Genomic DNA, 144,179 nt, shown 5'->3' with positions numbered 1-144,179 from the left:
CTAGATTCATCATTTGTGCTTGATTGCTACCCCTCAAGACCAAACAGAACAAACTAAATCCTTTCACCACCTAGCAATCCTCAACTATTTGAAGATGGTTACCTCACTCCTACCATCACCACTATCACCACTTTAAAGACTTCTTAATCCCTTCAAATACTCCTCATGAGTATGGTATCTAATCTTCTCACTATTCTCATGAGGCTTTGTAGTCACAATCCAATTTGCTTATGTACCTCTAAAAATATAGAACTAACTATAGACCTTCAGGTAGACTCTTCCCAGGTCAAAGACAATGTCAATTATCACTGCTCTTGCTCTAGGTACTACTCTTTCCTTAAGTTAGCGAAGCTCTCATGGGCACTTTAGGTCGCTACTATCACTTGGGCAACATTTCTCCAACCTAGAATAACTGATGTCTATTTCGTACTTTATGCTTTATAAATTGCTTTCATCGCTCTCTCTCACTTGACCCTGAGAGCAACTTATAATAAAGGTATTATTTTCATCATATGATGAAACTAAGATTTTCATAGGTTAGGCAAATTTTTCTAACCACATAAATAAGATGTGAAGCTAAAACCCAAACCAAGGTCCCCTGAGTAAATCACATGCCTTTGTGACTATATAACTCTGCTTTCGACTCTTTTTGTTCTGCCAGTGTGGGAACCATGTCTTGCGATAGAATGAGAGCAGCATGGGAGGCCACATCATGTTGCTTCCTTTTCAGAGTAGTCACAAGCCATCCTTTTAGTTATATACTCCAGATTGTTGGCCACATTTGACTCAGTGATCAGTTGGTTATGGTCTAATTCTTTAATTTTGAATTTAAAACTACATTTTCAATATTCCAGCCTTCTGATACTTTCCCTGTACTTAAAAATCCAAGAGATCACCAACTCTTACTCAAGTTCCTATTAAGTTCAGAGCTCATCATGTGATATATTTGCTATTACTTAAAGCTTTAAGACCTCTGCAAATGTAATGATTTGCTATATGCTTCCATCCAAGACATGGATTTTTTAAAAAACTGAGAGGACTGGGTCGAGACCAGTGACCTAGAAAACTTAGAGACCTTTATGACTTCCCTTCAACTCAGGAGCATGACACAACACCTTAGGAGGCATATCAGAGTCCCCATGGTGAGAAGCTAGAGAATGTGTAGATTTGAAAACGCATATTTAATACATAATTTTACGTGAAAAAAATTATTGGCCTCCCACTACAAACTGCAAGAGCTATTTTCAAGTTTACTAATTATGGCCAAGAATGTTTAAGACATATTGCCTGAATTAGTAATATTCCACAAATCAGTATCCTTTAATAGAACTGGGATGTTATCTATAAATCTGGCTTACCTTTTCCATTTAGTGTACAGTTTTTTTCTTTCCTTGTTGATTGGACTTGGCTGCATCCTTTGCCAAAGTCCAGGTACTCCCTGTCTATTGCCTTTCTCTGATCTCCCACTCTTCCTTGAATCACTTTCTTCATTTGGTTTCCAGGAAGCCATACCCACTATGGTTTTCCATTTCAAATTTCTGGCTACTGCTTCTCCAGTTCCTCTTCATTTCCTTGACACCTGAATTTTGAAGCATCCCAGAACTCAGTCCTTGGACCTCTTCTCTCTACTAACCACATTAACTCCTCCTGGTTACATCCAGACTCACAGCTTCTGCCGCATCTGTGTGCTAATGCCTGAAGCCCGGCTCGACTCTGAACACCAGGCCTGAATATCTGCCTGTCTGTGTGGCATCTCCATTTGAATGTCTAAGTTTCCCAAACTTAACCATGTTGAACACTGAGCTTCTGATAACTGGCTTACCATAACCATAAACTAGCTCCTCCTACAGCCTTCTCATCTCAAGAAGTGAAAATTCATTCTTCCACTCCCTCAGGCTAACAACCTTGCTGTTATAGTTGATTCCTGTGTTTATCGCACATTCTACACCCAATCTGTCTGCAAATACTGGAGCTCTAATGTCAAAATATACTCAGAATCTGATTACATTTCAGCATCTCTGCCACCACAATCCAGTTATCAAGCAGTAGCACCTCTCACCTACTCCCACGTTTGGCCCTTTAGTCTATAACTGATCCTCAGTCAGTGACGCTGAAAACAAAAGTCAGGTATCATTGATCCTCATTCTTTCCTCATTACTCAAAAGCAACCTCACTCCGAGTCAAAACCAAAGTTCCACAGTGATCTACAAGACCCAGCGTGATCTGACCCTTGGGTAAATCTTTGACTGCACTGTCTACTATTCTTTTTTTTTTTTTGAATGTAGACGTAGGCAACTTTAATGTTATGTTTTTTGTTTGTTTTGTTTTTTATTATTATATTTTATGTCCAGCCACTCCAGTAGCCTGCTGTGTCTCAGGTATCCCTGCCTCAGGGCCTTTGCACTTGCTATTTCCTCAACCTAAACACTCTTCTGCCAGATAACCACATGGTGAGTATCTTGATTTCTTTTTACTCTTTACTTCACAGTCACCTTCTCGGTGAGACTTTGCTTGGCCACACTATACAAAATTGCAACCTCCTGCACAAACACCTCAAATTCCTCTATCCTACTGACATTTCAGAACTTACCTACATCTAATATATACATATTTTACATATTTATCTTATCTGTTTTCTGAATCTATCACTGGAATGTCAGTTCCAAGAGGGCGGGGATTTTAACCCTTTTGTTCACTACCATATCCCTAGTGCCTATAACAGCTCCTGAAACATAATAGATGCTAAAAAAGCACTTTCTTCATTTGGTTTTGTTGAATGAATGAACAAATGAAAGAAAGAAAGATATTTAAATTATCCCCTGTCAAGGAAAGAAATAGGGTTGGTGGTGGTGACTTAGTGAAGTCATGAAAAGTCCCTGTGACCACTGCTTCATTACTTCCCATATCAGGGCTTTGATGATCTATTCCACACTGTTGACTGGAAATTCAAATTGTGGTTCTCATATCTGGAAAGGGCATTCAACCAGTATCTCATGCACCCTGTATTTCCCTTCCCAAACCACTCGGCATTGTGCCTCCCACTGACTGCACACTCCAAGATGGTAAGGGCAGTGTCCCCCAGTTCCCTGGTACAGCCCCAGTCCCCAGCATAGCTCCTGGGACCCAGTAAATGCTTATATTTGTACATTATAGCATTCATGAAACCACTTTCATGTTCTTTTTTTTAAAATTAGAATGCTACTTGCTGATTTCCAATCCTCAAATAGCCCTAACAGTTGCTCATCAATTTCATTCTCCAGTTTTTATAGGATTCTAAGAGCTATTGGCCAGAATTGCTGAGCTAATTGAGAACACATAGGTCCTGCTTCTTCTACTTGGACTTCAGTTTCCTCTTAGTATTTTTTCTACCCAAACAGAAAAGACAAAAGGGAAATAACAGGTAAGCTGTGCTTTATTTCTCCCTCACCTGTCTACAGTACATCCCTCACTACAAGCAGCAAGTTTGGCCTGCCTGGTTCTTCTGTTTCTCCCAACACTTGGTTGCTAGAATGTTCTGAAAGCCCCAGCTTATTTAGGTGTTACTCTTTCTAAATCTATTATATAAGTGCAAGCTACTTTCATGTTCCTTTTTTTATTACATCCTCTGCTTTTCCTTGTTTAGGCATAGTTTTTGTGTTGTGTTATGTTTGTTTGTTTTGGCTTTTTTAAAACACCAGGTCACTAAACTGCTGTATTTCTAGTACTGTTCTTCCTCTGAGGATAAATGCAGCTGCACAGTAAAAATTACATTTATGAGGGTTACCTGGCTTTAAGCCATGTTCTACACTTCTTCAATTTACACAGCGCTGAGGTTCCTCAAATGTGGCAGGTAATTGAAATATTTTACATCAGAACCAATATTCTCAACAGAAATAAATAAAACAAGATATGCCATAAACAAAAACTTTCAAGAAGTTTGAAAAGGATGTCAGTCAAGATTGGTTTGTTTGGCTTTTTTTGCCATATTAACACAGAGAGGAAATGAAGTTTATTAAGAAGTAAGTGGATATGTAAAAAAAGTTATTCATGAAAATGTTTTAAAGTCACTATAATAATCAATTATCACCTCTGTATTTCTTTTTAGTGTGGAGCTAGATCCATATTGTGATGTTCCAAATTCAGGACATCCAAAATGTTGAAGAGTAGTGATACTGACTCTTTTATTTATTTATTTATTTTTTGAGACAGAATCTCCTCTGTCACCTAGACTGGAGTGCAGTGGCGCAATCTCGGCTCACTGCAACCTTCGCCTCCCAGGTTCTAGCGATTCTCCTGCCTTCCTGCCTCAGCCTCCTGAGTAGCTGAGATTACAGGCACGTGCCACCATGCACAGCTAATTTTTTGTATTTTTAGTAGAGACAGGGTTTCACTATGTTAGCCAGGATGGTCTCGATCTCCTGACCTCATGATCCACCTGCCTCTGCCTCCCATAGTGCTGCAATTACAGGCGTGAGCCACTGCGCCCAGCTGATACTGATCTTTCAAATGTATGTTTAGTCTTTTAAACAGGATGTTCTCCACGACTACCAAATTATCCAAGATACATTTGCTCACACCCAGAGATAAAACTTACACATGATTTGTTTTTGGATTTGGACCTGTCCATATACACATGCATGGCAGGTGGTCGGTGAGTCACCTCCCCACGTACAAGGATGGAAGACCATCAGTGAGTCACCTGTTCATGTACAAGTACATTGCCCATCATGAGTGAGTCACCTGTCCACATACAAGTGTATAGCAGATCTTCAATGAATCACTTCCACCAAGGCTTCAACCATCTTCCTGGAGGTCAGAGAGTGCTGGACATTCTAGCACAGTCTCACATCAGTAATCTGCCAGCTCTCCTGCTCACATATCCCTAAAATAACTTAGAAAAACTATGAACCTCTTCACACATTTTAAGTAGTAAACTGAAATTTTCATCATACATTTGAAAGCATATTTTTAATAGTAAGTAGAAAATCCTTAAAATTCAGAGTAAATAGTTCATTGCACAATGTGATAAAATAGGCTTTTGCTACCTTAGGCAATAATATGCCAAATCCAAAAGAAATCATGTATAACTTTTATCCAATGGTATTGGCAAATGTATCTTGAAAAATTCTGTAGTCTGAGAAAACACTCCATATTAAAATTAAATATACATTTTAAAGAGTCATAATTATTAATCTACACCATTTTGGAGGTTCTGAATTCAGAGCATCTCAATACAGATTCAGCTACACCCTAAATGGAAATATGTACAAAGCAGGGCAGGATAGAAAATCCTCACCAATTTGAGATACTTTAATTAAGCTTCTCTAAAACAATATTTCTAATTATGACTTTGTTTGGTCACAGAGGTGTTTAAACTCTGGGACAATCCACCAGAATAAGATTCTACTTAGGGGTAAATATGAATACAGGTGAGTTCTCACGGAGTGTTAAAAAAATACAAATGGAAGACAAGTAAAGATCAGAAATTGATCAAAATCACCTGCACACACGTACCACTTGGAAAGTCAAAATACAACTTTAGGGGTACACACAGTTGAAAGGCTGGTGTCCTGAGCTAGTTCTCAAACTGAGGAGTATCCAGGGCCCAATGCCCTTTGTCATCCCACCCCATTCCTGGTACCTGAGAGCTGACATTTCCAGTCTAAAAGATGATGAGAGTTCAGGCCTATGTACAACAAGTTCCCCTTTAAAAGGAAGCCAGTGAAGAGCCCAGAACTTAAAGTAAAATTTAAAAAAGAAAAGATTATACGTATTATAAGAAAAGAGAGAGAGAGAGACAAGACCAATTTTAATGGCTAGAGCCGAAAGAGTTGGGCTGTCCCGAATCATATGCGTGAGAGAGAGATCTAGTGACCTCATGACCTGAGCAGTTCAGATTTCAAATACTCTGGCCCATTGTCCTCATGAGAAATTCTACACTTTTCATAAAGGTAACCCATCTTTTGTTTGTCATCACCTGTTCTCATAGATGTCTCAGAGAAGAAAATCTAGAGCTTTTTCACTTTAAGATGAGGAAAAAGACTGACTTCTAGAATTTTTTTTTTTTTTTTTTTTTTTTTTTGAGGTCTGGTATCACAGCTCACCAAACCTCTTCATAGAAGTTTTTTAACGCTAAATGTGGGTGCATGTGTGTACATGTGTTGCTGTGTGTTGTGTCTGAGAAAGAGAGAGAGAATGAGAATCAGTAAGACTCACAGAGACTTCTATGGTGAAGTTGGACTAAGAGACTAAGAGACTTCTATGGTGACAGTGTACTAAGAAATAGTTAATGTGTCTGACTTTATAATAAAACATACTGGAAAAGAAGAGAAAATGATGAGATGCAGCTCTAAAGAGAAACGACAATTATGGAAGTAGAGAAGCAAGGTTTACATTAGGCCACATTTGCAACTTGAGGTGCCTTCTTTTTTTTTTTTTTTAGACGGAGTCTCGCTCTGAGGCCCAGGCTGGAGTGCAGTGGCCAGATCTCAGCTCACTGCAAGCTCCGCCAACCGGGTTCACGCCATTCTCCTGCCTCAGCCCCCCGAGTAGCTGGGACTACAGGCGCCCGCCACCTCGCCCGGCTAGTTTTTTGTATTTTTTTTAGTAGAGACGGGGTTTCACCGTGTCAGCCAGGATGGTCTCGATCTCCTGACCTCGTGATCCACCCATCTCGGCCTCCCAAAGTGCTGGGATTACAGGCTTGAGCCACCGCGCCCGGCCACCTTCTTTTAAAATTATTGTGAAACGCAAACTTCTACAGGCAACGCAAAAATTATCCTTTCAAACCAAAAGCGGTGCTTAGGGAATCTGGAATCAAACCATTAGATTAAGCCTACAAAATTAGAGCACAAAGAGTCAAAACCAAGATGCCACATTTTCAGGAAAACTTGATTAAATGGGTGCAAACACATTTCAAATACCCAGGGATTCTCTGGAATGGGGTTCTAAACCAACTTCCTAGGAAATAATTACAGAACTAGAGGACTAAAACAAAGAAAAATTATCGCAATCCTTTCTTAAATCTTCACCTACAGAAACTACTGTTTCGTAGCCAGGCCAGTGAAGAACCAAGCTTCCTAGAAGTGTCACAACTTACATAGCAAAGATGTGCAACCCAACACATACCCTCTTAAATATGAATCCTAAAAGAGACTGGAATAAAGCAGGAAAAGTTGAGGCAAAGAGCTATGTGGCATTGGTCAGAATACTTACCATCTCTGGGCCTCGGCTTCCTCATCTGTAAAATAACATTATTCATTTCATAGGATGGTTGTGATGACTAGTTTAAATCACTCCACATGAAGCACTTAGTACAGATGAATGGCATGAGTTAAGTATTCAATAATGAAAGCTATCATTATTATTATCATTATTCAAAAGACCTAATTTCAAATTCGGTGTTCTCTACTGAGCAGCTGTGTAACTTTGACCAAGTTATATAACATCCCTTGAACTTCTATTACATACCCTTTAAAAACTCCAGAGGTTTGATATGATGATTAATGATGTAGGAGAGTCTTTAGCATAGAGCCAGACACATAGCAAATACTCAAAAATACCAGTTGCCTTCATATTCTAAGATAATTTTCAGTTATTTTGCTTTAGTGACCATTTCTTGTCTATAAACACATAATATTCAACCAAAAAAATGGTAAGCTAACATCCCTTAGTTGAACGCAAAAAGCACAAGCTTTAAAAGACAAACTGAATCCAATCAAATTTAAAATTTTCATTTTTTGAAAGATATCCATTAAGAAAATAAAAAGGCAAGCTACAGACTGAAAGAAAATATTTACATTACATATACTTGACAAAAGACTTGTATCCACAATACATTTTAAAAAATAAAACTCTTCCCCCCGTCTCTACTAAAAAATACGAAAAACTAGCCGGGCGAGGTGGCCGGCGCCTGTAGTCCCAGCTACTCGGGAGAAGCTGAGGCAGGAGAATGGCGTGAAGCCGGGAGGCGGAGCTTGCAGTGAGCCGAGATCGCGCCACTGCACTCCAGCCTGGGCGACAGAGCGAGACTCCGTCTCAAAAAAATAAATAAATAAATCTCTTCCAACTCAATAATAAAAACAACTCAATTTTTAAATTTTTTAAATAAATGGAACAGACACTAAACAAAATAAACTATAGCAATGGTAAATAAGCACATGAAAAAAAATGTTTAGTATCATTACTCAAGTTAAATCAATTTTAACCTAAAGCTGCTTCCTTACATATTTTACGTTCAGCCTAAAGGTTTCTTTGTACATAGTGAACTATTACCTAAATGGAGGTATAAATAGACTGTAAGCTACTCTTGTGCCAATCACTGAGCTTTGGCCAATCAAAGGGGGCCAACTGTTCAAACTGTGGTCAAATAAGGCAAACACCAAACTATAACCAATCTGCCTGTTTCTATACCTCACCTCCATTTTCTGTATGCCACTTTTCTTTTTCTGTCCATAAATCTTCCACCATGTAGCTGCACTGGAGTCTTTCCGAGCCTACTCTGATTTGAGAATCATTCTTTGCTCAATTAAACTGTTAAGTTGAATGTGGCTAAGGACTTTCTCTTAAGTCATCAGGGAAATGCAAACTAAAACCTCATTAAAGGTGCCATTAAACCACCAGAACAACTACAATTTAAAAAGACTGACAATACCAAATGTTATCAAGGACGTGGAACCACCAAAACTCTCATACACTGCCGCTTGGAATGCAATATGGTAAAGCCACTAAAAAATAGCTTTAGAGTTTCTTCTAAAGTAAAGTATACACTTATGCTCTGATCAAGTAATTCTACTTTTAGTTAGTCAAAGAATTTTTTTAAATTTGTAAACAATTGTTTATCATCCTTATTCCTAATAGCCAAAATGAAGAAAACTGCGAATGTCCCTCAACAGGTAAGTGGATAAACAAATTGCGGTACATCAACAATGGAATACTATTCAGCAACAAAAAGGAACAAACTATTGATACATGTACCAAAATGGATGAGTCTTTGGAACAATAAGCTGACCAAAGGAAGCCAGACATAAAAAGAGTAAATACTCTATGATTTCTTTTACCGAAAATTCTAGGAAAAAACAAATTTAGCTTATGGTAATAGAAAGTAGGTCAGTGGGCTGGGCCTACACTGAGGAGACACAAGGGAAATCTTGGGATGGTAGAAGCATTCTGTGTCTTGATTGTAAGTGAACACATTTGTTAAAACTCATCAAACAGTGCATGTAAAATCAATGTATTTTAATTATATGTAATGAAGGGGGAATTTTTTTAAGTCCACATGCCCTTATTCAAGATGCCAAAATCCAAAAGCTCTGAAAATCAAAAGGTTTTTGTAAGTGCAAAACCTGAACTAGCCTATATTCATAGTCAATCTGTTTGCTATTGAATGATAATATCCATGAATTAAACTGCAAATAATTAAAAAGTGGTTCCTCAGACCTTGCTTGGGGTATATATACTACACCATGATAGATGTAAGACAACATCTGTCACTCAATTACCTTTCTAAAGCTCGGAATATTCTGAATTCCAAAACATACCTCACATGGGGGTTTTGGATAAAGAGTTGTGGATTGCTTTTCTTACCATATAAAAAAGAAAAGAAGAAGAGGATAAAGAAAAAAGGAAGGGAGGAAGGGAGGGGAGGAGCGGGGGAGAGGAGAGAAGAGGAGGGGAGAGGGGAGAGGGGAAAGGGTAGAGGGGAGAGAAAGGTGTTCTCCTGGTGCCAGCACAAAATTTTCACAGCCAATCTGCTGTCCTGAGTGTCTCCATCCTGGCCCTATACCAGCAGGGAGTGGTACCTGCTTTGGTCCCTGGTGAGAGCCATCAGATGGGTTGCCCCAGCCTTCCTCTCACTGCTCGAACCAGGAAAACCTTCTCTAATTGATCAGGTTTCTTTAGAAGATTCTGAGCATTCCCTTTTGAGAACTGGGTTCCAAGAGCAGGCAGGCTGGGCCCCTTTATCATGCCTATCTCAGAATTCAGAACCTGAGGGAAAAGACGGGAAAACATGATGAAAGAAAAACTATTTTGAGAATTTGCCAACTGGTGAATTTTTTCACACCCCTCTCTTCCAGCCTTTCTACAGAGGGTTGGTTCGAATCTAAACACTTCAAAGCTCTTTCTGTATCTATTTTCCCTCTGCCCCTATACCCCTCACCACAGAGCAATGGAGAAAAGATCCAAATTTCATTGCGGGGCCTTGGAATTAATTTAAAGCAAATAGTTCCCCTAAAATGTTTCAATCCACAAAATGAGATTGTTTTTCAAGTTTTTATTTTACTTATTCTCTTTCCAACATGGTCTAGTTGCAGACCCATGTGTAAACTATTGTGAACATATTAAATTAGAAACACATTTTTTGTTGTTATCTTTACCTCTTTAACTTTTAGTCTTCCCTAAAATACCTTGTGACCTCTATGGGACCACAACTGTGTCACATGAACTTTATGTTCCTTCTTTCTTAATCAACTATGGTTATAGAGCAGCAATTCTATGTAGAATAGAGAAAACTCAGTACTTTCCTAAAGAAAGGGTTAAACAGACAAATATCAGATCAGATTCCCCTAACACCTTTGGATTAATTGGATTTGAGGCTAAAAATACGTTACTCAATAGGGTAAAACGAGGTAATATTGAAAGAATCCATTGAAAAGGAACTACAAAAATGCAAGAGTTTCACCTTGAATAGTTAAGAACACCTTGCAAAGGGAGAAGAAAACAGTTACCTTTTTTTTTTTTTTTTTTTGAGACAGAGTCTCGCTCTGTCACCCAGGGTAGAGGGCAGTGGCATGATCTCGGCTCACTGCAACCTCCATCTCCTGGGTTCAAGCAATTCTCCTACCTCAGCCTCCTGAGTAGCTGGGATTACAGGCACCTGCCACCACGCCCAGCTAATTTTTGCTTTTTTAGTAGAGACAGGGTTTCGCCACGTTGGTCAGGCTGGTCTCAAACTCCTGACCTCAGATGATCTCCCCGTCTCGGCTTCCCAAAGTGCTGGGATTACAGGTGTAAGCCACTGCGCCCAGCCACAGCTATGTTTCTTAACCTGATGAGAGCACTTTAGGATGCTGGACGTGTTATCCCTAAGAAAGTGATTAAGGGCAACAATATTATTGGCCCTTTGTGCTTATAGTACTGGGGAGGCAGATTGACGAAATAGAAAAGTTCCTGCTCCTGACAAATTTGCCATCCTCTAGCATTCTGCCATAAGCCCAGAGTGGCCTTTCTTCCTATGTGATGCCCCAAACAAATAAAAGAGTTGTATGTTGGGGGCAGGAGGGGATGGATTTTGTTGTCAGATCCGTTTGGGGGGAAAAATACATGCCCTATCTCCTTCTTGGAGATTTACTGTCACTGTTAGCATGTCAAAGGCTCTGAAAAGTCCTGCAACAAAGAAACCTATTTACATCTATTTAAAATATAATTTCCCAAATTTACTTGACCATGAAACTCTTTGTACATCTACTAATAGCTTACAGAACTAGGGTTCCTTGGAACAATATTTGGGAAACATTGTTCTAGAGTTATTATTTTCCCAGATGAAAATAAATTTTCCAGGTTTGGTCCACAAGGTCCACAAGGAGAAGGTGCAAGATTTTGCTCTTCTAATCCCTGTTGGCTTTTGGGAGGAAGCTGCTTCCTAAAAAGTAGGCCATTCATCTCCCTAGCACTGTTGTTTTTTTTTTTTTAATTAGTAATGATAGTTAACATTTATTGAGGGTTTATAGTGTGCCAGGCACTTTCTTAATCACTTTGCATGTGTCAACACTCATAGTAACCTTATTAGTTAGGTATCATTACTATTATCCTTGTTTCACTGGTAAGGAAACTGAAACACAGAGAGGTTGAGTAATTAATCCACAGTCTGCACAACAGAAAGTGGCGGAACTCTTGAAGCGTGCTTGGTGGTGATTGATCTTGGCTGTGTCTGAGCCCAAGCATCAGTACTGGACTGTGATGAGTCTCTTACTGCACTGAGCTCACCATGCCTGCAGTTGCAAGAGTATAGGACAGGGGTTATATATTTGGGCTCTGGTGCTAAACTGCCTGACTTCAAAACTGCTCCACTGCACATCATCTGTATGCCTTAATTTCCTCATCTGTTATATGGAAGTAACGACAAAAGTGTCTGCCTTATTAGGTTTTATATTTATTAGGCAGATACTTTTGTCATTACCTCCATACTACAGATGAGGAAACTGAGGCACACAGATGATGTGCAGCAGAGCACATCTAATTAAGGTAGAATAATTATAAAGTTATTGGCACATCATTTTTTAATAAGTAAAAATAATAATTAAGAATTAATCATAGATCCATATGTTTGGAGTCCTCAGTGTATACATAAGGACCAATGTCACAGCGAGAAATGGAGCAGTGCGTTAGTAATGGCTGAGTAAGCACAAGATACCCACAGTGCCAGGTTCTCTGCAAAGAATAAGAGGCTGGAGAATAAGCCTAAGCTTGAAAACCACTGAAAAGTCCCCTCTTCCTTTTCTCATAGATCTAAAATAACTTACCCTATACAGCAGATTGGTCTGTCTTAACTGTCGAGGCACAGACACACACACACACACACACACACACACACACACACAGAGTCTTAGCTAGACCTATGTGGGAGGGAGCAAATCCCATCAGGCCTATGTATGGAGGAGACAAGGCAAGAGAACTACCTCATAAGTATTAAAAAGATACCACATGGATCAAAAAAAAGGTAGACCAAGTGTATGCTCTGTCCCCAGGGTCCCCAGGGGTCTAGCCTAGGACTTATACTGTGAAATATTAACTATAAAAAAAAAACAGTGCCTTCTTGCACACTAAATTTGTGAACATTTAACTTACAATCTATCTAAATAATCTATAAAATAATTTACCAAGTAAAAATATAGAACAATAAAAGTAATTCCATAGGGTACTTCTGAAAATTGGAAATGTCCCAGTATTAGTCCATTCTCACACTAGTATAAGGACATACCTGAGACTAGGTAATTTATAAAGGAAAGATGTTTAATTGACTCACAATTCAGCATGGCTGGGGAGGCCTCAGGAAACTTACAATCATGGCAGAAGCGGAAGCAAACGCATCCTTCTTCACATGGTAGCAGAAGAGAGAAGAATGAGAGCCAAGCGAAGGTGGAAGGTCCTTATGAAACCATCAGAGTCCCCAAGTCCACATTATCCACAAAGCTATGCCCATACTCATCATTTTCCTGGCAGTGTACAGAAAGCACAGGTCAGGGAGGAGGAAGGGAAGGTGAGGAGTTCCCAGATGGTGAGTGTTTCTGCGTCTCCTGCTAATGCTGCTCTTGGTTTCCAGCTGTGCTTCCACCAGGAAGGCAGCCAGCACCATCCTTCACCCCACTCCATTCCTCCCTGGACCCATCTTTCCTACTGTCCTGGTTGCTGCCTTCTTACACCCTTTGAGGCACTGTCTTCAGCTTTAATGCCTAGAGTTTACAGAAAGAACATGGTGCAGGGAGAGCAGATCAAGGAGCAGAAGCATAAATATCTATGGCATGGTGGCAGAAGAATAATTTTCCATATTACTGGTAAAATCACCACCATTCCTCTTCTCCACATCCACAGCTGGTTTTCAAATTCTTTCATGCCCACTTATCTGTTCACTAAAAATCCCAATTCATAAATGGAAAATTGCTACATCTTCCCGGAACCAGTTGGTGGATTCTCAGGAATATTCCCCAAAATGACTAAGACTCCTCTTCAATAATGTGACAGGGTGGGGTTCTCCATGTGAGGACGTTGATCATTCTTTTCTTATTCATGCCAACAGATGCCTGAAAGAATCCCAGAATACAGAAAATTTATGCCTTCATTTCCAAGAGTTACCATGGGATCCCTCTACACATTTTCTGTCCCCAGAGTATAAATGCTTAAATCCCTGGTGTGTCGATAAGAGTAACCAATGGTCCAGAATCAAGTCCATGGCCATCAGACCCCTACCACATACAAGGGGTCTGCCAGCCAGGATCCAAGGTAGTTCAGTCCTACCTTGAGGCACTGACCAGGGCCTTGGGTTGCTTGTGACTAAGTAAAAGTGGCTTGGCAGATTGCATCTGAATGTGAGAAACTGGATACAACTGTCAAGTCAAGAAATGGAAATGGCTTTCACTAGGTCGTCCATGGATATTTAGGGTAAGTCTCAGCCAAGCTGGCTCTTGCCCCCTGAGTTGAAGCCCTTTCATTTCTCACATCCTCTGTGAAAGGGATTTTTGTTCAAATAGGCCTGCACATCTCAGGAAAGGCCATTTGATTCTTTCAGTATAACTCATAGGAATTGTGCTGTGTTGTGCATCCCTCATAGGTAAGATGAAACTCAGGACTTCCAGGGCAGCTGACTCTGGGGGCAGGACGTGGGTCTACCCAGGGCTGGGAGGAGCCCTGACCAAAACTTGTGACACTTTTCCTGAAGGCCAGGCATGAGGGCAGTGAGAAGGCTAGACCTCCACTGCAGCCATGATGGATGCTGGAGCAAAGCCCTTCCCCACTAGGACCCTGAGGAGAGACAACTGCCATGGCACACTCAGCCATCAGCTTCTCACACCTTGCCAGTTCTGGGCTACACTCTCCAGCTCTCAGCTCACAAAGACAGATCTAAGCAGGCCCCAGGAGTGCTACACAGGACGAGTGCTGGCATGCACCACCTACTAGACCAGACCCAGTCACCTCCTCTCAAGTGATGCTAAAGTGGTTGACCCTGACCCTCCTAAACAATTTCAAGGTCCTTTTTCTTTTACAACATACTCTTAGAGATTCTCCTGTGATAACCCCGTCGCCTACTATGAAGTAGCTGGAAATGCTCTCACTACAAAAAGGAATAAACACAAAATTAATATCTGAAAGGATTTCCTTCCCCATTCTAATGCAGTGTCTCATTATAAAAAGGTTTGTGTGCTTCTTCTAATTACATGTTCGAATAATTTTGACAGAGTAGACCAGCCATATGCATTTCTGTCCAACTTTCTGACAGACACAATTGCCTTCTTAATGACAAGTACAGTTTCATACTCATAGATATAGCTGAAACCCTTAGCATCATGACTAGCACAGATTAGGAGCTATGCAAATATTCTGCAAATGAATGAATTAGATGCTATTTCTTTAGATTTTACATTTTTTTAAATTCAGACTCTCTTTAGGATTGAGCATAAACTGCTTTGCCTAAACTTTTATATTTCTTTTGCCAAGTTTCATGCAGATCCTCTGAATATCTGATTGTGGACTGATGGTCTTCTGAATTCTATTAATATAGCATGTTAATTGCTGATGCCTGCCTTTTGCATAGCCTTCACCTCCAATTAATCAATCTGCTCTATAGAATTTACCTCTCAGTAAGTCTCAAATCCATTCACTCCTTTCCTTCTGCTCTGTGACTACCACAGTCTAAACCCCTTCATTTCTTTTCCAGACTCTGCAGCAACCTCCTAACTAGTCTCTCTGCCTTCAGCATTACAATCTTGCTCAAATGCATATCCAACCATGTCACACCTATGCTTAACAGACACATACTGGGGTTCTGGAACATGGGAACCTGAGCAAAGTGCCCTTCTCAGCGCTCCCAGAATGATGTACTTGCTTCTCCAGCATCTTGCAGGTTCTGAGACATGTGAGTAAGACCTTGGGCTCTATAAAGTTCTTCACACAGAGCTGGTGTGGAATTCCCTCCCTTTTGGGCTAGACAGTCAACAGCAGAGCAGAGGTCATAGCCAGGACCTGTAGATGTAGATATGCAGGTGGAAGGACTTGTCAGTCAGGGGTTTGTGGATCCCAACTTCGCCTCCATTTCCTCAAGGTTAACATCAACCTTGTTTAAGTATGTCAGATCTTGCAGACCCTTCCAAAGCCAAGAGAGGTAGAACAGGTGAATAAACTTTCCCTTCTCCTAAGCTGAGTGATTAAAGGGAGATCATAGGAGTTTCTTCAGGGATCTCAGCAGATCGCTAACATCCTGCCTTTACACTATAGGCCCACAGACCATAAACCCATTTTGCTTCTTACCTCCTGTAGGATTCCCATCATTAAGGACACGTCAACAACCAGACTTGAGTCTTAAAGAGTGGACAGGGAAAACTAACAGTCCATCTAAGAGGTCCTAGCAAACCAGAGAAAGGAAGATCAGGTAGAACACTCAAAATGAGTTCTCATGAAACAAAACTGCCAGAGGAAATAGGCAGAGGCCTGAATAGAAAATAAGGTTACTAAAGTGTTCTCAAAGCAGTTTTAAAATACTTTACTTGCATAAAAATATAATTTTTCTTTGACAATTCAGTAAATTAAAGATGATTATTATTAAGGTTCTAATTAGTGCTCTGGAAGAGCAAATGCAAGAAATACTTCAAAGTACTGAGCAAAAAAAAAAAGAAATTTAAAGGTACAGAAAAAAAAAAAAGAAGAACTAGAGGGATTGGTAAGAGTTAATATAAAAATAATAGGTGTTGCTAAAAGAGAAAACAGAGCAGGTGAAGGAAAGGTAGTAATTCAATAAAGAACAAAGAAGAGTTCCCTGAACTGAAGAAGGATCTGAGTTCTCAGATAGGAAGGGTTTGTATAGAGATTCAGTTGGATTGACAAGAAGAACCACATACAGGCAAGTTGAAATTCTTGAACTTTAAAGAGAAAGAGAAAATTTCACAAGCATACACATAGTAAAAACCAACCCATCAGAGATTATGGGGGCAAAAAATCTGACTTCTCACCCACACCCAGAAAGCTAGGAGTCAAGGGGAAGTATCTACAGATAACTGAATGGAAGGACTATGAACTAAGATACTCAGCCAAGATACTATTCCCTTGTCAGATGAATGAATAAATACTACAACACAGGCAAGAACAAAAAATTATGTTACTCAAGTGTTCCATCTGAGGAAAATATCTGAGGAAAAACAAAACAAACAAACAAACAAACAAACAAACAAAATACTAAATTAACCGGAACAGAGACTTCAAGATGGAAGAACATAAAAAGAAATAAATTACTGAGCAGTGATCCTTAATAGGCATGTACACTTAAATCTTAATGAAAATACATAGTCTATTTCTGTAGTATATAGGTGATATGGTTTAAATGTGTTCCCCAAATTTCATGTGTTGGAATCATATGAAACATTCCCAAATTCATATGCTGATTGAGGGTAGGGACTTTAAAGGTAATTAGGATTAGATAAGGTCACCAGGGTGGGGCCCCCTTGGTGGGAGACCTGAGCTAGCATGCTTGCTCCATTTTGCCAGGTGATCTCCCTGGTGTGTCATGATGCAACAGGAAGTCTCTCACCAGATGCTGGTGCCATGCTCTTGGGCTTCCCAGCCTTCAGAACTAGGAGCTAAATAAACTACTATTCTTTTGTGGTATTTAGTTATAGCAACACAAAATAGACTAAGGCAATAGAGGATATTTTATATAAGAACTGTTGAAATAAGAGGGAAATATAAGAAAAAACACTATCTCAACAAAAATGTAGGAGTTGGGAGTAGAAGGTAGAGAGAGGAGGAATTCAAACATGCTCTCAAGAGTGTAGAGAAAAGAGGAATGGTAAGGGGAAATTAAAGCTATTCTACAAGGAGGAAAATGGAATGAACAGTACCTCTGGTAGCCATGGAGGTGCCACATCTTCCTTCAAGAGAAAATAGCCATGAAGAAAGCAATGCTACCAGCCTCCAGAGGCTGGGAAAAAAGTGATTTCTCTTAATGCTAAAGATATGACTAAATATTTAAAACAGAAATAAGACAATATGGAAATGAAATGAATGAATACAAGCTGAATATTTTTAAAATTATAGCCCTACTTTATCCTAGAACAATCCCCTAGAAATGAAATGAGGCAAGTATTTTAAGAGGAAAAATAGCTATGAAATACTTAGGAATAAATTTGGCAAGAAATGCACAAGAACTATATAAAGAAAACTATAAATATTATTAAAAACAAACGAGAGCCACTCTCCTGTTGAGAAGACTATGTTAATTCTCCCAAAATAAATATGAAGGCTATGGGGACAGAGTACTCTCATACACTGCTGGTGGAACGTCAAGGTTTCCTAGCATTTGTGGGGAGAAACCTTACAGCATACATTAAAAGTAACAGTATCGGCCGGGCACGGTGGCTCAAGCCTGTAGTCCCAGCACTTTGGGAGGCCGAGACGGGCGGATCACGAGGTCAGGAGATCGAGACCATCCTGGCTAACACGGTAAAACTCCATCTCTACTAAAAAATACAAAAAAAAAAAAACTAGCCGGGCGAGGTGGCGGGCGCCTGTAGTCCCAGCTACTCAGGAGGCTGAGGCAGGAGAATGGCATAAACCCGGGAGGCGGAGCTTGCAGTGAGCTGAGATCCGGCCACTGTACTCCAGCCTGGGCAACCAAGCCAGACTCCGTCTCAAAAAAAAAAAAAAAAAGTAACAGTATCCTTCAACTGAGTAATTTCAGTCCCGGAAATAAAAGCACTAACACTTACAAACATATATACAAGAATACTTATCATAGCACGGTTAGGAGTCACAAAAAGCTTCATAAACAAAATAAATATTCATAAAAGGGAAACAGGCTAAATACACTGGATATATCTGCACCATAAAATAGTATAAGGCTAGTTAAGAGAATAAAAAAGAGCTATGTCAAGTGACTTGGAGAGGGTTCTACACGGTATTGTTGAGTCAGAAAAGCAAAATGCAGGAAAATGTGTACAATATGATGCCATCTTAATTAAAAAGAAAAGAAAAAATCACTACCTACCCCATTCAAAAATGTCTGTGTGTATATATAAACTTTGTATTTCCTTGACTCTGAAATGCCTATTGTTTTCACACTGTAATTTTTCTGATATCAAGATGCCTCTGTGTCACCATCTGCCATGTGTCAGTCTTTGCTGCACCCTCCTTGCCTGCACAAGCACATCAAAGCACGTGCACCCACCTGCAGGGGGACTGGAGGCTTGCAGGAATACCACAGAGGTAACAGCGGGGCAGTGTCACAGGCAATAATGCATCACGGGAGCTCTGGATGCACAGAGGACGATGGGGTGTGGAAAAGCACAGACCCCAAAGCCTAGGAATTGAAAAGGGATTCAGAAGAGTCAGACCCCAAACGCAAAGTTTTTAAAATATCTCACCTAACTAATGTCACTAATAGTTTTCTTTTCATGTGTGCAAAGGAATGATCTCTAAAAAGATCTAAAAGGACTAATAAGTTTAAAAAAAAAATGACAAGTCAGAACTTGAAGCCAAATACCAAAGATGACTGACTGTATGTCAAAAGGAAAATGCACAAAGTTATTTTAGGTCCTGATACTTCAAGGTAAGGAATGGTATCCTTAGCACTCCCAAATTTTACATGATTTTTCATTGATCGTCTTTCCCATTTTCTAGACATGCTTTGGGTCTTAGTGTGAATGGCAGCATTTTTTCTTTCTACATAGAACACAAAATCACTGTCTTTCACTACTGGCATCTTAGGTTAAGTGAAATATGAAGTATAGAGATATATGTGTATTAATATCTGTATAGATTATATGATCAAGAAGAAAATTATGGATGTCCAAGATCTAGGATACTAATATGGGTGTGTTAGTTTGCTCAGGCTGCCATAACAAAATAACACAGGCTGGGTGGCTTACACAGTAGGAACTTATTTTTTCACAGTTCTGGAGGATGGAAGTCCAAGATCAAGGTGTGAGCAGATTTGGTTTCTCCTGAGGCTCTTTCGTTGTTTGGTCTGCAGATGGCTGCCTTCTCATTGAGCGCTCACACCATCTTTACTCTTTCCCATCATCCCTGGTGCCTCTCCCACTTTTTACAAGGACACCAGTCATACTGGATTAGGGCCTCTCCCTTAGGATGTAATTTAACCTTAATTGCCTCTTTAAAGGCCCTAGGTCAAAATACAGTCACATTCTAAGGCACTGGGGGTTAGAGTTTCAACATGTAAATTTAGTTGGGGGTGAGGGTACAATTCAGTCCTTAACAATGGATTCCTTGGGGAGAGTTTGGGGAAAGAAAAGAAGAGAAAACAAGCAATAAGACAAACAGAAAAGAACACACACATCAAAGGCATGCATATATGGGCACTTACATAAAATTATGTATATATGTAGATAAATATATAAGGATGCAAATATAAAATAAATATTTTAAAAACATATATTTAATGGTTTCTCATTGTCTTTAGGATCAAGTCCATACATGGCTTATGTCCTTCTAGGAGTGAGTCTCTGTCTCTCTCCCCAGTCTCCTCTGTCTCTTGCATTCCTTAACTCACTGTCTGTACTAGAAACCCCAGATTTCTTTCACTTTTTCAGAAACTCCTACTTTCATTCATTGTCCGTTCTCCCCTGAATACTTTTCTCCAAACTGCCCATGTATGCTTCAATTAGTTTTCAAGTCTCAGCTTAGATTTTATTTCCTTAAAAATAATTTTTTTTAAATAAAAGGACCTCTTTTATTTCCTTAAAGAGGTCTTCCCTACCCCAGACCAGGTTTTTCAGAGTGGTCCAAACTTCAACAGAATTACCTGGATTCTCTCATTTAAAATGCAGACACCTTGTTTTCACTCTAAAGCTACTGAATCTTACTACTATTGATGGAAGGAGATGGGGGAAGAGAGAAAGTGAGAATTCCTCTGCACCCTAAAGTGTGTGAATCCATGCCATGGACTAGTTAAATCTCCTAGCTATACTCTCCCACATCACTTTGAAATTTCTCTTTTAAGATCCATCACAAGTGTTATCGTTTATTTAATGCAAACATTGGCAAACATTCTCTGTATAGAGCCAAATAGAAAATGTTTTACTCTTTGCAAGCCCAGAGGCAAAATCAAGAATATTATGTAGATGCTCATATAACAAGATCAAAAACAAATTTCTACAAACTTTTTATTAACAAAATTCAAAATGCAATGAAATACAGTATTTTGTAATTCAAGTGTACTAAGGAGAAGAATGGAATTTGGGGGGAAGGACAACATTTCCCTTAATTGGGGTCAAAGTTAGTGTTTCCTAACATTATAGTAGAAACATGACTTCATCCTTCTACAAAGCTTTCCCTTGCTTCCCTGCAACACAGTGCATTGCATTATTTGAATGGTCATAAGTCAACATCACTTTGAAAAAAATGTGATACAGAGCACCTTTGTAGATTGTCATATACATGCACATACACACAAACTCTGCCAATGATGAACACAAACTCCAATGAGCCACTCAAACAAGCCTCTAGAATTCCATTGCTACTTTACTTGTATGCAATCTCTTCTCTGGCAGTCAGTTAACTTTTCTATCTCTTATTGGGTAAAACAAAGGAAACTGCCAGTTATACCTGATATATTTTAAAGCCAGCTTTCCAGATGGAATAGCCACCTTTTAAGAGTCGGAACTTGAAGCCAAATACAAACGATGACTGACTACACGTCAAAAGGAAAATGCACAAAGTTATTTTAGGTCCTGACACTTCGAGGTAAGGAACAGTGTCTTAGCACTCCCAAATTTTACATGATTTTTCTTTGATAGTCTTTCCCATTTTCTAGACAAAGAGATGCATGGCAAAGTCAAAAGTGCATTAAAAGAAAACATGAGTTCATAGAATAGAAAAAAAACTGTCCTAATTGTGATTCAACATTCAGAAGCTTCCTGCATAGCAAAAGAAACTATCATCAGAGTGAAAAGGCAACCTACAGAATAGGAGAAAATGTTTGCAATCTATTCATCTGACAAAGGGCTAATATCCAGGATCTACAAGGAACTTAAAACAAATTTACAAGAAAAAAACAAACAATCCCATCAAAAAGTGGGCAAAGGATATGCACAGACACTTCTCAAAAGAAGATTTTTATGCGGCCAACAAACATATGAAAAAAGCTCATCACCACTGGTCATTAGAGAAATGCAAATCAAAACCACAATGAGATACCATCTCGTGCCAGTTAGAATGGAGATCATTAAAAAGTCAGGAAACAACAGATGTTAGAGAGGATGTGAAGAAATAGGAATGCTTTTGCACTTTTGGTGGGAACGTAAATTAGTTCAGCCATTGTGGAAGACAGTGTGGCAATTCCTCCAGGATCTAGAACTAGAAATACCATTTGACCCAGCAATCCCATTACTGCATATATACCCAAAGGATTATAAATCATTCTACTATAAAGATACATGCACACATATGTTTATTGAGGCACTATTCACAATAGGAAAGACTTGGAACCAACCCAAATGTCCATCAGTGATAGACTGGATAAAGAAAATGTGGCACATATACACCATGGAATACTATGCAGCCACAAAAAAGGATGAGTTCATATCCTTTGCAGGAACATGGATGAAGCTGGAAACCATCATTCTCAGCAAACTAACACAAGAACAGAAGACCAAACACCGCATGTTCTCACTCATCAGTGGGAGTTGAATAATGAGAACACATGGACACAGGGAGGGGAACGGCGAACATCACACATGGGGGCCTGTCAGGGGATGGGGTGGGCTAGGGGAGGGATAGCATTAGGAGAAATACCTAATGTAGATGACTGGTTGATGCATTCAGCAAGCCACCATGGCATGTGTATACCTATGTAATAAACCTGCACATTCTGCACATGTATCCCAGAGCTTAAAGTTTAAAAAAAAATTCAGAAGCTTCACCAAAAAAATGTACATACACATATGATACATAAAAGAATTTTCACAGTAAAGAAAAAAAGACACACCACCATAATATGCAACTAAAAATACAAAGGACAAAAAAAATTGCAATTTATGTAGAGAGAACTTTTTAAAATGGAGAAGAAAAAGATTAAACACCTCATAAAAATTTTACTAGCAATATAAATGGATAATTCACAGGAAAGGAAATACAAATGACTCTTAACCATATTTTTTAAAAAACACTCAACTTCTTTTATAATAAAAGAAATGCAAATTAAAACTACAATGAGATACAATTTCTCACCTGTCATATTGGCAAAAATTCAAAACTTTGACATCATACTTTGTTGGCAAGGCTTTGGGGAACAGACACCCTCATAATTTGACGATGTAATGCAAAATGGTACAACCCCCAAGCAGGGGAATTTGGCAGTTTCTAGCAAAATGTCATACGTATTTACCCTTTGACCCAGCCATCCCACTTCTAGGAATCTCTCCCACAGAAATACTGGCAAAGATACAAAAAGGCACATGCATAGGCTATTTATTTCAGCACTATTTGAAATAGTTAAAAGCTGGAAGCAACCCAAAGGTCCATTAACAGAGAGCCAGTAGAATTAACCACAGGACGTATATCCACCCAAAGGGGTACTATGTAGCTAGCCTTCCAAACAAAATGAGGACTCTTTCTGTATACTACACGGATTCCCAAACTTCCTCACTTCGTAATGCCCTTAGTGTCTCAGTAAATTTTTCATGGTTCCCTAGGCCGAAAGAAATGCCTAACCGTTTTACTTATTAATGGAATTAAACAATTCCATGTATTAATGTTTGAATTTGTTTGGTCGTGGAGTAGGTTGGAGGAGACAGGATAGAAGTTAGAATTTTTGGAGCGGAGGCGGGGATAGTTAATGGGTACAAAACAGACAGGGAGGTCATCAAGACAAGAAGGGCATGTTGGGACATGCTGATTCTGAGGATCCGGTGGAGCTGACAGTATCCTGTAGAAACTTTTATGTCCGACTCTAAAGTTCAGGGGGAGATTGGTCTGAAGGTGAAGCCATAGGTATGTGAGATTGCTCCTGAAGGACTACAAAGTGAGAAAGGAGGATGACTGTATTAGGCTGTCCTTGCATTGCTATACAGAAATACCTGAGATTGGGTAATTTATAAACAAAAGAGGTTTGATTGGCTCACAGTTCTACAGGCCATACAGGAAGCATGGCACCAGGTACCTGCCTGGCTTCTAGTGAGGTCTCAGAAAGCTTGCAATCATGGCAAAAGGCAAAGTGGGGGCCAACATATCACATGGCAAGAGCCAGAGCAAGAGAGAGAGAAGGGGACATCCCACACTTTTAAATAACCAGATCTCACATAAAATAACTGTGCAGGAACCTAGCTGGGCACGGTGGCTCACGCCTATAATCCCAGCACTTTGGGAGGCTGAGGCAGGTGGATCACCTGAGGTCAGGAGTTCAAGATCAGCCTGGCCAACATGGTGAAACCCCATCTCCACTAAAAATACAAAAATTATTGAGGCGTGGTGGTGGGCACCTGTAATCCCAGCTACTCAGGAGGCTGAGGCAAGAGAATCACTTGAACCCGGGAGATGGAGGTCACAGTGAGCCAAGATCACGCCACAGCACTCCAGCCTGGGTGACAAGAGCGAGATTCCATCTCAAAAAATAAATAATAAATAAATAACTGCAAGAACTCACTTATCACCAAAGGGATAGTGCTAAATCATTCATGAGAAACCCACCTCCATGATCCATCTCCTCCCACCAGGCCCCACCTCCAACACTGAAGGTTCTAATTCAACATGAAATTTAGAGGGGACAATATCCAAACTATATCAATGACCAAGGACAAAACCTGGAGAAATCATTCATCCACTCAATAATTCCTTTTCTTGATAAAGGCAGGGCTCACAGGAAGGGAGGACCTACTGAAATACCCTGGGCTAACCCAGCCCTCCTGCTTACTTGACTTCTGAGAGCAGAAAAGGGCAAAAGGCGAGGGGCTGGGAAAGTTCATTAACAAGTTACAGGGTCAGAGAGGGAGAGGAGAACCAAAGAAGAGTGATGCCAAAGAAAGTAAAGGAAAAGATGGCATCACAAAGAGAGAGGTGAACAGTTTCTAGTGACTGAGAGAGAGCAAGTAAGATTAAAACCGAAAGGGTCTTCAGGGTTGGCAAACAGTGAATGTAGTCAGGGTGGATTTGGTACAGAGATGAGTGCAATAGGAAAAGATGGAGAGGAGCAGCCTCTATTGTGGAGGGAAATGTCCAGAAGAAGAGCAGATGATATCAACATGGCATGGGGAATAGGCAGAAAGCATATCCTGAACGGAGGAAAGGACTTTACCTAAAAGCAGTGCTTTAGAAAAACAGGCCTGCAGTCCCTTATCCAAAACCTTGGAGCCAGATGTGTTTCTGGATTCAGAATTTTTCAGATTTTAGAAAAGTTAATAATGGAACACATACAGTCAATACATAACACCTGGAAAGCACTCCATAATGAAACACACATATTTCTACAAAGAAATGTATGGATATTAACAGCAAGTATAATAAATAGCTGCACATAAGCTTAAGTTTTTGTTACCAAATGGGACAGGAAAAACTTTCAGCTCTCAATGCATTTCTTTTTTTCAAAATTGCAGGTAAGAAACTGTGGGCTTGTAGCAGCAAAATGCTAAGCACAGATCTCTAACAGGTTTCTACTGTGCAGATGGTGAAAAGAACATTCACTGAGATTAAGATCATGGACCAAGCATCCAACAGGACAGAACAGAACTTTTGGGAGAAGGAATAGCAGAATAAAGGAGGACGGGAGAGGAAGCCCTGGACAGTATGAGGAGAAAAGGACTCTCAGTAGAGGCTTTGCTTCTGGGCCAAGGGCTGAGAGTCCTATAATGTGGGGTCACAGTTGAATCGACTATGGCTTGAGCAGGTTGAGCCCCAAGAAGTATCAGAAGGATAATGAGATTAAGACTGTATCCTGGCCGGGACCTGTGGCTCACACCTGTAATCCCAGCATTTTGGGAGGCCAAGATGGGTGGATCACGAGGTTAGGAGTTCAAGACCAGCCTGGCCAAGATGGTGAAACTCCGTCTCTACTAAAAATACAAAAAAATTAGCTGGGCGTAGTGGCGGGTGTATATAATCCCAGCTACTCGGGAGGCTTAGGGAGGGAACTGCTTGAACCCGGGAGGCAGAAATTGAGTGAGCCGTGATCGCGCCACTGCACTCCAGCCTGGGCAACAGAGCAAAACTGTGTCTCAAAAAAAAAAAAAAAAAAAAAAAAAAAAAAAAAAAAAAAACACGAAAGACTGCATCCTTTCCTACTTTCTAAATGGGAAGTTTTTCTGGAGTCTTCTGAAGAGAAGTCCTACCAAAGCAGTGAAGGGTTGAGGAAAGCTTTCCAAATGCACCCTCTCTGGGGAATCACAGCTTCTGTGGATGGTCAAGGGGCATGAGGCTTCACGTGGACAGTACAGAACCTCTACCACCATGCTAACAAAAGGGAAAAATCATGTCTCACACATATAACACCCAAGGCTTGGAACCCTGAAATTTAGGTGACTGCAGTCTCAGAGCCCTGCTATCCCTTTCCGGGGGACCTGTATGTAGAAAAAGGATTCCTAAGTCTCCTGCCTTCCTCCCTAAAGAAGGTTATTTCTGAGAAGCAGAAGGTAATGCTTTTTGTTTGCTTGTTTGTTTTTGAGACGGAGTCTCACTCTGTCACCCAGGCTGGAGTACAGTGGTGTAATCTCAGCTCACTGCAACCTCTGCCTCCCAGGTTCAAGTGATTCTTCTGCCTCAGCCTCCTGAGTAGGTGGGACTACAGGCACACACCACCACACCCAGCTAATTTTTTTACTTTTAGTAGAGACGGGGTTTCACCATGTTGGCCAGGATGGTCTCGATCTCTTGACCTTGTGATCCTCCTGCCTCAGTCTCTCAAAGTGCTGGGATTACAGGTGTGAGCCACCACACCTGGCTGGTAATGCTCTTAAAGTACTTGGAACATCACAGACAAAAGGAATGCCTTAAAGTACACACGTAATTTGACAGGCCTCTGGAAAGTCTTTTTTGTTCCACACATCCTAGGCTTAACAGTAGTTACAGAGATTACATTTGACTTGGTCTAATAACACTGAATACACCCCTATCAGGCTTGCAGACTCAGCCAAAGTTTTTTCTTCAAGACTCACATACAATGAACTCCAGTGACAGTAAGTTCCTGGCCAAGGAGGCATGACAGGAGGAGAGGCGAGAGATCATGGATACCAGAAGATTTTTTTCTAGTGTTTGAAGGCAGAACCAGACCCCCAAGTACTGTCATTCCTGCCCCATGCACTTTAGCAGAGTGGCAGAGATTACCAAAACATCACATTAAACCATTCAGCTCCCTTTCAAAAAAGTCACGGATGGAGCAAGGGGAACACCAGGCTGCAGTGTAGGGCTGTCAGGACGCCGCAGGCCTGTGGTCCCCAGGGGAAGCAGCGGGTTTAGGAACACCTGAGAGCAGGCATGTGAGCTGGTGTTTAAGCAGTTCCAACATATCATCAAAAGCTTCAGCCAAGTTAATGAGAACCAGAGCTCCAAACCAAAACGCTTATTTTGAAAATACCTATTTTTCAAAGATTTTGCATTTTAAATTAAACCAGATGAGTAACTGTATCCTAGCTTCAGAGTACATTCTGGAAAACAACATTCTTGTCCCCTAACTTGGGAAAGAACATCATCATTTTGCAAAAGGAAAGCAGTTATTGAGAAGAGGTTAGAGCCTGGGGCTGCCCAAGCCCCAGCTACAGCAGCTGCCAGGTGACCGTGGCCATGCAGAGAGGCAAAGGTTCTTGTGAAGTTGCCAGACTGCTACTTCTCCCTCCCCCAGAAAGCCAAGTTCACCTTGCAGGCTGACCTACCTCCACCTTGCTTCTGTAGAAGGTGAGAACTTGTCTTAAGCTAGTGTATTTAAGGCATTCGAAGTTCATGGAGTGAAAAGAATGGTGGTAAACTGCAGGCATTGTTTGATAGCTCATAAATGGGACAGATCTGTTTTATCGGAGTACGAAGGTATTTGTTATTTATCTCTTTTTATTTTTCCTTTATTTAATTTTTGTTTTGTTTTGTCCTGGGGGTTATCTAATCTGATTTTTTTTTATTTCCAGGATTCATATATTGCTCTACACAGCTATTTCCAGAAAACCTATCTGAGGTTTAACTAACAATAGGCCCACAGACTACAAATTTTCACAGACCTATTGCTATTGCTCCTCCTTCTTTAACTCGGTGACATTGTTCCCAGAACTATTTAGTTCTATAATCAACACTTTCTTGTCTTTGAAATCAATTACAAAGCCTTTAATAAAACTTGCTTATTCTGAAAAGGGCATTTACATACCCCCTTACCTAATTAAACCGTTAAATAAGGTGAAGATGGGAGGATGCAGAGAAAGAACACAAGGAAACAGATGAGAAGTAGAGGGGATCAACAAGGTCAAGCAGGGAGTTGTGAGCTCAAATCCTCCTTCTGCCACTGGACCATGTGGCCATTTGCTAACCCTGTGGATAGAAGTTAGTATGTAGAGAGCTTGACCATGCACCAGGTCCTCCCCTCTGGCATCCTCTCATCTAATTTTCACACATAAAACCCATTTTCCTTTTTTTTTTTTCCTTCAACTTTTAAGTTCAGGGGTACATGTGCAGGATGTGCAGGTTTGTTACCTAGGTAAACGTGTGCCATGGTGGTTTGCTGCATAGATCATCCTATCACCTGCGTGCTGGGTATTAAGCCCAGCACGCATTAGCTCTTCTTCCTGATGCTCTCCCTCCTCCTCCCACCACCCCCGACAGGCCCCAGTGTGTGATGTTTCCCCCATGTGTCCATGTGTTCTCATAGTTCAGCTCCCTCTTATAAATGAGAACATGCAGCGTTTGAAAACCCATTTTCATGACAAGGAAATTGAGACACCAAGAAGTTAGTTTGACTTGACCAACGTCTCAGAACTAGAAAGTGGAAGAATAAGGACTCAAACCAAGGTCTGTTAAACTCCAAAGCCTCTTAAGACTCAAATTGGCAAAGTGAAAATTCTGACAAAAGAGGCCCCGGAATTAAAGAAATGGTTGGAGTTAACTGATTTGTAGCCAGCAGTGATAGGAGAGAAGGAGCAGGGCATCTGTTTCTAAATTCAATCTTCTCCCCTTACTAGTGATACGACCTTGGATGAGCTCTTTAACCTGTGCTTCGGTTTCCTCAATTGAAAAATGAAACTAATAAAAATTACACCTCTTAGTCTTACTGTCAAGATTATCCGAGAAAATGTATTCCACAGAATCTCAGTAAATGCTACTTGGTTAAGGAAGTTACTCAAAAGGAAGCATAACACAGCATCTAAGTGCATGCCCTCTGACTCACTGTACCAGGTCCAAACCCCAGCTTTCCCAGTTAGCATCACCTTGAGCTAGTCTCTTTGGCTCTTGGTAAAAGGAAGGCAGTAACAGGATTGTTGTAAAAACTCATGGAAGGTCTTAAAACAGTACCTGACATATAGTAAGCATAATAGGAATGTTTGTTACTAAAATTATGGTCAATATGAGTGAAAGTAATAGATTCCTTCAGCATGCTAAGCAGTTGTACTATCACATGCTTGGAGAAGCAGAAGAACACAGGATTGCTGCAGAAATAAAGAAGTTTAGTTTATAATTTTTGCTAAATAGCTCAAGCTAAAAACCTAATACTTGGAGATAAAACTATATAGTTATGATTCAGTGGTTGACAATAGTGAATTATTTATGAAATAGATCAAAGACACTGATTTGATTTTTCTATACATATTGTGTTCCAGGTACTATGCTTGGACTGAAAATGCAAAAATGAATGAGGCAGATTCCTGACCTTGAGAAGCATATTGTGTATGGGAGAGACAGGCATGAAAAGAAATCACCCTAGTACAGGTACTAAATGCTTCATCGAGGTTAAGAGTAAAGTGCTAAGGAAACATGACATCAGATGGTTTTATATTACTTGGTGATATTACTATGAACACGGATTATCACCATCTCACTATAAACCACAAAGCAAGACTATCTGAGATCCTTACTTGTGAGTGAGACACCAACTTCTTTATAACTTGTTCCCCAAACATCAAATAGCCAAACAAATTCTAAGTCAATTTGAGGGGGTGGTTCCCAGCTAATTTAAAGCCTGAACTAAACAAATACATGTCTCCTAAGTACCCATACAAGGCACTAATCAGCCAGGGTTCCAGAAGTTTCAAGTTGTGATGACAAAGATGTATACTTGGGGTGGGCAAGGAAAGAGCAGGCAAGAACCCCAACAGGTGGGCCTAGGTACACTTTCAGAGCTAGCAGGAAGAAAGTGATGATCAAAGCGACCAAACTATAGGTATTCTGGCAAAATTATGGTGATGATGGTAACTAAATGACACCTCTAACTGCAAATATTTTACACTATCAACCCCAGAAGTATAGCAACACTAAACTGGGCTCATAGTTGGGAGAAAGTAGCCATGATGTGCCAGGTTCAGTTCAAGATTAGAAATGGCAGCCCCCAACAGAGGCAGCAACACATGATCCTTCCAAGTTGGTGTGAACCAGCCAGGAGCCCAAAGGGTCCCCATCTTCAGGAAGTAGAGCATTTGGTACAGGACACTTTGTGATACTTCTTTCGAGCAATTTGCTTGCTCGTGACCTCTACGTTTATTAGTCAAGCTGCATATGGGAGAAACTTCCTAGAGAAATGACCCCAAACCCCTAAATATGAGGTCAAAATGACCAACCCAGGACAACTGTGAAGGCTACTCTGTTTCAGGGAGAAATTAGGACTGGCCAGGCCAGTATGAAAAGGATCAGCAGGGAAAGGGCTACGGAGGCTTTGAGGTCTAAGTCTCCTGGGCCATTCCTCAGGGTTCCCTAGAGTTCCCCTTAACCTCAGCTTAGCACTTAGGGTTTTCACCCTGAAGAGTCACCTGCTGCACACCTTTTGCCCCAACAGACTATAAGCAAGAACAATGTCATTTTCCTTTACATATTCCAGATCTATGGCATAGAAAGGTAGCATGGTAGAGAGGAAAGAACAGTATGGAACCGAGCCCTGGCATTGAGCCCTACTTTGTTGGATAGCACAGTGGTTGAAACTAGTCTATGGAGCCAGGTTGTCTAAGTTCACATCCTTCCTCTTCTTATTGAGTATATGATCTTGGGCAAGTTGTTACTCACTTTACACCTCAGGTTTTGCACATGCCAAATGAGAACAATAATGCTCTGGGAATTAAGTGAATGTAAGCATTTACAGTAGTGTTAATACTATGGTAGATCATATTATTAGTGTCCACAGCTTAACAAACTAGTACATGTTCATTTGCCCTCTAAGCTTTAATTTTCTCATCTGAAAAAATGAGGGCATAAGATCCAATCTCACAGGATGGGATATAGGATAAAACTGGATAATGGAAGTCAAAAATATGTTGAATGAAAAATGTAATCCAAATGCTTGTGTTTCCCATTATCATTGCACATAGTAGGCACTGGAATCAGTGATTGCTAAAATATGAAAGCAAAACAGCCATGGAGAGGTTGGATCAGATCCCAAGATTCACCATCCTGAGATCTTGCACAGGAAAGTTATTTATAAATGTGAATGCCAGACAAGTGTTTCTCGTTAGCTATGCGTGGCCCTGGAGACCAAGACTGCCATGTGGTAAGATCAAGTGAAGAGACAGATCCTGCCAAGTGTGGTTCTGAGTCCATCCCTCTCATGTGCCTGAGAAATTCTCCTAGAGGCCTCCTGCACCGTACTGTGCCCTGGTTCCCAACTTGGCCACCTCCATGAAGACCCCTGCCCTCCCTCCAGCAATCCTCCAGTCTTCCCATTCCTAGTTGGCAAGGAAGACAGAGTTCTGCACATTCCACACTCCATCCCCCTAGATCCACCCCAATAGTGTGATTCTGCCTGACTTCCCCACACAGCAGCTCTAGGAGGGCCAAAAAGGAATGTGCTCAACTTGCCAATGCTGGGGCAAAACCAAAGCCAGCATGTCCTGTCATCCAATGGAGCTTAGTGCTCCCATCATCATCACCACTACACAGACACAGAGCAGGCCCCGGGAAGAGCCTGCACCTTCCCCAGAGCCAAGGTGGCCAGAAAATCACACGATGTTGTAGGTTCTTCTGCAAAAGCTGGGCCACCAACACTGAAGCCCTGGAAAGTCCTTTCCGAGTGGATGCTTGGCAAATGAGAGGGAAGAAAGGGAACTGGCAGAAAAATAGCATATGCCACTGATGTTCCCTGGCTCCATCTAAAATGTAAAAATGACATTAAAGATTTGTGATGAGCTAAAATAATGACAATGAATTGGAAGGCATTCCTTCTCTAGATTTGGAGTGCCCAGAAAATTTTTGTAAAGAGATTTTGAGCAAGAACTTGTCTTCTCTGAGCTGTGATATCTGCTAATGGGAATTAAAATACTGATCGTGCATGGGTTCTATAAAGAGAATGTACAAAAGGAAGCTGGTACATAGGAAGCTTGACTATTAATAAGCCAAGTAGTTTCACCCAGTTCACAGTAGATCTTGACTACTTTTCCCTAGATGTGAGGATCTTTCATTCAATTACTCCAAATGGTCGAAGGCTATTTGCCTGCCGCTACGCTCATGGCACACCACAGAGCTGACATTCCCAAGACTCTTTCTGCTGGTGCTTCCACTGGTCTAACCAATTGCTACAGGTGCATTTGGAAATTGATAAATCCGTGGTGATGAACACGCTGTTCACAGCACTATGGTCTCATAGTTATTCAAAAACAATGATTCACTCTGTTCCTAACATGGAGTCCTTTAGCCCTTTTTATTTTTCATAAGTAGGATTATGACCCTTAATTCAAATTCATAGTCATTCAATCATTCATTCACTCATTTACTCAACAAATACTTATTAGGTGCCTACTATGTGTCAGGCACTATGCTAGGAACAAGAGATGGAGTAGTGATCAAAGCCAGAGAAAATTCTTGTTTTGCAGTCCAGTACATGCATTCTCCATGGGGGTAATATTACCCCTAATGGGAAAAATAAATTCTTGGGGTGGTGGAAAAAACTTTATTCTATTCATATCTAAAACACAGATATGCATAGAGCACGCACACGCACACAGAATTGTAGTCGTTTTCTATTGCTGCTATAACAAGTTACCATAAACTCAGTGGCTTAAAATAACAGAAATAATTATCTCACAGTTCTAGGAGCTGTGTGACTGGGCTGAAATCAGGATGTTGGCAGGGCTGCATTCCTTTTGCAGAATCTAAGGGAGAATCTGTTTCCATGCCTTTTCCAGCTCCTAGAGGCTGCTGGCATTCCTTGGCTGATAGTATCTTCCTTAATCCTCAAAGCCAACAATGGTTAGTCAAGTCTTTCTAACACTGCATCGCTCTGACACTGGCTCTCTGGCCTCCTTTTTCCACTTATAAGGGCCCTTGTGGTTACACTGGGCCCACCGAGATAATCGTCTCTCACAGAAGGAAGGTACTATCAGCCAAGGAATGCCAGCAGCCTCTACGAACTGGAAAAGGCATGGAAACAGATTCTCCCCTAGGTTCTGCAGAAGGAATGCTGCCCTGTCAACATCCTGATTTCAGCCCAGTCACACAGCTCCTAGAACTGTAAGATAATTATTTCTGTTATTTTAAGCCACTGAGTTTATCGTAACTTGTTACAGCAGCAATAGAAAACTAACACAACTCTGTGTGTGTGTGTGCACGCGCGTGCTCTATGCATATCTGTGTTTTATATATGAATAGAATAAAGTTTTTCCACCACCCCAAGAATTTACTTTTCCCATTAGGGGCAATATTACCCCCATGGAAAATTCATGTACTGTACTACAAAACAAGAATTGTCTCTGGCTTTGATCACTACTCCATCTCTTGTTCCTAGCATAGTGCCTGCCACATCGTCTCTCATCTCAAGGTCATCTGATTAGCAACCTGAATGCCATCTGAAGCCTCAGTTCCCTCCTCATCATGTAATATAAGAATTTCACAGGCTCCAGGGTGTAGGATGCGAATATTTTGGGGAGGGGAGCATTATTCTGCATACTACAGTGTAGTTGTGGTAGTAAAATTTCATGGGAGAGGATCAGTAAAACATATCTAAACAAAGGTTCTTTGGCCTCAAGAGCTGAGTGGTAGGGAGGGCAAACATGAAGCAAAAATTGAGAAACACTGATGTAGTAGGAAGGCAACACAGAATCATGATGAAATATGTGCACCGTGGGGTCAGCCGGCCTGGTTCAAATCCCAAATCTGTGATTACTAGCTGTGTGGCTGTGAGCTAGTTACTTAAGACCTCAGGGAGGGTAGTAATAGGAAATATTTTCTCTGTTTTTGTAAAAACCAAGTATGCTAATATATTGACACACTTAGAAACTTCCAGGTTTGCAATTAGTCCTCCAGACATGTTTCCAGTATTGTTAGTGGAAACAAGATTCTTCAAATAATCACAGAAATAAATGTATCGGCTCAAGTGACAATAAATGCTAAAAAGAAGAAAAATGCTCATGCAGTATTGTGAGAGTAGAGAACAAGGGGATCTCATGGGGGTGGGAGGGTACAGAAGTTTTCTAAGGAAGTGATCTCAAAACCAAGATTTGAAGCATACGTGGGCATTAAGCCAGTGAAGAGCAAGGGGTAAGGCATCGTGGAGCACTTCCAAGGTAGAAGGAACAGCACGAGGGTGTCTCTGCACAGGAGGGATGTGGTACAAGGTCACATGGCTGGCAGGCCAGCATGGTTGCCCTACAGAGAGCAGATCAGGCTGGAGAGCTGGATGGGGCCAGATCATATGGGCTTGGACCATGTTAAGAATTTTTGCCTTTATTCTAAGTGTAACAGGAAGCCATTGATGGATTTGAAGTAGATGAGGGTGGTGTGAGTGAAATGGTACAGACTGATTGGAAAGAGACAATAGTGGAAGCAGAGAGACCAATTATGAGGTGATAGCGATGGGGCCAGGGTGGGGAGAAGATGAAGACAAAGGAGACATATGAGAGATATGTAAGAGGTAGAATCAATAGGACTTGTTGAGCGCAGCAGAAAGGAGAGAGTTGTAGATGCACACACCTTGTTTTTAATGCCCCTTGTGCCTGTCCACATGTGTTCATCAATGCCTGAAGCCACCCTCACAAGCTTGGGGGTATCCCGTTCAGGGAGATGTCCTGCCAAAACATCTGATTGGTCCTGCTCAGATGTGTGGTGATTTCTGCAGCACTCTGTGCGCCATTCCGTATCCTGGGTATAAAATAAACTTTAAATTGGATACAGCTTTAACAAAAAGTGATGCTGGCAAGAGATATTCTTTTAAGGCCTCTGTTTACTGTAGAGTGTTTTAAGCATGACGTTTTAATTTCAAATTTTTTAAATATGTATTTTGTGAGAAATAAACAGAGATGACTTAACTGGAAATTGAACTGGGGGTCTCCTGGCCCTTGGCCCACGTTTCTACCCAGGGACCAACTGTCTGCTGAAGTATAAATCCATCTACCCAAGCTGCTATATGACCAATGTGAGCTGTGTTTATGTTCATCTTAAAAACGCATGCACTTCTTGGCCAGAGGGCTCATAGGCTAGAGCATTGATCTATTAGACCTTCTGCTCCAAGAAAACCTAATTCAATTCCTGGCATAATTACTGAAGACAAAATTGTAGCTGCACATATTTTCTCAAAAGTTCTCTGCATCTGCTTACTCCAAGTCCAAAATCTCCATGCCTCCCCTTGACCTGGCAGGACCAGAGCTTACAAATCAACAGCTCTGGGTTCCTTGAACCATTTGCCAAGGCAATGGTTAGGAGAGAAATTTACTGGGAAGGATGAAGACTAGCAGAAGCTAAACTATGAAAAGAAATAAATAATGATTAGGGTAGAAGAGGGGGAAAGGAGAGGAAAGGAGGGATGTCACAGCTTCCATCACTTTAGAAACACTAAAGTGAAGAGACTTGAATTTTACTGCACCTATGTCACTGATTACAAGTGTAATCTTTGGCAATTCAGCTCAACAAACAGTGAGTGAGTGAGTGAGTGAGTGAGTGAGTGAGTGAGTGAATTCATTGGACATGTCGTATAAGCCAAACACTGTGCTAGGCACTAGAAGACGTCTAGGGCAAAGTGCATACCCCTGGGGGACTTACAAATAATACACAGACACAAATACTTAAACAGGAACACAATAAAATGTCATAAGCAATAAGGCATAAATATGCCCAAAAGCTAAGGAAAAGATTAATCCCAACCTGGGGTGCAAGGAAGACTTCTTTATAGCAAACCTATTTGTGTTTATGTTAGAACATGGGCAAGATTTAACTAGGTGAATAAAGAAGTGACAAAGCACTACAAGTTAGCCATGAAAGGACACTGAGCAGCTCACAGAATTGTCACAAAGGCTGAGGAATTATAATGGCCAGTTATCCTTCTTTGGGATGCTCAGTTCTGAACTTCATTCCTTTGTTCGGAGAATTTTTCTCCTTTTGAAGCTTGGTAGAATTCCTACTATAGAAGGTGTACAATCCTGAGACTTCCCTTTCTTCTATATAGTTAAGAAGTAGGCATGTGACTCAGGTTTGGATAATCAGATAGATATGCATGCCGAAAGCATTAAACCAGGAGCTAATGGTACAATGAAACACAGACCACAAAAAGTCATTTCTGGCACTGTCGGCAGTCATCCCAAGGTCTTGTTCCCAAAGACTGTGATGCCAGCGGAGCCAGGGGCAGCCCCCAGGTCCCAGCATCAGGGTGTGGGCAGTGCTGGCCACAACGTTGGGGGCTGCAGCAGTGTGAACTCAACAGATCTGTTCCAGAGCATGATTTGAGCTATGATTTCAGCTGGCTAGCCTCTGACCTAGTTCTTCAGCTTTAGTGGCACTTCTGTAAGCTGCCCAATGACCCTTTAATAAATTTCTTTCCAGCCTAAGTTAACCAGGGTTCGTTTCATTTGCTTGCAACCAAAATATCTGACTGATACAGGAATAATATGAGCAAAACTTCAAATGTAAGTGAAGTTTGGTGGTGTGGATGTATGTTGGGGGTACCACATGCAGCTCAATGTTAAAAGAGCATAAAGAATGAGATGAAAAAGATTTTTTAAAATCAGTTTAGAGAGATAGATAGAGGTCACATCACAATGCAGCTGGCATACTGGGCTAAAAAACTTGAAACTCATCTGAAAGGTGATGGGTACTCACTGAAAGTATAAAGCATAGAAGTGGCATTGACCACATTCATATTTTAGATTGACCGGTCTAACTCCAGTGGGAGAGGCTAGCTAAGGAAAGACTACACCAGAGGCGATTTTAATAGGGTCCAGAGGAAGGCGATGAATACTGACCTAGGGCAGAGGATGTTGGGGGAAAGAGGTGGTGACAGCTCTGAGAAATATTTAGGCAACAAAGTAGGTGACCTTTATATTCACACTGAGATAGGAGAAACCCCTTTATCATTCCTGGCTCAATTTCTTCAACTTCAAACTAGGAGTGACATTTAGATGTCCTACAAGGCATGCAACAATCCACAATTGTGGTTAAGGGAGATGCAGGCACACCAACCCGAAGACAGTGGAAACTATCACTGGGAAAGGAAAGAAACTTCATTATAGGGAAGGGTCAAAACAGGTGAGCCAGCCACTTCAAGTAAGAAAGATGACCCAGGAGGGTTAACATTGAAGGTTATAGACTTGTGAAAAGCACAGCATATGGTAAAGACGGACTTGTTTACTGAAATGCATGTTTCTATGACTGAAAGCTGGAAAGGGATGTTCTTTTATAAAGGCAGGCATTGCTGTCTACAACAGGTGCACTGCCAGGATGGACAAACATTTGAAGATCTGATATACTATAAAACACCATCTACTTTATAAACTGACTTTTTTTTTTCACCATTTACCCAGATGTTTTCCCAACACAGAGATAAGAATTCACAAGCAGACAATTTCTTGAACATTCTCACTAAAACATTTCTTTAAATGAGACTACAACATTTCTTAGCAGCACTACACTCTTCTAATCGAATATCTGAAGGGTTGGGTATCAAAACATACAGGACAGGATCATACCTTTTACATATGTTTACAGCTAAAATTGAACAAGAAGGATATCCAAGACTAGAAGCATGAAAGATGGCTCACCAGTGATAAATACAGGCTTCTGGTCCAAGTGGGATTTGTCTTTATAGTACAGGAGTTCTTTCTAACCAAAAAAAAAAAAAAAAGCAGTGTTTGTTTTTGAGTTACTGTAATTACAGTTTTGTTTGAAACTTTGTTTTGTTTTGTTTTATTTTGTTTTGTTTTTGACACAGGGTCTTGCTCTGTTGCCCAGGCTAGAGTACAGTGGTGCAATCCTGGCTTACTTCAACCTCTACCTCCCGGGGTCAAGCGATTATCCCATCTCAGCCTCCTGAGTAGCTAGAACTACAGGCATGCACCACCATGCCCAGCTAATTGTGTGTTTTTAGTAGAGACAGGGTTGCACCATGCTGCCCAGGCTGGTCTTGAACTCCTGGCCTCAAATGATCTGCCTGCCTTGGCTTCCAAAGTGTTGGGATTACAGGCATGAGGCATCACACCTGGCCTTGTTTCAAAATTTTAAGTGACCAGGAAGCCTTCTCAAAATCATTTTTGGATAGTGAATAGGAACAGCTCCAGCCTCCAGCTCCCAGCGTGAGCGACACAGAAGACAGGTGATTTCTGCATTTCCAACTGAGGTACTGGGTTCCTCTCACTGGGATGTGTGGGACAGTGGGTGCAGGACAGTAGGTGCAGCCCAACGAGCCAGAGCTGAAGCAGGGCGAGGCATCGCCTCACCCAGGAAGCACAAGGGGGAAGGGAATTCCCTTTCCTAGCCAAGGGAAACCATGACAAACAACACCTGGAAAATCAGGTCACTCCCACCCTAATACTGCGCTTTACCAAGGGTCTTAGCAAACAGCATACCAAGAGATTATATCCCGTGCCTGGCTTGCAGGGTCCCATGCCTATGGAGCCTCCCTCATTGCTAGCACAGCAGTCTGAGATCTAATTACAAGGCAGCAGCGAGGGCTGGGAGAGGGGCGCCCACCATTGCTGAGGCTTAAGTAGGTAAACAAAGCAGCCAGGAAGCTAGAACTGGGTGGAGCCCACTGCAGCTCAGGGAGGCTGGCCTGCCTCTGTAGACTCCACCTCTGGGGACAGGGCACAGCCAAACAAAAGGCAGCAGAACCTGCTGCAGATTTAAATGTCCCTATCAGACATCTTTGAAGAGAGCAGTGGTTCTCCCAGCACGGAGTTTGAGACCTGAGAACGGACAGACTTCCTGCTCAAGTGGGACCCTAACACCCGAGTGGCCTAACTGGGAGACATCCCCCACTAGGGGCAAACTGACACCTCACACCTCACACAGCTGCGTACCCCTCTGAGACAAAGCTTCCAGAGGAACCATCAGGCAGCAACAATTGCTGTTCAGCAATATTCACTCTTCTGCAGCCTCTGCTGCTGATACCCAGGCAAACAGGGTCTGGAGTGGACCTCAAGCAAACTCCAACAGACCTGCAGCTGAGGGTCTTGACTGTTAGAAGGAAAACTAACAAACAGAAAGGACATCCACACCAAAACCCCTTCTGTACATCACCATGATGAAAGACCAAAGGTAGACAAAACCACAAAGATGGGGAAAAAACAATGCAGAAAAACTGAAAATTCTAAAAATCAGAGCACCTCTCCCCCTCCAAAGGAATGCAGCTCCTCACCAGCAATGGAACAAAACTGGACCAAGAATGACTTTGACAAGTTGAGAGAAGGCTTCAGACAATCAAACTTCTCTGAGCTAAAGGAGGAAGTTCGAACCCATTGCAAAGAAGCTAAAAACCTTCAAAAACAATTTGGTGAATGGCTAACTAGAATAACCAATGTAGAGAAGTCCTTAAATGACCTGACAGAGCTGAAAACCATGACATGAGAACTACGTGACAAATGCACAAGCTTCAGTAACCAACTTAATCAACTGGAAGAAAGGGTATCAATGATTGAAGATCAAATGAATGAAATGAAGCAAGAAGAGAAGTTCAGAGAAAAAAGAGTAAAAAGAAATGAACAAAGCCTCCAAGAAATATGGAACGATGTGAAAAGACCAAATCAATGTCTGATTGGTGTACCTGAAAGTGACGGGGAGAATGGAACCAAGTTGGAAAACACTCTGCAGGATATTATCCAGAAGAACTTCCCCAACGTAGCAAGGCAGGCCAACATTCAAATTCAGGAAATAGAGAGAATGCCACAAAGATACTCCTCGAGAAGAGCAACTCCATGACACATATTGTCAGATTCTCCAAAGTTGAAATGAAGGAAAAAATGTTAAGGGCAGCCAGAGACAAAGGTCGGGTTACCCACAAAGGGAAGCCCATCAGATTAACAGTGGATCTCTTGGCAGAAACGCTACAAGCCAGAAGAGAGTGGGGGCCAATATTCAACATTCTTAAAGAAAGAATTTTCAACCCAGAAGTTCATATCCAGCCAAACTAAGCTTCATAAGGGAAGGAGAAATAAAATCCTTTATACACAAGCAAATGCTGAGAGATTTTGGTACCACCAGGCCTGCCCTACAAGAGCTCCTGAAGGAAGCACTAAACATGGAAAGGAACAACCACTATCAGCCACTGCAAAAACATGCCAAAATGTAAAGACCATCAATGCTAGGAAGAAACTGCATCAACTAACGCATAAAATAACCAGCTAACATCATAATGACAGCATCAAGTTCACACATAACAATATTAACCTTAAATGCAAATGGGCTAAATACTCCAATTAAAAGACACAGACTGGCAAATTGGATACAGAGCCAAGACCCATCAGTGTGCTGTATTCAGGAAACCCATCTGACATGCAGAGACACACATAGGCTCAAAATAAAGGGATGAAGGAAGATCTACCAAGCAAATGGAAAACAAAAAAGGCAGGGGTTGCAATCCTAGTCTGTGATAAAACAGACTTTAAACCAACAAAGATCAAAAGAGACAAAGAAGGCCATTACATAATAGTAAAGGGATAAATTCAACAAGAAGAGCTAACTATCCTAAATATACATGCACCCAATACAGGAGCACCCAGATTCATAAAGCAAGTCCTTAAAGACTTAAAAAGAGACTTACACTCCCACACAAGAATAATGGGAGACTTTAATACCTCACTGTCAACATTAGACAGATCAATGAGACAGAAAGTAAACAAGGATATCCAGGAATTGAACTCAACTCCGCACCAAGTGTACCTAATAGACATCTACAGAACTCTCCACCCCAAATCAACAGAATATACATTCTTCTCAGCACCACATGGCACTTATTCCAAAATTGACCACATAGCTGGAAGTAAAGCACTCCTCAGCAAATGTAAAATAATAGAAATTATAACAAACTCTCTCTCAGACCACAATGCAATCAAACTACAACTCAGGATTAAGAAACTCACTCAAAACCGCTCAACTACATGGAAACGGAACAACCGGCTCCTGAATGACTACTGGGTACATAACGAAATGAAGACAGAAATAATGATGTTCTTTGAAACCAGTGAGAACAAAGATACAACATACCAGAATCTCTGAGACACATTTAAAGCAGTGTGTAGAGGGAAATCTGTAGCACTAAATGCCCACAAGAGAAAGCAGGAAAGATCTAAAATTGACACCCTAACATCACAATTAAAAGAACCAGAGAAGCAAGAGCAAACACATTCAAAAGCTAGCAGAAAGCAAGAAATAACTAAGATCACAGTAGAACTGAAGGAGATAGAAACACAAAAAAAACCCTTCAAAAAATCAATGAATCCAGGAGTTGGTTTTTTGAAAAGATCAACAAAATTGATAGACTGCTAGCAAGATTAATAAAGAAGAAAGAAGAATCAAATAGACACAATGAAAAATGATAAAGGGGATATTACCACCGACCCCACAGAAATACAAACTACCATCAGAGAATACTATAAACACCTCTATGCAAATAAACGAGAAAACCTAGAAGAATGGATAAATTCCTGGACACTCTCCCAAGACTAAACCAGGAAGAAGTTGAATCGCTGAATAGACCAATAGCAGGCTCTGAAATTGAGGCAATAATTAATAGCCTACCAACCAAAAAAAGTCCAGGACCAGATGGATTCACAGCTGAATTCTAACAGAGGTACAAGGAGGAGCTGGTACCATTCCTTCTGAAACTATTCCAATCAATAGAAAAAGAGGGAATAGAAAGAGGGAATCCTCCCTAACTCATTTTATGAGGCCAACATCATCCCGATAACAAAGCCTGGCAGAGACACAACAAAACAGAGAATTTTAGAGCAATATCCCTGATGAACATCGATGCAAAAATCCTCAATAAAATACTGGCGAACCGAATCCAGCAGCACATCAAAAAGCTTATCCACCATGATCAAGTGGGCTTCATCCCTGGCATGCAAGGCTGGTTCAACATAAGCAAATCAATAAACATAATCCAGCATATAAACAGAACCAAAGACAAAAACCACATGATTATCTCAGTAGATGCAGAAAAGGCCTTTGACAATATTCAACAGCCCTTCATGCTAAAAACGCTCAATAAATTTGGTACTGATGGAACATATCTCAAAATAATAAGAGCTATTTATGACAAACCCACAGCCAATATCATACTGAATGGGCAAAAAACTGGAAGCATTCCCCTTGAAAACTGGCACAAGACAGGGATGCCCTCTCTCACCACTCCTATTCAACACAGTGTTGGAAGTTCTGGCCAGGGCAATCAAGCAAGAGAAAGAAATAAAGGGTATTCAATTAGGAAAAGAGGAAGTCAAATGGTCCCTGTTTGCAGATGACATGATTGTATATTTAAAAAACCCCATCGTCTCAGTCCAAAATCTCCTTAAGCTGATAAGAAACTTCAGCAAAGTCTCAGGATACAAAATCAATGTGCAAAAATCACAAGCATTCTTATACACCAATAACAGACAGAGAGCCAAATCATGAGTGAACTCCCATTCATAATTGCTTCAAAGAGAATAAAATACCTAGGAATCCAACTTACAAGGGATCTGAAGGACCTCTTCAAGGAGAACTACAAACCACTGCTCAACAAAATAAAAGAGGACACAAACAAATGGAAGAACATTCCATGCTCATGGATAGGAAGAATCAATATCGTGAAAATGGCCATACTGTCCAAGGTAATTTATAGATTCAATGCCATCCCCATCAAGCTACCAATGACTTTCTTCACAGAATTGGAAAAAACTACTTTAAAGTTCATATGGAACCAAAAAAAGAGCCCACATTGCCAAGACAATCCTAAGCCAAAAGAACAAAGCTGGAGGCATCATGCTACCCGACTTCAAACTATACTACAAGGCTACAGTAACCAAAACAGTATGGTACTGGTACCAAAACAGAGATATTGACCAATGGAACAGAAAAGAGCCCTCAGAAATAACACCACACATCTACAGCCATCTGATCTTTGACAAACCTGACAAAAACAAGAAATGGGGAAAGAATTCCCTATTTAATAAATGGTGCTGGGAAAACTGGCTAGCCATAAGTAGAAAGCTGAAACTGGATCCTTTCCTTATACCTTATACAAAAATTAATTCAAGATGGATTAGAGACTTAAATGTTAGACCTAATACCATAAAAACCCTAGAAGAAAACCTAGGCAATACCATTCAGGACATAGGCATGGACAAGGACTTCATGACTAAAACACCAAAAGCAATGGCAACAAAAGCCAAAATTGACAAATGGGATCTAATTAAACTAAAAAGCTGCTGCACAGCAAAAGAAACTACCATCAGAGTGAACAGGCAACCTACAGAATGGGAGAAAATTTTTGCAATCTACTCATCTGACAAAGGGCTAATATCTAGAACCTACAAAGAACACAAACAAATTAACAAGAAAAAAAACTCCATCAAAAAGTGGGCAAAGGATATGAACAGACATTTCTCAAAAGAAGACATTTATGCAGCCAACAGACACATGAAAAAATGCTCATCATCACTAGCCATCAGAGAAATTCAGATCAAAACCACAATGAGATGCCATCTCACACCAGTTAGAATGGCAATCATTAAAAAGTCAGGAAACAACAGGTGCTGGAGAGGATGTGGAGAAATAGAAACACTTTTACCCTGTTGGTGGGAGTGTAAACTAGTTCAACCATTGTGGAAGACAGTGTGGCAATTCCTCAAGAATCTAGAACTAGAAATTACTGGGTATATACCCAAAGGATTATAAATCATGCTGCTATAAAGACACATGCACACGTACGTTTATTGCGGCACTATTCACAATAGCAAAGACTTGGAATCAACCCAAATGTCCATCAATGACAGACTGGATTAAGAAAATGTGGCACATAAACACCATGGAATACTATGCAGCCATAAAAAAGGATGAGTTCATGTCCTTTGTAGGGACACGGATGCAGCTGGAAACCATCATTCTCAGCAAACTATCGAAAGAACAGAAAACCAAACACCGCATGTTCTCACTCATAGGTGGGAATTGAACAATGAGAACACTTGGATACAGCAAGGAAAACATCACACACCAGGGCCTGTCATGGTGGGGGGCGGGGGGAGGGACAGCATTAGGAGGTATACCTAATGTAAATGACAAGTTAGTGGGTGCAGCACACCAATATGGCACATGTATACATATGTAACAAACCTGCATGTTGTGCACATGTACCCTAGAACATAAAGTATAATTTTAAAAAAAAACTAAAATTAAAAAAAAAAATCATTTCTTGGAAGACTCCAGAATAAAAACATATGTTGTATTATTTTTCACAGTTAATGAGTTTGCTACCTTCCCCTACAATGTAATCAAGGGAAATAAGATGACACACCTTCGTCTCTTGGGCTAGCAAACTCTTGATCACCTCACCAGGTAGGTTTACTGACTTCCTGAGGAAAGACTCACAGACCCTTTCCAACCATAGGCAGACAATGACTTTCAGAGGACATGCTTCTAAAAGTCCTGTTGCCATGATTATTTGGCCCACTGAAAAATATGAATTAAAATAAAATTTATAATCACTGTTTCTTCCAGTTGACTTTTTCTGTCTTTCAAACTGGTATTCAGTAAGTTTCTGATGGGTAATGTGTGTAATTAAACCTTCTCCATATCCTGGACACACACACACACACACACATACACACACACACACACCCTCCAAATGAGAGCACATGAGAAAAACCAAGTTACAACTTGAGATGGCGGAAAAGAGTATTTTCCTCTTTTGTTCAGCTTGAGGTACCCCTTAGAGAATTTTCCGATTTTACCTTCTGAGCCCTTTTTAAGTCTCCTTGATTTCATGAAGAACAGATTCATTTATGAAAAACCATTTTTCAAGCAACGATGCACTCATTCCCAAGCAGAGCTGAATTTTTAATAGCTAAAAATGTCACCATTCCCTTCCCTCCCCCAAAAGCGTGCTTATTTTTAGTCTGCTTTCCTGAAACTTCAGGTTTGTTCCTCTGAGCCACAGCACCTTCTAAGGGTCATTGTACAGCAGAAGTGGTGCGACCCACCCTGGCCGGTGCGGTTCTTTCTTTTCTCATATTTCTAATAGTTCCCCTAAACCCAGTAAAGTGTGCTGGGCAGAAAAATGCTAATACTTCAGTCTCGTTCAAGGAGAGACAACTGGGCTGTGGGTGCAGGTGGACACGATGAGCAGCCCTCTAAGCTGTGCAGCAAACCCTGAAGAGTGGGAATCTCTAGGTCAAAATACTGGCAGACAATTTCTTGTTGTTAACCGGCTCACCTTTGCCATGAAAAATCAATTATTTGGAGGAAGAGAAAGCTACTTTAAAACAGACTTTTTAAAAACATCTGTTTGTTTAGTATAATTTTCTTGCTGCATCTTTCATTCAAGAAATAAGTCTTCCCTGTCTGACAAGGACAAATTCCCCCAGCTCCTCCACTGTAAACCACCTCGCCATCCACTTCCCCAGAGCCCTTGCAGCCCCTGAATTGGATTCCATGATAAATAAATAGTGCTGCTGTTGCCATTAACTTTATCTGAAACCAGAAAATGAACCCGATTTCAAAAACCTGTTTTCTAAACTCCCAGCGGCTGAGACAGGAAGGGCTTGGGGGAGAAGACGGGGCAGCCTGTTTGTACATCCCCTGGCACTGCCTCTTCCTCACCAGCGAAGCTTTCCATGGAAATTCTGGCTGCACTGGCCTTGGCTAAGCTTGGCACTATTTTTGGAAGCCTAAAAACCTCAGGGGAGTGACTTTTACTTTTATTCATGTACAGAGTCCTTACTTTTATTTATTAAAGAAACAAAAACATGTCTCCTGCTTAACTTCAACCAGCTTTCATGTCAAGTAAAACAAAACTTGTTGGCTGGTCCAATCGGCCATCGGCCAGGATGGAGAGGGGGCCCCCTCCATCGTGGGTCTGAAGTGTATGTGACCTGAGTATTAACCACCTCTCCCAGAATGGGAGGAGCCATGGGCTTTTGAGACTCTAGTCCCAAGGGAACAACTTTGGGGGAGCATTTGAGTCTGGCTGGGAGAGAAAAAGTATCTAGGCAAAATTCCAGCAAATTTGAAGTTTTACTTTTTAAAAGCATTTCAGGCAAGAAAGAGATGGAAGGCTCAGCACTAAACCCCTTCCCGCCCTCAGAACTGTGACACTGACATCCCCGCACCTAAAACAATCAGTGGGGAGGATCACGGAGCGAGAATCAACCCTCTGGCCTCCCTAGAGTCTAAGTGTTCACTTCAACAAGTTGTGAAGGGCAGGCAGCCAACTCCTTGGCCTCCATGAGACAAATTGATTCAAGGTTTTCTCCTTGAGCTTGCAGCCAGGATGCCTGCAACAATAGCAGCTGGGGAGGTGCTATTGTTTTATCTCAGTGGAGAGTTGAAACTTCTTTACTCAGGGCAAGTGGCCCAGCAGGCGTTTACAAATGGGAAAAAGAAACAGCAAGAAATGCAAGCAAAGTGGCGTGGAGCACTGAACAAAGCAGCTGTGAGCACCCTCCAAGGAATTTGCTTGGATGGGCATCCCCACACCACATGTCAGGCTAGCTCTCTGTGACCCCAGCTCTGTCTTATTTTCCTTCTACATCCTCTTCACTGCCCCACTGCCCCTAATTACGATTCTAGCTAGGATTCACATCATATCCCAACACATTGGACGATGACTACAAAGATCTATGCCACACTGGGCAAGTTGCATTAGCTTCCAGGAACTCAGTTTCACCCTGTTAAATGCATGTGTGGCAGGAACTGCTAGCTCTTCACCATAAATCTGTCATATGTTTCATCTTCTTTCCAGGCACACAGCTAGACTCTATCTTTGGTGTCTCTTCTAGTTAGACGTGGCCATGTAACTGTCATTCCTACCCAGCAGAATATGCACAGAAGTGATGTGAGCCATTTTTCAAGCCAAAAATGTATTGTGCCACTTTTTCCTCTTCCCACCAGCTGCACGTGGGTAATGATGAGGACCTGTTTGTCTACATATTAAAGGATGGCAAAGCCAGAAAATATATCCCAGAATGACCCTGTGAAAGAAAACTGCCCTCTAACCCAAAATACCTTCCTTGGACTGTTTCATGAGCAATGGGTAAACATTGATTGGGTTAAGCCACCAAAGTTTTGGGGGCCTATTTGTTACTGAAGCCCACTGTCTTAGTCTGTTTTGTGTTTCTATAAAGGAATAACTGAGGCTGGATAATTTATTTTTAAAAAGAGATTTGTTTGGCTCACGGTTCTGCAGGTTGTACAAGAAGCATGGTGCCAGCATCTGCTTCTGGTGAAGTAGTCAGGAAGCTTCCAATCATAGCAGAAGAAGGGGAGCTGGCATATCACATGACCAGAGAGGGAGGATGAGAGAGAACAAGAGTAGGGGTGCCAGCTATTTTCAACAACCAGCTCTCACATAAACTAATAGAGAACTCACCCGTTTCCATGGGGAAGGCACCAAGCCATTCATGAGTGATCCACCCCCATGACCCAAACACCTCCCACCAAGCCCCACCTCCAACCCTGGGGATCAAATCTCAACGTGAGATTTGGAGGGGACAAATATCCAAACTATATTACGTACCCTACCCTGATTATTACAGGGTGATAATAACATCTGCCCTGCCTACCTCAAAAGATGGTGGGAAGAATCAAATAAGATGCATGTGAAGGCTGAGTGCAGTAGCTCTCACCTGTAATCCCAGCACTTTGGGAGGTCGAGGTGGGTGGATCATGAGATGAAGAGATCAAGACCATCATGGCCAACATGGTGAAACCCTGTCTCTACTAAAAATACAAAAATAATAATAATAATAATAATAATTAGCCGGGCATGGTGGCGGGCACCTGTAGTCCCAGCTACTCCAGAGGCTGATGCAGGAGAATCACTTGAACCGGGAGGCAGAGGTTGCAGTGAGCTGAGATTGCACCACTGCACTCCAGCCTGGTGACAGAGTAACTCTGTCTCAAAAAAAAAAACATGTGAAGACATAAAGTATATATTAAAAATATATTACATCCTTCAAGTCTAGAGCAGAAATATAGAAATAACACCTTCTGTGGAACAAGAAGCACTCATAAATTAACAGTATTTATTGAGTCCAGGCATCATGCTATTTAAATGTTTTATACGGATTATTTCCTTTAAGCCACATAACAATGTTATAAGATACTACTGTCATCCCCATTTACCAGATGAGAAAACTAGGGCTTACAGAAGTGAACAACTCACCCCATATGACAAAGCTAGCCCACAGCTGAAGATAGAAAGTCTAGCACCAGAATCAATATTCTTAACCATGAATCTAGAAAGAAACCACAGCTTCAGATAAATGAATAATTGTGACTTTTAATTAAATAAGTGAAACTTTAAAAGCACTTTACTTCAATTCCTATTTTTTAAAGCCATTTTGGCCTCCTATTAATCTTCATGCTGACCTGCTTTTCCCACTTTGTTTCAATATATACACACAGTTCCCACCTTTGGTAGCTGGTGTTCTTTCAAGAACATTTCTAACCTAACAAAGTAGACCACCATCTAGCTTCCTATCATAAGCTTGTATGCAGGGTTTGACTAGGTGCATTCTTACATCTCACTCCAGTACATTTTTTTATTCCCTTTAGGAACTCTTTTGTCCTCTTAAATGTATTTAATATAAGCTAAGAGACAAAGAAATTCTGTTTAATGAGTGAAAAGGGTCAAGGGCACCTCCCAGGTATTAACTCATTTAAGAAATCTTAAAGCAATGTTACCTCATGCTTCCACCATTAGACAGAATCCCAACACAACAATTACCGAAGCCTAGTAACGAGACCACCAAAGGTAAGCAGGCCATTATAAAAATTTAAGAGCTATTGCGCACCATGAGTTTTTACAGTCGGTCAGCTCAGAGTTATTTAGCACATGTTTTTTCCATCCTTGCAGTGTATGGGGAACATTCACACTGTCCAACATCTCTCAAAACCACATTTCCACCTGTGTGGGGCAGTGGAATTAATAAGCATATAGAGTAAGCTCACAAATTTGGATCCTACTCATCTGGAATTCATGATATTTCAGTTACGCATATGTGGGCCTAGCCAGACAAAAAGGCTGGCAGGGGCGGAGGTCACTGCATAAAGCTACAACAAAATAAGGGCTGGCAGGGTCAAGAGGGGAGAAGAGATTGGTCTGCAGAGCTCAGAAACTGTTTTAATGATCAAATAAGAATTAAACATATAAAGCCACTAATTGTGTGCTGAGATTGAGTTTACCTTTTGGTATTCATGAGGGTTTGGGAAAATGAAGCTCACAGATGAAACTGCAGAAGGAATGTTTAACCTGCTTGTAAATAACGCATTTTCTTGCACTTTTCAGAAATACATTCGCAAAAGCTATCAGCACACTCTTCTATTCACTAAAGGATGTACGTAATACAAAACTTAGAGTCTTCCTGGCATAAAAGTAATAAAATACTGGTGGTTTCTATAAAAGACAAATACTGTATGATCTCACTTATATGTGGAATCTGAAATAGTCTAACCCGCGGAAGCAGGGAGTAGAACAGTGGGTCGCCAGGGCCCTGGGGGCAGGGGAAAGGAGAGGTGATGATCAAAGGGTACAAAGTTTCAGTTATGCAAGATAAATAAATTCTGGAGATCTACTACGGTGCCTATAGCTAACAAGACTGTATTGTATATTTAAAATTTGCCAAGGAAGTAAACCTAATGTTAACTGTTGTTACCACCAAGATGAATAATTAAATAATAATGACAATAATAAAGAAGGTGGGAGGAAACTTTGGAAGGTGAGGGATGTGCTTATGGCCTTGATATGATGGTGGTGATAGTCTCACAGGTGTATACTTCTCCCCAAATACATGGAGTTGTATACCCTACATATGTACAGCTTTTTACTTGTCAATCATGCCCCAATAAAGTGGTCTAAAAAATAAAACTAAGGATGTGCACACTTGTTACACAGGTAAACGTGTGCCATGGTGGTTTGCTGCATAGATCATCCCATCACCCAGGTATTAAGCCCAGCATCCATTAGCTATTCTTCTTGATGCTCTCTCTCCTCCCACTCCCATCCTCCTGCAGGCCCCAGTGTGTGTGCGTTCCCCCTGCACACCTCATGTGTCCATGTGTTCTCATCATTCAGCTCCCACTAAAATACCAGTCTTTAAGATGGAGTTCAAATTTGAGGCTTCCAGTGATGCTAATAACCCTCCTACAATCCCTAATATTCGCACATACACATGACCTGCTTCTGAGTCCAGTGAGGCGTGGCTCCACTGCAGATGCAGAGGAGACAGGTCCAAGCTCAGCCCTAACTGTGGACTCACCAAGGTATGGCCATGCTTGTTGTGCTTGTTTCTTTTGTTTAAAGAACAAAACTCCTTTGAAAAATAAATATGAAACTGGGCTTCTAAACCACACTTCATTAACCATTCTGGGGCTTGGTCTCCATTTTTCCCCATGTGCCTGCTTCCTCCAGCCAATTCAGACCTCCTCTAAGGTAGTGAGCATAAGGCAATCTTGATGGGGTCAGCTCCATTTTGATGCTGTTAGAAAGATAAAAAGTGCAAATAGTCCTACAGAGACAAATAAGCATGCTCCATTTACCCCTGTGAGGACATCAAAATACATCATTTCCTCCTAATAAATAAAATACTAGCATAGTATGACAAATACCTTCTTCTTACACATGGGCTATATACTTGGCAGAACAAAAGATAAAAGAAATACAAACTCCATTTAACTGTTTATTGAATCTTCTTTTTTCCTTATTCCAGAAAGAAAAGCTATTATCACCTTAGGCTCCCAGGGCAGTCTCAGGACCCTTGCAAGTTTCTCTGTCCCATCTTTCCCAGCCATTTTCTGGCTACTGATGAGAGGAAAAGCACAAATAACCTAAACTGGATTCCTAAGGGCAAGTAGCTTCTTTTATTCTGATTATTCTCTTTACCAAGCATTAAGAAAATACAAATTATAAGGAAAAGAATGAAAATTGCCTACAATCTTACAGCCCAGAGATAGCATTTTAGCATACATCATTTTAGACAATTCCAAACATATATATATACGTTTGGAAATTTTATATATATTTATCTTTAGATGCTTTATAGTCTGTCTTATTTTTTTCCCACTTAAAAAACATATGGCTGGGCGCAGTGGCTCACGCCTGTAGTCCCAGCACTTTGGGAGGCCGAGGAGGGCAGATCATGTGAGGTCAGGAGTTCGAGACCAGCCTGGCCAACATGGCGAAGCCCCATCTCTACTAAAAATACAAAAATTAGCCAGGTGTAGTGGGGAGTGCCCGTAATCCCAGCTACTCAGGAGGCTGAGGCAGGAGAATCACTTGAACCCAGAAGGCAGAGGTTGCAATGACCTGAGCTCACACCATTGCACTCCAGCCTGGGTGACAGAGTGAGACTCCGTCTCAAAACAAAACAAAACAAAAACACATGGTAGAGGAGGAGAAATGTGAAGAAGTTAGTCAAAGGGTACAAAATTTCTATTATACAAGACAAATAAGTCCTAGAGATGTACTGTATAGCATAGTGCCTATAGTTAATAATCCTGTATTGTATAATTTAAAATATGCTTATGTTAAATGCTCTCATCACAAAAGTAATAACAAAAGGAATGGGGGAAACTTTTGGAGGTGATTGTAGGTGATGGATAGATAGGTTTATGGCATAGATTATTGTGATGGTTTCAGGGGATATACTTACCTTCAAACTCACCAAGTTTTATATATTAATTATGTATTTTATTGTATGTCAAAAAAATTTTTTTAACAAAAACCCGATGGTTACATTTCATGATCAATAAATACAGATCAACATTATCATGGAGAATGGCTATGCCATAAATTTATTTAATCCTCAGCTGATTTACATTTAGATATTTTCCAATTTTTCTCCATTATAATGCTGGGATTTTTTGTGTATACAAGAGTGAAATTACTTTATCAAAGAGTATATATTTTCTAAGGATATAAATACTTTTGTCAAACTATATTCCAGAATGTTCTGGATATCTGAGTTCACCATCTAAATGGCTAAGTAAGCAAATGTTCACTCCCCACCCCACCTCCTTGGCCATGCTTAGTGCTAACAGACTCTTTGCCGTTTTACTCTTTTTACGTCTTTTACTCTTTGCCATTCTGATTGCTGTTCACTTATCAGTAAAGCAAGATAAGCATTCTCGGCTTTTATATGTCTTCATGATTTACCAATCTACCTCACATATATTTTCTAATGAGATGCTGCTTTTACTCTGAATAATTTTCTTAACCTTCACCTGAGGGCCTGGGACCCTCAACTGCTCTGCAATTTCTCCAAAGTTGCCCTTGCCTTCTGCTACAGATCTATTCGCTTCAAACTAGAAATGTGTCTTGTCATCTCTTTCCTAAATCTGTGCCCCCCACCTCCTGGCAAATGATTCTTCAATTTTAGCTTTGGACATCTTAAGGAGCCATGCTGTATTTTGCCTATCGTGATTAAAGTGGTGCCAATGTGGGGGTGGACGATGCTCCAGGTGATGTCATAGAAAGCCACAGCTGATGGAGTAAGGCGCCCACTGGAGCCTAAGCTATATTTTTTCTGCTAAGACAGATATGGGCACTGCATTGAAATTTGGAAATGTTGAACACAGATTTTCCTTGGAACTGCCAGACCCTATCCCACCCCCACCCATTCATTGCCCCAGGTAGAACAACAGCAGGGATGCAAAAAGACCACTTTAATATTCAGTTTCTAAGCTTGTACATGGATATTAAAAATTCATAACAGAAACAATATAATTGAGGAAATCCAAACATTTTTGTGTTGTAGAAACCAGCCTTTTTGAGAGGAAAAAAAGTTTTTGAGAATCAAAAGCTGAACTCCGAAGGAAACAAGGCTTAGAGTCTCTGCCCATGACCCTGTCATTGGGATCTGCGAGAGAAGTGGTACCTCCCCCTCCTTCTCAAGGATGGTGGAGTTGGGAAGTAGGGTTAAGCTGGAAATATGGGGGTGAGGATTTAATTATGACTATTTAATTATCAAAATTCCAATAGCATCCTCTTTGAGAAACTGCTCAAATGAATAGATTGTCAAAAAAAAAAAAAGTAGACAAAGACCAGAGAGTGTGATATGGACAGCAGAGGAGAGCTGCCCAGCCAAGGAAGTGTAGAGTCTGACCTGGGCAGAGCTCTGTGAATCTATGGTGAGGAGGCCAGACCTGGACAGACAGGACCAAAAGGAGCTGGGTCAGCTCCGGTGACTGCCCAGAGCCATGCCCAACACGCGTGGCCACTGACCAGTACCTAAGATCCAGGCAGGAGCTGATCCCAACCTGCACACCATCAGCCACCATTCTCATGCGCTCCTTTGCCACCTGCACTGAACGACCATCTAAGCTGTCCTTGTTTCCACCATCAGCTGCATACCATGCAAGAATTGGCCTTGCCATTCAAACTGTCCCACATGGGCAAGGCCTATTCATCAGGTTTACAAACCTTCTGAAACTGAAGGTAGGAGTCTGACATTGAATAGTAGTGTGAATTAGCCCTAAGCACCTGATCTTGGGAGGGAGGGAATAAAAGGCCCAGAGATCCCCCCACCCCTTGAATGGCCCACTGTCACCTCCAGGTAGCATTAATTCCAGCCCCATTACAACTGCCTGACCTCACCTGGCAGAAGAGCAGGATAGACCTGCCTAGAATCCACTTGCTAAGAATCAGAGGAAGCTTACAGGGAAAACACCGAAAGACAAAGGAGGTAGACACACCAAGTTGGCTCACTCAGTACCATAGCCCAGATTTTTTTTTTTTTTTTTTGATACAGAGTCTTACTCTGTCGCCCAGGCTGGAGTGCAGTGGCGCCATCTTGGCTCACTGCAAACTCCCCCTCCCGGGTTCACGCCATTCTCCTGCCTCAGTCTCCCGAGCAGCTGGGACTACAAGCGCCTGCCACTGCGCCAGGCTATTGGCATTGTATTTTTAGTAGAGACAGGGTTTCACTGCGTTAGACAGGATGGTCTCAATCTCCTGACCTCGTGATCCGCCCACCTCGGCCTCCCAAAGTGCTAGGATTACAGGCGTGAGCCGCCGCACCCGGCCCATAGCCCTAAATTTTTGAGGGCAAGGATGCTATCTACTGGATCACCATTGTATCCTATAGATCTGACCTTGAACCAATTAGGGGTTCAGGGTCAGATCCACAGGATGTCATTGAATTGAGATATCATGCTGTACTCCATTTATCCATTTATTCATTCGTCCATGAATTTACTCATTAGTCCATGAATAAATGGAGTACATGAATAAATGGAGTACATGAATAAATGGAGTACAGCACGATGCCTCTCACTTGGATTTATCTGAATTACAAGGAGGTTGAGAGATATTAATCAAGAGTGTATAGCTGTGTTCACTCTGAGCTCCCAGGAGGAAACAGACAAAGTCACACTGTTTTCATACCCTTAAAGCAAAGAGAAACAGAGAAGAGGACATGCCCAGCTTTCCACTCCTGCCCTGGCACATGGAGAGCTCCTGAAAACACAGAGCAGCTTGGGGACTTGGGGGTAACAGCAGCGTCAAGGGCGGGTCCCACCAATGGCGAATGCCTTTAGTGATCAGGAAGCCACTAAAGGGCACCTCACAGGGAGAAAGTATGAAAAAGCTGGATCTTGTGATGATCCTTTTTTAATTTTATTTTATTTTATTTTGTTTCACTTCATTTCATTTCATGTCTTAGGTATTTACTGAACATCTGGCTCCAAGGGGTTATGTGCCAACCTCAGAAAAACAGAGGATTTGGGATGAACTCTGAGAAGCAGAAGGGGATCTAAATAAAAGAAATGGAGTGAACAAACATATGAAGGCAAGAAAAAGCATAACATGTAGAAGCGAGACAAGAGTGAGAAGACAAATAGGCAGTTCTGAGTGGGTGCTATAGGACTGATAACTCCCAATTTTGGGGTAGATTGGTAAAGGCAATGAATAGATAATAGGGTAGTGATATGTTTGCCCTCCCATCACCCTCCTGGCTGGGCACAGCCAACTAGACACTACTTAAAATCTCCATACAACGGTACTTCTCTTAGACCAAAGGAGCAGTGGCCAGAACTCACCTGCCTTGGACTATGAGTTTCTAGGACAGTTTCCTTAAGACACTTGTATTCCACATCACAGTCGTTTTTAAATAACAATCTTGAGCGAGGCTCTCACACATAAAATCTTTAAGTGGTTTCATGGCAGTTGCAAAAACTGGGTGGCCTCAACAAATTTATGCTTCAGATAATCCTGGGCAGTTAGAATTCTGGGTTGCTATTTTCAAGACCAAAAGTTAATTCTCCTCTTGTTTCTTACAGAGTTGCCACTGCTATATATCCATTGAGAAAATGCTGAATGCTGTGTTCATGATTAAATGAACTCAACATTTTAAAATCAATGGTAATCTGTATTTTAATTCCCAACCCAAATTTCAGAAAGTGGCAAGGTCTAACACTTTTCCCCATCCAGAATCAGGTAATATAGAAATAATATCTTGTTTCCCTTTCTCCTCTTAGTACATTTCCAAACCTATGCCCCAAACTCTTCGGCTAACACGTCTCTTGAATTAATGTGTAGAGAGTTTCCCAAGATCAACACTGACATCTTTCATCAAAGCCTTAATTCAAAACTAACTGGTGTTTTAAGGTAACAGAACCAGCTGTGCACACAACATGCTTGCCTGAGACAGCTCGGCAAGATCCAGGCACCTTAATATAATCCTTCAAGCATGAAGGACCTTCATGAATGAACCCCCCGGCTCCCTGGAATCTCTGACCAGATAAAAAGCAGGCAGGCAACACTAACTCTGTGAATTTTGCCTTCCACATTGAGTACACCTGCTTTGGCCCCCTGGGAACTTTTTTCTCTGTAATTCCAAGTATTTGGATCAAGCATCTCAGTCCCCAGCAATCTGACAGTTCAATTAATATTGTCATACCTAGATAGATGGGGCTATAAAACATCCATGTGTCATTACAATATGCCCTATTTTTTAGGGGCCACCAAAACTGGAGAGGGGTCTTACAGTCACCACAGCCTTTGGATCTACAAACTCGTGATTACAGAAAGGTCCCTCCTGTTCTCAGGTACCCTCCCTTCATGGTTCATTCTAGCAGGTGATCAATTACTAGTGTCATGGGTCAAAAAGGCCATTTATCTGCTGCATACCCCACAGAACTTAGTCCCTGATGATACAACTTACTGGTGGAGGCTTTCCATATGCTTTACAGCCACAGTCTAATTCCTCTAACAAAAAACTTCTTTCCTTGGGAGCTCAGGAACTGAGGGCAGACAGATAGCCCTTTGCTTCTAACATCATCTTCCTCTTGTCTAAGAAGAGGCTGTTTTTCGTTGGCACCATAGTAATTACAATCTGAATATTTGGAGAGGATTCTGACATAAGATTGCCTGATTTCAGAGACACTGTACAACTTACTGACCCTTTGAAGAAGCAGAAAATCTGAAGTGTGCAAAAATACAACAAAAAAGGGCTTCCAGCTTTTGGAGATACTAGGCAGATTTCATTTGAGAGAACTGGAAAAAATGAGATGAATTATTTTTCAAATAAAGTAAAATAACCTCATGTATTTACATTATTAGGCTCTGAAAAGACTGGAGAAATGAAATTGGCTTCCAGGTAACTAGAAGTCTTGTCTTGAAATGGTCAGATGCTTCTACTGCTGTCACGATGCTTTTAAAAGTTTACGATCTGCTTTTAATTGAATTCTGCCTATGCGCCTCAGTTTCTTCCTCAGAAGCATTCAAGAAGTTGTCTGTTTTTTTTTTTTTTTTCTGTTTTGTAGAACGCGTTAGAAGTTTCCAGATGTACCTTAGATTTGCTGTGTGGCTCTAAGAACTTAGAATGGGGACTAAAAGTTTTCCAAAGCAACATATTCTGTGACATTTAATGGGGACCAATTTAATTTTGCGAAAATATGGCAGAATGAAATTTTCTTTCCCTTCCTTCTCCTTTTCTGGAACTGGGAGCAAGATTGTCTCCTTTCAAGGGACCTGGCCATAAAACATAATAAAAGATCTTTGAAATTCAGGGAAAAGAGACTGAGACACTTAAGTAACACACCAGAGTTTTGCTCTCAGAATATTCAGGCACTGCCCCTCTTCTTCATGACCTCCCTTCTCTATTGCAGTACCTGAAGCATACACATCCGCACCACCTCCACCAGCACCACCCGCCCTAGTTCCACAGAGAGGAACAAATAGAAGCTGGGAGGAGAAAAGAGGAAAGCTTGGGAAAGGTAGAGATGATCATGAGGAAGAGAAGGAAGGGAGGGGACAAACAGAGAAGAGGCTTCTAAGACCCATCAGAGGACATTCAGTATGGGCTAGGATAACCTTGAAGGGAAAAGAACTGATTTTTACTATCTACTGATCACCAAATGTGTTGGATCCTTCAACAGTAAGACTTTTGTAAAGGACTGTACATTCCTGCCTTCCAGAAGTCATGGGTGGGAATGAGAGTTTCCATGCATGTGGTTAAAAGTCGTAGAGAAGTCTCATGATGCTAAGGACGGTCTAGGGTTCACAGATTCATACATTTAAAAAATAAGAATAAGGTTTTCTGTAAAGATAGACTCACTGATTCATTCTTTGCTTTCCACTCTGTTAAATTAGACTAAATTTGGCCTGAGGATGCCTTTGTACTTGGGTCCTTACATAACAAATGTAACCTAACTTAGCACATAAACTAACTGAAAGCCTAACTTAAAAGGATGTTTCTGTAACAAATAGCTGAGTCTCAGACTATCACAGCAGCTGAGCATCAGTCAATCCCAAGTGACCGGTTGTTCAAACTATGTTCAAATAAGGTAAGCGCCAAGATATAACCAATTAAGCTGACTCTGTACCTCACTTCTGTTTTCTGTATCACATTTCCGTTTTCTGCCCATATAATGCTGCCTGATCATGTAGCCAACTGATGTTTCTCTTAACCTGTTCCGAGGTTCTGTTCTGTTCTGAGGGCTGCCCAATTTGTGAATAATTCTTTGCTCAAATAAACTCTGCTAAATTTAATTTGCCTAAACCTTTGCTTTTAACAACTTTCTTCCAAATAATAGACAAAAAGATGAAACCATAAGACATATCTAGGCTCAAAATATCTATAAAAATCTAAATTCAGGGCTGACACTGTGGGCCTGCTGGGTTCTGGAGTCAGAAGCAGTGATAGCCAGGAGCTGCTGGAAGCAAGACAGGGTAATGAGAACTAAAGGTTCGGTAGGCATTGGGCCAGGTTCCCTGCAAGAAGCCATAAGACTGGAGTTTTCTTGATTATGTTAACAGCTAGAAAATAAAAGGTTACTGACCCCATAAAGGGAACTGTAGCTTCGTAAGAAGTTGTGAGCCAAAGGGATATGGGAACAAAGAAACAAAGCTTCATGACAAGAAACTAAGTCTGCCATCAAATCTCAATTTTAAGACCTGGCAGCTCAGTGATAAAGCAAAAATGGAACAATAAAAAAAAAAAGAACTGGATATTAAGAAAGAGAAAAAAAAACAAAACAGCAAAAGCTCTCACTTAAACCTGCAAACCAAAATTCTAAAACACAAGAAACCTAATACCAGGAAAGTTAGCCAACAAACTTGAACACAAATTCACTCCAGATGAAATAAACTCTATGGTAGAATTTCAAAAAATAATATTAGTAAGCATTTAGGATACTCAGAGAAATAAATGAAAGAAAGATACCATTAAACATGACCAAAAATTTATAAAATGAAACACAAAAATGAAAAAAAGGACTGCTACACATGATTTTCAAAAGCTTATTTGAAATATTGGAAATGAAAAATATAGTCACTGCAATTTTTAAAGACTCAAAGATGTAATGTACTCTAGATTGAAAGCAAAGAGATAATTAGTGAAATTAAAAAGAAGGTAGAGCAAGCAGAATGAGAAGATCATCCATGCGGGAACAGCCTGGAAACCAAGCCAAGTAAAGAGGGAACTCACACGTGGGGGCAGCCTGTATGTTGCATACATATATGCATACATACATATATGTTTATATACATGCATAGCTCTATCTACTGTATGTGTATATGTATGTATATAGAATACACATGCACATATTCCCTAGCTCTGTCCACTGAGAGGGCCTTGGGGCACGAACACCACAAGAACCTTGAGCACACCGACTACCCAGATATTGGCTTCTAAGTACTATTCTCCACTGCAAGATCAGGGTTTCTTTAAAAAAAAATTCCACTTTTGGGCTAGGGAAAGTATAAGATGAGACTAAACATTTTGTCATACTAAAAAGCAAGGAGATCCTCAAAAAATGATGGAGATATATCCAAAGAACACAGAAACAGCCTGGGTGGACTCCCAATGGCCAAATCAAAAACAATTTCAGTATCAAAATAAAGAAGAGTACCAGATTACAGTCCATTAAATAGAGAGGAAAACCATCAGTTTACAGACATACGAATGAATTGAATACTTGACAAGAAACAGTATATTTACACAGTTTCAAAGTATCTCCCCATAAAATACATTTTAATTAGAAAGAGGAAGAGGATGACTTTACCCCGGCAAAGTCTGGCAGACACCACCTTAGTCAAGCTATCAAAGAAAATTCACCAGTAATGGGACAATGTGAAATAATGTACCGCCTGATGGAATACAGTGAGAAGAACACCCACCACTTACTTCTGTGATATTCCCACCAAAGGTGTGTGAGATCAATCTAATCATGAAGAAATATTAGGTAAACCCAAACTGATGATCATCCCATCAACTAACTGACCCGTAACTCCTCAAAAGCTCATGCTCATGAAAGTCAAGGAAATACTGAGGCTCCATTCCAGATCAAAAGAGGGAAAGGAGACATTACAACTAAATGCAACATGTGATTCCAGCTTGAATAATTTTGCTATAATTAGAACAGGGTGAGCTTTGAAGGGAGTCTGGTAGCAATGTGACAATGTTAATTTTCTGATCTTGACAATTTCCTTGTGACTATGTAGAAGCATGTCCTTAGGGATAGGAAACACACTAAAACATTTGGAGGTGATGTAGCATCAGGTCAGTTATTCACCTTCAAATAGGTCTGTAGAAAAAAAGTTACTTGTACTGTACTTCCAACTGTTTTGTAAGTTTGTGATTATATTTTTAAAATTTTTAATTTTAAAAAAGAAAAGATAAACAGGCCTGGGAAATTCAGCATAGACCAATCTCAGCTCAGATAGACACAGTTAAGAGAGATGTGGAAGACAGAAGAAAAAGGTCCATAATAATATCAATGGTGGAGAAGCAATATTTGAAAAGATAGCAGCTTAGATTTTTCTAGAATTAAAGAAAACAAAAACCCTCATATTTAGAGTGTACTTCAAATTCTGAGATCAAAAATAAAGATAAATCCATACCTGGGTACCTCATAATGAAACTATATACTATCAATGTCTCTTTTTAAAATTCTTTAACATGAAAAAGAAAAATAACAGATTATCTGCAAAGAATGGCACTTAGAGTTTGACACACTTCTCATTAGCAATAATGAAGTCCAAAAGGCGCTGAAGTGGTATCTTCTGAGGAAAAATCCCAGTCTACCTAGAATTGTATGTCTAGCTTATTAAAGAGTGAAAAATAAAAATTTAATTATACTTATGTGTTTACATTTCTAACTCTTTCTTCCAGACTTAGGCAAAGGCAGGGATTGTCTGATCTGCCCCTGAATCACTCTCATGTAACTCAGGGCTGACAGCACCCAGTAAATGCTCCTTGCTGAAAGACAAGAAAGAAGGGGTGGGGGAAGAAGGAAGGGAAGGGGAAGAATAAAGCATACTGATTTAACCCTATTATGCTACTGTTTTTACTTCAGGCTTCTCAGAATGATCTGGAAGATCAGGATAAGGGAGGAGTTCCTGACCCTAAGAACCCTCCATGCCTTGACTGTTTGTAGCTGGGATCTAATTACCAGCCCCTGCACCTGTAGGGAAAGAAAAAGGGAAGGCCCACACAATTGCCAAGATATGGGACAGGTCCTTTTCCTATGACAGCCCTATGGCAGAATTCTCTGAACTCAGTATAACCTGAGGGTTGGGTTGTGAAGGGTAAGGGGAAGAGGCAGGGCAGCAGCGGCCCTATAGGTGAATGGAGTCAGTGATGCTAACTCCCAAGTGGCTCAGAACAGAAGTGGAAGTCACAAGGAAAGGATTGAGGAAAGGGGACAAGGTGCCATGCTGAGGCCTTCCCTGGGCCTGTTTCCAGAAGCAGGTGAGTTATCAGCTAAGGTTGTAAGCCTCAAGCCAAAAATCTTGGAAGAGCTAAACTCCCTGGCTAGATCAGGAAGAGAATGCTGAGGCTTCTCCTACAAACATCTGAAGTGTTCAGGCTTCTCGTAATACGATCCCCTGTAAAGCATGAGGGGGTCTAGCAGGTGGAGCTTGGAATGTGTGTTTATAAGACTTGGGTTTAAGTCTCACTCTGGCACTTATTTGCTCTGTGATCCTGAACAAGTCACTCTGCCTAAATCCACTTCCTCACCTATAAGATATGGATGATAGTTTATAAGGCTATAAACATTACATGACAACAGATATGAAAGTTCCTGGCAGGCAGTAGGTGTCTTAAGTTTGTTTAATCGGTTAGTCCACAGGTTCTTACTGAGCACTTACTATATACCAGGCATAGCTCTGGGTACTAAGGATACAGTGGTGAATGAGACAGACTTGGTGCCCTAGAACTAATTTTCTGACAGATGATAAACACAGAAACAAACATGATGCTGACCCAGTATAGGCAAGTGCTCTAGAGAAAGTCTAGAGAGTGAGCCGGACCACAGCACTAGCTCCGCAATCAAGGGGGAAGTCTCTCTGAAGAGGGGATATCTAGTTGGGGATCTGAGGGGTGATAAGGACACCATGGAAAGATCAAAGCTGTCCCTCATGCAAAAGGATGAGCAAGTGCAAATGTCCTGAGATCACTAAGGTTTTGGCATTTGAGGGGGTAAAAATAAGGGTGGCTTGCTGAACGTAGTGAATGAGGAGAAGGAAAGGAAGATGAGGCCAGAGTAGGCAGGGGCCAGATCACGCTGGCGAGCCTTGAATGCCATTTCAAGGAATTTGGGTTCTATTTTGATTTCAATAGGCAGACCCAAGGGTGCTTCCACGTGATAGACACAGTATACAATGTCAAATAGACTCATGGTCAGGTGGATTCTTTCTAAATTTGTGAATGAATGAATGAATGAGTAAATGGACCCAAGACCACATTATTATATCTCTGTCTACCTGGGCATCCTTATGGCCATGGTAGTTCTCCATGGTCCTGGTGATGTTAAACAGAGTCATGACACAGAACCAGCAGCCAAGTTTCCTGGACACAGAAGTCCCAGCCTCATGTGGGGACAAGAACAGAATGTCAGACAGCCCTCCTCACATATTTGATCTGACTAGTTTTGTTTTATTACACCCTGTGAAGTACTCAGTGCTGAAAAGCAACAGTGTGAAAATCAACTGATTCCAGAATGTCCTTCTGACTGCCTCCCTGTGAACATCAGTCTGAACATTTAAATTCCCAGATGTGGACATTAACTTTAATTCTGATCTTGGTGATCAAGCCAGCTCTGAAATGGCCTGCTTTTTAGAAGGTCTGTGACTCATGTTTTTATTTCACAGAATCGTAGAAATTAGAGATGGAAAAGATTTATTAAGTCATCTTATACTTGCCCCTGCCAGAGAGACATTGTTCCCCAAGGTATATGTGCTACGACTGTACCTAGGCATGTTTGCAATCCTTCAAACAGCGAGGGCAGAGTCCCCCACTGTGGGCAATGACTCTACATTCTCCAAGTTCTTCCACTCAGAAAGTTTTTCACCCCTGGGATTCAACCACACTAGTCCTTTTTGTAGTTTTTTTTTCTTTTTTTTTTTTTCTTTTTTCATCTCATTTTACAGTTACAGCTTTCTTACCACTCCCCAACAGAATAAGAAAATTGCCTTTTGGCTCTCTAGCCCTTAAAAGGTGCTGGACCTAAAATCTTTAGTGAAGATTAAGCTTTGGTTTAACCCCAGAGCCATTTATGACGTTGTCCAATGGCAATGGTGTAAATAAACAGAGGTCGGGGAATAAACAGTAACTTACAGGAATCCCCAGAATATGCAGAATTTTGTATAATTCAGAGGATATGCATTTTGTGATGCAAGTATAGAGTTTCCATCCGATTATCAAAGAGTGACCCTGAAATGTTTAAGAACCACTTTCCAGGAGTAAGATCACCGGGAAGCAATGGAGTTGGGAATAGATCAGGAATATGTTCTAGAATCTCCTGCCAACTAATTATGTGGTTTGAATACATCTCTTAACCTCTTTAGGTTTCAGTTTGTCTCTCTGCCAAAGGAAGGCAGGAAGGAAAGACAGAGATGGAGAAAGGGGAGGTTGAATTAGATTATTTCTAACGTCCCTTTCAATTCATAGAATCCTGTTCCATGACGGATATCACTGATTCTTGCACTCTATTTCAGACAGCTTTGCCTACAAGCAGACAACCACTAATCCATTCCAATTCCAATTCCTGCCTGCCTTCCAGATTCTGAGGATCGCTGGAATGTGCTGCTGTCTGCAAACAGCACCGGTCGCAGTCATATCCAGTACAGACAGGCATGGGCACCTGCTGCAGCACATCCAGCACCGCACCACCCCAAGCTTGTGAATACAGCCCTTTGAGTGGCTACTCAGTCTTACTGCTCCTGAGTTTGTAAATTGCTCCAGAATAGGGAGCAATAGGCAAAAACAGTGTTTTACACGGGATTGCTTTGCAAATTCCCCATTCCATTATTCTTCTACTCCACAAGTATTTACTGAGCAGCTACTGTACACCAGACACTAAGCAAAATCCTGGGACACTACTGTAAACAAAACTGGCTCCCATCCTCAAGAGGCCCCTCTCTGTGGAGCTGCCCTGGGTTAGCTACTGGCTTGGTTTAAATGAGAAGAAAGAAGAGGGGCTGGGCTGGGACTGAAATAAGAAGGAAAAGGAGCATGCAAGAGTCCAGCACACCCCATTATCCAGGAAAAGACAATGCTGGCACCCTCCCAGGAGTGAGAACGAAAACCCAGCCAATCTCCTAAACTCACACCCCTGAGCTTGGTCAGGAAAGATGCTAAGGCTTTGTGTTTTTCATTTGAGTTTTCCTTCCACTGAAAAGAAACCGACTGCCATACTAGATTAACACATGAATGTTGCTCTCCCAAAGAGCAGGATTCCATCCAACGTTGAGCCAGCTGACTTCATGAGACCACACCTAGTAACACTAGTCCTGGTGTTATGTTTCTCTTGAGGAAAGAGCAGACAGTATCTGTCTGTTTCCCCCAAACAGCTAATATTTCTTGCCTGTGTTCTTTTCCTTTCAAGTTTGTATCTTATTGGAAAAGCACTTCTCTTATTTAAGACAAAGCCTTGCCAAATAGAAAGCATTCTCTCCTGACAATACCAAAATGCATAAAATCTATGCTTAAAAGAAATGTTTGAACTGGGTGTAGGGGCTCATGCCTGCAATCCCAGCACTTTGGGAGGCCGAGACAGATGGATCTCTTGAGGCCAGGAGTTCAAGACCAGCCTGGCCAGCATGGCAAAACCCTGTCTCTACTAAAAATACAAAAAAAATAGCCAGGCGTGGTGACGGGCACCTATAGTCCCAGCTATGTGGGAGGCTGAGGCATGAGAATTGCTTGAACCCGGGAGGCGGAGGTTGCCGTGAGCCAAGATCACACCACTGCACTCCGGCCTGGGCAATAGAGTGAGACTGTCTCAAAAAACAAAAACAGAAAAAGAAATGTTTACCCTTTCTTTCTGGTGGTGATACTTGCCTGGACCAAATTTGTTGGCTTACAAAGTAAAAGTAGGCTCATTGCTCATGCAGTGACCATTTTATGGTCTCAGTACCATAAATCCAGGACTGAGACTCAGAATGCCAGGAAGACATTCCCCTCCTGCCAGGGACTCAGGAGAAAAGACCTCACCATGCTTAGAGAGAATAGGTTCAGCCCCTGCCTCAGTCACCCACTCTCTTCCCATCCCCATGGCTATACAGGAGTGAGGATGTCCTATGGAAAAGTCAGAATGAAAGAGGCAGTAAGAATAAAGAAAATTGTACTCTTTCACTGTACATGCATTAAACAAATGTATTAATAACTTTAGGTGAAGGGAAAAAGACCCCAAGGGGCTCACTTGAATAGCAAAGATGATCACCTTATAAATGGAGAAGGTCCCATCAACTGAGGGGTCACCTGTGTCTCTCCATTTGGAGTTCGATGCTGGAAGGGCTGAACTGCACTACTTTTCATAAAGGCCAGGAGTCTGAATTTCCCCAAGTAAAGGGCAGGTGGGATGGGGAGTAGGTCCAAGGTGGCTGGGGGCCATGAAGGGAAGGAAGGAGAAGGGAAGGGGAGAAAGGGAAGAGCAAGGGGAGAAGAGAAACACCTGTTGAGGGATTATAAGTTGTACTAATATGTGCAATGTATATGTTCTCAAGTTTCCTCTGTGTCACGTAAAGGTGACAGAGTTCACTGATGTTTTTGTGCAAGTGGATTATTTGGGATTCTAAGTGAAATCAGAGGGAGTCATTCAGACAGAAGCTGGAGGATGAAAGGCCACATGGCTCGCGTGACCCCGTCACACACTCACTACCCTATTGTCCCTCTGAGGACCGTTCTGGGGCAGGGGAGGGAGGGGAAAGGGAACCCATGGGGAGGACTTGTGTGGGGGCTCAACCATGCTGGGCAGGGTCTCCTCTCTGGAATTTAGTTCTGCAACAGGTCTGTCGCCATGCCCTTCCTGCTGGAGGTGAATGATCAAGCCCCTTGCTCCAGGAATAGACACAATCAAACTACACAGGTCACAGTTCATGCAGTCAGAAACCAGGTACACCTCCTTAAGGGAAAAAGGTACTCCGTAGTAAACCAGGTCCCAACTTTGTGGGTAGGCAAGCTGTGCCTGCATCATTTGAATGCTCTGCTGCTGCTTTCTTCATCATTTTTGAGCAAGGACTCCTGTCTTATCATTTTGCACTAGGTCCTGCAAGTTGCATAGCCAATTCTAGTGATAACTACCACTCTGCCAGCAAAGCAGTGACCAAGAAACCAAATTAAATGTGTGAACCAGAAGGCCAGGGAAAGGTCAACAGCAAGGGGTGAGGATGTCTGATGCTGTAAAAGGAAGCCTGGACTTAAAATTGAGATCTGGGTTCAAGGCCTGGCTCGGCTGAGTGGGGTTTTCTTGGATAAATGTCATAATGTCCCTGAGCCTCAGTGATGTATTCACTGGTTCATTCAGTTATTCCTCACACATTTATTATCTACTTAGCCCCTAAGCAAGGTGCTGGAGATGCAAGTATAAATAGCATATGGTTGCTTCCTTCACATGGGAAAAGCAATTGCATGAAAAATTATACTACAGTGTGATGTGCACTTTGATAGGATAAATAAACAACGCTATAAGAGCAAAGAAAGGGCAACTGATACTGAGGAGGAGAGAAGCTTGGAGGGGCAGATAAGGGAGGCAAGTAGGTTTGGAGAAAAAGTTAGGAAGGTTTCCCAGTGTGGAGATTCTGCCAGCTGCTGAGTGTGTCGATTTCAATTGCGCATTATAGAACTGGGGAAAAAACCACAGAATGGGTTTGGGGACCCATTGGGCCTACTGTGAAATGGACCTGAACTAAAACTTCATTGATCACCTGACTTCCACAAGCCCCTACTCTGCCTGGTAGACCATAGCAACATTCTGGGTCTCCTGGAATTCGTCTCAGTTCAGAGTCAACAACCAGCAGTCCCTGAAAGCTGTGATTATTTCCTTTTTCCACTGCACAGTCACCACCAGTCAAAGGCTATAGATCTTTCAGAAAAGGAAAGAGAACCTGCACTCCTGCAAAATGGTTCTGTTTCTACCTGCTCTGCCTACACATAGGAGCTGTCAAGAAAACCAAAGAAGACAGCCTTGGGCATTATTAGTATTGGGTAACTGATCAATTGAAAAGATGAATATCATAAGAAAGGATGCTTGCTACATGGCACTTCTTTCATAGGCATGAAACCATGGTTATCTTTCTTGTTTTTCTTTTCCACTTCCTACTGCAGTCATGATTTAAATCTCTCATAATAAGACTCTTGGACTAGATGTAAGGTCATCTCTGCTTTCCATTTCTAAGATCTCAGATAAGATCCAACTTAGATCTTCCTCTATCTCTCAGCAGCCGAGAGACAGGCAGACACGGGAACTACTTTCTTTTAACTTAACGATATTTGGCAAGCAGTGGTGACATACACACAAACATTGAGATCCGCACAGGAGACCATTTATTTTAGTACTAAATTGTGTAGTGCAGACTGAAAGCACTGGCAGCACCCAGCTCGGACTAGAAGCTGGTGCCCCGGCAAAAAGGGGCAGCTTCCCATAGGAAGTGAGCCTTGATGAATCACACCACTTTGCCCCTCAGCAGAGCCAGTCTGGCTTGGCCCCCTCCTGGTCACCACAGGGATGCGCTTAGTCATCAAGATCCTGTTTGGTGTCTCCCGCTTCCTCAGCCCATGCCTCATGCTGCACCTCAGAGCTGATACACTCACCATTCTGAGGCGATAATTATACCTCTTTTGATGAGCCACCACCACATCCCTCAGCAGAAATTGCTGGGATTGGGGTGGTTGCTTTTTATAATTTGGGTTGAGTTCAGGAATTTTCCAGAACAATTGGATCTCAATTTCTTTGGTAGAACAGCATCTCATATCTTTGGCAAAGGAACATACTCTTTACACTGAGAGGGGTCTGTGGTGTTAGGAACAGGTGGAACCCCTGAGACACAAAAGCAACAGATGATCTAGTGTTTGGGGGACAAGAACCTGGAACAGTCAAGAAGCTCCAGCCATGAGTCTTTTCACACCAGGAGCCATGCCTTGTCCGTGCTAAGGGGATGACAGGCGACAGGCAACAGGCAGTATAGCAAAGGGGGCTCTGCAGCCCACAGCCGGTCTCTGGCTGGTCCGATCTATCTGAGGACAATGCTTATTAGAAAGCACCTTCCCAGCAGAAGTGGCACACAAAGATTTTCCCAACTTTTATGTGGATGTCTTCAGAAGAGTTCATCTTTTTGACCTCTTGACAACTGATCACCGTGCCCTAACCATGCTCTAACTGCTCCCGTTTTATTCTTGAAATCACAAGTCTAAATTTGACCACCGGACATCATAACTATAGCAGAGACATTTACAGATCACTGAATATTCATAAGCTCAGTCAGTGGGCCATGAGTGAAAATAAGGCATGCATGCCACTTCTGGATGTGCCAGTACATGACCCCTCCAACCCTGTAATCTGCTTCAAAAGCATGGCTATTTAATATTGAGCAGCCTCCATTTCTGAGTAAAGGCCTGGAAGGAAGATGCCCTAGGGAAGCACCAGGCATGGCGTGAACAAGAAATAAACCTTTCTATGTTAAGTCAGAGACTCTGCAATGTGTTCATCACTGTGCAGAGCCTCACCTGATGAATGCGATTAGGCCTCCAGAAGCACCTAGCCGCTCAGTGGGACTCTAAACTGGGAATTGAACACAATAGCCCTACACTCTCAGATAAGGGCACTCTGACCTTTCCTTAAGACTCTCTGGGTCAGAAACTACCAAAAATAGTGGCCATATTAACTGGCAAAAGTAGCAAGGAAAGGTGCCAAACAAAATATCGGGACGGGCAATGTTGGTAAGCGATGGAAGAGTGCCCTCTCCTGTGGCCATCCTGGTCATCCCAAGGATGTGTGGTTGGGAAAGATGTTATTGTGGCGGGCTCAGGAGAGGATAGGGATGGAGGCGGTACAGCACGGCGTGGAACCTTTGCTTCTCAGCCAAACCCCAAACTTTCATGTCAGGCCAACAGCAGGGTACATTAGAAAGCTGAAAACCTGGGCAGCCATGGACAAAACTGTGAAGTTTATTTTTAGAGCCCGATATATGCCATGCCACTGACATAATCAATACCTCTTGGATTGTTTGTTCACTCTCCTTGCCCCTGCCTCTTTCAGGACCTTGAGCCCCATCCCTCAGTCACCCAGGGTCTAGTTCTTCTGAGGTCCCAAACCTCTGAAGCCATCCCAGCAACACCCCACTCTCAACACCTTCCTTCTCCTCTACCCTATCTTGTCAGTCCCAAGCCCAGTCCTCTTAGAGCCTGGACAAGCTCATATATCAATTTTAATGAGCCAAGGTGATACTGGCTACTTTGGGAGTGAGCCATTATTCTCCTAGTTAATTACATTGAAAGAGGCAGCATCGTTGCTGTAATTGAAAGATGTGACTGTCTGAATGTCATCTCTCAATGCAAATCCACGGAAGCTTTGGGGGAAAAGAGGACTATCGAGGCTTTTCAAGTCACTCTGGGGAATACAGACAGCTGTCTCCTGTGCTCCCCTGTACCACAGAATCAGGCATTGTAACTACAGAGCCACCTTCCCTGTCCTGTCAAAACCATAACCCCCTCTAACCTGTCCTATGGCTGACACTCTTAGCCCGAACTTCCTCCCCCATCCACTCACAATGACACATCGACATGGCTCTCACTGTGACTCTGGAGGCAGAAAAAGAAGCAGAGGGACACCTGGGTTTTCTGCCACTGAAACTGGAACACAGTCCTTGAGAAAAAAAGATGTCAGGTCCAGCGGGACATATTTTTTCATCAAAACACTGTAAAATGAGTAGAGGTTTCACATGACGCCCATGTCTTGGTATGTGTTTGTTGTTTTTAGAACAGCAGGCCACATATCTGAAGTGATACATGCATATATGATGTAGGCATTACCATGGCAAATGCCATGCATTTTTTTGGTTGAATAGAAGGGTAAATAAGGGTGTAAATATTGCATTTTCTGTTGTCATGGAGATGCAACAACCTGGGCCCTCATCATTTTGGAAAGTTTTTTTATTTTATTATTTGGTCTCACTCCCTGTTGTGAGTCTTCCTATCAGAAAGTCTCCAGGTCTCACCACTGCTGTAATTATGCTTACCCATAATTACATTATGCTTACCCAGCATACTAGATTTGTCCTTTCAGATGGGATATTGCTGATCCCTGGGGGAGAAATTTCTTCTTTTTTTTTTTCTTCATTCCCAGATGTGAAATCTATATTTTCAACATGAAAAGTATTAATATTGGCCGGGTGCTGTGGCCCATGCCAGCACTTTGGGAGGCCGAGGCAGGCGGATCATTTGAAACCAAGAGTTCAAGACCAGCCTGGCCAACATGGTGAAACTCCATCTCTACTACAAATACAAAAAAAAAAAATTAGCTGGGCATTGTGGCAAGCTCCTGTAATCCCAGCTAGTTGGGAAGCTGAGGCATGAGAATTGCTTGAACCCGGGAGTGGAGGCTGCAGTGAGCCAAGATCATGCCACTGCACTCTAGCCTAGGCGATAGAGTGAGACTCTGTCTCAAAAAAAAAAAAAAGAAAAAAAAGCAGTATTAATGTTAAAAACATGTCTGTACATCACAGTTATCTTTAGTCTGTCTGGCTATAAAGAAGGGTATGTCTTTTTGTCTTTTCCAAGTCTTGAAGGGTTTTTAAAATATTTTTAAACTAAATGTTTTAATTCCTAATTCTGATATGTCAGCACAGAACAAGATGTTTAATGTTTGCAGAGTCCTGACATCTCCATCATCATTATTGACTTAGATGTTTCTAGCATGTAAGCTAGAACCTGTGGTTTAGCATCTGCTAAACTTGTCTCTAGTCTACAATGAACAAAACTCTAGATTTGGAAACTTAGACTACTTATTCTAAGATATGCTGGCTTGCTTATTACCAACTAACAAGCATACTGGACAAGCATTGAAACATTTAATGAGCACCTATTATGTGCCAGGCATTGTACAATGCACTGGGAATTCAAAAATAAGTAAGGCACAGTCCCTCCCCGCAAAGGACCTTGTCTTATTGATAAAACACCAAAGTGTTTCTTTGATTTTTATGTAGGGCTGAAGTTGGATTTAATTGCCTCCAAGGTTTCTTCTAATCCTAAGATTCTGAGATGCTAAATGTTAAATTTAATTATACAATGAAGTTCCAGGCTAAATTAACACCAACATCAAAAATTTACAGTTTATTTTCTCTAATTATTTCACACATAATCAACTCTCAGTTATACCAGTGGCAGTCAAATTTAATTGAAAAAGATTCTTTGCAGCCATAGTGCAAAAGTGTCTTTGCAGCCCTAGTGTCAGTAGTTGCTACTCGTAACAAAAACTAATTTTACTATACTTTGGCTCATTGAAGGAAGTGGTTAGGCCATGGAGGCACAGTCTGATTACATTGTGTTCTCTTCTGGACCCCAACCAGCTAAATAATTGCCAAGAAGAAGATAGACCCACTCTAGCCAGAGATGAGGCAGCCCAGAGCAAGGTGGGTCAGGAAGGAATATCTCCAATGATTACCTCCAGAATGGAAGAATTGGCTACCTTCAATCTGTGGCAAACAAGCTTTATCCACCACACCCTACTTACCTACTATTCCTGTTATAGATATTTGACATTGTCCCTGGTTTAATCATTCAGACTTGGCACTTCAATGTCATCTTGAATTTTTTCTTCTGCCTTGTCTCCAACACCCAGACACAAAGTACTACATATGATTCTATACTGTGTGTACATGCTTGCATATATGTACATACGTGGGGAGACTTGAAAAGTACACAATGTGATTCAGATATTGCAAAAAAAAAAAAGGTATTTTGTTGTAACACGTCTACTTTTTTGAACCCCCAAATCTGCTGATGGCAGAAAAACAAAAATATTCAAAGCAGCCAATTAAAACCACTCAAAGTTTAAACTCCATGTGAGGACTGCTTCTTCCCTCTTGAGAGGTCTTTCTCCCTCTCCTCATTCCCAAGAAGTGCCAGCATTTCCCCCAGCAGTGAAGGGGGCCCTACAGACCTAGTTCCAGGCTATCCTCTGCTGAGATGCTCCTCATTGCCCTGCTTGCTGGAGTCCTGTGCTGGAGACAACAGAGGTGTACTCAGCTGGTCTGCCTGCCTCTGTCAGCTCTAAGCTGTCACTTTGCTGACTGACAGCTGACACGGTCCTTCCCTGGCCCTCCAGATGCCTCACGCAGCATGAGCAGGGCTTTCCCCTTTCTGTCTACCAGAAATTTCCCTCCTGACAATTGCCTCCTCCTTTTCCTGCTCCATAGCTTTTGCTAATATCTTTAACATCTAACTTAACCACTCTTGGATCTTGATATAAACTGAGAAGCTTTTGAAATTGATGAAACCTTTTTCTCTTTAAAAAAATAAAAATAAAATAAAAAATAAAAGCTTCACTTGCCTTTGCTTGAATTCAGAAAAAGTCTGATTTGAAGTTAAAATCTCAGCAATGACCACTTAATGTTAGGCTCTATTTCAAACAACAAATGTCATTAATTCAATAGGTAAGAACTATGGGACATTTAGGATCTAGAGTTATTGGGAAATCCATTGCTTTACCACCACCCTAAGCCCGTTCTCATGGTTGCTTTGCTCGGATCTCCCCCTTGGGTGGCTTCACAATCTTTTTGTCCTCCTCACCCCAGGCCCAATACAGATCAATATGTTTAAGGCGCTAGGAAAGCAGGGGGAAAACATGAGAAAGCTTTAATCAATTCAACCAGAATTTTGCCAGCTGAAATTTGGAAAAGAGGCTATTTTAATTCCAACGTATGGATGAGTTTGGAGTTTTATGGTTTTTAAGACACAGGTAGATGGGAAGGGGGACCATAACTTTTTCAGTGCTTAACTTGACCCCTATCCCATCTAAACCCCTAGAATGTGTGTAAATGTTCTACACTTTTACTTCTGTTGACACTAAGGAAAGGGTGCACGCTCCTTATCAGGGCCTGGCATGTAGCTGTGGGGCAATAAAGGGTCAGGATCCAGAACTAGACCACCTGCTGGAGGGGGGAGACCCTGGTGGGACACAGCCTTCTGCAGGCTCTCAGGGAAGTTGAGTCCTGTAGGCAGAACACAACACCCACCCGAAGGAAAAGAGAATGGCACGTGTCACCTCCAGCAGCAGTGACCATCAGAGCGTGGACTAGGAAGGTCTAAAGAAAGCAACAGAGGTGTCCACACAAACTGGGAATTCAGGAACAGGTGAAAATGGGTGAAACAGGCAAGCCAACCCCAAAGTCTGTCAAAAAGTAGTAAAAAAATCACCATTCAAATCTACGAAGTCATGGGACTGGCTTCAGATGGGCTAAGACACTGGATCAGGTATCAAGACAAGGGTCTCTGTCATAGAAAAGCAAGATACCAGCCATGAAGTGGAAGCAAGACTGAAGAACAAGACAGAGACCCCAGGGATGCAAGTTCTCATAGGAGGTCAGACCCCAAATCACAGTCACATGACTAGCAGACCACCCATCTGCATAGCGCAAGCTGGAGCCCTTCCATTGCACTGAGCAGGGCTATAGCGAGAGGAAGGACGTGCTGGTTCTATTCCTGCAGATGCCACCTTGGTCTTCTCTTCTGGAACAGCTCCATAGTGTGGCACAGACCTGGTGCTCAGTGGGTGCTGAACAAGTGAATTGGTGTGCCAGTCTTCTAGCTAGACTTGCAGCCAGATGATTCTTCTGTCGAGACATCCTGTGTATCACCTATGCAGGTATCTTCCTACAATACCACTCGCAATCTGTTACTTTCCAACTCAAGCAAAACTTAAATGCCTCTAGCAGAGGCTGAAAACTAGAAGTCTCTGAGCTCAATCCAGCCCACAGATGGCTTTTGTTTGGCTCATACTGTGTTTTTCAAAAACATAATTTAGATACAACGTTTTTAAATTGAGATTTCATACCACACACACACACACACACACAGAGAGAGAGAGAGAGAGAGAGAGAGAGAGAGAGAGAGAGAGAGAGAGAGAGAATTGATTGATTTCTGGCTTCTCTTAAAAAGTCAGCAAGTCTGGCAACTCTGAGCCCATGTTTCTACCTGGCAATGATCTGCTGCCGCTGAGTGGTGGCTGCCCTGTCCCTGGCACCTGCTCTTCATGGCCCACCATGACCCCATCACCACTTCTGCATCTTTCTTGGCCTTTCCCCACCATGGTTCCTGCCTGCCCCCTGCAGTGGTTAGATTTGTTAACCCTTGACCTACAGAATGAATTCTGAACTGTTGGCATTCAAGGCTTTCCCCCGTCTGACTTTGCATAACACCACTGCCGAATATCTGACCCCTCCTTTCAAAAACTTTTCTACCTGATAGCCCTTGAAAAGATCACCCTTCCTACCTTCCTGCATTAAACAAACACTACTGCCAGCTCACCATGTGCTAGAGGTAAACAGTAAGCAAGGCCCACACGGTGCCTGCCCTCAGGAAGCAGTGGGGAGACTGGTATTCAACCAGCAGGTGCAAAAGAGAGGGCAACTACCATCAGACTGGAAGAAGAGATAAGAGATCATACAAGCGTACTGACCCCATCTAGAGGTTTTCTAAAGGAAATCCTTTCTAATGCAAGGTTGAGGGTGGTGAGTGAGGAGAGAGAGTTACATGCTGGGGCCACAGCATATATTAGGTTGGTGTAAAGGTAACTACATGTTTTGCCATTATAAGTGATGGCAAAAGCCACAGTTACTTTTGCAGCAACCTAATAGCAAGGCCTAGCTGTGTGCAAAAAACTAAAAGGAGGTGGGTTTGGAAACAATGGGCAGGGGGAGTGGTGTGTAAGGCTCTCAGAGCCTAAGAGCTGACACTGGAGAAGTAGGCAGGCACGGCACACAGAATATATCCCAGGGCCAGGGGAAGCCTTGCAACAGTTTTCAGGAAAGGAGTGGCATGCTCAGCTTCATGTTTAGAAAGGGCACTGTAGGCCAGGTGTGGTGGCTCACACCTGTAATCCCAGCACTTTAGGAGGCTGAAGTGGGCGGATCACAAGGTCAGGAGATTCAGACCATCCTGGCCAACATGGTGAAACCCTGTCTGTACTAAAAAATACAAAAATTATCTGGGAATGGTGGCATGTGCCTGTAGTCCCAAGTACTCGGGAGGCTGAGGCAGGAGAATCACTTGAACCTGGGAGGCGGAGGTTGCAGTGAGCCAAGATCACGCCACTGCCCTCCAGCCTGGCAACAGAGCAAGATTCCATCAAAGAAAGGGAAAGGAAAAAGAAAGAGCAGCGTAACTGCTTGTAGAGAACAGATTGGAAGGGGCAATGAGAAAAATGGAAGACATGTTAAAAAGACCAGAATGGGAGGCCAGATGCAAAAGGCCACATATTATATGACTCCATTTACATAAAATATCTGGAATAGGTAAATCCATAGAGACAGAAAGCAGACTAGTGATTGCCAGGGTCGGGGAGAAAGTGGGAATGGGTGGTAACTGCTTGTCTTAGTCTGCTCGGGCTGCTGTAACAAATACCATAGACTGGGTTTGTAATGGTTCCTGAAACTAGGAAGTCTAAGATGAGGGTGCCAGCATGGTGGGGTTCCTGTTGAGGGCCCTCTTCCTGGTTATGTCCTCACAGGGCCTATCCTTGATGTGTGCATACAGAGAGAGATCTCATGTCCCTTCCTCTACTTAAAAGAACACTAATCTCATGATGGGTCCCCCACCCTCATGACCTCATAGAAACTGAATCACCTCCCAAAGGTTCCACCTCCAATATCATCACACTGGGGATCAGGACTTCAACATACAAATTTCGGAGTGACACAAGCATTCAGTCTATAACACTACTTAATGGGTCCAGGGCTTTTGTTTGGGGTGATAAAAATGTTTTGGAAAGAAATAGAGGTGATGGTTGTACAGCACTGAGAAATACTATACGCCACTGAATTGTCCACTTTAAAATGGCTCACTTTATGTTATATAAATTTATCTCAATTTTTTAAAAAAGGACTATCATAGGGTCCAAGCAAGAAACAATTGAAAGAAGAGGTGTCATGACATAGGAGCTCCAGCCTCTGTCCTTTGCCCATACCGGTCCCTCCTCCCTCTGGAATGGCCTCTCCCCTCCTCACTACCTTCCTCAAGTCACTTGTCCTCCTGCCCCACTGCACTCCACTGGCTGCCGCCTCTGAGACCAGCCGGAGTTCATGGCCTTCTCTTCAGAATCAGGACCCAGGCCTCTCATCACACAGTCCCTGCCCCTTTTTAATCATTCCATTATATCTGTATTTCTCATTTCTGTAACTATATAAGCACCTATATGAACAGCAACTATATGAATAGCACCATTTAGTGAATGTGGGATAAGAAAGGTAAATGCTAACATCACTATATGGGTTTTTAGCAGGTAAGTCAGGAGGAAAGATACAGGGTTTTTCGCCACCTAAATGTGATGTTGTATTTTATATTTACATAAATATGTGTGGGTTTTTTAAATTACAATCCAAGAACATTTTGGACCAAGTAGAAAATGTCACAGAAACATTTGAAAGTTATACACAATTTTTACATTCTGTCAAAAAGCATCTACAGAAGCACACATTATCACAGTGTCTTTTCTGAGATGATCTGTAAACCTAAATTTCCCTGCTTCCTACTGATGGAGCTCTTACCCAATGGGGACCTGATCCCCCACATTTCTCAGTTGTATCATCTAGTCCCCCTTCCACTGCTCAGGAAACTGGGGTGCATCCCTATGGAGTGGTACTTCATCCTATTCCAGAACTGGAGAGGCACTCAGATAGGCCTGGGATGCTAGGCATGAGGGCAGACCAGAAAACCTGGGCTGTCAGCTTGGACTCCAGCCCACTCAGGGTGCCAGCAACAGCCAGAGCCCAGGAAGTGAGTAGCACCTTCAGAAAAGGGGGTAGTGGGGAGCCACGAGACAATGAAGTGCCAGGTTCTATAGCCAGAGTAATGACTCAGATTGAACAATACGCCCTCAACAGTTCTGCATTCTTAACAGTATCTGACACTGATTTATTCATTCAACATACAGTTATTGAAAATGCATCACCAACCAGGCACTATGGTGTGAAAATAGTAGGCATCAATAAGACACAGTCTGGCTCCTGGGGCTTCAAGTCTAGCCAAGTTTTAAGCCACCAGGTTTGTGGTAATTTGTTACAGTAGTCTCAAGAAATTAATAAACTTATCCTCTGTGATCTTCAGTTTCCTCATCTCTAAAACATAGTAATAACAGTACACACCTTACTGGGGTTTTCAAATGAGATAATGCATAGAAAGAACTTAGCACAGCACTTGGAACATGTCAAGTGCTCAGTAACTGCTAACTATTAATATTATTATTACTAGTAGTAGTGATGTATTAGGAACACAGAAGACAAGTCTAATTCAGACTTGGGAAGAGCCTTTTAGAGCAAGTGGTATGCAACTGAGGCATAATGGATGAGAAGGGATTTGCCAAACAAAGGAAAATAGAAAAGGGTTTAGAAGGCAGGAGTGGGAAGAGACATTTAGGGCATGCAGTTTCAAGTGGAACAGCATGCACAGAGGCCAGGAGGCAGGAGAGACCAGGGAACAGTGGGGAAATGGAAGGTTTAGGGTATATTGGATGGTATTTATAGCAGCTTTATTTCCATACTGTATAGATGCTGGCATCATTTCAAGTTTGTGTGAGGACAACAGGAACATCTCATTTGGTATTAATTTTGCATTTATTCTCCACATCCAAGTTCTATCAAAAGTTCACAGATATATTTTCCCCATGTACAGCTTGGGTGGGAGGGACAAGTGAGAGGTGAAGCTGGCTGGGCTTCTGGGTCGGGTGGGGACTTGGAGAACTTTTCTGTCTAGCTAAAAGATTGTAAATACACCAATCAGCACTCTGTATCTAGCTAAAGGTTTGTAAATGCACCAATCAGCACTCTGTAAAAATGCACCAATCAGCACTCTATATCTAGCTAAAGGTTTGTAAATGCACCAGTCAGTGCTGTGTCTAGCTAAAGGTTTGTAAATGCACCAATCAGCACTCTGTAAAAATGCGCCAATCAGTGCTCTATGTCTAGCTAAAGGTTTGTAAACACACCAATCAGTGCTCTGTGTCTAGCTAAAGGTTTGTAAACGCACCAATCAGCACTCTGTAAAAACGCACCAATCGGCGCTGTGTCTAGCTAACAGTTTGTAAACACACCAATCAGCACTCTGTAAAAACAGACCAATCAGCCCTCTGTAAAATGGACCAATCAGCACTCTGTAAAATGGACCAATCAGCAGGACATTGGCGGGGCCAAATAAGGGAATAAAAGCTGGCCATCTGTGCCCCTGCAGGCAACCTGCTTGGGTCCCCTTCCATGCTGTGGAAGCTTTGTTCTTTCGCTCTTCACAATAAATCTTGCTGCTGCTCACTCTTCGGGTCCACACTACCTTTATGAGCTGTAACACTCACCGCCAGGGTCTGCAGCTTCATTCCTGAAGTCAGCAAGACCATGAACCCACTGGGAGGAACAAACAACTCCGAATGCGCCACCTTTAAGAGCTGTAAGACTCACTGCGAAGGTCTGCAGCTTCACTCCTGAAGTCAGCAAGACCACGAATCCACCAGGAGGAACAAACAACTCTGGATGTGTCACCTTAAGAGCTGTAAGACTCACTGCGAAGGTCTGTGGCTTCACTCCTGAAGTCCGAGAGACCATGAACCCACCAGGAGGAACAAACAACTCCAGATGCGCCACCTTTGAGAGCTGTAGCACTCACTGCAAAGGTCTGCGGCTTCACTCCTGAAGTCAGCAAGACCACGAACCCACCAGAAGGAACAAACTCTGGACACACCATCTTTAAGAACTGTAACACTCACTGCGAGGGTCTGCGGCTTCATTCTTGAAGTCAGTGAGACCAAGAACCCACTGGAAGGAACCAATTCCGGACACACAAGCGTTTTCAGAAAACAACTAACAAAGGATTTCCCTTTTGACCTTGTACTACAAATCTCAGACTCGGTACTATCTGAATTCTCTTTTTTCCTAAGTGCTTGGATTAGGCATGTATTCTTCTGGCACATACCCATCAAATAAATATTTTCATTTTATTGAGGATGTAGGGATTCTCCCACTGCCAAGTCCACAGTGACTTCCAAATGGCATGCCCATCACTGACCCGTTTGCTCTCACATCCATTCCCCAACCTTTCCCTCCTGTGCTCTCTATCTATATGAGGCTTCCTTGCCCTCTGGCTTCCTGGTAGACTCAGCCAATGGAAGGTGTCTCTCTAAGCCTACATTTCTTAGGGACACTATAATAATCTTGCAGTGTTATTGTAAGTATTCAATGAAAAAAAGACATGTATATATGTTAGATGCCTAAAGCAAAAGCTATGCTTTTCACTCATTTTATGATTTCTATTTCTTCTACTGTTAAAGTATTTATAGCTGGATACATGGCCGTTCAGAGTAAAACCTACATGTTCACCCTCCTTTGCAGCTACATTTGAAAAGGTACATGAGTTCTGGGATATGAAAAAAAAAAATGTGTGTGCAATTTCCAGGCCTTGCCGCTTTTCCTTTCTTCTTTGCTCTGGCTCACCTGTGATGTGGTGATGGGCTACCTTGGAACATGAGCAAGGACAGGAGCCTAGGGATAGCAGAGCAGCAAGTTGGCTACACAGTAGGTACTTAATTGTCTGCATTGAAACAAGTTATCTACAGAGACCAATTTAGCTTTCTTGAAAGCTGAAAAAAGAACGTCTCTTCTGAAAGTAACAAAAAGTCACTGCCTTCTGGATGCAACCCAGAATTTGCCTTTGAAGCAGCCTATCCCTTTGTTCTCAGAGCAGTAACTTGGTTGAGCCCTTTTAATTATGTAGTAAGGAAGTTATCTTAGAATTAGCTGGGGAACATTTCAGAGAAACTAATTTCCTGCAATTAGACCAATGGGTACTCCAGCAAATTAATTGGGATATTAAAAGAAAGTGCATTCTTATTTGCAGGACATAGACTAATAAGGCTGAGGATTTATTGGTTACACAAGTTACTTCTAATCTTTCATCATGCCCAGCCCTGGACAGAGTAGATCAGGAAACATCTTAAGCAGTAGTTGGAGGGAATGCTTCTAAGAATTTCCATTTCATGGCCCTTTTATCCAAAATACAAAACTCTTCTACAAAGTTCGCTGCCTTCTCAAAGTCAGCCTCTCGGTCATCTCTTCTCTCGCTGCCTCTCCATGGTATCAGCTGTCTGCCAAAAAGCAGACAACTGTGACTCTCTCCCTCTGCTGCTGAGGGACTTGCAAAATATCCTTGGCCAACTCAGTGGTGTTGTCTGTTGTTCTTCCAAGATCTCCCTTACCTTTTTTCAGTAATTCATATTTACTCAACTCTCCAACAACCTCTCCTTCTTATCTTACATCCCAAACCCTTTCCTGATTGTGCTCTTGACACACACTCACCTGTCCCCATTTGCTACCAACAATGATCACTGTAGCTCACAATTATGGTCTCCCTTTCAACACTCACTATTTTATATTGTCCCAACGGTCCTTAGACACTAGGCGAGAGTCACTACACTTACCTGGAAATCTTCTAACCCTGTTTAATGTTTTTACTCCCAAAGAAACTGACCAATACTGGGCAGGCCTTCTGCTGAATAGCTCATAGCATAGAAAGGGCAGCCAGTTCCTGGCTCCTGTTTTCTTTCTAGTTTTCTCTCGATTGCTAGAAGCAGCAATATTAGAATAAAAGGAGTCTCCACACTTACCCAAAAGCTCGCAGTTGTAGGACAGGCTGGGAAGCTCCGTTTGACTCTTTCCTACCCTTCACTTCCTCTCCCACTCACCACAGCCACTACCACCATCACGGTCTTTATTATTTTGATGCAGAGAATTAAGCCCAGCTCAGGAGCTGTAAGCCCTGGGCCTTTGAGCTCTCCTGTTGGCACCGGCCCTGCAGGGTCTCTGGGGCAGTCTGTGGGATTGGATTGGAATGGAGGGGGTATTAGGGGAGTTGCTGCCAGTGGGATTCACAGAGCCCTGAGGCTCTTAACCCCACTCTGTCTATCAGCTCCTCTCCACACCTTAGGCACGGAGGCTGCTCTTCTGGGGCTCCTTTTTCCTTCCAGTGCTTTCTCTGCCAGTAGTTCTGTTTGTAAGGAAACATGGGGAGGCTGGAGGGAAGAGGCCACTAAGAGGGTTGTATTCAGGCTCCTGGGATGCATCTCTGAAGAGAAGTGTGGAATAGGAGCTGTGAGGATGTGAAACGCCACATAACCTCTCATCATTCTGGCTGTTTCTGTGGGTGAAAGACAAAATTCACAATTCTGCCCCAACCCCCAGAGGACACTATTCCTGATGTCCTCTCCCCTCAAGTTTTTGACTGCTGCTTTCTTAAAGTGGACAATCATCACCATTGCCACCTCACTGGCAAAGCAAGGAGAAGCAAAGTGGGAGCGGCCCCAAGAGGCTGGGGCACCCCACAGTTCCAAGACTTGGCTCTAGGCACTCTACTTTCAAGGGTTCCTTCCATGCTGGCTTATTTGTATTTGGAAAATGTGGCCACATCAATCCACCACCTCCGCAAAAGAAAACACCTGTAAAAGGAGAAATAAGCTCTATGTAGGACCGCAGAGGTGAGATTCAATGTGCACAGGGCATGAACGGAAGACTCACAATCAGCAGGAAGCAGACCAGAAATAAAAATGATTTCCACCTCCCACTCACCCGAGTCAAACTTGAAAGGAGAGGGAAGTGGCCGCAGCTGTGCTGGCCTTTGGCACTGGCAACTGCCTGGTTCATTCCGAGTCTTGCCTCAGGGTTTGGCTGGTCGGGAGGTGCCGTGTACTGCCATAAAACAACACACTCCAGTATGTTTTTAGTTACCACAATGTGTACTTTGAACCTGACTCCTCTGCTGGGGAAAAAAGATAAAATTAGGGTACTGGAAGGGATACTGGAAGGGACTTTAGTGATTACTGAGCTTAACAGTTTGCATGTGCTTCAGTTTCTGCATCTGGGGTCGGGTAGAGGAGATGAGTTGACTTTTCTAAGGATCCACAGGGGGGAAAAAAAAAATTGGCAGCACCGGCACTAGACTCTCTTCTGACACCTGTCAGTGCTCCTTCCACCTCCTTGGAGGTTACTTAGCATCATGACACTTTAGGAATTACAGATTCCTATATAGGTATTATAGATTGGCCAAAACAAGCCCAATCATTTGCAGTTCCTCCCATCAATCCCATCAAGAAGAAGAGTCTATTTCTCTACCCTGGAATCTGAGCTTGGCCATATCTCTCACTTACACCAACAGGACATTAGCAAACACAATACAAGAAGAGGCTTAAAGCATCCTTGCTGGAAAGCTTATGAATGAAGTTCCAAGTAACCCTGGGGCAGGGTGACAAGCTGCACCTGCCCCCTTTTAACCCTTTGATTCTAGGATTTTTCTGAATGTTCTAAAAAACAAACAAAAACAAACAAACAAACAAACAAAAAAAACAGAAAAAAACTACAGCTTGAAATCATATTCCTAGAAAAGAATGGCCTGAAAGTTTCTTCTTATTCCCTGCATATTCTGAATGTATAAAGGGCAAAATGGCCATTCATTCACTTGATGAGGGCTGTGGAGCACCACACTGGGGATAGGGTGATCAATAGAAGTCTAACTAAAGGCCTCTTGGTTTCTGAAGCATCCAGCTGGAATTATTGCAGTTTTGAGTCTGTCTTGCTTTCTCTTGCAGTAAGTGTTCTGATTATCTATGGCTGAGTAACAAAATACCCCAAAATGTAGAGGTTCAAAATAAAAATAATCACTTAGGTTGTTAATGAATCTGCATTTAGGCTAGAACTTGGCAGAGATGGATCATCTCTGTTCCATGAAATAACAGCTGGGGAGGCTCGCTAGGGCTGGAGGGTATACTTCCAAGATGGCACACACACATATCTAGCAAGCTGATGCTGGCTATTAACTGGGAGCTTAACCAGGCTGGGATCTAGGAGCTTTGGTTCTTCTCCATGGGGTACTTGGACTTCATCACAACATAGTGGATAGATTCCAAGAACAAGTATTCCAAGGGGTCTTGAACAAAGTTGACAGACTTCTTATGACCTAGCCTCAGAAGTCCCAGAACTTTACTTTTCACTACAATCTATTGGTCAGGCAATCAACAAAGATCAGCCCAACTCAAAAGGTAGGCAATCAGACGGGGAGTAGTAGAAATGAATCACCACCCAACTTTATTCTACCATAGCAAGATTAAGTCCCTTAAGTTCTCACCCACAGTTTTTCCCCCGTGATTCTAATCACAAGTTCTTTCATATGTGTCTGAAGAAAAACCAACCCTCTAAAGATTTCCTCCAAAAAGAAGTATCTAGGAATTGGCCTGACAGTCTGCTGGGTGCTGGAAACTCTAACAAAAAATAAAGCACACATTCAATTTGAGATTAAAAGATTTTTCATATAGTAATGCAAAATTCCTTTACTAAGTATGGTAGACACTACAGTCTGATTATCCCCAATCCATTTCCCTTGTCCTCTCATCAGAGCCCCAGTTTTGTTCAAAATCACTTTCTCTACAAAGCCATGTGCTTCAGAAGTTGGCACAGCTCTAGCCCCAGGGGGTGAAATAGGATTGGTTTGTGCCAGTGATGGGGGTCTTGTTACCCTTGCTGGTGAATGGATAGACATGTGACATATTCCTAGCCAATGAGATGTGAGAACAAATCTCTTGGAATGTTTTAGGGAAGGATTTTTCACTAACAGAACAAGAAGAAACAGTTCCTCTTCTGTTGTGTCCAGATAGGATGCTCAGCACTGCCACAAACATCCTGCAGCCATGAGAAGAGCAAATCTGAGAATGTCCATCATCTTTCTGCACAGCTCCCCACTGTGCTGCATTTTAGGTATAAAAGGCACAGACATTTGAACTGATTGGTTTTTGACTCTTGAGACAATCATGGAATCTCAGTGTAAGAAGGTGAGCTAAATGGCATCTAGAATAATCAACTTATAGCCAAATTATAGACAGCCACGAACATCGAAAGGCTAATATACAGCAGATCCTCATTATTTCTGAAATTCATATTTGTTAATTCATATAGTCACTAAAATCTATTTGTAATCCCAAAATAATGATTTGCCCCACTTTTGCAGTCATTTATAAGTACGTGCAAGCACAGAGCAGGTGAAAAACCTGAGTGGCCTGATGTGCAGCTTCCCAGCTGAGCTCAGACAAGGTGGTGCTCTGCCTTCTTGTCTCAGCTCTCCTGCTGGAAACCAGTGTCCTTTCATGGCATAGTTGGTGCCATATGGTTTGCATTTTTTTGTGCTTTTTCTTGGTAACTTTGTTGCTTAAAGTGCACCTCCCCCAATGTAGTGTTGTATAACTTTCCTAAGAACAAGAAGACTCTGATATGCCTTACAGTGAAAATATCTTGTTAAATAAGCTTTGTTCTGACATGAGTGGTATGCTGCTGGCCATGGGTTCAATGTTAATCAACAACATATATTAATATTGCATAAGTGTCTTTAAACAGAAACACACATAAAACAAGGCTATGCATTGATTAGTTGATGAAAGTATTATGACCAAAAGCTCACATTAACGTAACCCTGTATTTCCCCTAGGCTCAACGGTTTAGTATTCACTAAATCAGTGTTCACGTAACTTTATAGTATTTAACTACTATGAATAATGATAACTGACTATATGTTTTGCTTCTTATTTGCTTCTTTCTCTCACAAAAAGGTGTCAATGTTTGGGGCAGGATTGAGGAAGGAAGCTATAGAAAGTGAGTATCATCAATCTCAGTGACTCTCTCCCTTATGAGATCCAACCTCACAATTATGAATCCAGCCTGCCTGGAACCCATTAGTGGCCTGGCATCATGATCAGATGACCCAAGATGGTTCACCTCCACATCCCAGCAATCATTAGCAAGTCACAGCATGTGCAGCTTGCACCCTTTGCAGTCAAGAACATTAGAAGAAAGTTTTCCCAAAAGCAGAACGTTCCCACAAAACATGGATTTTCAACCCGAACCTGGTTGCTCTCCCAGGGCAATGGTACACACCTTTATAAAGTGTTACTTTGATCTGGAGTTTCCTCTAAAGTCACATTAGAAGAATGGTCTTCCCAAACACAAGCATTTGAGCCCAGACTCAAAGTCCACTCTTCCTAGTCTGGAGGCCAGGTGTCTTCTGAGTCAGAGGCCCAGCACACTCTCCACAAAGAGCCTGGCTGCATGTTCCCCAATCCTTCATGTTTCATCATCTTCTTCATGTGGGGGGATCTTTTTGTTGGCCACTGCCAAAGTCAAGGCCAGTGATGCCTACAGCAATCTTGCTAACACAAGCCACTTTCACCACTGCCAGAACCCTGCAATGCAGGAGAACTCTGAGGCCAACTCCTCCATCCCATTGAAGGCCATGACTGAGGGAGGGGTTATGGCTCTCTGTCACAAGCCAAAGTGGATGTAGACTCTCTTTAGGGCTGGTCCTTATAAATTGGCTTACACTTGACCAGGGGGTAGCCCTATGTTCCTGGCTGAAGTCTGCATCTCCGAAAAACCAAACTTCTCAAATTATTTTTTTTCACTTAATGTGTCCCTCTTTCCTCACTCTTCAGGTTGTCCTCAACCTCCACTTTGCCACCTACAACTCAGGAAAGTTTTCAACAGCTTGCTAAATCACACAGTCAATTTCCAGTCTTAGCATTAAGGCATTCCTAGCAGCATTTGACACTGCTAATAACTCTCTGCTCCTCAAAACACACTCTTCTCTCTGCTTCTGAATTTCTCCTCTCTCCCTTTCTCTGTTCCATTCAGTTCGCAGCGCCTTGGCTCGCTTACCATCCTCAGTCCACTCCCAGATTCCTAGAGACCTGGAACTAGGCCCTTTTCCTCCCTCACTCTATATGCATTCCCAAGACAGCCTTATCCCCACATGTGTCTTCACTTACTATTTAAGAACAAGCCCCAAGTTTATACGAACAGCCCAGACTTCTTTTAGCTTTGGACTTGTATATAAATAATAGTAATAATGACTAACATTTAAATAGTACTCACTCTGTACCAGGCACCAATCTAAGTTTTTATGTATACTAAACTCATTTGAATCTCCCCATTTTACAGATGAAGAAATTGTAAGGCACAGAAAGATTAGGTAACTTTCCCAAGGTTGCACAGATGCTGGTCACATGTGCTGCTAAGACTATGCTTTTAACCACTACACAATACTGCCTTTAGATGTATTTGCTTACTACAAGTCATTATTTGAATGTCTTACAGAAAGTAACGACTAAACATGACATTTCTCCCCAAATCCAGCCTTCCTTCAGTATTCCACAGTTGGGAGAATGTTACCCCCACCCTGACAGTCATTCTGGTGCTCCCTTACTTGCATCTCCAAACAATCACCAAATCCTCCAAAATATTTCTCAAATTTGACTTTCCTCCACCCCTGTACTGTTCCACCCTCATGAAGCAACAGTAGTCTCTCATCTGGGTTTCTGTAACAGCTTCCTAACTTGTCTTCCTGCATGCACCCAGGCCTGCCTCTAGACCTTTCTCCCATTGCAGGGTGACTTTGTAAAACTCCTATCTGGCCATGTCACATCCCACTCAGTTTCTCACTACCCAGAGAAAAAGTCCAAAATCTTTCCCAGGCCTATGGAGCCAACTGTCCTCTCTAGGATTGGCCCTGCCCCTTGCCTCCCTAGTCTAAGACTTCTGTGACTTCCTCACATGTGTACCTTACTCCTTCCCACAGGCTGTTTCCTGGGTCCTCCCCAGGTCCTCCCTGTTTCCTGGGTTGCTCCCCCAGTCTCCCTCGCCCAAGTCATACTCCATCTAATTTGCTTCAGCTCACACTTCAGAACAGCTTCTTGAGTTCAGCTTGCCTTCCCTGACTTCACATTCCCACAGCACAGTTTCCAAGCACATGGTGCTTCTCCTCTGCAGTTCTTTACATTATTTTCAAATAATTAATTTCATCATAAGCTATTTAAAATCTGTCTCCACTTCAACACCCCACTGTCAACATTAGACAGATCAACGAGACAGAAAGTTAACAAGGATATCCAGGAATTGAACTCATCTCTGCAGCAAGCAGACCTAATAGACATCTACAGAACTCTCCACCCCAAATCAACAGAATATACATTCTTCTCAGCACCACATCACACTTATTCCAAAATTGACCACATAATTGGAAGTAAAGCACTCCTCAGAAAATGTACAAGAACAGAAATTATAACAAACTGTCTCTCAGACCACAGTGCAATCAAACTACAACTCAGGACTAAGAAACTCAGTGAAAACCGCTTAACTACATGGAAATGGAATAACCTGCTCCTGAATGACTACTGGGTACATAACGAAATGAAGGCAGAAATAAAGATGTTCTTTGAAACCAATGAGAACAAAGATACAACATACCAGAATCTCTGGGACACATTTAAAGCAGTGTGTAGAGGGAAATTTATAGCACTAAATGCCCACAAGAGAAAGCTGGAAAGATCTAAAATTGACACCCTAACATCACAATTAAAAGAACTAGAGAAGCAAGAGCAAACACATTCAAAAGCTAGCAGAAGGCAAGAAATAACTAAGATCAGAGCAGAACTGAAGGAGATAGAGACACAAAAAACCCTCCAAAAAATCAATGAATCCAGGAGTTGGTTTTTTGAAAAGATCAACAAAATTGATAGACCGCTAGCAAGACTAATAAAGAAGAAAAGAGAGAAGAATCAAACAGATGCAATAAAAAATGATAAAGGGGATATCACCACCAAACCCACAGAAATACAAACTACCATCAGAGAATACTATAAACACCTCTACGCAAATAAACTAGAAAATCTAGAAGAAATGGATAATTTCCTGGACACTTACACTCTCCCAAGACTAAACCAGGAAGAAGCTGAATTCCTGAATAGACCAATAGCAGGCTCTGAAATTGAGGCAATAATTAATAGCCTACCAACCAAAAAAAGTGCAGGACCAGATGGATTCACAGCTGAATTCTACCACAGGTACAAGGAGGAGCTGGTACCATTCCTTCTGAAATTATTCCAATCAATAGAAAAAGAGGGAATCCTCCCTAACTCATTTTATGAGGCCAACATCATCCTGATAACAAAGCCTCACAGAGACACAACAACAAAAGAGAATTTTAGACCAATATCCCTGATGAACATTGATGCAAAAATCCTCAATAAAATACTGGCAAATCAGATCCAGCAACACATCAAAAAGCTTATCCACCATGATCAAGTGGGCTTCATCCCTGGGATGCAAGGCTGGTTCAACATAAGCAAATCAATAAACGTAATCCAGCATATAAACAGAACCAAAGACAAAAACCACATGATTATCTCAATAGATGCAGAAAAGGCTTTTGACAAAATTCAACAGCCCTTCATGCTAAAAACGCTCAATAAATTCGGTATTGATGGAATGTACCTCAAAATAATAAGAGCTATTTATGACAAACCCACAGCCAATATCATACTGAATGGGCAAAAACTGGAAAAATTCCCTTTGAAAACTGGCACAAGACAGGGATGCCCTCTCTCACCACTCCTATTCAACAAAGTGTTGGAAGTTCTGGCTAGGGCAATCAGGCAATAGAAAGAAAAAAAGGGTATTCAGTTAGGAAAAGAAGAAGTCAAATTGTCCCTGTTTGCAGATGACATGATTGTATATTTAGAAAACCCCATTGTCTCAGCCCAAAATCTCCTTAAGCTGATAAGCAACTTCAGCAAAGTCTCAGGATACAAAATCAATGTGCAAAAATCACAAGCATTCTTATACACCAGTAACAGACAAACAGAGAGCCAAATCATGAATGAACTTCCATTCACAATTGCTTCAAAGAGAATAAAATACCTAGGAATCCAATTTACAAGGCATGTAAAGGACCTCTTCAAGGAGAACTACAAACCACTGCTCAGCAAAATAAAAGAGGACACAAACAAATGGAAGAACATTCCATGCTCATGGATAGGAAGAATCAATATCGTGAAAATGGCCATACTGCCCAAGGTTATTTATAGATTCAATACCATCCCCATCAAGCTACCAATGAGTTTCTTCACAGAATTGGAAAAAACTGCTTTAAAGTTCATATGGAACCAAAAAAGAGCCTGCATTGCCAAGACAATCCTAAGTCAAAAGAACAAAGCTGGAGGCATCACGCTACCTGACTTCAAACTATACTACAAGGCTACAGTAACCAAAACAGCATGGTACTGGTACCAAAACAGAGATATAGACCAATGGAACAGAACAGAGTCCTCAGAAATAATACCACACATCGACAGCCATCTGATCTTTGACAAACCTGAGAAAACCAAGAAATGGGGAAAGGGTTCCCTATTTAATAAATGGTGCTGGGAAAACTGGCTAGCCATAAGTAGAAAGCTGAAACTGGATCCTTTCCTTACTCCTTATATGAAAATTAATTCAAGATGGATTAGAGACTTAAATGTTAGACCTAATACCATAAAAACCCTAGAAGAAAACCTAGGTAGTACCATTCAGGACATAGGCATGGGCAAGGACTTCATGTCTAAAACACCAAAAGCAACGGCAACAAAAGCCAAAATTGACAAATGGGATCTAATTAAACTAAAGAGCTTCTGCACAGCAAAAGAAACTACCATCAGAGTGAACAGGCAACCTACAGAATGGGAGAAAATTTTTGCAATCTACTCATCTGACAAAGGGCTAATATCCAGAACCTACAAAGAACTCAAACAAATTTACAAGAAAAAAACAAACAACCCCATCAAAAAGTGCGCAAAGGATATGAACAGACATTTCTCAAAAGAAGACATTCATACAGCCAACAGACACATGAGAAAATGCTCATTATCACTGGCCATCAGAGAAATGCAAATCAAAACCACAATGAGATACCATCTCACACCAGTTAGAATGGCAATCATTAAAAAGTCAGGAAACAACAGGTGCTGGAGAGGATGTGGAGAAATAAGAACACATTTACACTGTTGGTGGGATTGTAAACTAGTTCAACCATTATGGAAAACAGTATGGCGATTCCTCAAGGATCTAGAACTAGAAATACCATATGACCCTGCCATCCCATTACTGGGTATATACCCAAAGGATTATAAATCATGCTGCTATAAAGACACATGCACACATATGTTTATTGCGGCACTTTTCACAATAGCAAAGACTTGGAATCAACCCAAATGTCCATCAGTGACAGACTGGATTAAGAAAATGTGGCACATATACACCATGGAATACTATGCAGCCATAAAAAAGGATGAGTTCGTGTCCTTTGTAGGGACATGGATGCAGCTGCAAACCATCATTCTCAGCAAGCTATCGCAAGAACAGAAAACCAAACACCGCATGTTCTCACTCATAGGTGGGAACTGAACAATGAGACCACTTGGACTCGGGAAGGGGAACATCACACACCCAGGCCTATCATGGGGAGGGGGGAGGGGAGAGGGATTGCATTGGGAGTATACCTGATGTAAATGATGAGTTGATGGGTGCTGACGAGTTGATGGGTGCAGCACACCAACATGGCACAAGTATACATACGTAACAAACCTGCACGTTATGCACATGTACCCTAGAACTTAAAGTATAATAATTTTTAAAAAAGGAAAAATAAATAAATAAATAAATAAATAATAAAAAATAAAATCTGTCTCCCTCATTAGAATATAAGATCCATGATGACAGGGGCAACTTGCTGTCCTGTTTGCCACCATATCCCCAGAACCATCAATGTGTTCTGAGTGTTTTCTTCAATGAATGTTTGGAGCCATCGTGTGAGCAGCTTAAATGCCAGATGGAGAGGCTGGCACTTAGCTATTTAGCAGGCAGTGCTTTAAGCAGAAAGTAGTAGGAGCCAAGCTCCACATTAGGAGAATTAATCTGATAGTGCTATGGAGAATGAGCCACATTAGGTAGATGAGCAGTTAGTCCAGCCATGTGCGGATCAAAGCCTGGACTGGCAGAGTGGTGTTGGAAATGAACAAGGCAACAGAGTCGAGAGATACAGCAAGTAGAAATCTGTAGGACATGGTAACTCAAGTAATTGATTAGTTGGAAACTGGTCAGTCTTACTCTGCTAGTTAGTAGGGGCGGCGGTGGCTCCCTATTAGATGCCTATGATTTAGTCAAATGGAAACAGAAGAGTAGATTCTGAGACTCTGACAGGAGGAAAATATTACAGAAAGGGTAGTCAAATTCCCCCTTGCATCCTAAGACAATGCAGATGAATAAGATAATTACACTAAATATGCAGACAAATTAAGACAGGGGCAGATAACTAAAACGATTATATCAACACAGTACATTCACTCCTCCCTATCTAGTACCAAAAAGACTCATCTGTTGCTACTTAAAAGCAGGTAAACCTGAATGGTAGTAATAAAAGCCTTTCTGCTTTGGGCATGCTCTGTTCTCATCAACAAACAACCATTTTTTACATCTGAAACTGAAGTTTTATAAACTCATTATCATATTTTAAAACAGCTACCCCCTTTCATGAAACAAAACTTAATAAAATAGGAGAAATGCATTCCAAGTGCTCTCTGATAATAGACAGAGACAGGTGTTATCAAATAATCTGGCTGTGGTTACAAATGCACAATATTTAAACTAACTAATCTGAGTGCTATAGCTTAAAGGACATTATTTACTTTTAACATTAGAGAGCTTTCCACCATGCACACATAATAAAGAAATGGAAAGTCTGAACTGCCCCACAAATGAGATGCCTCTGTACCTCTCAGGCCTTAAGAGTTTCTCCACTCCCCTCCCCAAATATACTTGGAAAATTTAAACTTTTGACTTTCAGGAGGGGCTCAGATGTGAGATATAAGTAAGTATATAAAATGTCAGACTGCATTTCTCAATCCTGGCCTTTTGTACTGAACTTCTAGTTCATGGGAATAAAATGGCACTCAACACCACACTCTGCAAAAGCATTTTGGGTGCATCATGTAATTTCTCAGCCAACAAAAGCTTGTCTGAATCAAAATGCATTGGAAATTTCTTAAAAATGTAACACTCTGCGCAAATCTTCAAGTAAATGCTCAGCCCTTCCCTATTTCCCAGTGAGGCTGTAAATGGATTGAAAAGACAAATCAAAACTGTAGGCCAAGATGTGCCCTTATTAACCAATTGTAAAGCATTTATTTATCCCAGTCTCCATGTGGTGACCAGTTTTCCATGTTTGTGTTTGTGTCTCTCTTATCTTAAAAATCGTGATTTATCTGGACAAACTTTTAATAAGGTCAGTGGTTATGTCAACAAAAGAATGGTATCTGGTCTTGAAATAAATAGGGAAAGCTCAAAGCAAAGTACAATTAACAACAACAAAAAAATCCACTCAAATCAAGAGGAAATGGCTTGAATGAAAACAAATGACTTGAATTTTTTAAAAATAAACTATTTTTAAATTATACAAATGCAATTTCCCACTTCTGTTTACTTTGGCCATATTATTTTTCTATTTACATATATGCCAACTGGGACTAGCTTGCTGATTTCATCACAGGAAAGAGCAATAGAGGAGTACTAAGTTTCTCCATACCTGCCATGACAGAAAGTGCTCCCATCAATGCTCAGTGTGTTTGACTTGTGCCACTGCCAGAGATTATTATCTTTCATGACTTCTTACCTTGATATAGCACTAATTTCATCCTCACAAGCCTGAAATCAGTTCTCTGTGTCCACTTTACAGACAAGGAAACTGAGACTCTGAAACATTGGGTGGTCAGAAAGGTAAAGGAATCAACCAGCAAGGGCGTGAGATGTTACATAAACTCAGGTCTTCTGCCTCCACATCCATTCCCCACACATAGTGCTAGGTGGCAGGCACAGATCAACATGTCTGACATTCCTGACACATGCCCAGGGCTAAAGCAAGACCCTTCATAGCCCATATGAGTCTGACAGCAGTGTCCTCACCCCTCTCTCAACCTAATGAGTAGAATCAAGCCTGAAATAAACAGTTCTAATCACTAACCTCTAAAGCAGACTCTAAAGAAAACATTTAGGCTTTCTTCAATCAACTCAACTCTATTGACTACTGACCACAGTCACCAAGTGTTTCAATACTTGTAATAGCAAAAGAAGTGTCCTTTCCCCCTCTTGACTCACCTGTCACAGGTGACCACCTTTACTACTAGCTGTGGCCAGGGCAAAAGGAATTAGTGGGTCTGGGGTCAGGCTGCCTCAGCGAGGTAACCATTCCTGGAGCTCCATGGTTTGGCAGCACTAAACTAGACCCATAAAAATCTTAGCTCCAGATTGGTTCTGCTAAAAAAGAAAGGCTCTTCTCTCAATCCTCAAATGACTGAAACACATACTATCTACCATTTATTCATTTACTTCATTCATTCAACAAATGAGTACAAAGAACTGACAATGTGTCAGGCACTGTGCTAGGTATCAGGGAACAAGAGAGAGTTTACCTAGTGTGGAGAAGTTAAAAAACACATGCTTTGAAGTGTCTTAAGGGTGGTGGTGAGAAAGGAGAGTGTCTATGGAAGAGGTGCCTAACAGACTTAGGAGGAGGAGATTTCCTGAAGGAAGGCATGTCTAAGCAAAACTATTAAGGGCAAGTGAGAGTTAATCACAGAAAGATTCCATTATGCACTACGCATTTTCCATGTATTCTCTTGCAGTCTCTTAATCACCCTCTATGGTTGTTATATCCATCTAATGTGGGAAAACTGAGGCTCCAAGAGATCTCATGATTCTCAAGGGCCAGTTAGTGGCAGAATTCAAGTCCAGCTCTGCAAACCCAAAGCCCATGCCTCACTGCTCTTTCACTACTCTGCAAGCAAAACACCTTCTCCCCACTGGTTCAACAGGAGTCCATGAATACTCCTGAGTATCAGCCCAAGATCTCCCCTGGACTGTGCTTCCATGAAGCCAGGAAATCAAGACCATCCTGGCCAACACGGTGAAACCCCATCTCTACAAAAAATTAGCCGGGCGTGGTGGTGGGCGCCTGTAAACCCAGCTACTCACAAGGCTGAGGCAGAAGAATCACTTGAACCCAGGAGGCAGAGATTGCAGTAAGCTGTGATCGCGCCACTGCACTCCACCCTGGAAACAGAGTGAGACTCCATCTCAAAAAAAAGAAAGAAAGAAAAAGAAAAAAGATGTGCAGAAAAGGTCTTGGTATCAGCTGCTGTGTGGGCTGCCATCAAAGGCACCCCAACAGTGCTGCTGGGGCAGGGCAGGCACACAATTTGAGGGGGGTTTTTTCCGAATATGCCCTTCCTGGACCACAGGGGAGCCTTGGGTTCTGTGGTGGGCTGAGTTAATCGCAGTGATTAATCCAGGTGTGGGTATCTCCATGACTTGTCAAAGCCATGCATCCTTCTGTATCAAAAGTGCTATACAGCTTGATCAGCTATCTTCTTCCTTAAACTTGAAACTCAGAGACAGTGGAATGTTTTCACAAATCCCATTTACTGTTAACAGAAAAGGATTTCAATCCATTGGAGGTATTTAGAAGAAGGTATCACAGGCCCTCAGGGACAATGACAGGGCCCTGGGAATCACCTGGATAAAACCATAGTACAGGTTTCCACATTAGCTTCTTTGAGTGGGTAAACCACTCAGTTTGTGTGCAAGTTACAGTGAATTTGTTCAGTGAACAATCTCATCACCTGCCAGCTTCACCTTGACCAGAAGATCTAACTTCGATGAATGAGAATCTGGCAAGACTCCGGACTTATTCTAGAAATCAGTTCTCGTTAGTAAGCTGTAGGCAGTGTAGACAATTTGCTAAACCTAGAATTTGGCCCCTATAGCATCCCCTATAAATCCTAGATACTGCCTGCTTTCTCTTGCTGCTTTCTGCTAATTGCAGATTGTTCCAAATATATCAGTTAATTGGGGCTTCTGCTGAATTATGTTTCAGTTAATTGAGGCATCTTTTGGGCACAGGTTAGTTTTATGTTCATTAAGACCTCCTAAGTGCAAGGTGCCATATACACCCAGCATAGGACCTCCTCTTCAAAGGCAATTTTTCACAATCACAGAATATTGTCATTTCTCTGGCAATCCTTGCTCTGACCCAGGCATCAACTGTGGGAGGGAATCTTCCCTTGCAAAGTTGTCTTCGCCATCAGAAAGATAGCACTGTTCTCTGATCTTCCCTCTCTCTCTCTCTCCATCCTCCCTATTCCATTCTCTGGGGCTCTCACACCATCACAGCCCCCCATGACCTCATGTTGCTTCTAGCTACTCACAACCTCATTATGGGGAGAAGAAGTCTCCCTGAAATGATGTCTTCCCCACAGGATTTCTCTGTCCTAAAAACTAATCCTCCATCCCACTCCTCATTCTGTTTCCCTCAAAGAGATCATCTCAGACTCTATGGAAGTAGTCTGAATATAACATTAAAATAATGATTAAGATAACAATAGCTAATATTAGTAAAATTAATATCACCAAAGCATCAGCAGACTTAACCCCTCCAGGAGGCATTTCCATTTTAAGGACAATTTTATCACCCTAAAGGAACTGCTAATTGAGCAGAGGATAGTCTGTCATTGCTCCTCTTTGGTGCCAAAACTGCATAAGAACTTTGACCAACAGCCTACCCAGATGCCTCCAGTCCACTGCTGGCCTTTGCCTTAAAACAGACGGTAACATCCACTGGGCTCAATTTTTTCCCATGCTCAGGCAAGAATCAGTTGCATGTTGTCCTGAAACACAGAGAGGAGTGATGAAAATTTTGTCTTTCTACACCATTCATTTATCCAGCCATTACTGAACATCTGCCACATCAGGCATGGTCTAAAAAGGCCTCCATGAAACTCGCGACTTCATATGCTAAAGAGATAGACATGTATACAAAAAAGGACAGTATAGCACGACAGATGCCAGCCTTATTAGAGTCACACACAGGTTCCTGTGGGAGTACATTTGAGCAACACTAACATTCTCCCAATGACCAAGGTAGGGAAAGGATTTCAAGCAGAGGGAAGAATATTGCAGAGGCCTGGAGCTGTGGTAGCTCAGTCAGAAAAGGGGCCCTAGGAACACAACCAGATGGTCTACCCTGCAAAGGTGAGAAAAGAGTTCAATCAATTGCCCAGACCACTCATAGAGCTGATAGACTGAACGAGGCACCATAGTTTAGTAAGGGGCAAAAATACCAGCCTGGGTATATGTCTTGGCTCTGCCAATATTAGCTGTGAGGTTTGGGTTAGCTACTTATATTCTCAGATTTTCAGTTTCATTATCTGTAAATGGCGAAAAAGGTATACACCTCATAAAGTTGTCTTAAATATATAATTATAGAGGTAGTATATGTGAAATATCTAGGCCAGGGAGAAACAATCTCACAGCACCCCCTAGTTTCTGATTTTCTCTCCAGTCACACCTCTCTATATGGAAAACCTAAGTAGAAACGACTGTTCCCAACAGCAGCAGAAAGAAGCGATTTCCAGCATTCAGGTCTGCAGTCTCAGAGAAGCAGGGCAGAAATGAATGCCAGGCTATGTCTAATTTGACTTTGTGTCTAGAATAGGCCCCTGCGTGCCCCAAATAGATCCAAAGGCCACAGGCACATTGACTAATTTGCAACGGAACCTGGGCTTAACTCCCTTATCCACCCTTTTGCTGGTTCTTATCTTTTCTAAATTCTTTGAGCCCTGATTAGCTAACAATCTGGTTTTCTAATAATACCCTGAGGGACATCCAACTATGGGCAAAATCTAAAGATAGATCGGGAGGTAGGGAGCAATCAGGAAGCTATGTGGGAGAAGAGGATACCTTGGTGGGCAAGCACAAGACGAGTTTCACCCACTTCATATCCTTGTTGAGGATTAGGCCTGACCGGTATGCCAGGGTCCTCCAGACATGAAGGATAACATGGTTCTGGTAAAGTTCCAGAACTGGAAAAGGACTTTCTAAATCATCAGGCCTACCTTCTATTCTGGGACCTAAGACCACCTAAGAACTATAGCAAAGGCAGAAACATCTGCTTAATTATTGAAGAGACCATTTCTCATGAGCCACCAAATAGATTTTTTAAAATCCCTTTACTGCCTCCCCCAACTCAAGAAACACTTGTGGGCTGACCTCAACCAGCTCTGAGTGACAAGCAGAGAAAACAAAGCAGTAAAGAGAAGGAGGAAACGTGTCCAATTAAATCAGTCAGACTTAATTGCCCATATGGAGTTAAGCTGGAAGAGGGTGATATCAAAGGATAGCTGGAGGTGAGAATATCTGCATGCTTTAGGGGCTGAGTTTGGGGGCTGAGAAAACCCTGTGGCTATTTAACCCACTTCTGTTTAGTCCTCAGGCTGTGCTGATGTTAATATCAGTGTAACTTCCATCACTAGACTGCTCTCAGGGGAGACCAGAAGCAAAGCAGCAACCCCTACTCATTCATTCTGTCACTGGAAGCTTGCTGTGTACCAATGGTGCACCCAGGCCTCCGCCAGGAAGTTGGGTGGACACATGAGGTCGCCACCCCTGGTCAGAGCAGCCCTTGTAATCTGAAACACCCCCTCCAGAGTGACCATGATCACGCGTGAAAGCAAGACGTACACTCTGCTTCCCTCTTTTCATGGCTCCCATCAACACAGGGCTAGGCACCTTGGACGTGCTCGATAAATCCTCACGATTTGATAATCCAGAAGACAAGTTCCCTGACCTCAGGATAGAATCTAATCCACAAAACGCAACTTCTTTGGAAAGACCTGTTTCATAGAGATTTCAAAAGACTAACTTTGTGCTCAGAATAAGCAAATTGACATGATAAAGGTCACATTCAGAGTGCCCCTAAAGTGCGGGCACATGTGGTACAGGACATGAACGAGCTCCAAGCTTGCAATTGCTTTGTTTTAACCTTGGCAGCCCTGCAGCTTGGCTCCCACATTCAAAGGGATGATGTATTTCCCCATATTTATTATTTGCAGTAGACTACTGAGGAAAAGAGCAGAGCAGCAGGCGATGTGTCTCAGTGTGCCTGCCAGGAATAACAGAGAGGCCTTGCACCAGCGCCTCATTAGCTTATGGAAAACAGTTCCCTAAGGAAACTGCAGGGTGTAAATAAATTTAAAACATTTCAGCCTTTTGAGGCCTGTAGATGCCAAATTTGTAAAACAGTGGTGGCTCAAGAACGCTGTAACATTCTGTTGCACGTCTCATAAATTTAGCATAAGTTCTATAGTCTGTTTATAAGCAAAATAATGTGATATCATGAACATACTCTTTGAATGCAATATCAAATACTTTATTATTTATAAAAAGTAAAACTATTTGGTAAAGTAAATTCAGTAGTTAAACAAACAGGATAGTTCTAGAGATAGTCATGTATACACCTTCCTAATTTGGGGCCCTGTTTAAGAAATGTCATCTGTAGATGCTATACAGTGCCCTAGTATATGAGCAAAACGCATCTCCATGCATTTTCCATGCCTCAAACAGGGTGTTAGAGAATTAAACGAGAGAAATGAGTGAAGTCTAAACTTAAGCCTCTAACTGAACATCTCTCTGTTGACTGTTAATAAGGTATGCAAAGACAGTGGTATCATAGACTTGAAAGTCATAGACAGCATTTAATCTAAACCCCTCACTTTATAGACAAGAACACAGACATCCAGAGAAGCAAAGTGATTTACCAGAGTCACGCTGCAGGTTAGTGGCAGAGCTGGGAGAACAGCATGACAGTCTTTGTCCACTGCTCATGAGACTAATAGAATAAGGGTTGCAAAGCTCTGAGCACCCTGCCTGGCACATCATGAGCACTTAGCACATACTAGCTATGACTGCCACTCTTGTCATCATCATCATTTCTGTTAACCCAAAGTGCCGAGTAATACAGCTTATTTTCATCTCTTTGCCAAGAGTGATGACTTCTCTAAGAAACTCAAACTAGGGTTAGTTTCGTACCTGTTATCAGAAAATGTTAAAGTGTAATTTTTTTTTTTTTTTTTTTTTTTTTTTTTTGAGATGGAGTCTTGCTCTGTCGCCCAGGCTGGAGTGCAGTGGCCGGATCTCAGCTCACTGCAAGCTCCGCCTCCCGGGTTCACGCCATTCTCCTGCCTCAGCTTCCCGAGTAGCTGGGACTACAGGCACCCACCACCTCGCCCGGCTAGTTTTTTGTATTTTTTAGTAGAGACAGGGTTTCACCGTGTTAGGCAGGATGGTCTCCATCTCCTGACCTCGTGATCCACCCGTCTCGGCCTCCCAAAGTGCTTAAAGTGTCATTTTAACACACTTTCATCATCCAATTCATTTGGTGATCAACCCTAATATTAACTCCTGAGTCCAAGAAATCCCATAAACTCTTAGTTTCCCTTAGTAATACAGAATGTATTATGTTCTGCTAAATCATGATAACTTTATGAGGGCAAGAACCACATCTGTTTGGCTTATCATTGTAAGCCTCAGATCCTAGTGCATAGTAGGTGCTCAGCAGACATTTGGCAGGTGCGGTGCTAGATAATGAGACACAAAGGAAAATAAGGCATACCCCTCACCTTAAGAGCTTCACAGTCTCATGATGCTAACTCTCCTTGAACCTATTTCAATATAGTCCATGCCATCCCTCTAAGTCATGGAGTCCATATATTTACCTCTTCACAATGTAATCCATATACCTACTAACCCAAGAATAGTCTTCAAGCAAGATTTCACACAAGATATGCCTTAGATAATAGCCCTAACAATAACAGCACCCCAAATATATTAAAGAAGGCTGACTCTTAAATGAACAAAAGAGGCAAATGAACACTTGGGCTATATAATAAAAGAAAGCTATGAAGCTTATGCTAAATAATAAAACGTCTACATCATTTTTTCAAAGAAGTGAAATTTAACCTAAATTTAATTCCAATCAGGGCAAATGAACCACCCTTAATAATTAAGTTCTGTGAAGCTATTTGGTGTCTAACACATCAAAAGCTGTCTAGCACATCAGTTAGCAGAGCCAACAACTTAACACAAGTATAGGAATCAGAACATACAAACTAGTGCCAAAAACACCTGGCCACAGGCTAAGGCTAGCCCAAAAAGGGAGTAGCTGGGCAGCCTAGAGGAGTACAACCAAGGTTGCAATTCATAGAACTTTCCAGGGGTTTCTAGCAGTGCTTCTCAAACATAAATTGCATATCAGAATCCCCTGGAGGGCTTGTAAAAACACAAGTAACTGGCCACACCCAGGGTTTCTGGAGTGGAGCCAAAGAGTTTGTATTCGTAACAAATTTCCAGGTGATGCTGATGTCGCTGGTCCAGGAATCCCTGGCTAGGGAAAGCACAGTACACATGTGCCCCAAGACATCTGGACAGCAAGGAACTACTGCCAACAGCCTGTAGTAGATGTCCTATTTTTGCTTTTTTAAAAAATTTATTGTAGCAGTCACCAATTATGTCCGGTAACTCTCAAGCCAAAGGAGAAGATGAAAGAGTTAAGAAGCCATCCCAGTAAATGGGACAGAATGTAGGAAATAGGCTGAGATGAAAGCCAAAAAGGGAAATAAAAAGTTTCTGTGATAGAGAAGAATCAGAACCAACTAAAGGGGGTGGTTGGAAGAACTTGACGGGGCAAAGTGGATGAGAAGAAACGGCACCACAGAAGCTGTGTGTCGAGGAATTGGGATTCCCCAGACTGTGAACACAGATCTTGTATCAGCCCCATTTACTGAGCTCATACTATTATTGCAGGCCCTGTCCTAGGGGCCACACATCTCTATGAAACCTCACAACATCCTCTGAGATAGTTCTTATCTCTCTTTTACAGATTCAGAAAGGAAAGCTGGCCAGGCACAGTGCCTCATGTCTGTAATCCCAGTGCTTTGAGAGACCGGAGTGGGAGGATCACTTGAAGACAGGAGTTCAAGACCAGACTGAGAAACATAGTGAGACCTCATCTCTAAAAAAAATTAAAAAAAGAATTAGCCAGGCGTGGTGTCATGCACCTGTAGTCCCAGCCACTCCAGAGGCTGAGCTAAGAGGATTGCTTCAGCCCAGGAGATCGAGGCTGCGGTGAGTTATGATCACATCACTGCACTCCAGCCTGGATGATCGAGTGAAACTCTGCCCCACAAGCCCCTCCACCAAAAAAAAAAAAAAAAAAAAAAAGGAAGAAATGAAGGTTCAAAGAGATGAAATAATGACATGAAGGTAGCAAGTAAGTGGTGGATTCAGGATTCAAACTTGTGTCTGATTTCCAGGCCTGACTCTTACCATCTAGGTAGTCTGCCTTCCCATCCCTCCTCTCCAAAGATGAAACCTACAGGCGAAGTTACTGGGGGAACCACAAGTAATACATATGGCTATAAAGAAGTACAGCGGGCCAGGCATGGTGGCTCAGCCTCTGAAGTGGCTGGGACTACAGGTGCATGACACCACGCCTGGCTAATAGCACTTTGGAAGGCCGAGGCGAGAGGATTGCTTGAGCACAGGAGTTTGAGACCAGCCTGGGCCACACAGGGAGACCCCCCTTCTCCACCGAAAGAAAAAAACTAGCCAGGCATGGTGGCACATGCCTATAGTCCCAGCTACTCTGGAGGCTGAGGCAAGAGGATCACTTGAGATCCTGAGTCCAAGGCTGCAGTGAGCTATGATGGCACCATTGCACTCCAGGCTAGGCAACAAAGTGAGACTGCCTTAAAAAAAAAAAAAAAAAAAAAAAGAGGAAGAAGAAGAAGAAGAAGGAGAAGAAGGAGAGGAAGGAGAGGAAGGAGAGGAAGAGGAAGAGGAAGAGGAAGAGGAAGAGGAAGAGGAAGAGGAAGAGGAAGAGGAAGAAGAAGAAGAAGAAGAAGAAGAAGAAGAAGAAGAAGAAGAAGAAGAAGAAGAAGAAGAAGAGGAAAGAAAAAGAAGTAGGGCAAACAGTGGATGTCATGTGCTGACTCAAGCTTTGGCTTTGGAACTGGATAGGTCTGCATTGAAATCCCCACTTCAGGGTGATGTAGTCTTGGGCAAATCATTTAATTGGACCCCAGTGTCCTTATCTGTCTAATGGGGATATTAATATCTACCCTCTGATGCTACTAGAATGAGTGTAGGCCATTTTTACATTGAACTGTAGACACCCAGTACATTTTTTTCAGTACACTTCCTAGCAAATAGATATTCAAAACTGAAGGTCATTGTGGTGATGATGGTGAAGGCAAGACTGAGATCCTGGCAGCTGAGGTGCTAGGAAAACATCTGACAGCTTTAAATAAGTTTCAAGTCTCCAGGTTTGGATCAAGCCTATATCCAATACAGAGAGAAGCTGCCACTGTCAATTCCCAACATGGAATGTGAAAAATGGAGACAGATATGAAGACTGGAAATGAACAACTTCTTTTCCTTTTTTCAAAAATAAAACATCATATATATTCCAGAAATTGCAGACTTTCAAGCTTATAGCTGAACTTGTATTTATGCAGCAGTCAGGTACCACAATGGAGAATTTATTAATAATTTAGAGATGGCCAGGCGTGGTGGCTCACATCTGTAATCCTAGCACTTTGGGAGGCCAAGGCAGGCAGATTATGAGGTCAGGAGTTGGAGACCAGCCTGGCCAACATGGTGAAACCCCATCTCTACTAAAGATACAAGAATTAGCTGGGAATGGTGGTGGGCATCTGTAATCCCAGCTACTCAGGAGGTTAAGGCAGGAGAATCGCTTGAATCCAGAAGGTGAATGTTGCAGTGAGCCAAGACCATGCCACTGCACTCCAGCCCAGGCAACAGAGCAAGATTCTGTCTCAAAAAATAATAATAACAATAATAATTTAGAGATAAAACAAGCTGTCCCCTAAGCATTATCCAGTAAAATCAATATATAATGCTGGATTTAGACCAGAAGCATTCAAAGTCACCTTGAAGAGACATTGGCTCAGTCTCCAACAGTTTTCACTGGAACCTAATGGAACCTAATATTTAAAGAATTCAAGGAATAACATAAGGAGGTTGATACAAAGTAAGACATAACGAAAAGATGGAAGTTGGCAACAGTGGCCAGTAACTTTTCTTTACCAAGATTTTGCTCTGGTCCAGTCCCTGGCATTGAACCAAAAGCTCCTTGAAGACAAGAGCTGTTCCTACTCACCCTGGGGTCTCCAGGCACAAGCACAGTGCCCAGCAGTGCAACTTATGAAAGCCCCACTGTGATGACAGCCTTCACAGAGGATGGGCTAGCCCCTGTGCTCTGCTTTTACATGTCATTCAGAAAGGTTCCTAGGTTTTCCATGGGAAATCCCTAGTGTGAAGTTGCAAGTCATTCCTAGCCTGACATTCTAACCTCATTCTATTTTCTTTTCTACTGGGGTTCCCCACTCCATTTCCTAAATCAGCTCTCTACTCCTTCCAGACTGATCTACTCATGCCCCCGCCCCCAAGAAGCCTTGTATTATTTTGCCTCTGTGTGTTTTGCTACACTATTGGAACCATAAATGCTGTACCTTTCTGCACCTTCTGAGATCTATCACTAAAACTCCCTCCCTCTGACCATTTCAGGAGAACCTTCTCTTTCCCACTTTCAAACTCTTTGAGGCATTGTTCTCCTCCCACTCATTCTGCACCCACCAAGTACCAATGTTTTCTTAACATTTGTGTTTTTTCAAGTAATTGTGTCTTATCTCCCCAGAGATAAGACACAAACCTCATGTCTTATTGTTGCATCCAGCCTTGGGCCTTACACAGAGTTAGCATTTGATGTTTGTTGCTGCTGTTAATGACAAAAAACTAATGCTTCCGTAATTATCAGGCATCTGACACTCCCAACTCTACCCAGACTTTATGTCATCATTTCTTCCACTGTAGGTAAATGTTGTCCCTTCCACCAGCAATTTCCCCCGGGGACAACAGGAAACACTTGTTATTTGTTTTATCCCTAGAGGCTCACAGGCCCTCACACTCCCTGCAGTGTCTCTCGAGACCTTATTTTTGGTTGCCAACCAGCTATAGGATCTTCTAAAAAGCACTCAACATCCCTGGACCTCTGGCCCTAAATGTCTCTGCCTTTGCACATGAGGTTGACATTAACAGAGATAACAGATCTGAAATTGCTCTGAGAAGTTTGAAGTCCTATCCCCAAGAGAAGTAATGTTTTTAGGAAACCCACTTACCTCTTTTAGGTTTCTAGGAGATCACTTAGATGGTACCTTGACACCCTAACCACTTGAAAGCATTGTCCTCCTTAGAGCCTAGTTCTGTTTGTTTTTTTCAATCAGAAAAAGAGCATTAGGGAGACATTGGCTCAGAGGAGAATCTTTAGGCAGGAGAGCATTTTAAGAGTTCATTACACTGTGTTGTGTTCATTCTCTTCTAGGGCCGAATTCTGCATTTAGACATGCTAAAAGGTGTTTCATTTCTTTCAAAAGCTTCAGAGAATAGCCCTGAGAAAACAACAGAGATGGTTTAAACATGCAAGACAGCTGAGAACAGAAGGTCAGGCAGGTTTGGGAAACCTCAGTCCCTCCAGATTTCTCCAATTCCACAGGCCATGGTTAGATGTGGAGACTCCACAGTAACCCCCAACCGGCTGAGAAGAGTCAAGGGAAAAGCACCAGGCTACAACCCCTGGTAGTTCTTTCTTCTGCTAAGAGGTTGCTTCTATTTGACAATGTCCCCAAAGAAATGTTCTTTCTTCTCTACAGGATGCCCCAATTACTGTTTACTGATGAGTAGATGATGACATGTTCAGCTAACTTTCAAACATCTACTGGGTGCTTACTATATGTCCAGCAGGGCCATAAGGCTAGTATCCTTTGGATTTCCCATATAAGACTGGAAGGACCTGACATTTGACATACCACAGTTAGAAAAATCCTTTGGCCAAAATATTAGTGCCTGCTCCACTACAATTCCCCTTGAGAGGGCTTCTTCTTTATCAGGTCCCACCATTCATGCTGCTGATTACTTCAGGCCTTTCTTGAGAGCAGATATTTGATAAGTAGACAGATGATAAAAGCACATGGAAGATGGACAAGAAGAGAGAGGAAAAAGTATGAAGACCTTTCCCTGACCTATGAAAAGAAAGAAAGAAAAGAAAAGAAAGAAAGAAAGAAAGAAAGAAAGAAAGAAAGAAAGAAAGAAAGAAAGAAAGAAAGAAAGAAAGGAGAGAGAAAGAGAGAGAGAGAGAAAGAGAGAAAGAGAGAGAGAGAAAGAAAGAGGGAAAGAGAGGAAAGAAAGAAAGAAAGAAAGAAAAGAAAAGAAAAGAAAAGAAAGAAAGAAAGAAAAAACTGGTGAGATCTGTTTTAGTCAGCTCAGGCTGGCATAACAAAACACCATAGATAAACCTTCAGTCCATACACATGTCTGTCAGGGAGTGATGTTCAGGTCATCAGAGTGGTTCCAAAGATTTACTGTGTGCAAAGCACAGCATTGAGCCATGTAGGCAGTGGATGAAACACTCCTGGAGTTCTCAAAGGAACTTACTGTTTAGTGCAATAGGCAGACAACATACAAACCAGACAAGGGAGTAGATGGGGTGGGCTGCAGATGAAGGTGAGGTGCTGAGTGGGAATCTCCAGGCTCTAAATCTGGGTCCCAGAAGGAACTGCTTTTCAATGTCAAGGTTGTGCAGGAGCAAGGCCAAGCCTCAGTGGGTACACAACTGTGCACTATAATTGCTGTTAAATATGGAAAGACCAGTCCCGGTCAATCAATAAAGGGTCTGCGAACAGCAGGGGTCTTCAGGACCTAGGCCAGCCATTGTAGGTCTATAGGAGTGGTTGGATGGCAAGTGTTTTGAATATCATGCCCGTAGGTGAGAGCACACTCTGGAGACAGATTCAGACCAAGGGGCCCCCGGGCAGAAGCAGGAGATGGGAGAGACCCACTGGGCTTTTTAGCACCCTTAGTCTTTTATTAAATTAGTTCCTAGGTGCTTGTGTAGAAACAGAATTATATGTGATGTTATGCATATGTTGTGTGCAATATGTGATAAGTTCCTAATCTCTAAGACTGTAAAATAAAATAAATAAAGGAATAAGGGTGAGGGCAGAGGTTCAAGGTCCACCACTCTCGAGTCAACTAAAACCAAGTGGAAGCCAATGGGATTGCAGGCTGGGTAGAGATTCAAGGCCATTATCTTACCAACAGAGGTGGGTTCTGATTCTTCCAGTGGTGTAGAGAACAGCTCCATAGATCCTTTGCAGTGCTGTTACGGACTGAATGTTTGTGTCCACCCCCACCCTCCCACCCCCGCAAAATCATATGCTGAAGCCCTAGCTCCTATGTGATCATATTTGGAGATGAGGCCTTTGGGTGGTAATTAGGATTAGATGAGGTTATGGGGGTCAGACTCTCATGATGAAATTAGTGCCTTCTAAGAAGCGACACCAGACAGCCTGATGTCTCTCCCTACCTCTCTCTCTCCCCCGTCTCTGCATACAAAGAGATCATGTGAACCCACAGAGCAATGTTAGCCACCCACAAACCAAGGAAAGAGGTCTACGAACAAAACCTACCTAGACAGCACCTAAATCCTGGACGTCCCAGACTTCAGAATTGAGAAATTTCTGCTGTTTAAGCCAGCTAGTCCATGGTATTTTGTTATGGCAGCCCAAGCTAACACAACATGACATTCCCGTTTCTCTCAAAACAATGCTGTGAAGTAAGTACTATCATCCCTGCATAATAGAAATAAAATTTGAGGCTTAGAGAGGTCACTTAATCTGTCCATGATCATAGAGACAGTAAATCCAGAGTCAGGTTCAAGTCTACATTCAGCAGAACCACTGGGAAACACTGCCACCTAGAAGTGCCTCACAACAGAAATACCCATCATCATCAATGTAATAATTATAGCTAACATAGAAGGTATCATGTTTAGCGCTTTTTTTTTTTTCCAGACAAGGTCTTGCTCTGTCATGCAGGCTGGAGTGCAGTGGCATGATATTGGCTCACTGCAACCTCCGCCTCCCAGGTTCAAGCAATTCACCTGCCTCAGCCTCCTGAGTAGGTGGGATCACAAGCACATACCACTGTGCCTGGCTAATTTTTGCATTTTTGTAGAGACAGGGTTTTGTCATGTTCCCCAGGCTGGTCTCAAACTCCTGAGCTCAGGTGATCTGCCTGCCTCGGCCTCCCAAAGTGCTGAGATTACAGGCATGAGCCACAGCGCCCGGCCAGGTACTTGCCATTTAAACTCACTTCATCCTCAAAACAACCCTCTGAAGTAGGTACTATCATTCTCCCCACTTTAATAGTACCTATGAAAGAAGTCAAGGGCTTTATGGCTCTCTTCAGTCTGACTCCTATCAGTATTTGACTGTATCCCATGTGTCTCCCTATGACCACCTTCACCAAATATTTATGGAGACTCACGTGCCATCTCATTGGGCTGTGTGCATCATTCCAAATAGCCCCTAAATTCTTTATGGAACAAGGCAGAGTATGCCCTGACTTTTCTTCTTCAAATCCACAAAACAGCAGGATGTTAGAGCCCCACTGGGCTCACAAGGACGATGTCTGGAAAAGAGCCAGACAAGATGCTTTCTGCTGGTGGTTTCTTATTTTCTGTCAATTCACACGAAGCCTGCGGTCTGGTACTGAGGGAAGCAAATCACATCCAGGCACACGCCAAGGAACAGGTCCAGCCCCACTCTGCTGGCAGAGCTGCAGCCCCCACCCTGCCTCCTCCTCACTGCTCAAGCAGGGCTGGAGCAGGAGGCCAGCACCACACTTCTCAGGTTACACTGAAGGGTGGAGGGGCTACCACTGCAGCAGCAGATGTTGTCCAGTCCACCATCATCCATCTTCCCTGCCTCTTCCAGGATGTGAGCAGAAGGTGCTAGATTGATTCTTTTCCATTGGGAGTCAGAAACGGAGCCCCTGCCTTCAAGCCCAACCTCTCCCCCAAAGCTCCTAGAACTGACCACATCTCCTCTAGACTCCCAGGCTTCCTGGGGTTGGCTTCATCCCTTTGCAAGGCTTTGGGGTAAAGTCTGACATCACAGCATGACCAGAGTGTGAAGTAATAAGTGGGCCATGAGCCAAGAAAATGTCTTTTATCCTTACTAGACCCCCGGAGCGGCCTGAGGAAGGGCTGTGTACCCTCAGAGCGGGTTTGCAAAGTTGAGAGCAGCATATTCAGGCACCTCACTGGTTTCCATTCAGGAATCAAATGGGGTAAGATGGCTCCTGGGAAGATCAACTCCATCCCAAGTGCTGTGGCTACCTGAAAGGGAGCAGGGGATGGACATATTCTTTTCTTTAGAAAAGGCGGCCAGGTGTGGTGGCTCACACCTATAATCCCAGCACTTTGGGAGGCCGAGGCAGGCAGATCACAAGGTCAGGAGTTCGAGACCAGCCTAGCCAACATAGTGAAACCCCGTCTCTACTAAAAATACAAAAAAAAAATAGCCAGGCGTGGTGGTGGACACCTGTAATCCCAGCTACTTGGGAAACTGAGGCACGAGAATCACTTGAACCTGGAACTCGGAGGTTGCAGTGAGCCGAGACCATGACACTGTACTCCAGCCCAGGCGACAGTGCCAGACTCCATCTCAAAAAAAAAAAAAAAAAAAAAAAGAAGAAGAAGAAGAAAGAAAGAAAAGAAAAAGGGACACCTCGTGGTTCAGTGCTTTTTATTATATCAACCTTCCGTCTGGTTATTTTCTTAAAATAATAGTATTGCTGTTATCTTCTGACTAGTTATTTCTAAGGACATGTGTGTTTCCTCCACAGCCACTAAAGCATCCTCTGATACAGGAAAGCCAGCTCTATCCATACCCAGGGCAGTCAGGACTCACTTGGTTGGACAGGTGGGGTCCTGAAAGGCCCACCTCACCCAAATCTCTCCTCCACCAGCCTGGCCTACGGATCTTGCTGCGGGAATGCCCACCATAAAGTTGTTCATTTAGTCAGGAAAGCCAATCAGAACAAACTTTGCCAGAATTCATCACTGTTAATGAAAAGGATCGCAATTATTTTTTCTAACTGGTAATATCTGAATCAAGGGTCTTAAAATTCATACACTGCAAATTTAATGTGCAAAACAGTTGCTTCTTGGCCAGCCACAGTGGCTGACACCTGTAATCCCAGCACTTTGGGAGGTCGAGGCAGGTGCATCACCTGAGGTCAGGAGTGGAGTTCAAGACCAGCCTGGCCAACATGGTGAAACCCCATCTCTGCTAAAACTACAAAAATTAGCCAGGCGTGGTGGTGTGTGCCTGTAATCCAAGCTACTCAGGAGGCTGAGGCAGGAGAATCACTTGAACCCAAGAGGTGGAGGTTGCACTGAGCCAAAATTGTGCCACTGCACTCCAGCCTGGGTGACAGAGCAAGATTCCGTCTCAAATAAATAAATAAATACAACAAACATTGCTTCTTTTATTTTTCTATATCTGAGTGGAGCCTATTCAAAAGCCCATTCCCCAGCATGGCAGAAAAATAATAAACTTGCAAGTTAAGTTTACTAGGTCTCTTCCTATTTAAAGCAGTTTCATTTGGGGGTAAATATTCTCTCAAAGTTTAAACTCACTTTCAGTTGGGATTCTTTCCTCCAAAGGGAAAACATGGAGAGTGGGCATGAGGTGACACTTATGCATCCTTGAGGCACTAAGAGGAGGGGTGTCCCATACCACCCTTCTCTGTTGATCACTGTGATGACTCCTAGTACCTGGGAATTGGCCTCTGTCTACTGCAAACTCTAAAGTGTCCATAGCTGGTGATGCATGCAGTCTGTTTCCGTGGCCAAAAGGGGGCCCAGGGACCCCCACTTTGGCTCTTGCTGTGCTATAGGTCCTCGGAGTGTCAGCCACATGCTTCCTCTGACCTATGGACTCTCCACTTCAAAGTTTCTGGGCATGCTCACGTTGCCCCCTCACCACGGCAACCCCACAGGGCAGATCTTTCCCCACCCTCAGATGTTTTCTTAGTCCCCACTAAAGGCACAGAACCCAAACACTTCTTACCCCCTACCTTTCAGACTAGAGCAAACCACATGGCCTATTGCTTGATTTTGCAGTGGCTACTCAACCCCTTACCCCGCTCCCTATAGCCTGTTCTCAACACAGCACAGTGATCCTTCTAAAATAAAACTTAGTCATATCCCTCCTTTACTCAGAACCCTTTAATGGCTCCCATTTGACTCAGAGTAACAGCCAAAGGCCTTAAAATAGCCTACAAGGTTGCACAGAGCAGATACTCACATCCTCCCTGGCCTCAAGCCCTCCTTCCAGTCACCTGCTTACTCCACTCATCACAAAGGCCTGTGCCCCACCTAGGGCTGGAAGGGGAAAGGAGGAAGGAAAATAGAAGGTAGAATCAGAAAGGGGGAAAGGCATGGAAGAAAGGGTTAGAAACTGGACGGAAGAGAAGCATGTGTGTATGGGGCCCCACAGTGGGCTTTGGCAGACACAGGAGAGGACACCAGAAGCTGGCACCTCAGCCCCCATCACCTTCCCCTATACGTGCACGTGGCCAAATGCCTGTCTCCTTCATGCCTTTGTTCACCCCTCAAACTCTGCATGAGGCCTCTTCTGCCTTTTAATACTGCAGTCTGCTCCCTGAAACTCATGGGGCCCTCATCCTATTCTCCGTTTCTATTTTTCTATAGCACATATTATCTAACATACTCCGTGAACTATATATTTATTATATCTGTCTGTGTTATCTTCCCCACTCCCTCACCTGCTTCATTCCTCCAGAGCAAGGATCTTTGTTTTGTTCACTAGTATATCCCAGGTGCCTAGAACAAGGTCTTATACAAAATAAGATTTCATTAAATGACTCTTTTATTTATTTATTTATCTATTTGAGACAGAGTCTCACTCTGTCACCCAAGCTGGACTGCAATGGCATGATTTCGGCTCACTGCAAACTCCACCTCCCAGGTTCAAGCAATTCTCCTGCCTCAGCCTGTCCAGTAGCTGAGATTACAAGCATACACCAACACACCTGGCTAATTTTTGTATTTTTAGTAGAGATGAGGTTTAATCATGCTGGCTAGGCTGGTCTCAAACTTGTGGCCTCAGGTGATCCACCCCACTCAGCCTCCCAAAGCGCTGCGATTATAGGCATGAGCCACCACGCCTGGCAATAAATGATTTTTCAATGAGCACGTGACCCTTAGGGATCCTTTCCATCCATATGGGAGGTAGAGGAGGCCCGGGTAGTCTCCCAGGCCCTTTTTCTGCTGATGTATTCCATCAGGTTACCATTCTCACCTCAGCCACCCTGTGTCATGGGGCAGCATCCTCCTGGAATTCCAGGTTGAGTTTGGAGACTCAATATCACCTCTATTTTTGGCTTCCCCTTCAACCTATCTGGCATTTATCTTTTCTCCCTGTTCCACCATTCTCTGCCCTCCCCCCATTAGGTGGGAGGAACTTCTACATCATATCCTATATGGCATAAATAGAAAGAAAATAAGATCTGATAATCCACTAAGCTTTTCTTTTAATATAATGAGAATTCAGGAAATCAGGGCTCCTTTTTATCTTTCAAGAAAGCTTAGGTTTCTGGGCTATGAGCTACTTATGATCCCAAAAGCATAACAGTAACAGCTCTGTTTCCTGCTGCTTCTGCTCCGCCCTTCTCTGAGACACCCAGCCTGGAGGCTTCGTTGTCATGATGGGGAAACAGGCTGGCAAAACAGGTTGTGGTCCACTGACAGTTGTGCCTGAAAACTATTTGCCCATTCTTCATTGTTGTAGAATTATACCTGGGCACATGGATGCCCAGATGAAAACATACTTCTTAGTCTCCGTAGAAGCCAGTTTCTGATCAACTGAATGTGAGCAAAAGTGATGTGTGCAACTTCTGGGTCTTGTCCTCAAAAAGATTAGATGTGGGCATCCCTGACCCTTTCCCCTCTTCCTGCCAGCTACTAGGAGATGATGAGAAGTAATGTGTTGAGGGTAATAGAGTCTTACTATCACCCTGGTCCTCTTCCCCACAACTCTGATATAAGAAGGAAATAAACTTTTAGCTTTATATAAGCCACTGTATTTTGAGGCTCCTTCTGTTACAGCTGCTTAGACCATGCCCTAAATAATACAAAGAGAAAATATGTTTATCATTAAATACCTAAATATAGAGACCCTCACCTGAGATCCAGAAAACCTAAATTCTAGTCTTGCCCCAGACCAATTAAATCTCAATCTTTGGGAGTAAAGCCAAAATAGGCACACTTTAAGGGCTTCAGGGTTAAAAATTATGGAAAAGTCAAGAATATTTTTCTGAGTAGTAAGTCTCAAAAAAAAAATCTCAATAGGTAGCAACAATTAGGCTTTATTCACTCACCACAAAGAAATGAATCTAAAAATTAAACAAAAATAAACTTTACCATCTAGAGAATAAAAAACAATTTTAAATAAATTATATCAATCTTAGAGCTTAAACTTTTGGCCAGATTTGATTCCCAGGCTAATAGAAAGGGCAATATAATTAAATAAATGTTAACAGATATTTACATAATTTTATAAATAAATACATGCACAGGTATGTTGATACATATCACCATTTATCTAATTTATATATGTATATATGTATATACATATGGGTGTGTTCATTATCTTCCAATTAGACATTCTTGATTTTTTTCTCAGTAAATCCTTCATTTTTTCCTTAAATATGGTCATTTCAACTCAGAAGCAAGCCATTATTTTAAAAACTTAATGCACAAGAAAATGGAAATAAATACTTTATAATAAAGCATTTTCAACATTGAAAATTTTTTAAAAATAAATTATATCACAGAGAAAAGCAGTAACGTAAACTCAAGATATCATTTCCCTCAAGGACAAGGGCAAGGTTATGATGGGGAAGGAATAGAAGGTTCCGGTGCCTTGTCAGAGTTATTTTCCTTTACCTGAGCTACTCATGTAAAATTAGACATGTTAAACATGTAAGTTGTAGGCATAATGAAAATGTTTTAGGGAAATAACTTAAGAGACGGTATCCAGAGCATCCTCAAAAGTAAATGCAGTTTTCAATCCATGTATCACTACAAAAGGGTATGGGTTGGGAGTCATGCAGATATGGGTAATAGATCTCCCTTTTATGCAGATAAAAGGGAGGTCCTGAATTCCTAAACTCCCACTATATTAAAAGTACAGCTTAGTGGATTAGAATCTAAGGCATAAGTATAGAGAAAATTGGACATGATGCAGATGGAGTTTGCATCTCTGCCTGCCACTACTACTATGTCCGTTTAGGCAGGTTACAGAACCTGCCTGAGCTTTATTTTACTTTGTCCATCTGTACAACAGAGATAATATAGGTATCTATTCTCAGAAGGTTGTTATCAGGATTAAATGAGATAAAGCAATAGTTTCCCCAGTGCCAGTTTACTAATTAGGAAAGTATTAACATAGTTAACATATATGAAAGGTCACCTACCTCTGCCGTTTCCCACACCACGAATTCACCGCAGATACTGGCTGGATGCATTAGCTGGGACTATGAGAGGCCTGGAGATCAGAAAGCACACTGGGTGCCCAATGTAGACAGTGGGGAAACCATTGCTCATGGAGTCTGGCCTCTGGTAGGTACTTGATGTGTGTTTATTAATAAAACAAGTATTTAAAAAGGCTTTTTCTCAATAGAATAAAAAGTCTTTCTAGGTTTAGAAGATTGTATGAGCAATGAAATTCACTTAACTGAACTGCATTTACTTATTTCTAGACTGTAAATAAATGCTTTATGGATTTGCTTTAAATGCATTTAAATGCTTTAAATGCATATGCTTTAAAGCTTGATGGATAAAATCTGAGGCTTCTCCCTTTACATCTCAAATCTGACCTGCATCCCATACATCCTCATATTGTCTCTTAGAGAGCAGCAAATTTAATAGGTGAGAGGAAATGACTTTCCTCTGTGATGTCAACCTCATAACTTTAGCATGTACCTAATGGTTTCCCCTAAGAATTTACCCTCCATGACTTAACTGTATGCCTCTCAGACCTATTTATAACTTGCTCCTAGACCACCTTGTAGACATGGTACTTGCCTTATGTCCACTAGCAGTAGTATCATGCTGGAGCTTCCAGCATAGCCCCCAGTCTCACTGGATTTTATAAAATGTTAATCATATGCCCCTTGCAGACTAAAGAGTCTTGTTCTTCATAGGGATGCGCTTGTGGCCCCGGATTGTTTAAAATTTGCTTCTCCACATGAGAGAAGGGATTGCTGCATCTGCCTGGAGCCCTAACATAAGGTGTTTGAGAAAGATTTCCAGCACCCCCTTTCTCTTCTCCCAAACATCTCTGCAAAGCAGATTTTACTCCCTCCTTTCCCCACTTCATCCCTACCCCCTCCTCTTTCTGCCACATACACTAGGCTAACCTCTTACTTCCCATAATGGAGGTTCGATCATTTTCAGAAACCTACACCTCAGTGTGAATGAATCTCAGATGCTTGCCCAAGTGCAAGACCAATGAAACAAGGGGAAAAGGAGAGGGGATCTGAGTGCCTCAAAGAACCAGGAAGCAACGGCCACTGAGGAGAGGAAAGGCAGTGAATAGGAGGCACCAAAGGAAAAGAGAAATAAGATATGGTATCTTTTCAACATCTGCTGTATGCCAGGCACCATGGTATGATTTGACTTTACACAAACTTATTTCATTTAGTCCTTTTCCTCTGAGACAGATATCATTTCCATTTTCAAAGCAGAAAACTGAGTGGTTCAGAGGAGGTGAGGGACCTTTCATGAGATTAACTCAGTCAACAAAAATTTAATGTGCTCTAGAAAGAGGCACGAAGGAAATCAGCAGGCACAGCACCTATCCTTAGAAGACACTACCTGCCAAGGCCCAAGATAGCAGAGGACACAACCAACTACTAAACACCTGGTGCCGTGCGCTTTCCCCTACACTGAATTGCCCACAACCCTGCTTTTCCTGAAGCCAGCCCTAGCAAACATGGCCCCACTATGGGCATCTGGATGGCTCCTCTGAAGAACAGTGCTTAGCTCAAAGGCAGGCTGACCGCTCTCCCTTTGCACCACCAGATGGGAGCTAAAGGAGACACAAAACATGAGCAGTGTCTTCCCTGCTCTCCACTGTGCACAGAGCAAGATGAGCCCAGGCCAGAAGGAGTACTGCCCGGAGAAGGTGACACTTGCCACCTCCCTCTTCCAGATCCCTCTAAATACTGCCCAAAGTTTCTAACAATCAGAAGTGCCCTACAAAGAATCCTGAAGAGTGTAATCCAAGGTTAATGTTTGAGTCTTTGTACTGGAGAGATGTGCTTCCCAAGCTCAAGGAAACACTCAGAAGACAAGAGTGGATGTTTGCTTCCATGAGGCCCACAGACACTGGGAACAGGCCAGTGGGTAGAGGGGTCATTATCAGCGAGATTTACACTCCCCCAGCAGGAGAAGAAAAGCAGCCAGAGTTACGTGGCTCACTGAAGTTCAGGGTTAACTGACATATCATTAAGAACACAAACCAGTGGTTTCTGAAGGTGACCATTCACCACAGCACTCAATCTTCTTGGGTCTGGTTGGCATTCTTCAGAGCATCCTACTGCATGCCTTTTTATTATCAGCAACTCTCCTTCTCTAAAAGATCCATGCAGCTAGCCACCCTGTAGTTGGCCACTTTCCCTACCAAGATAGGCTCAGGGAAAGTAAATTTTTTCCACTTAAAAAAGTCGTATTAAAGTAATTTATTTTAATAAAAACAACAAAGCCACATGTAGAAAATTTTCACTTAGAAACCAGGGTGCTGCTTTAACAACACTCAATCACAAAATCAAGTTGCTAACACCTGGACCACGCTGGCCACAGGTTCCTTTGCACACTGTACCCTGCCAGCGTCCAATCTGATCTGTACCCTGAAATGGGTGCTGTGTCTCCTTACAGTTTGGTTACATATATTCCATCTGAAAAAGAATGTGAAAAGGACTGAGGACTTTTTCTAAAATTCAATCACTTTGCAAAAACCAGGATACAAATAAAAGCCTTCTAACACTTTAGAGGTGATCATGAAAAGAAAGCAGACATTGGAAAGCAAGAAAACAAAATCCATTCTTATGAAAAACACAATGGAAATATTCTTGAATAGTTGCGTTTCTGTCAGCTTCCTCTCGAAGGACTTATAATACCTGCAAATACCTGGATGGCAAACAACAGTGATTACTCAGAGGCCATTCCCAACCACCTTTATCTTTAGCACATTCCCACCACAGAGGATGAGAAAAGCCAGATACTCAATTTCCAAGCCTCCCTTTCAGTTAAGGTGATCATGAGACCCACTGCTGGGCAGGGAGATGCATAAGGACATCTGGGACAGATTTTTCCACCCTAATGAAATGAGAGAGGCTCATTTTGCCCTCAAGTTGCAGGCTTGGTGACTAGTTTATGCAGCCACCGTGCAACCATGAGGGGCAGATAAAGAGAATAAAAACCAGAAACACAGAGCATCAGGGCATGCTAGATGTGTTCAACCAGTCCTGGAATCACCTGACTCCAGACTACTTCTTAATAATAAATCGTCTTTGCTTAAGGTCACCATTTAGTATTCCTGTTACTAGCATCCAAAACTGTGATGGCTTACAGTACCTCTTCACCCAACTGTAGGTATATGAGTCAATGCTATGATCTCCCCTGCAGTGCAGAATACAATGGGCATCCTCTGTTTTTGCTTCCCTATCTGCCTTGAAGCAGAACTTGGCACTTCACTGCAGCCCCTAAAAGCAAATCCCGTTCTGCCAAGTATTAGCAATTAATTTTTGCTGAAAATCTTGTGGGCCTATGAAGATGATGATTAAGTCACATATCACCCAGTAAAATTTAACAAAAATCTAGAAAAAAAATCATTTGTTTCCCTCCAAAGTCCCAGTTTGGTCCCAGTGACTTATTTCCTCTTGACTTTTATCCCACACAGACTTCCCAGCCTTGTGATTCTGTCTTTGCTGGAGGATTGGAAATTCCCAATTCCCAGCCCCATTTTTTTAATCTCTGACAATTTAGCCCTCTCCTGGATTCTCCAATAATGAATCATTACACTTATCACTCTATTTGGTAAATAAAAAGCATTATTTAGTAGCATCTGTCCTCTTCAGAAGACATAGAAGTCTATGGATAGTAAATAGCAAACAATCCTTCTTCTCACAAATAATTTGTTTCTTACCATAGTATACTTTCTTCCACTGCCAGAGTTTAATTGGCTAAGTGGGAAGGAGAAAGGAAAATGAGGGAAGGTGAAGCGGGGAGCGGGGGAGAAGTGACCAGAGGGAAAGGAAGAGAGAAAGGGAAAAGAAGGGAAGGAAAGAGAAATGAAGTGAAGGCTTCTCTTCATTGCTCACTTTACTCTCATTACCCTTTGTATTAGTCTGTCTTCATGCTGCTGATAAAGATATACTCAAGGCTGGGTAATTTATAGAGGAAAAAGTGGTTTAATGGACTCACAGTTCCACGTGGCTGAGGAGGCCTCACAATCTACATGGCAGCAGACAAGAGAGAATGAGAGCAAGCAAACAGGGAAACCCTTATAAAATCATCAGCTCTCATGAGACTTATTCACTATCACAAGAACAGTATGGGGGAAACTGCCCCCATGATTCAATTATCTTCCACTAGGTGCTTCCCACAACACGTGGGAATTATGGGAGCTACAATTCAAGATGAGATTTACCCGACCAAACCATATCACCCCTTCATCGCCCCCTGCCAAAAAAAATACTGTCTTCTATTTTTCCCTCTATATTCTGCCTTTGAGATCTTCTTCTATTAGCCAGAAAACATTTTGAAAGAGCAACGGACACTCCCTGCTTCCCTTTTCTTGCCTCTCATTCACATCTGCACCCGATCTACAGCTCTGACCTCTCAGCATCACTCTGGAACTGCTTAGGTGGAGCCTAAATCCCCACAGCACCAAGACAACCCATTCAGGTGGACTTAAATTGCTGTCATGACAGTAAGGGGCTGCTTTACTTTGATGTAAGTTCCTATTACAAGCTACAACCCCCATCTGAAAGTACATTTGGACTGCAGCTCAAATTAAAAGAAAACAAAAGAAATTACTTTTTAAGTCCCTATCACTACCAAGACATACACACACTCTAGAGTCGCTGCTTTTTGACAAGAATCTCTACCTTAAACTATGACAATACTGGCTTGGGCCCCAGAGGCCCGGGGGCCACATCCACCCAGGACCCACTTGGGTGGAAGCCAGTGCCTAAGTAGGTGGAAAGCGCCATCTATGATACAACAGGTGGCAAGCAACGGTGCTAAGCAAATGAATGCACTGGCATCAAGGTTTTCCAAGATACTTGCTGCCCCACAGGTAAGGCAGGTATGCTATCCTGAGATGGCCTACAGCACCTTTTCACCTGACTGTAGTGACATATGCCAATGCTATGATCTCCCCTGCAGTGCAGAGAAATAAGCCACAGGCTTCAAGAAGCTTTTGCCATGGTTTTTGTTTTTGTTTTTGTTTTTAACATTCTTTCTTAAAGCATGGACTTTTTTCAAGTTCAAGAGATTCCCTACCCATTAGGGTTAAAAGTTGAAGGCCAAGGGTGTGGTTCTAGCCCTTGAACATCAGCTTGGGCTGCCTATAACCAGAGGAATGCATGAGGCTCTCGGGCCTCCTTTCCTGGGCTTACAAAGGGAGCTTAGGATGGGGGCCTGGAATTTGGAACTGGAACATTCTTTTGTCTCACAACTGCAAATGGCATGAAATTGAATCATGTGGAAAGGAGGAGGGAGGAACTGCTGGAGCTATGGGGCTCTTGTCTTATGGCAGCACCATGGCTGAGCTTGGAGCTAAATGCTTTTGCCATCCCCTGAGAGCTAGGCTTGATAGGGTGACATATTGCTGGCCTCATCTTAGCCCAGCCATCACTTTCAACTCAATTTTTGTCAGGCATCATGAGGCCAAGGAAAAGGCTAGAGGAGTAAACCAGGCATCTGTTTATTCAAGTGTTTTTTTGTACAAGTGTGTGTGTGTGTGTGTGTGTCATTGCACTTTGCTCTTTCCCAGCCCCACTTATAGAAAGAGCAACTTTGCCAGAAAACCTGGTAGCACCAGCTGCTTCAGAGAGGTGATTCACTCAGAGCCCAGAGGAGGTCAATTACCTGTCTGCTTGTCTGAGGAGGTTTCATTCAGCCAGGATTTGCTAAATGCAAGCTGCCTTGGAGGACGCACAATCACTCCGCTGATTTTGTACACATGTATGTAGGGCAGAGATTTGTTAGAAAACATGTCTTTGAGTCTAATCATTGTGTATATCACAGAGCTGTTTTTCTGCCATGTATTGGGGGTTAGGGAGAATGCAGGGGAACTGCTTTCTTGCAATTAAAAGGGGGAAAAAGTGCTAGGGGCACATTGCACTGCATCCTAGAGCCTGACCAGAAGCCATCCTCACCTTGCTTGTATCCCTACCCCTACCCCTCTTGTTCCTCTACTAGCACAAACAAGGCCTCCAAAGCCCACCCAGGACCCTTCCCCTACACCAGCACTGCTTTCTAGGAAGGAACTAGAAACTACTGGGTGGAGCTGGGTCCTGTCTTTATATAGCTAAATTAATCCTACTGTCAGCTCTTCATCTTATAAGAATCGTATTTTGGTAAAATTTTCAAATTATGTGAGTCTCCTCCTCTAGACCACAAGCCACTTGAAGGAAGAGACTGTGGCTTATTCATCTTTCTATTCCAGCCTCTTACTTGGCACACAAGAGTTGCTCTACAAACAGTGAAACCAAATTGATCATTTCCTGGAATTAAATGGGTTGAGCTCTCTTTTTTTAAATTCATCAAGCAAAGTCCCAGTTATCAACTTTTCTTATGTCTTTAAGAATCTCAAAGTAAGCCAAATTTCTTCAAAAATTTTTCCTTAGGTTTCCTTAGGCCAGCTCTGGCTTACTACTATTATTTTTAGCATCATTATCATTATTTCATTCCAAACATGCCTCAATTTGAAGTATAAATTATATGGCCATCTGTGTTTTTCATTGATCTAGGCCCATTGAAAAGCAGCCACCAAGATGAGATTTCACAGGGTAGACCTTATCAGAAGAAACACCTTTAGGAGAAGAAAGGCGGAGGGAGCTAGGTAGAGCTGAGAGAGCTGCCAGGTCACAAGGCAAGACTGACTCCCAGTAAAGAGAGAGAAGGGTGGGTGGATGAAGTTTCTGCAAAGCAGTCAGGGAGCTCTGGAGCCAAGTTTGGCCATCAAAGGATACACATCACTGCCAGGAATGGGCCTGACTCAGGATCCCTGTCCTGCTCAGTCATTTGCTGGGAGCAGCCTATGAGAATCATGACCTCAACATGAAAGTGACAATGGATGTACCAGGAAAGCCTGGCAGCTAGGGCCTTTGGTCAGTTACCACCCCCAACCCGACCCCGTTCCCCAGCCCTGTAGGTGGCGGTCTTCGAGAGAGGAACATTTCCATGGCCACCACATCACTCTACTTAGGAAAGGGATTATTAATCTCTTTATGTTGCTATGCCATGCTTCTCGCTCTCTCCTCAGCCTGATGAAGCCCCAAGTTTTGGAAAAACATCCATTACAAGCAAATCTGACTTCCACCTGGAAGTCAGAAGGACCCTGGCTAAATCCAACTATGGTTCACCTTCCCCTGCCACAGCCAGGCCTGGGAAGTGACAGAAGCAGCTAAGAGCTACTGCAGGGCACAAGTGCCATCACATCTTGGCAAAGGATTCTTCTTTGCAGAAGTGCCTTGGCAGGGACTCTGCTGCACAACTCCAGGGGCAGCAGTCACACTGCACCCTAAATGGCTGGTACCTCCTTGACTTGTGTAAGGCAATGTCCACTTGGAGGGGCTTTGGTTAAACCCCTATTACCTCTATTGGACCCTGTAGCTGCCCACAATAAACACACATTCTAAGCTAAAAGCAGTGTCCTTGTTCTGCCAACAGGATGCTGCTATCTCCATGCAGAAGCATCTTAAGAGCCCACAAGGTATATGACAGCCCATACTTCGCACTTCCCAGGCAGGCAGGCTCACCAAGGGCAAAGAGCCCTTCATGCCAAGGTCTGATAAAGAGTCATCCTATGCCCTATTTTTGTTTTGTGTCTATTGATTTGGAAAAAAAATAATTGAGACTGCAAGGGGAGAGGCTGGCAATACAAAGTCCTGCCTTTTCTTCCCAGCAGAAAGCTGTCAGACAGTAACATTTCTCCCCTCCCCATCACATCATGAACCTCCCCCCTCCTTTACCAGAGCAGTCAATCCAACAGCAAATTTTACAGCCTTCCTCTAAGACAAGAGAAGGCCGAGAGAATTTGGTGGCAAGGTCTAAATATATCTCAAAGTCTGGTGAGAAAACTGCCCCAGCCCACCAAAATGTCCACTCTGTTGTTTCACCATAAAGAGTATGCACACAGAAAGACAATTATCTCAACTTATCTTCCTACTCTCCTAGGCACAATCACTCACGCAGGCACTGGGGAGAGGGGAATGTTTCCTAAACCATCAACCCCAAAGGTCTCAGTTCTGTCTTTGAGTTCTGTATTCTCCTCACGTTCTCTCTGCACTCTGACAAGTCATTTGTCCATGTGCCCTTTACATAGCCTTGCACACGAGAGATGCCTGATGAAGGGTGGCTGAAATAATTGCCCATCCCTGCTGTCCGCAATGACAGCCATCTCCTTATGCTGCCCATGTACCCTGCACTGAAACAGGTGTGGGCACCTTGAAAGCCATGTTTGTACTATATGGTCACAGCTGATTGGGTCCAAATGAATACCCAGCCCAAATTGGGCCAATCAGATCATCTATGCTAGGAACTTGGAATTAGAATTTTAAAGCTGATGGGATGTGTATTTGTGGCCGGGAGTGGTAGAAAGTCATATTTCATCATGTTGACAGAGAAAAAGAGAAAGTCCATCTGCAGAGATAACAAGTATCTAAAGAAGGTGGAGAAATGCAGGTGCGGTCTGTGCCCCACCCAGCGACCTTGGACTTCTCCGCTTTAGTGCACACTTATCAAATTCCAGCTGCCAGCGTTTGCCCAAGAGATTTCTTCAAAGCCTCCATCAGCACATAAACATCCCAGCTCCCTCAACACCCAGGTGGGAAAACTCTGTGTGTTCTAGAACACTGGTTATAAACTAGGGGCAATTTGGTACTGTCTGAAGACGTTCTGGGCTGTCACACACTGGGGAGAGGGAATGTGACTGACACCTCTGAATAGAGACCAGGGATGTTGCTAAATATGCTACAATGCTCAGGAAGGCCCACACACAATAAAGAATTATTCAGCCCCAAATGGCAAGAGTGCCAAAGTCGATAAACTCTCCTCTAGAGGAAAAGATTAAGGACTAAGCTCCAGTCACCCAGAGCTGGCAACCAGCTCAATAAAATAACCTTTACTGGCTGCCTTGTCCTTCCTCTCTCTCCTCTTCCCCTGCCAGTGTTTGCCTTTCTCTCTCAAATAAGCAACTTGCCCTTCTATCCTTAACTCAGGATCCACTTCTGAGGGAAAACAAACTAAGAGATTAAGATTCTGTTTTCAGTTCCTGATTCTAATGCTTCCTAAGGTGCAAAAAATTCAGAACAACTGCAAGAGTTAGTCAACCGTACCATTTTAGAGAGGGTGCTGCCAATATACAAGACTGCCCTCACTTCTGCCACCAATTGCAGACTCAAGGGGCTATCAAACCCACCCTCATTTTCGACCCAGGGGTTAAACCAGGCTAGACCTGCTCACTTTGTGCAGCTTTCTTTGATTGAAGCACCCACCGCATTCTCCAATCAGAATCTCTAGTGAGATCAAGATGACCAACATTTCAGTTTTTCCAGAACTGTCCTGGTTTTAGCAATTTAGGTCCCACTTCCCATGAAACCTTTCAGTGCTGGGCAAATTGGCTATCCGAATTAAGATTCAGCATTAAGAGGGTTTTAGGTTATTAAAGCTTGCTTGGCCAATGGATACTTTGGTCTCCATCTGAAATCAGCGTGCACACATTCTATGGGTCAAAATATCTGGGCAGGGTAAGAATGAGTGGTTGGATCTGGGCACATTCCCCAGGCTCATAATCTTATGAACACCAAAACTGCAGACTGGCTGGACTGAGAGACCTCACCCAGGGTCACATGGAGTCCCTTGGCAGTGAGGCATCACAGTGTGGTGGTGAGGTCATACCTAGAAAGACTTCTGAAAACGTGAACTGCTAAGATTCATCATTAATTACATATTAGAGGGCACTCAACCAGGAGATTCTCCAAGACTAGTCTTGGAGAATATGAAAATTGCTTGGAGAGAGACTCAGAGACACCCCACAGGTAATACAAATCAAATTGATCGTCCCTCAACATTGAGTCTGAGAGAATCTAGTATTACTCTGCATTCCTGGTACAGATACAGTAGTCTCAAAAAGCTCAAAATCTGTCCATAGAAATAACAAAAAGAGTGCAATGTATAAGCAATCACGACAATATGTGCAATAAACAGCAAGCTCTCTAGGAGTTTGTTACATTCGTTTGTCCTATAAGTGTTATTGAGTATTACTGAGCATGTCAGACACTGTGCTAGGCCCTAATAATGGGACAAAGTAAGGTATCCCTGCCCTCATGAAGCTCATATTCTAGCAGACACAAAACGCCTGATGACATAATTATATAAGGAACAAATGTTTGATAAACAACATGAAGGAGAATGAGAACAATAATACCATGTGAGCAATAATGTTTATTGTTTTAAGCCAAAAAATTCAGCACACAACAGGAAGAATTACAGGGAAAGGGAAGTCTCGACCAAATAAAGATCCCCTCTCAAGGGCTGGAATGAGTCTGGCAGGCATTGATTCAACTGAAGAAGGAAAAAGGGTGGCTTAGTTTCAAACTGATGTAGAAAGTACATGAGAGTTGTGAATGTATGACTGGCTTGTATGGTTCAAGTGTCTCCTCCAAAATTCATATTGAAATTTAATTGCCATTGTGATAAGAGGTGGCGCCTTTAAGAGGCAATTAGGTCATGAGAGCACGTCCTCATGAGCTGATCAATGTACTTATCATGGGAATGGGTTCCTGATAAAAGGATGAAGTTCCAGTCCCATCCTTTGCCTTCCCCACTCCTCTCTCTCTCACCACATGATACCTTCTGCTATGTTATGATGCAGCAAGAAGACCCCACCAAATGTAGCCTCTCAGCGTACGACTTCCAAGCTTCCATAACAGAGAGCCAAATCAGTTAATTTCCTCTACAGATTACCCAGTCTGTAGTAGTCTGCTGTAGCAGCAGCAAACAGACTAAGACACTAGCATTTTGTGAAAACTACTGGTAACTTCCTTTGCTACCTGTTCTCACCTTCCTCCTCCATCGATTCATTCAATAGTTACTGAGTCTCCCCACTCACTACGGGGCAAGCACTGTGCTGGATGCAGAGTTTGTACAGTGCCAGAAGAGATGTAAGTACCCTCAAAGGACTTGCTGTCTGGTGGGAGAGCGAGGTAGGTAAGTAAGAAGTCATGTCAGTTGTAGTAAAGCCACAATGGGGGTAAGTACAGAATGTCAAGGCACTCAGTTCCCCACTAATGCCTCACACTGCTCCAGCTAGAGTCACTAATTGTGGCTCCCCTCACTTTGTCGACTATGGATGTTGTTCCTTCCCTTAATGCCTTCTCCCATCCTGTTCCAGATGTTTGGAGTTTCCTCCTACTTCCCCACTTCATCTGGCTAAGTCATGCTCATGTTCCACCATCCTCCCATTCACATGTTGTGACTCCTCTTTTTTTTTTTTTTTTTTGAGACGGAGTCTTGCTCTGTCACTCAGGCTGGACTGCACTGGCGTGATCTCAGCTCACTGCAAGCTCCGCCTCCTGGGTTTACGCCATTCTCCTGCCTCAGCCTCCCGAGTAGCTGGGACTACAGGCACCCGCCACCACGCTCAGCTACTTTTTTGTATTTTTAGTAGAGACGGGGTTTCACTGTGTTAGCCAGGATGGTCTCGATCTTCTGACCTCGTGATCCGCCCATCTCAGCCTCCCAAAGTGCTGGGATTACAGGCGTGAGCCACCGCGCCCGGCCGACTCCTCTCTTTTCTGTCATTATACATACTACTCTCCTATTATAATACTTAACACACTGTACAGAATTTCTTGGCTTATGTAATATTTCTTCCCTACTAGACCTGAAGAAAGAGTCTGCCAATGTATTATTTTTGTTGTTTCCAAGTTTATTCATTCAGCACAGTACTGGTTTTTGAATGAATGAATGAACTGAAAAAAATGAATGAAATGGAATTATCAAAAAAAGATAAAGACTACCTTCCAGGAAATCTAGCTTCTAGGAAGAATAGGCAGGAAAATGAGACATAAGATTGATAATTCTGAACAAAGATAGCCAAACATGACTGTGCCATTTGGTAGGATTTTGCTGGTCCTTGAGAATAAATAGAATACAGACTTGCAAAGATGAGAGTAAAGGGCCTTGTGTGTGAGGTCACCAGAAGAGCAGAGGCACAGGTGGGAGAGGGGTGCCAGGGACATGTCACTGAGGAGATCCTCAGTCTCTTGCAACAATGATGTAGAATGGGCATTCATCACGTTAAAGAGCCAAGGAATTAGGATATGAGCCTGCTTATTCTTGCTAACCAAATATATTCTGAGGGACACTAACCAAAGATCTTCCATCAAAGGCAGAAGATTATTGTAAATCTAAGCTTTAAAACAGCAGTTAAAAAGAAAAACCAGGCCAGTGTGGTAGCTCACACCTATAATCCCAGCACTTTGGGAGGCCAAGGCAGGAGGATAGCTTGAGTTCAAGAGTTTGAGACCAGCTGGAACAACATGGTGAAACCCTGTCACGAAAGGAAAAAGAAAGGAGAGGAAAGCAAAAGGGAGGGGAGAGGAGGAGAGAGGAGGGGAGAGGAGGGGAGGAGGGGGGAGGGGAGGGGGGAGGGGAGGGAAGGAGGGAAGGGAAGGGGAGGGAGGGAGGGGAGGGAAGGGAAGGGGAGGGAGGGAGGGGAGGGAAGGGGAGGGGGAGGGGAGGGGAGGGAAGGGGAAGGGGGGAGGGGAGAGAGGGAGGGGAGGGAAGGGGAGGGACAGGACAAGGAAAGTGGAAAGGAAAGGAGAAATGGGAGAGGAGAGGAGAAGGGAAAGGAAAAAAGGAAAGGAAAGGAAAAAATAAAAGGAAAGAAAAAAGGAAGAAAAAAAATAAAAGAAAATACAAAGAAAAAGCAAGCAAGAAAGCAAGCTAGCAAGAAAGAAAGGCCACTCCAGATCAACCAATACACCCTATGGGCAAGATGCGGAGACCTGAGGGGCATCTCCCAGTTCTTTGTCCCTGCATCCATGCAGCTGCAAGCGGGGAGCTGGTGGATCAGGACTTTGACTGGAGCATCAAAGGCCTGAAAAATAGGCAGACCCTATTCACCTCAGCAGTTCAATGTCTAAGCATCTAGCCTAAAGAAATAAACAGAGTTATGAGCAAAAATGTAGCTCAAGGATATTCATTGCTGTGTTACTTATGGTAGAGAAAATGTACCACCAAACCAAATCTCTAAGGTAAGAGATTAAATACAATGCATATCCTTGTACTTAAATTTGGTGCAACTATTAAAATCCTATTTTAGAAGAATATGTAACGACATGAACAAACTGTTCATGAAGTATTGAGTAAAAAGAACAGATTCCAAAACAAAACGTACTACACAGTGTAGTATACATGCTACACCATGTGATGATTAAAACTCAAACTGAGCTTAAAGGTTTATTTGCCACTTACTGTGTAAGCTTGGGCAAGGAGTTAAACTTTCTGTGATCAGTTTCTTCATCTATAAAATTAGATTAAAATAGTATCCACTTTATGGAGTTACTGTGAGGTTATGTTACTTATTATACAATAAGGCACATGGTAAGAATTTAAATGATAGCAATTATTAATACTGCATGATCTTAATTTGTGATAATGTGGGTATATGTGTGTGTGTGTGTGTATATATATACTTGCACTCACACATCACCATAATATATATGTAATGTGTGTTTTCTTGCCTATATTTGTACAAGAGGAAGAGAGAGGGAAGGGTAAACAGAAAAGAGACTGAAAGTTTTAAAGGATTAACACAGAGAATGTTAAAAGGGTTATCCCAATAGAATTATGGATGACTTCTTCTTTGCATCTTTCTCTATTTTCAAATTTTTCATGAGCATGATTACTTTAATAACTATTAGGGTCACAGAAGATCCCCTACTTCATCCACGCTCTGTACCAAGTTAGAGAGTGTCAAGGACTCAGCAAGATGGAGATCCCCAGTATCATCCTTATTATTAATAAAACATTGTGCACATGTGTATGTACATATGTCATTGCCAGGACTGGCCAAGAAACATGATAACCTTCCACAGGATTGAGCTTATGCCAAAACCCCAGGCTCCAGTCTGGGAAGAGTTCATGCCTTGCCAGGCTTCCTGCCAGACTAAAGGTAGAGAAAGATGCTACTGCCTTGGGCTCCCAGAAAGAGGGCTGACCTGGCTGGGCTCTCAGCCCCATTCCTTCTCCAAAGCTCTCCCACCTTGCAGGGGTAGGAAAGGAGGCCAGGAGTATCTCTCCAGTGGAGCTCCCTTTGCTCTGAAATGTGAAGCCTTGGGAAAAGTCCCCCAATCCCAACCACCTCCCAAACACAGTAATTAGAAAAGCAATGTTAAGGGAAGCCCAGGCTCTCCAAGGTGTAGGCTCCAGACTTTTAGAGCAATTTTGAGATTGTGATCCCTACTGAAATACATTCGACAGGACCTTTTAATAAGCACTGATAGTTCAGGTTCCCCTCTGAGATGTGAAGGAAAACCTCACATCAACCCTGATGGTCTAGGTTCATCACCGATCATGGGAAAGAATGACCTGCTGAACTTTTGCTTTCAAAGGGTATTTAAAAAGAGAAAAGGAAGAGAGGAAAGAGCAGGAAAGAGGGAGTGTGGAGGGACAGGAAGGGGAGGGAAGAAGCAAAAGGTAGAAGGGAAAAGGAAAAAGAGCAAGTCTAGAGTTGGTCTTCTGAGCTATGCAGACTTTTAGATTCAATCACATCACAGTGATCCATGATATTTACAGCACCCAGGTGCATTTCACCTGATCCAAAATATAAATACCCTTTTGCATGCATAGGTACGCATGACCTGCTGTTTAGCCTTTTAATCACAAGGAAAAAAATACATTTATTTGCTGAGAACTGTAATGTATAAGCCCCTGAAGCACTCTGTAGTGCAGCATCTGGAATTCATCACCAAGGTTATGCTATTCAAAGAGCCAGAATAAGGGAGATAGGCTAAGCTTTCAAACTTATACAAACATGGAAGTGGGCTGAGGCAGGGCAGATTAAAAGCCCATCTTCAACTTGATTTTGCTCCTGAACAATTAATTTGCAGGTTGAATGGAATTTACTAATAGGACTAAGAGTGACAAAGCCATTAAAAACATTAATCTAGAAGCAAAAAGCTGCGGGAGGTTGAAAGTCTTCAAAAAAAAATCCAGATACCTCTCAATATATGGCTGTGTTTTAGACTTAAGGGTGTGTGTGTGAGTAGCTTCTCATTGCTGAAAACCAGAATCTTACCACGCTTTACCATAAAATAATCAGGGTGGTGTTCTGTGAACTGTCCCAGGTACCTTACTGGGGCTTCCTGACCCTCAGAAGTGGTGCAACTTTGATGAGCTTGTAAGTGATGGATCATTCACCAGGCATCAGACTGCCTTGTGCTGAACACTGCTCTTAGTGAGGGCTTCATAGCCCAGATGAGCACCTAAGTCACCCTGACAAGGCAGAGCACACCTGCAAAAGAACCAACAGCCAAATGAGGTGATTCCCAGGTAAGACACCTAGACTGAAGAAGAGTATGAATTGTAGAATCACAGCCGACTTTAAATCCTAGCCCTGTTTCTTTAGAGGTCGGAAGGCTTTGGGTACTGACCAGATTCCCAAAATGTCAGAACCAGAGAAAGCCTGACAAATGGTATAGGCTGAGTGCTTTTTAAAATTTTCTTTAGACGTTGACCTTCAAACAATTTTCTGTAGAAATTCAGACGTCACAGAGCTAATTTGTATTTTTGGGGTGAGGCGGGGAGCAGGGCAGAAAATGCCTGCTTGCTACCCGCCCCCATGCCTACAGTGATACCTGTGAATCACATCCAGAAGACTCCCAAGGACCCAAGTAACACAGAAAACTAGTGGTCTCACACACCACTTGTGTTTTACAGTTGGAGAAACTGAAGCCCAGAAAAGCAAAGTCACTGCTCCAGTGTTATTCAAGGGCTGAATGACAGAGCCAGGTCTGGGATCCAGGATGTTTTGCCATGTGATGATGATGGTGAGCCCCACCAAGGGATCAAAAAGGGAAAGAAGAAACTTGTCTCTGTGGTGTTCCCGACCCTCCCAGCTAGCACCCTCTTTCTGTATTATCTCTCAGTTACCCAGTGCCCTCATCCTAATCTTCTGTTGACAAATATTCTCCCTCCACCACTCACGTGGCACACTCTGGTCTTCCCTCCCTGAAATATCCCATCCTCCAAACCTCTTTGGTCTCTTACTCCCTCTTAAAACTTATCTGTCCACCCTCTTGTTCACTTAAGACCCTGCTTGCTGATCAACATGCTGGCAAATAGATCAATAAACATATTTTTGGATGCTTATATATTACCTCATTAATTTCTACAAATACATTTTAACAAGAGCCTTCTAAATATAAAAAATAACTCTAAGAGGATATTCATGCTGATCACCAGGAAGTTTCAGACACGTGTTCTTTCAACTCACACAACACCTTACCTGGAGAGTAAATACCAGGACGACTCCACAGGCAGCATCAGTCATTCCGGCCACACCTCTGACCCCAATCATGCTCTCACTTCTCACTCACCTCCAAACCCAGCCAACTTACTACTATTGTGGGTTACCACACGGAGAGAGGACCTTGGTAAGTCATAGAGGTAAGTAGGAGCTGAATTAAACATACTACTATGGTCTGAATGCCTCCCAAAATTCATATGTTGAAACTTCATCGCCAATCTGATAGTATTAAGAGGTGGGGTCTCTAAGAGGCGATTCAGTTATGAGGGCAGAGCCCTCATAAATGGGATTATGGCCCTCAGGAAAGGGCCTGAGGGGCTGAGTTCACTCTCTTCTACTCTCCTGTCATGTGAAGACTCAGCATTTGTTCCCTCCAGAGGACGCAGCAATAAAGCACCACCTTGGAAACAGAGAGCAGCCCTTACCAGACACCAAACCTGCCAGCACCTTTATCTTGGACTTCCCAGCCTCCAGAACTATGTGAAGATAAATTTCCATTGTCTATAAATTATCCAGTCTGTGGTATTTTGCTATAGAAGCGCAAATGAACTAAAATATCCTAAAAGGAAACTTGATGCCACAACTCCCCTGAACTTTCCACAAATACCCTCTTCATTTGCTGTTCTCAGTCACCTGATGGGTAACTACACCTGAGTGGTGCAAAAACCACAAACACTTTGATTGGACATAGTGCCACAGAAATAACTGGCAGTCAACAGACCCAGATTCTAGACCCAACTCTGCCATTAACTAGCTAAATAGGCTGGAAATTCTCATTATCCCTTTAAGCCCAGGTCTCTTCAGCTGTAAAATGGAAATGGGGATATAATGGCTCTAAAGTCACTTCAGATTAATGTTGTATGGTTCTGTTATTTTTCAAGCTGTTTACCTTCTGGAAAAGATGGTGGAGATAACGGGCCTCCAAACATGTGGGCTGCTCTTTCTGGAGCTTCCCCTCCTCCGCTGGGAAGCAGCAGCCTCACCAGGGGCTACTCCCAACATCCTTGAGCCTGGGTGCAGCCATGTGACAAGTTCTTACCAATACACTATGAGTGGAAGTGGACCAGGTGTGGTGGCTCACGCCTGTAATCCCAGCACTTTGGGAGGCCTAGGTGGGAGAATTGTGAGGTCAGGAGTTTAAGACCAGCCTGGCCAACATGGTGAAACCCCATCTCTACTAAAAATACAAAAATTAGCCGGGCATGGTGACGGGTGCCTGTAATCCCAGCTACTCAGGAAGCTAAGGCAGGAGAATTGTTTCAACCCCGCAGATGGAGGTTGCAGTGAGCTGAGATCGCACCACTGCACTCCAGCCTGGGTAACAGAGTAAGACTCAGTCTCAGAAAAAATAATTAGTAATAATAGTGAGTGGAAGTGATGCACATCACTTCCAGGCAAGGTGATTAAGACAGACATCCCTTTTCCATTCTCTCTTCCCACCTCTGGCTGGATGCAGGGGGCCTATAGGAAGCAGAACCACAAAATAAAAGGAGCCTGACAATAAGAATGACCCCATGGAGGAAGCTACCTCTGACCAGACACACTCTTGCTGGACAATTCCATGAATGAGAAATAAACTTTCCTGAGTGAAACGACTGAAATTTGGTAGTTTGCTCCAGGCAGCTATCCTTACCCTAACTACAAGTAGTACAGAGTGCTGTGAGATTTACAGTCTCACTACAACTTGAAAAATATGCATTCAAAGCAGTATGGTAAAAGCTGTGGATAGTATACAATGAGAAAAATATAGTCCCTTCCAAGACTTGAAACTAGCAGAGCATAGAGACATATATTCAAGTTACTAAGTTATGAGGCAAAAATGAGGTAAGTTTCATAAGCAAAGCAAAGATCTGTAGAGAAGGTAGAGAGAGACAATGAATAAAGGCCACCCAACTCACCTCACTGAAGACTGCTCTGGAAAACATCCAAGTGAACCATAATTAGTTCCCAGATTGAGTTGAAAGTATTTGTTCCAGTTAGGTCATGTCTCCTGGTACTCAAAGTGACCCACATCACCCTCTGGTTAACACACATGGTGTGGGGGCAATGGCTGCTTCCTCTGAATACAGCATGACTCCCAGCATACCCTGTGCTAAGCCCAGGCACAAAGAATGTGACTTGCCCCAGAGCTATAGTTCATCCCCTCCTAACTCTTTAATTCTCACAGATAAAGGAACAAGATATGTCAGGCCCACCGACCACCCAGAGGGACTGGGGGGAAATACAATTATCGTCATGGGAAAGCACTCCAAAAGAACTTATCCCAAGATATTTCAAATTTGCTAACATATCTGAAAAGAGAACAGTTGACTATCAGGTGGTCACTAGCCACTGAAAGTTATTCTAAACTACTCAGAGTTTGAGAATATTGCCATTTATTATTTGGGGACTTGTCAAAGTATTATTTTCATTCCACTAATAAATACTGTAAATGTCAAAATAAAAAATACTCTAAGTTCTGGAACTTGTCTTATCTAAATCTATATGATCTGGAAATATTTAGCAAGGGAACTCTGTAATACAAAACAGATACAGAAAAAGGGTCCCGAGGAAAGCCCTGGGGAAATGCCAAACTATTAATTACATGTTAAGCTGAAAGTCTCTTTAACAGCAATTGCCTATGCTGCAAAGAACAAAGCCAAATGTATTCCAGGGAAAGGAGTAGAGAAGTCCAAGTTCTTTGGCTCCTTTGAGTAAAGGCCCTTTAAAGATAAAATCATGATGGGTATGTGAATTTTGTTTGGATTATGGGGAGAGGGAAGGAGAAGCTGTTGGATTTTTGTTTCTCAGATTTAAAATAAATAATTCTGATTTTTTTCTTTTACTATAATCATACCCAAACTAAATTTAAATAAAGATGATCCGAGCAAAACTCCAAATGGGACAATTTGCCAGAAAGACTCTCACTCCCTGCAAATCTGTCTAGAAGCACTCTTCCCACATGAAATTCATGTTATCTATCCAAATATTTTTATTTTAAATCTATAGAAGAAAATAAAAATGACATAACATGAACATTCAAAAGTGACCCTGACATACATATGCATGAATAGCTCACCCTTTTTGAGGATACCAGCTTTAACGTAGAGTTTGTAACTATGTGATATGTGTTCTTTGAATTATTCCACGTAAGAGACCTTAAATAATTATTAAGCAGCAATATTGACAATGCAGATTGATTCCGTCGAATTCAGAATGAAGATGACTGTGACCTGCATACAGAGGACACAATTTGACCCAGTTTGCAAACAGATCATAAAAAGATCTCAACCTCCTACCTAAACCCAGCAACTTACCTGCACTACCCAGTTCAGCTCTGCACTGTTCCAAAAGCCATAACCACCCACAATGACGCATCCCTGGGCACCAGCAAAGACCCCATAACTACTAGTACACTACACCGGACCTATAAAGCCTGTTTTTAAGTTTGTTTATCTTTTATTCATGTGCTGAATTCCCCCACAGCCTTCTCTGTGAGGCCATTAAGAGCTCATTTCTGAAGCTGGTGCAATCCTTATTTTTCCTTTGGCTTTTGCCATTTAAATCTGGGTTTCTGCCCATGAGTCCCTGGTAGCCAGCTGGCTCTTGGGTACCTGCTTGGCACAAGTTACTTACCCTTTTATTCCATGCTACCTGGCTTCTTCCTGCCACAAGGAGGTTTTCCCAGAGCGGATGGAAGGCATTTCGCACAGGATGAGCAATTACTTGTGTTGTGTTTTGCCACCAAGTCTCTTTATTGCTCTCCCAGGCAGATGTGATAGAGTTCCTCTGAACAGCTGGAAAGGATGTGAACCTGGGGAAGTTTCTAGTCAGTTATTTCATTGGCTATGATTATGGCATTGACAAATTTTATAGTGTTTTAAAAATCTACTTGTTTCTTCAAAAGACATTTCTGCCAGATATGGATATATTTTTAATTTGTTGTTAAATATTAGTGATAAAATAAGAGTTCTTTAGTGTGTGAGATACTGTTGAAAACACTTCAGACTCTTCCAACTTACATGTAGGTAGTGAGTACTGGTAAAATTCAAATGATTAACTGCTTTCATATTAAGACTTTTTTAAAAATCTTACTTTGAACCAATTTAAAGTTACAATAGTAGATTCATAGAAGTTGTATAAAGCTTAGACAGGCGGTAGTGAACAGAACACACATTGTTCCTACCAAAACACACAAAAAAAACTTCAGGATGGATAATGACAGGCTCACAGAAGAGCAGTCGACATCACATATTCCAGTGAATTTTACATGGGGAAGCTTCTTATCCTGCATTTGGCCCTACTGGCAGGGCCTCAACCTCTAAAGGTGTCTCTCTAGCAACCATGAATTGACTGCCTTTACATCAATTCCTGCTTCTCCAGCCACTGCAAAGACCAAGCACTGAGTGATGAGTTCTCAGTTGAATGATCAGTTCATTTTGCTTATTTCAACTCCTCAAATACATGTCAACAGAGTGGCAAAGTACATATAGGCACAGCCTACACAAAGTGAAAATGAATTCTAACTTAAATACTAATCCAGACTCTATAGGAATATATAAAGTACCCAAGTATAAAGTAAACAAAGAATATATAAGTAAAATATTTCAAGCATAAAAGTATGTAAGTACATATACTTACATAAGTAAATAAGTATAAATAGAATATATAAGTAAAGCATATAATCTTAAAGGTGTAAGTATATGAAGTATATAAATACTGATTCAGACTATAAAAACAATGATTTCCTTTAGATTAGGTGTTTTGGGAGAATTGCTTCACAATTCCTGTGGGTTGCAGGGGGAGCATTACAGACATCTACAAATGAACCAATCATCTTTCCACTTCAACACTACAGACACAGTTAGTACAGACAAAATAACTGGGACAAGTTAGACCACTTTTTCTTGTAAATGGCACCTTTTTTCACATAACCTTTCTTATTTATTTATTTATTTGGTATAACTTTAATATTACTAAGAAACTTGACATGAAATAAAAATCTCTGCTTCTGATGTGGTTTTGCACTTAACCCAACTTTTACACAGAAAAACACTGAAAAAAATGTGTCAAAAGCAAGTAATCTAAAAAAGTAACATTTCTAATTTGTATAGTACATTTCAGGATATTCACTGATTTTAGAAAAATAGATAGTATTCTGCTGAAACCCTCAGCTGTTTTCCTATAAATTTCTAAGGAAAAAACATGGAGAAATCCATTTCACCACAGAGGAGTCCTGGTGTTCAGACTTCTGAGATTCAGATCAAACTTGAACCTCTTAGGGTTCAAGTTTGTTTGCTCTCAGTGATACATGGTTTCCTGTTTATAAGAAAAAAGAAAAGTCCTTAAAAAGCTTATAAAAAAACTCAAAAAGGCTTCTTGGACCTTGAATCCCTCTTGCAAAACAACATTTTGATGAGTTAAGTGTAAATAAATCTAAAACATACGATTAAATTTCCATTAAAATGCACATGGGCTTAAAAATTAGGGGGGAAAAAAGTTCTGGGCAAAAGAAGTTTTATGCTTTGCTGACCCCATAGCACTTAAAAAGTGATTGGATGCACCCACACGGTCACTGGCTTTGCCATCGCTACGTGAATATACCTTTCCAAATTTTTAATGTAATGCTCTTCATTTGAGTGCACCATTCATCACCCAGAGCTCTGCCACAGGACCAAGTACCAGTGTGACATTCATCTGGCCATCTGGTATGCTCCCCTCAGCTTGCACCCCAGAGTCTAGGCTCCCCACCCCCTCCTGAGGGAATGGGTCCAGACCAGGATGTACTAACAATGCCAGAGCTACCCTAGGTGTTTGGGCTGCTTCCAACAGCTCAGGAAACAAAGAAGTGTAGGAAAAGGAGAGGGGGTGTCTCAGCCATCTTGGAAGACCCCTCACCATCATGAAGAAAAGAACTGGATTTTCAATTCATCGGTTTAAGTGACTATTTCTGTCATTTGGCCTTCTTTACTATATTCCAACCTAACCCGTCCCTTTGGTTCACTTCAGCAAATATTGGCAGTGAATCACAGCAATACTGTAAGACCATAGATCTCATTTTCAAACTAAACATGGAAAGTAAGCAGGGAGAGCAGGAGGTAAGGATCTGAAGCATGCTCATTTTCCTAAGGGACATGTTCCTTATGACACCCCACACTGCCTACATCATGGAAAGAACCCTCAAAGGAGTTTCCAAAAGCCACTGTTCATGTCTCCAGGTGCTCTGTGAAATCCAAGAATTGTACAATTGGAAGGGGCCTTATAGGACTGTCATCTCTATCCTGCCCCTGCTCTACATATGAGGAAACTGAGACCCAGAGAAGCTAAAGAAACTCACAGACATCACACAGTTAGTTGGTAGCAGGTCTCCTAAGCTTGGGCCCAGAACTATCTTCACTGCACCAGGCTTGCTATTTGTCTTTAGTCTGTGGCCCTTAAGGCCCTGTTTAAGAGTGACAGTGTAGAAATTTTGCAGCTAGCTGGAAGAAACATCTGAGCTAAATGATGATACAGTCTGCTGTACCATCTACATCCAACCATCCGACCATCTGAAACAAGGAGAAGAGCAAAATTCTGGAGAATTCATAGTAGGTGACAATTCCTATGCCAGACACAATGTGATTTGTCAGCCACAACAGCAAATCTCTTTCAAAATTAAATCTAATATTAGGGACACAGATTAGTATTCAACAATGGAGGTATGGCACACAGGACCCTGAACCATGCTGAGTGTCACCAAAGAATGAAATCAGCAGAAAAAGCACATTTTTAAAAATAACAACACACATGCATGTGCACAAATGGCACATGTAAGCCTCAGGAAGTGATGAGAGAAGCTGCCCCCTCTCTGCTCTCTGAAAAGCTCCCTGCAGTGCTGTCTGGAGTCAGGAATAGATAATAAAGCCTGAGGTGCTTAATAAGGCAAAACCTGCAACAGTTAAGACCTTTGCATAGTTTCTGTGATTCTCTACTTCCACATCAGCACCCTTTATAAACTGCATTTACCTTTTCAGGGAACTATTTAAGAATTTCACGCTAAGTTTAAGTAAAATAGGTCACTGCCTTTTTCAAAGGCTCTAGAAAAACCCAAAGATCAAAAATACCACCTTCACCCTGGCCTAGTGTCTAGAATGTTCCTCTTGGAGCTTGTTTTGATTATCTATGGCTGCACAGCAAACTGTCCCACATATTAGTGGCTTAATTATTTTACCATCTCTCATAATTCTGGGCTGAGCTGGACAGGTCTTCTCTTCCATGTGATGCTAGCTAAGGCTGCAGTCATCTGAAGGCCCAATTGAACTGAAGCATTAATGTCACATGGTTGGTAGTTGAGGTTGCTTTCGACCAGAGAGCCCACATGTGGCCTCTCCACATAGCTTGGACTTCTCCATGGCAATTGTGTTCTGAGAGGATGCATCTCAAGAGCACAAATTCCAAAAAGGAGAACATAGAAGCTGCCAGTTCTATGAAAGGTAGAGCCTAGAGCAGGCAAAGTGTTATTTCCACAGTGCCCCATTGATCAAAGAGCCCCTGACCCAACCCAGATGCAATGGGATGGAGAATGAGATGCCACCTCATGGTGGAAGGAATGACAAAGAATATGTCATCATCTTCAGTCCCACCATGGAACTCCATTTCTTATTGTCATATGTATAAAAGTAGATGGACATGGTAGTGGCAATATATTAGGTTTTGCATAAAACCATCATTGCAGCTCAGTGGAAATGTTGCTTAGATCCTTTTCTGAAGGACAGTTCTATAGGAAGAAAGGTGTATTATACCTTTCTATTCCTATACACCAAAATCATGGCCCCAATTCTTTACCCCTTTCCATACCCATGCCCTTTGCCATGTAATTTGACAATGCCCTCCACTCTCACTCTGGGCTCATCCACAATATTTGCTTTGGCCAATGAGATGTCAGAAATGCGATGCAAAAAGATTTGAAAAGTGCTTCACAACGAACTTTGCCCTCCTGCTCGCACCTCACCCTCCTGCTTGCACCTCTAACAACACAATGAGAACATGCCTAGGCTCACCTGCTAAAAGATAACAAGACACCTAGCACAAGCCAAGTTGCCCCAACTAAGGTCATCTTAGGTCACTGGACAGCCAGCTGCCCCCAAACAGGTGAGAAAGCCCGGTCAAAATCAGCAGATCCCTCTAGCCAAACCCTGGCCAACTTGAGAATGAGCAATGAATGCTTGCTATGGCACTAAGGTTGCACAGTTGTTTGTTATGCAGCATTATTGTGGCAACAGATAACCAACAGAGAGTGTTGAGACTAGGAATGTCCAAGAATGGTCAAGGTTGTTATCAAGAAAGAGACAGGAGATAGAAATCAAACATATAATCAATTAAACTGTAGGTATTACACAGAAGTGATTCATTTGCAGCAGGGAATCATATGGCACCAAGAGAATGGGGCTTATAAACAGCTTGTGATGACAACAGGAAAGTGCAAAGAGCGAGCCCCACTTGGTTTTGCTGGAATGAGTCACATCTATGGGCATTTGGGGCTAGATGCAGCTCAACAGAACCCAGAGCAAAATGACAAATGGGGCCCACTGACTGCATGTACACCGAAGGGAACTCTGACCTTTGGCTTCGGTTCATTGACAAGATTGAGGTTTCTTCTTGAAAACCTGGGCAGCAGCTTTGAGAGTCCTTCCAGGGATTTAGTCCTGAGTTAACAGGCAGATGTAAAACCTCCTTTTGTCTAAGTTTGGGTGTTTTGCAAGGTTTTAGCCATTGAGCTTATTTATTTTGTTTGCCATAAATTACAAGCATAATGTGTGTGCATATATGTGTATAAGTATATAACTATATACACATCTGTGTGTCTGAATATATATCTATCTCAATCCATGTGAGTATACAGGGGTAAGTCCTATAGGAGCTATAATAAATAATGGGAAATGCATGGGGCCCTTAAAAATGGTAATAATCCATGATTCACATTGTTTATGACAGCCGCACAGAAATTATAACCTCCTTGCAGGTGCAGTTTTACAGATATTGCTATCTTTTCTTTCCAGCAAACAGCCTCTGTTATCATGATGACTGTAAATTGTCTTATTATGTAACACATTGCCCCGAGTTTATGCAAGCTAGTTTTAACAAGAAGTTCTTAGCAGTAGATGGCTTTTTCCATTGTAGATATACCCCCAAAATGTGTAACACTGTAAAATACAAGCAAAACTACAGTTAACTATAAATTTGGAAATAATAAAAATAAATTGAATTCTCATGGTAACATTAAATTATTGCATTTTAGCCCTCTTTCATTTAAAATCTATAATAAAATATGTATACAGTCAAATGAACAAATGGTTATGCAACCAATAACAGAAGAGATTCACACTTCATTTCTCAGGCATGACAGATGTGTTTTATTTTATACTTGGTGCTCAAGGTCATATAAACTTGAACACAAAAAATGAACCTAAAGGAGCTAAGGACACAAATTAACAGAACACATACTTAGGTGCTTACATATTTTTCAAATATCTAAAACTTAAAGAATTCTCAGAGAATATACTCAACTATATGATGGTTGGATCCATACATCTTAAAATTCTTCTTTTGCACTATGTAGACAACAGTAACCAGAACATTTTTAGGTCAAGAAAACATCTTTGGGGGTGGACCCCTCCACAAATGGACAAATTTAGTCCAGTATGCAGTCTCCCTAAGTTGTGAGTACACTGAGAGGTTGGGTTGCAGGAGAGAGGAGAGTTGAGAGAAATGGGAAAGTGGGTCACTTCTGAAGATCAAGATAAATTTACAGAGCCTTGAGTTGCCCTTACAGATGGCCATGCTCTCTAGGCAGGTAGGTGGCAAATGTGGAAGCCTATATCAGAAAGAATGAAGGAAATTGATAAAAGCAGATCGATGTTTTTCACAAGACTCAATTATCCATTTCGAATTTTTTTTTACACTTGTATCTCTTAAAACTCTTTGGGACAATAATTTGTACAAAATATATATATATATAAGCCAGACTATTTCCAAACAAAAATTTAGAATAATCATCTATGCATCAATGATTGATACTTATTTTTTAAAATAAAGAACCAAAAAGCTGTTTTTAACCAAATAAAATTTGACATCCTTAGTTTCAAATTCAATTCTGAAATCTACTTCCTACCTGGATGCAAGGAAAACCCTTCCTTCCCCCAACCCCTCCTTTATTCCTCCCTCCTGGCACATTCTGGGTGGCAACTAGCTCCTTTTTACTTAAAAATCTCAGAACCTTATGATCATGCCAAAGAATAACAATATTAATCACTTACTGAGCACTTAAAAGGTACCTGGCACTATGCTAAGTGGATTACATCATCATCTCACCTAAATCTTCCCAACACTACTCCAAGGTGTATGCAATTCTCATCTAATGGGTGGGAAACTGAGGCTTAGGAAGCTTTGTGGATCATGAAAGACAATTCCTCTGTCCTGGGGTGGAGGTGACTTGACCAACATCAGCCAACTGGGAAGTGACAGAGCTAAGATTAAAATGCAGGTCTTTGGCCAGGCGCGGTGGCTCACGCCTGTGATCCCAGCATTTTGGGAGGCCAAGGCAGGTGGATCATGAGGTCAGGATATCAAGACCACAGTGAAACCCCGTCTCTACTAAAAATACAAAAAATTAGCCGGGCACGGTGGCGGGCGCCTGTAGTCCCAGCTACTGGGTAGGCTGAGGCAGGAGAATGGCGTGAACCCGGGAGGCAGAGCTTGCAGTGAGCTGAGATTGTGCCACTGCACGCCAGCCTGGGTGACAGAGTGAGACTCCGTCTCAAAAAAAAAAAAAAAAAAAAAAAAAATACAGGTCTTCTGACCACCCAGTCAGATCTCTCTCCATCACACCTAGGTTGCTCCTAGAAGACTTTCCAAGGGTGGGAATGGGACAGTGCCTACGAAGAAAAAATGCCACTAGCCAGCTCTCTCTGGGAAGAGTGGAAAACCATATCCTCATCCTCCAAACTCCTTCTGCCACCCCATCCCACCACCCAACATCAGGGGAATCTGTCAGAGCTGCTTTTTGCATTTCCACATTAGTCCAGGCTCCACCCCACTGCAGGAGAATGGGACTCAGCGTTTCTGTGTTACCTGAAGATGCTAGTAAGTGCTCAGTGTCATCCTGATATTGTTAAAGTATTTCCAACTTTCCCCAAGAACTTAGGGTTTGGTTTGAACAAACCTAAAAGATATTTTGCCCTGAGCTTTTTCATATAATTTTAAACCTAAAATTATTTTATGAGAAATTTAATCCATATGTTTCTGATTAATTTGTTGTTAACAGTCATTTGATGTCCAAGGGCCTTTTAAGTTTTCATAAGCCTTTTAAAGACTTTCACTTAGAGATGTTTTAGCAAGAGAAAATAAACTTAGTTCTCCCATAGTTTTAGTACCAATCTCAACAATGATGGGACTCTGTTGAAACCATACCTCTTGCTGCTCTAAACTGATCATCTAGAGCTCCTCTAGGTGTAACTAATTCATCCCTTATTCCTTTTCTCAAGGCTCCTAGTGAGATATTGCTTATCTCATAAATGGGATGATGGCTAAGTTACCTTACCAAATACATATCTCACAATTTAGCCTACATCCACACCAGAGAGACTCTTGCAGCTGAGTTGAATAACTGATTCCATAAAGCATTGAGATCAATCGCTATAGAAAAGCTCAAGATTTTTTTTCTTTACCAAGTAAGATTATTCTCTATTGACAATCTGGCTTCTACTCTCAGGTCTACAATTTGCTAGTTGTATGACCTTGGACAAGCCACTTACTGTCTTTGAGCCACCATCCCCTTAAATTATAATTGCAATTTTACAGTTATGACCATCTCAATGATTAAAAATATAACACTGGCCGGGCGTGGTGGCTCACGCCTGTAATCCCAGCACTTTGGGAGGCCGAGGCAGGCGGATCACAAGGTCAGGAGATTGAGACCATCCTGGCTAACACGGTGAAACCCCGTCTCTACTAAAAATACAAAAAATTAGCCGGGTGTGGTGGCGGGCGCTTGTAGTCCCAGCTACTCGGGAGGCGGAGGCAAGAGAATGGCGTAAACCCGGGAGGCGGAGCTTGCAGTGAGCCGAGATCGCGCCACTGCACTCCAGCCTGGGCGACAGAGCTAGACTCCGTCTATATATATATATAAATGACTTATATATATATATATATATATATAAATGACTTATATATATATATATAAATGACTTATATATATAAATGACTTATATATATATAAATGACTTATATATATATATGACTTATATATATATATAAATGACTTATATATATATATATATATATATAAAAATGCCTGTCAGGTTCCTGGAATATACTAGACCAATGGTTCCTAAATTTGAGTCTATAGACAGAAAAACAGACAGGATGAACAGGATTAGATAGATGATTGATTTAGAAATCATCTGAGGAGCATTTTGTAAGTGAAAATTCCTGGACCCCACTCCAAAAGTCTACTTCAGTAAATCTGAATCTGCATTTTTAAAAGTTTCTTGGGTAATACAAACTAGCTGAGGACCGTACTTTGAGAAACTTTGGTAATGTGGGAGGAAAGAGCATAAAATATAATAAAGGTATAATGATAATGAGGACATGTTGGCATATCAAAGGAAGGTTATGAAATACTTAAGGGAAAATGATGCACCACAGTTTCTGGACACTTGCTTAATTATTCGCATTTCTCAAAGGGAAACATAAGCACACACACAAAAATAAATTCATAAATGTTTCTAGTTAACATTCAAATTGATTCAGTCCCTTGTACACTGTTGGTGGGAATGTAGATTAGTGTAGCCATTATGAAAAACAATATGGAGGTTACTAAAAATACCACCTGACCCAGCAATCCCTCTTCTGGTATATACTCAAATGAAATAAAATCACCACCTCATCAAAATATCTGCACTCCCATATTCATTGCAGCATTATTTATAACAGCCAAGATATGGAAACAGCCTAAGTATCTGTCCACAGATAAATAAGAAAATTGTGATATATACACACAGATACAGACACACACACACACACACACACACACACACACACAATGGAATATTATTCAGCCTTAAGAAAGGAGATCCTGCAATTTGCCACAGCTTGGATGAACCTGAAGAACATTATGCTAAGTGAAATAAGCCACTCACAGAAAGAAAAAGAAAAATACTACATAATCTCACTTACAGGGGGAAATTTTTAAAAACTTGAATGCATAGAAACAAAGAATAGTGGTTATCGGCAGCTGGGGAGTTGGAGAGATGGAAGTCAAAGGGTACAAAGTTACAGTTATATAGGATGAATAAATCTAGAACAGCCTGAGTACTAACTATAATTAATAATATTGTATTGTATACTGGAAATTTGCTGAGGGAGTCGTGGGGTACTTTTACCCCACCAACACACGTACACAAATAAGATAACCATGTGAGATGATGGATATGTTCATTTGCTTGACTGTAGTTATCATCTGTTTATGTATATCAAAACATCATGTTGTACACCTTAAATATGTATAAATAGGTAAATAATGTAATGTAAATATATTAAATTTTTAAATTTAACCTATAATGTAAATAGGTTAAATTTTTAAATACTTCCATAAAGATAGAATTGAGTAGAAAAAAATGAGTTCAATCAATTTTATGTCAAAGATTGTTAAAATTTTAATTATAATGCAACTTGAAATTGGAGAAAACTATTTTATTATGATAGAAAATGGTAAATTTTAAATTACAAACCAAATTTTCAAATTCAGCCCTAATTAATAGCTCAAATCAGAAGACATCGATTTTTAATAACAGGAAAGTTGAGAGATTGAGAAACTTTAAATTTCTTACTCAGGACTTTGAAAATACCAGTGCATTATAGGCAACTAGAAAAATATGATCATCTTTAAATGAAAAGATTCCCTGAAGACATTACAGATACATGGAAATAAATGAAGACCAACCAAATGAGAATAGGGGAAAGCTATTTATTTAGAGCTTGCTTTAATAAGAGTCAGTTCCCAGTTTGCAAGGACTCAAAGGCCAGTGGGGGAGTGGGAAAACTTTACAGTAAAAAAGGGAAGCCATCAGATAAGCCCTAATTAGAGGCTGTTGACAGGGAAGCTGTAGACCTGCTAACTAGAAGTGGGGCATTACATGTTTAGGGGAGTGCAGTTGCCTTTTTCTTACTGGTTTAATGTTGGAAGTAGAGGCAAAAATTAGGAAGTTACTAATTAAGTCCTTGTCATTTGGGGCCAATTGTTACAGGGGTTATGGTTTGGTGTCCTGGGTCGTTACTAGAGATAGCAACCTGACTTCCTATAAGTCTGACTTATAACAGGTTGGCTTCCTGGGCTGCTTTTGTAGATAAAGGCTTGGTTTCCTACCCAAGTTGTAGGTTAGAATTCTATTTTTATGTACAGTCTGGTCATTTTCCATTTAGAT

The sequence above is a fragment of the Chlorocebus sabaeus genome, chromosome 8, assembly GCF_047675955.1.
Source record: "Chlorocebus sabaeus isolate Y175 chromosome 8, mChlSab1.0.hap1, whole genome shotgun sequence".
NCBI lineage: Eukaryota > Metazoa > Chordata > Mammalia > Primates > Cercopithecidae > Chlorocebus > Chlorocebus sabaeus.
This window is presented reverse-complemented; position numbering follows the sequence as displayed.